Consider the following 138,693-nt stretch of genomic DNA (forward strand, 5'->3'; position numbering starts at 1 on the left):
TTTCGGGGGCCGCTTCCTTCGGGGTGAGTAGACCGAGGGGGGGAGGCCTCCGGGACTGGGCAGGTCCGGGGCCCACCCGCCGCCTTCATGGGGCGGTGAATGGGATTTGGGAGGGGCGCGACCTTGGGCCTGGGTTATTTAAACCTCCAGCTGCCTCCTGGCAGCTGGTGGGTCTCAGGACGGGGCGTCTCATGCCTGGATCCCGGACGGCCGCCATGGGCACATGGTGAGCCGTCCTCCCCGGGCCTGCTGGGTTTCGGGGGCCGCTTCCTTCGGGGTGAGTAGACCGAGGGGGGGAGGCCTCCGGGACTGGGCAGGTCCGGGGCCCACCCGCCGCCTTCATGGGGCGGTGAATGGGATTTGGGAGGGGCGCGACCTTGGGCCTGGGTTATTTAAACCTCCAGCTGCCTCCTGGCAGCTGGTGGGTCTCAGGACGGGGCGTCTCATGCCTGGATCCCGGACGGCCGCCATGGGCACATGGTGAGCCGTCCTCCCCGGGCCTGCTGGGTTTCGGGGGCCGCTTCCTTCGGGGTGAGTAGACCGAGGGGGGGAGGCCTCCGGGACTGGGCAGGTCCGGGGCCCACCCGCCGCCTTCATGGGGCGGTGAATGGGATTTGGGAGGGGCGCGACCTTGGGCCTGGGTTATTTAAACCTCCAGCTGCCTCCTGGCAGCTGGTGGGTCTCAGGACGGGGCGTCTCATGCCTGGATCCCGGACGGCCGCCATGGGCACATGGTGAGCCGTCCTCCCCGGGCCTGCTGGGTTTCGGGGGCCGCTTCCTTCGGGGTGAGTAGACCGAGGGGGGGAGGCCTCCGGGACTGGGCAGGTCCGGGGCCCACCCGCCGCCTTCATGGGGCGGTGAATGGGATTTGGGAGGGGCGCGACCTTGGGCCTGGGTTATTTAAACCTCCAGCTGCCTCCTGGCAGCTGGTGGGTCTCAGGACGGGGCGTCTCATGCCTGGATCCCGGACGGCCGCCATGGGCACATGGTGAGCCGTCCTCCCCGGGCCTGCTGGGTTTCGGGGGCCGCTTCCTTCGGGGTGAGTAGACCGAGGGGGGGAGGCCTCCGGGACTGGGCAGGTCCGGGGCCCACCCGCCGCCTTCATGGGGCGGTGAATGGGATTTGGGAGGGGCGCGACCTTGGGCCTGGGTTATTTAAACCTCCAGCTGCCTCCTGGCAGCTGGTGGGTCTCAGGACGGGGCGTCTCATGCCTGGATCCCGGACGGCCGCCATGGGCACATGGTGAGCCGTCCTCCCCGGGCCTGCTGGGTTTCGGGGGCCGCTTCCTTCGGGGTGAGTAGACCGAGGGGGGGAGGCCTCCGGGACTGGGCAGGTCCGGGGCCCACCCGCCGCCTTCATGGGGCGGTGAATGGGATTTGGGAGGGGCGCGACCTTGGGCCTGGGTTATTTAAACCTCCAGCTGCCTCCTGGCAGCTGGTGGGTCTCAGGACGGGGCGTCTCATGCCTGGATCCCGGACGGCCGCCATGGGCACATGGTGAGCCGTCCTCCCCGGGCCTGCTGGGTTTCGGGGGCCGCTTCCTTCGGGGTGAGTAGACCGAGGGGGGGAGGCCTCCGGGACTGGGCAGGTCCGGGGCCCACCCGCCGCCTTCATGGGGCGGTGAATGGGATTTGGGAGGGGCGCGACCTTGGGCCTGGGTTATTTAAACCTCCAGCTGCCTCCTGGCAGCTGGTGGGTCTCAGGACGGGGCGTCTCATGCCTGGATCCCGGACGGCCGCCATGGGCACATGGTGAGCCGTCCTCCCCGGGCCTGCTGGGTTTCGGGGGCCGCTTCCTTCGGGGTGAGTAGACCGAGGGGGGGAGGCCTCCGGGACTGGGCAGGTCCGGGGCCCACCCGCCGCCTTCATGGGGCGGTGAATGGGATTTGGGAGGGGCGCGACCTTGGGCCTGGGTTATTTAAACCTCCAGCTGCCTCCTGGCAGCTGGTGGGTCTCAGGACGGGGCGTCTCATGCCTGGATCCCGGACGGCCGCCATGGGCACATGGTGAGCCGTCCTCCCCGGGCCTGCTGGGTTTCGGGGGCCGCTTCCTTCGGGGTGAGTAGACCGAGGGGGGGAGGCCTCCGGGACTGGGCAGGTCCGGGGCCCACCCGCCGCCTTCATGGGGCGGTGAATGGGATTTGGGAGGGGCGCGACCTTGGGCCTGGGTTATTTAAACCTCCAGCTGCCTCCTGGCAGCTGGTGGGTCTCAGGACGGGGCGTCTCATGCCTGGATCCCGGACGGCCGCCATGGGCACATGGTGAGCCGTCCTCCCCGGGCCTGCTGGGTTTCGGGGGCCGCTTCCTTCGGGGTGAGTAGACCGAGGGGGGGAGGCCTCCGGGACTGGGCAGGTCCGGGGCCCACCCGCCGCCTTCATGGGGCGGTGAATGGGATTTGGGAGGGGCGCGACCTTGGGCCTGGGTTATTTAAACCTCCAGCTGCCTCCTGGCAGCTGGTGGGTCTCAGGACGGGGCGTCTCATGCCTGGATCCCGGACGGCCGCCATGGGCACATGGTGAGCCGTCCTCCCCGGGCCTGCTGGGTTTCGGGGGCCGCTTCCTTCGGGGTGAGTAGACCGAGGGGGGGAGGCCTCCGGGACTGGGCAGGTCCGGGGCCCACCCGCCGCCTTCATGGGGCGGTGAATGGGATTTGGGAGGGGCGCGACCTTGGGCCTGGGTTATTTAAACCTCCAGCTGCCTCCTGGCAGCTGGTGGGTCTCAGGACGGGGCGTCTCATGCCTGGATCCCGGACGGCCGCCATGGGCACATGGTGAGCCGTCCTCCCCGGGCCTGCTGGGTTTCGGGGGCCGCTTCCTTCGGGGTGAGTAGACCGAGGGGGGGAGGCCTCCGGGACTGGGCAGGTCCGGGGCCCACCCGCCGCCTTCATGGGGCGGTGAATGGGATTTGGGAGGGGCGCGACCTTGGGCCTGGGTTATTTAAACCTCCAGCTGCCTCCTGGCAGCTGGTGGGTCTCAGGACGGGGCGTCTCATGCCTGGATCCCGGACGGCCGCCATGGGCACATGGTGAGCCGTCCTCCCCGGGCCTGCTGGGTTTCGGGGGCCGCTTCCTTCGGGGTGAGTAGACCGAGGGGGGGAGGCCTCCGGGACTGGGCAGGTCCGGGGCCCACCCGCCGCCTTCATGGGGCGGTGAATGGGATTTGGGAGGGGCGCGACCTTGGGCCTGGGTTATTTAAACCTCCAGCTGCCTCCTGGCAGCTGGTGGGTCTCAGGACGGGGCGTCTCATGCCTGGATCCCGGACGGCCGCCATGGGCACATGGTGAGCCGTCCTCCCCGGGCCTGCTGGGTTTCGGGGGCCGCTTCCTTCGGGGTGAGTAGACCGAGGGGGGGAGGCCTCCGGGACTGGGCAGGTCCGGGGCCCACCCGCCGCCTTCATGGGGCGGTGAATGGGATTTGGGAGGGGCGCGACCTTGGGCCTGGGTTATTTAAACCTCCAGCTGCCTCCTGGCAGCTGGTGGGTCTCAGGACGGGGCGTCTCATGCCTGGATCCCGGACGGCCGCCATGGGCACATGGTGAGCCGTCCTCCCCGGGCCTGCTGGGTTTCGGGGGCCGCTTCCTTCGGGGTGAGTAGACCGAGGGGGGGAGGCCTCCGGGACTGGGCAGGTCCGGGGCCCACCCGCCGCCTTCATGGGGCGGTGAATGGGATTTGGGAGGGGCGCGACCTTGGGCCTGGGTTATTTAAACCTCCAGCTGCCTCCTGGCAGCTGGTGGGTCTCAGGACGGGGCGTCTCATGCCTGGATCCCGGACGGCCGCCATGGGCACATGGTGAGCCGTCCTCCCCGGGCGGCCAGTGCGCCATTGGTGCCAGGCTCCGCCTGCTGGCCGCCCGGCTGGGGAGCTCTGGGGATTTGGTTCTTTGAGTTGCTGCTTAATTAGCTCCAGGTTGAACCCATTGTGCTTCTTGGACCTGAAAGAGGCAGTAACTCTTCCTTAGCAAAACTTGTAATCACTAATAATTCTGAGCACCAAATACCAGTCATGCAGAAGCTATGGCTTGGGGCTTGCCCTGCACAAGTAGCTCCAACAGTTGGCCAATGTGTCAACTGGTAATGGAACAGAGTAGATTAGGCACGACTGAGCAAACCTTAGCCCACAAGTAAAACTAGAAACCAGGAGGGAGCAGAGGTCATGCCGAGCTAGGCTCTTGTACCTGCTGGTCTGTGGGAGCCTGGGACGCTAAGCCACAGTGTCTAAGGCAGAGTTCGGGACAGGGGAGGGGTTGTGCCAAGCTGAGTCAGAGCATCCATTGGCAGGCATGTGATCTATGCCTGGGAACGGACCCGGTTGGGGAGCAAAGGGGACAACCCTAGCTGGGCTGAGGTTCCCACCAAGAGGCGCGTGGCCTGGAAGGGGGCTGCGTTCTGATCTGGAAACAGTTGTAGTCTCCCTTGGCACAAGTGTGGACTGGGATTGGATGCACCGAACTGGGCCGGACCCCGACTCCCCCTGGTGTTCTGGAGGACCAGGGCAGATGTGGGATGGACTAGGCAGGGTCTCAAACCCCTACTGAGCCATGTGTGAGCCATACGTGGGTATGGACAAACCATGGCTGGGCTGGAACATCCAACAGCAAGAACCAGATTGGGTTGAAGGCCAGTCAGGAAAAGCCACAGTTCCTGCTATGACAGGAGGTGGACTGAGTAGGGTTGGCTCATGGACCCACTGGTAAGCGTGAAACCTGGCATTGGGAGAGGTTCTGATGGAGGAGCCTGGGCAACTCCTCTGGCAGGACACAGACCCAGCAGGTAAACGCAAGAAACATGATAGGAAACAGCCCAGAAAAGGCCATGGAAACCTACCCACTGGCATACAGTTGGCAGACGTGGGGGCAAGACCAGGCTGAATCTGTCCACATCATCCACTGGCAAATCCAGGCACCAGTGTGGGTCGACCCAGGGTCGGTCGCAACAAAGACTAGTGCACATTATGGAATGCCGAGGTGAGGTTGCCTGTACCAGAAGGGACCGCAGCGCCCAACCAGCCTGAGAACAAGCAAGGAAGTGGGCAGAGCTGGCAGGGGAATAAGGGAGGGTTCCTTTGCTGGACAGCTACTTCCGCAGGAGAGCATGGGCTGGGATGGGGGCAGACCAGACTAGGCAGAGCTACCACACCTGTGCGCCTCATGTGGACTAGATCAGGGAAAAGCCAGGCTGGGCGGATTATTCCTACTGGTGCAAACAAAATTAAAGTGGGCGAGGTTTGTTTGGGCAGCATCAACTGGAATCTGGGAGTGGGAGAGGCCTGGGAGGGAAATAGTGGGCTCATCCCTCTTGGGTTACCACTTCCACGGGAGGACATAAAACTAAGACAGCGGCTGGGGTGGAATGGGATGTGGGACAGACTGGATTACTGCTACACTTACTGGCAAACCAGGGTAGGGGGTGGGCCTGGTTGGGGTTATTGTGGGTCGCTCCAACCTAGGCTACAGCTCCCGCTGGTTTATGTGAGGGCCAAGTATGTGCTGGGCAGAACCAGACTGGACTGCAACACCCATTGGCTCCAGTGGAAGACGGGAGTGAAAACAGAACCAACCCAGGAATTGCAACCACCAGCTGATTGGAGCGATGGACGGTGCCAGGCCCTGTACTTGTTAGCACATACAAGAAGTTTCTTTGGAGATCTTCCTAATCTAAATGCTGGACTCAGAACCATAACAAAGAAAAGAGAGAAGACAGAACGGGTCAACCAACCATCTAAGCTATGATGGACTATGTCAATCAGTGGATTTTTCAAAGACCTCATAGTGCTTGGAGCGGCAAGATTGACAGCGATTCATAACTGTTGCAATATCAAAACCACTTGAGCAAGAACCTCAGAGCATGCCCTACACCCGGGACTTGGGGAGGGTGGGAAATTGGGTGGGCCTTCTCCCTTAATACCCCCCTTTTAAACATGAAGGTAACAATATGGAAAACATATTAGTATTATCCACTTTCCTGTAGCCCTTGAACCTTCTTACCCTAATTAACTATGTAAAGAATGTCAAAATAAAATTTATTAATAAAAAAAAAAAAGAAATATAGAGCACAAAGATGAGAAATGTAAAATAGATTATAAACCAACAGTGGCATAAATTTGAGCTGTGAGGTAATTAATAAATAATAAAGCACATAAAAGCAAGATTCATGTAATTTATAGCTATGTTCCTGCCATTTCTACTTCCCACAGTCTTCTTTTGTCCAATTTGAAATAATACCTTTAAAAGATCTCGTATCCCTGGGGAAGAACAAATCCCTAGTGATTGATCATACACAATTGCCAGAGAACAGCATCCTGCCAGGGATAATCTGAACATGATCTTAGGGCTTGGGGGAGGCTCATGGACCTGTGAAAAACCAGTCTCCCTTCCAAGTTTAGAGCTGTGCTGAAGGCCCCTGCTCAGGACATGCATGTATCCAACGATAGGAAACCAGAGAAGCTCCGTGGGTCCAATGTCTTCACTTCAAGATTTCCCCCATTAGAACAGCATGGGCATCTTTCTGAGCCTGAGAAAAATGAGTCACAAAAGGGCTGAAGATGAACCCAAGCCTGTCAGAAAAGTCCTTGATGCTTCTAGTCGCATATCTTCTTGTTTTTTAGTTTGTATCACATATATACAATTACATCATGTTTTGACCTGATAAGGCTTTTTAAAAAAAAACTTTATTTATTTATTTGATGGAGAGAGAGGACAGAGAGATACAGAATTTTTTTGTCTACTGATTCACTCCCCAGATGCCTGCGGCAGCAAGGGGGTTGGACCAGGCTGAAGCCAGATCCAGACCATGTTTCCCAGTTGGATGGCAGGAACTCAACTGTGCTAGCATCACTTACTGCCTCCCAACATGCACATTAACAGGAAGCTGAAATTAGGGGCAGACTTGGCATTCGAAATCAGCCGCTTGACTATGGGAAATAGGTGTCCCATGTAGCATTTTTAAAATGATAGGAACACATGGAATCCTGGTAGATGCAAGGCAAGGAGTTCAGGCACAGTCAAGACACTTTGAAAGCAGAAAGAGAAGAAGAAATAAGAGGAGCCCCCACCCCCATTTAAGGCATTCAACTGAATGACAGTAATGAAAAGGTGTGATGTTTGGGTAGGGCCAATTGCGTCAATCAATAGAAACTGAATGGAGAAATCAGAATTAAATATATTGTGTTTGAGATGTTGATGAATCACAAAACTGGTGTTTTAATTTAACTGAAAAGAGAACTTATCTAATAATCACTCATTTTCCATTAAAAAATCCAAAAGTGACTCTTAGTGTATACAACACACAAAAATCGATTCCAAATGCATTAAAGACGTCAATGTATTAAACAAAATTTGAAAATATGAAACATGTAGAATAATTTGAAACATTAGCCAAGCATAAAAGTGGGAATTCTAAGAAAAGTATGTATGAATGACTCAAAAATTGAAAATGATCCTACAAGAAAAAGGCTACAAATGCATTGAAAGAAAAAGTTACTAACAGATGGAAGATAGCTGTAACACACTATTGAAAAATTATGATTTTTCAAATACGTAGTGAGTTGCAACAAATCAACTAAAAGAACACAAATGAGTGATAAAGCAATCACTAAATCGCTGAGGAGACATCCTCCAAGTTTGAACAGCACAAGAAAGTGCTACCAACTTTTCTGAAATTTTTCAACCCAGAGCTATACTGAGCTTTATTCACAAATCATGAAATTGATTTTTTTTATACTGTTCAGTTCAGTGTTGCTTCATATATTGGCAGAGTTGGACAAAGATCACCATTGTCTAATTTCAGATGATTTTTATCACTACTGCAAACTTCTTTATGCATTAGTAGTCACTCTATGGCCCCATAAGTCCTGCTTGTGGACAATTCTTATTAATTGATATCAAAATGTTTCATTTTTTTGGCGGACTTATTTCATTAGCATAATAATGTCTAGATTTATCCCTACTATGGCATACTTTTCAGTGCCACACTGCCTCTCCAAAATCCAAATTCATTCTGCTTCCACCTGTCTCAGAGGGTCATGTGTCTCTGGTACCTGTACTGATTTCAAAAAACACCATGCCATCTTTCAAAATGTTTGCAGCCTGAGGCTTTCAGTCTGCCATATTGTTGGCCCAAGTTCCACTCATCCACTTTGGAGACCCAGATCATGTCCCTGGCTTCAGCATGGTCCCTCACAGCCACTTGTAGATTGATCCAGGAAGTGTATGGTACTCTCTCTCTTCATAACTCTGCATTGCAAGTAAATGATACAGTCTTTAAAAATTCTTCTGAAAATGAAGTTGACATATCGGGTGGCCATTTGGGGGTTGCATGTGATAAATTGTGCATGTGTGTTCTCAGAAGACTTGTGGACAACACAAAGGCACTGTGGCTTGCAGTAGCATACAGTTCTTCCAGTACCCAGCAGAGGGCAGAGCTGTAACCGGCTCTTCCTTGGAGGAACCCAAATGCAGTAGAGTTGCACATCCTTCAAGGAGAAAACTGGTCTGTCATCTGTCATCTGTCCCGAATGGCACGTGAAAACGTCTGTGGCCAGCACAATTCTGCCTCACCCTTGGTTCCTCTTTGCTCAACTTCCTCTCCACCACAAAGCCAGAGATGCCAGGAAGACTGTCGTAGAGGGGGTGGTGTCGGCAGACAGAAATCTGCATGTTGTGGACACTTTCAGCAGGTGGTTCTTTCTTTACTGACAAAGCCTCATTCTCTTCCTTCATTAACTGCACGTAAAAACAACACCTCCCCCAGCCGATCCCTTGTCCAGCCAGTGCTGCTATCGCGGAATGGCCACGATTTTCCTGTTTCATTCAAGGTTCTCCAGTGTCTTCAGAACCAGCACTTCCACCTGGAAGAAGTGACACCAAATGTCTTGGATTGAGTTAAAACAGAGAACTAATACTCCCTGTCAGCTCCAAGGACTCTGGGTCAGACACTGGCATGGCAGAGATGGTTCTTCACAATCCGTTGGTTGGATGTGCTTATGTAGATGAGCTGAAGTTCTCAGCCTACCTTGGGCTCTGTAAGAATAGAGGACACACACACACACACACACACACACACACACTCTCCCTGCAGGACTCCCACCAGCAGAAGCAACCCGGGACTTCCCAGGGCAGCCAGACATGGAAGAACAGTGCAGGCAGTGAGCATGAAGGCAGAGTCCAGAATGGTTTTGCTCAATGGATAACTAGCTCTCTCGCTAGGAGCCTGCTGCTCTCCGACACAGGTGGCCATGGTCATCGGCACATTTGAACCGGGAGTTCTGCAAGAGATGGAGGTTGATGGAATGAACGTCCTGTACGGGAGGTGTCACTGACAGAGAGAACTTGGTGGAGAACACCACCGGGATGTTACGACTAAGGGAACATCCGTGTCCGTAGGCTGAAAACCTGGGAAAGAAAAAGTAAGTACTGGGAGAAGGGAAAAGGAACTTTGGCAGTTTGAAACGCAAACACTCTAAGAAATGAAGACTGTCACGCGTGCTCACACCAGAGAGCGCGGTGAGCTTCGCCGGGTGGAATACAAAGACGGAAATCACCACTGCCCCTCACGGTGACCTTCCGAGACCTAACAGCAGGGCTCGACGTGTGGGTTCTGCTGTGGAGGAAGTGTGTCTCAGGGAGGCTCCGTGGTTGCTGCGGGAGTGTGTGCGTGTGTGTGTGTGTGTGTGTGTGTGAAGCCAAGGCAGTTTTCCATGACACTGGATTGTGGTCTTCCTTGTTCTGCTTTCCTTTGGCTGCAAAGCTGAGAGAGAGAGAGCAATCCCTTCCCTCCTCATCACTGACTCATCACTCTCCAGTTGCATTTGTCACATTTTCCTCCTTTCATTCTAGCACTCGCTGTTGTAATTCAGCTTTCTCCTGGGTGTTCAAGATGATTGATTTTTCTCATTTGCTTCTCTTTAAATGTGCTGCTAAGCTGCGATGGAACAAACCACATGTCCTCTCGCTTTGCTTAGAAATCAGCCTCTCTGGTTTTTAACTGATTTTTTTAAACCTCCTTGAATACAAATGGAGTATTTGAAGGGCTACAGTGCTGAAGATAGCTGAGTCCAGGTCTGATAGTCTCCTTTAAACCTCCGTGGGGTCTTGCTTCGGCTCTGCTTTCTTTGAGTAGGTGTTCGTAATATTCATCCTGTTAGCCTTTGTTCACCTGTGCTGGCGAATCCTTTTTCAGTTCTCTGAGTTCTTCTGTGTGTGGGGACCTAGCTAAAAGGCACGCACAGTTACCCCAGGCACCTTATGTACCACACAGGGGTCCAGGACAGCCCCTGGACCACTACTCAATGGATCCAAACACCTGCAGATGTCCAAGTCCCTTATGTAAAATGAGACCATTGGGTTTATAGATGTCCTAGGTAGACTTACTTCAGCTCTGAATGACTTGAAATGCTGTGATGTTAACACTGTTATAGGTGTTATATAGTATTGTTTAGACGGTAACAGCAGGGGAAAGAAATCTACCCATTTCAGGATGAAGACAGTGGCTTAAAAGAAATATTTCAATCCCTAGCTGATCAAGTCTGCAGACGCAGAGCCTATGGGTGGGCTGACAGCGTGCTCACTGAAGGTGCAGTCCTACTGTGTGAGTGTGAAGCAGCGATCGGGATCGCCTTGCTCTTCTTACACCACCTGCTTGCTTCCTCTCCCCTTGAGCTCCCACGGAGGACCTGAAAGGAACAATAACGACCTATCCGTGAACTCAATTGTGAGAAATAAGGGGCAAGAGTCGTAAGCTTGGGAAAGACATAATGTTGACAAATGCTAGTTGCAATCACTGCTATTAAATGCTGGATACAATGGCTCTTTGTACATTTCACATATAAAGAGCTATATACTAGGAAGCCTTTGGGACCAGCTTTATGATTTCACAGAATGTTCTCAAGGTTCCTTTTCGCTGCAACAAATATAATTCTTACCCCTTTTGATTGCTGCAATGATTAAATGCACCTCACTGTATTTTTACGTCAGCCCTCACTGGGCATCTGGGTTTCGCTCTTCTCAGGTCATTCTGAACTGCGCCGTTATGAACATTCTTGAGTATTTTGATATGTGGACTCGATTTTCTTCTCTTGGTTATATTCTTCAGGACAGAATGATTGGGCATAAGAGAATTCCACGTGTAACGTGTTGAGAAATTGGCAAAACATTGTCCAAAGTAGTCCAATTGTTTTGCATTATCACCGATAACATTGGAGAGTTCCTCCCTGTCCACACTCTTATCCACAGTTATTCATATGTGCCCTGCTCGTTAGAACTGTCCTGCTGAGTTGGAACTGAGAACTCCTTGTCGTTTGGACTTGGATTCCCACAAAGGCTGATGATGGTGAGCACCTTTCCAGGTTTCTGTGGACTGCTTGTTTGTCTCCTTACAGAAGTGTCTATTCAGATCCATTTTCTATTTTTATTTTTAGATTACTTGTCTGTTGTTTTTATCTTAAACACTAAGAGGTCAAGGCAGACGGACATAGACAAATAGACCCAGATCTGGCATCCACTGGCTCACTCCTCAAAGGCTCATAGCAGCCATGACGCAGCCAGCACAAAGCTGAGTCTCCCACGTGGGTGAGAAGGACCCAAACACTTGAACCTTCACCTGCAATAACAGGAAGCCAGAACTGGAAATAGAGCTTGGACTCAAACCCAGGCATTCCCAGTGGGTCCTACCCACTGCACCGAGGACTTGTCCCTCCTGGCCTGTTTTCAAACTCAATTATTTGAATTGAATTTTCACTATTGAGTTGCTGAATATTCTTTGTATTTTCTGGATGGAGGTCTATTATTAGATTCAAGGTTTGCAGATTTCCCCGCTTTACATTTCAAATTTTGCCAATTCCAATTTACTCCAGTCTTGTTTTCTTTGTCCCTGTTTGATGTCCCATCCAAGATGTTTCCTAACACCAATAAGAAAGCTTATTTTCATGTTTTCTCTCAGATGTTTCGTGATTGTGATTCTTACATTTAGGACAGTAACCTACTTTGAGTTAAAGCAAAATCGTCTATAGCTGCTCTTTGTTAAAGTTGTTAAAATAGTTAATAACAGAGTATTTACTTTTAACTCTCAACTTTTTTTCTCAGCTTTGTTCTATTGATAGTCTGGCTAATAAAGGCACTGCCACCTATCTTGTTTGTTGCAGTTTGGAAATAAGTTCTGAAGTCAGAAAATGTGAGTTCTTCCACTTGGCTCTTGGCCAAGGTTATTTTGGTGACTCTGGTGTCTTCAAATCCCCATACAAACTAGAACATTACTTTACCAATTTCCACAAAGCACACAATCGTTAAATTTGACAGAAATTAATTGCATATGTAGATCAATTTGACATGCATTTCCACTTCCACAACGTGAGCTCGTCCAAGTCTTCAACATGAATATCTTTTGTTGTTTTTGGTCTTCAATTATCCGTGGTAACAATATTGTGTAGTGTGCAGACAAGCTATAGAAGGGTAGACTTAGGGTACAAGCCTTGCATACTCTTTGTGTTAAATTAATTCTTTTTTAAAAAACAGATTTATTTTATTTTTTTTTTACTGGAAAATGAGATATACAAAGAGGAGGAGAGGCAGAGAGGAAGATCTTCCATCGGATGATTCACTCCCAAAGAGGCTACAATGCCTGGAACTGAGCCGATCTGAAGCCAGGAGCCAGGAGCCTCCTCCAGGTCTCCCACTCAGGTGCAGGCTCCCAAGACTTTGGGCTGTCCTCAACTGCTTTCCTAGACCACAAGCAAGGAGCTGGATGGGAAGTGAGGCTGCTGAGATTAGAACTGGTACCCAAATGGGACCCTGGTGCATGCAAGGCAAGGACTTTAGCTGCTAGGCTACTGTGCCGGACCCTAAATTAATTCTTAAATAGTTTGTTGCTTTGGGATGTTATTACGCCTTGAATTGATTTCTTAAATTCGCTTTCAGGTTGTTCATTGTTAGCATGCAGCAATAACACTGATACTTGTCTTCTGGTCCTGCACCCTGAAACCCTTGTTAAAATGATTTGCGTTGATATTTTTAGTGGATTTTTTTAGAATGTTCTAGATAGATGTCATGTGTAAATAGAATGTCCCTCCTTTCTTTCCACCCCGCCTTTAGCTTGCCTATTTTCTCAGCTGAGCCCTTGTAGCGCGATGTTGATTAGAAGTGATGAGAGTGAACGAGCTTGTGTTGTTCTTGACCTCAGGGTAGAAAACATTGAGGTTTTCACCACGAACCATGACGTTGTTTGAGGTTTTTACTTTCTGTTCCATTTTGTTTTCTGTAGATGTTTGGAGAAACTTGAAGACGTTCCCTTCCGTTTCTACATCTTTGTGTACTTTTTATCATGGCTGGGCTTGAGATTTGCTTCTTGCTTTTCTGCTCGATTGAGACAACTGTGTCGTTTTTGTCTTATTTCAGCCATATGGAGTATTAGGTTCCTTGGGCTTCGGATGTCAGACATCGGGAACCATCCCATTCGGTTATGAAAGACTCTGGATTTGACTAGCTGGCGTTTGATTGAGGCCTTTTTGTGTGTATGTTATTGACAGATGCTCGTCAGGAGACGCCTCCTGCACCTTTGTTTCATCTTCATTCTGAAAACGTTCCCTTTTCCATTTTTTCCCCCCAAATCTTTAAATAGTCGCTGACAGTTTTGCTTTAAATGTTTGGTAAATTACTATAGTTCTGTGACATGCTTTAGGTATTGTGTTACCACCAGCTTTGTTCTTTCCTTTTATATTACTTTTGGCTTTTTTACATTTTGTACTTTCATGGTCAATTGTGATCCCAAATAAATTTCAGAATTGTTTTTCCAGTTCCCGGAATAATGTTATTTCTATTTTCATTGGACTTGCAGTGAATTTGTAAGTTACTTCGGATAGTGAGGACATTTTAGTTAAATTCATTTTTGCATGGAAGAACTTTCCATTTGTGTGTGTGACTTATGTCTCTGATTTTTTTTCTTTAGAGTTTTATTGCAATTTAAAGGTTTAATATATGCTTAGTCAATGATATTCCTAGATATTTTGTTGTTTTTACAGATATTGTAAAGGAGGTTGATTTCATGATTTCTCTCTCATCAAGTTTCTTGTTAGTGTGTAAAGATGTTACTGATTTTTGTATGTCGATTCTGTGTCCTGTGACTTTAAAGACACATGGACCATTGGGAATAATAAAAACTCTAGAAGTGTGAGTTAATACTCAAGAAACCAACTGATTCTTGACAAAGGCACCATTCTATGTAGGAGAAAGGACAGTCTCTTTGTTATTACCCAGATTCTCATTCTATTTTTTATTTGTTCTTTTTTTTTAAATCATTTTATTTCACGTGGCATAGTTTTGCAGGTATAGGGATTCTGTCCTCTCCTGCCTCTTCCTCCCTCCTTCTTCTTCTCCTGCCATTTTCTCCATTTTTTCGCGCATTGTAGACCTTTAGTAACAGTTAAAATGACCATTCTGCTGTTCAGGTACATCATGATGACACTGTATGTACAAAGTAGAAAATCTAGCAGCAAGGATCCTCCTTGTGTCTAGAAGAGATGCCAGCTTCAGTGTATCTTGGCTTCCTGGTGTGCTCGTCTCCGTTACACAGCTCTCCCTGAGAATGTGCGTGGTGCTTGTTCACCTCTCTACCTGTGTGCTTTGTATTTCACGAAGGCTGCCTAATATCCAAGAGAACGGAGGATATTTGTCCTTTGGACATTGGCTTATGTCACAGAGCATACTGGATTTCAGCTGGAATCATTCTGTTTCATTTCATTACTTTTAATGACTGTAGGATGGCCTCCTTACTGCATGGTGCTGAGAAAACTGGCTATCCCTGTGTAGAAGGCTGAGACGTGATCCGCCACTCTTCACCTTATACATAACTCAGCTAAGAATGGATTGCAGATCTAAATAAAAGACCTGAAATTATAAAACTACTGTAACACCATAAGACATTTGAATAGGCAACGAGTATTTGGATAGTATCGCAAATGCGTAGGCAACAAAAGCAAAAATAGACAAGTGGGATTGCATCAAACCAAGGGGTCAGGTTAGCAAAAGCACTAATCAATAGAGGGAAGAGGTGATGAAGGAAGAGAGAATATGTACACACTTTTCCCAGAATATATAAAGAGTTATAATAATAATAACAATGATAATAATAATAATATATTCAAATGGGTAAATAATCCAAATAAACATGTCTCAGAAGAAAGGCAATCGATCAGAAAATATACAAATTCCACAGCATAACTTTACACAAATATGACATGTGCTTCTAAAAATGTGAAAAATGCTTTAGAATATAAAAACATGTAAAATTATTGGTTAAAATACAAAGAATACGATGGACTATCCTGTGAAGTCATCAGGGGCTTTTTCTTTTTTACTTTTCAAAAAATTCGTTTATTTTATTATTTTATGATGCAGTTCCACAGGCTCTGGAATTTCGTTTCTCTCCCCAAATCCCCTTTCCCCCAGATTCCCTACATATTATTACAGTACTATAGTCCGTCATTAACAGTCCTAAATCCATCACTGTGCTATTTCAGTGTATCCTGACATTGTGGGTATGGACAATGGCAGAGAGTCCAGATTCTTATTGTCAAGATATATTTAACAGTTTCATTGGGAGTCCATCTTTTATTTGGAAGTAGAGATGCATACTGCATTGTATTTTCACATCTAGATATAATAGTCTCCATTACCCAGTTATTATACATTTCCTTAAAAGGAAAGCCAAAACATAAAATCAACATGGAGAAAAATAGAAAATTTACAACACTAAGTTAAATAACTTATTAATGACCAATGTGTTGCTGAAGAAATGTAAAATAAAAAAAAATCTTTAAGCAAATGATGTTACTGTGTGACCTATGAGTCAGTGAACAAATTAGTAAGAAAAAGGAACCTTTTTAAAGAAATGAAAACAAAAAAAGTATCAAAACCTATGAGATGTAGCAAAAATACTATTGAAAGAGCTATTGATCTTGTGTTTAGCATGAAGTTTTTCTTATATCAGAGAAAACATTTTATAGTTATCCTTTTGGGACTGACTTATTTCACTGAGTATAATGGTCTCTAGTTGGGACCATCTTGTTGCAAATGGTAGAATTTCATTCTTTTGAATGGCCTAGTGGTATTTCATGGAGTGGATGTACAACAGTTTTTTTATCCACTCCTCTTTCAATGGGTGCCTGGGTTTTTTTTCATGACTTTGCTATTGCACATTGTGCTGCTGTAAATATAGGATTACAGATCCCTTTCTCACATGCACATTTCATTTCCTTTGGATATATTCCCGGAAGTGGATAGCTTGGTCGTGTAGGAGCTCTTTTTCCGGTTGTCTTAGGGGTTGTACTAGCTTGCTCTCCCACCAGCAGGGATGAAGGGCCTCTTTCCCCCCACATCCACCCAGCAGGTGCTCTTAACAAAGTTCTGAATGATAGCCAGTCTTGGTGCAATTAGGTAGAAACTCTATGTGGTTTTCATTTGTATTTTTTCCATTTTTATGGGAAGTTTTTTGTTATTAAAATCGTAAAAGGGTTTTTTTAAATGTTTTATTTGAAAGGCAGATTTTACAAAGAGAGAGAGAGTCCCATTCATTAGCAAAATGCAAATCAAAATCACCAAGAGATATCAAGTTAGATATGACTCAGTCAAGTTAGATATGACTCAGTCAAGTTAGATATGATTCAGTCAAGTTAGAGTGAGTATTCAGAAAAAGACGAAGACTTAAAAAGCCGGTGACAGTAGGGGAAGGGGAACTCTTAAATGCTGTTAATGGGAATGTAAATTATAGCTTTTACGAGAACAGTGTAAGTGCATTTTTCCAGTTTGTCATGTCCATGGAATGCAACTGTTTATACTCTTCACTTATGACACTTCTAATTCTTAAACACCGGTAGTAATGCATGCTCTTAATTCTTGATTTTTGATCATCTGAGTCTTCTGTTTTTGATAGCTAAAGTTGTATTCATACTGTACCTATTAATTTTCTATTTTGCTTTTATCTCTATTTTATTAACATCTCTCTAATTTGTATTTTTACTTGCTTATGCTTAATTGGACTGCGATTTTCCTTTTCCAGTGTCTTAAGGTTGAAAGTTGAATGACTGAGTTCAGATTTTTTTGTCTCTTTAATGTATGTGTTTATGACTATTTGATTTCTTCTAAACACTGTCTTACCTGAATCCAAGGAGTTTTAAGGTATTGCATTTTTGTGTTAATTTATTCAGAAGGATTTTCTAACTTTCCTTGACTAATTAGGAATATGTTGTATATTTTCCAAATATTCTTGAAAGACATCTAATTTTCTTCCATTATTAACTTCTAATTTTCATATAATTATAGTAACAAAGCATACTTTGAATGACTTCAGATCTTTTAAACTTACGGAAACTGGTTTTTGGCCCCTATGAACTGGCTGGTGAGTGCCCTACACCTGCACACACGTGTGTGGATGCACATGTAATAATGATAACACAAGGGAATTCTTATTTACTGTTGATTCTTATCGGTAGTATGTTCATCAGCGTTGCAGTTCACTGTTGTTGGGATACAGATAGTGCTTATTTATGGTCTTGCTCAAGTCTTGTGTGTGTGTGTTTTAATCTTTTGTTTACCTTCTCTGTATTTTTGGAAGTAAGATTGTCAAAGTCCTCGGCTATTCCTGTGAAATTGTTTTTTCCATTGATTTGGCCAGTTTTTACTTCTGGGGCATTGTTGTTGGCTGTGTGTATGACTGACCGGTTTCTTATTACTAAATGCATTTCTTACCACCAATGCCATTTGTCTGGCCTGACGTCCTGTTTAATGTTCTTGTTGCTATGAGTGGATGTGGGCCCATTATCTGAGGTTTTGCGTTTTGCAAGTCTCATATCACAGTCTATAACTCAGGAAAGGAGTAATGAACTATTTTAAGTTCTTTAATGATTCTTTTTCTATTTTTAAATTATGTTCTTTTCCATTTCAGTAATTTATTAATATATTCACTTCTCAGTGTCACAGCAGATGTATAATCATTTCCACAACACAGTTCTCATGAGTTCTTAAGTTAATATGATATTGATATGGAAAGAATAGGTTTCATGGAACTCGTATTTACAATAAATACAGTGATACTCCTTCCTTAATTCTTTTGTAGTTTTTGAGATGCCTATTTTTAAAGTTTATTTATTTGAAAGATTTACAAAGGGGGGGAAGAGAGAGAGAAAGAGAGAAATGTCCATCCCCAAATGGCCACAACAGCCAGAGCTGAGCTGAGCTGAAGCTGGGAACCAGGGATTTCTTCCTGGCCTCCCACAGGAGTGCAGCGCTCCAAGGACTTAGAGCACCTCCAGTGCATCCGAAGTAGAGCAGACAGGACTTCACCCAGCACCCATGTGAGTGCCAGCGCTTAAAGACCACCACACTGGCCTTGGCATATGTATTTTTTTTATTAAAGATTTATTTTTATTATTTTTTATTGGAAAGGCGGATATACAGAGAGGAGAGACAGAGAGGAAGATCTTCCGTCCGATGATTCACTCCCCAAGTGAGTGCAACGGCCAATGCTATGCCAATCCGAAGCCAGGAGCCTCTTCTGGGTCTCCCACGTGGGTGCAGGGTCCCAAAGCTTTGGGCCGTCCTCGACTGCTTTCCCTGGCTACAGGCAGGGAGCTGGAAGGGAAGCGGGGCTGCCGGGATTAGAACCAGTGCCCATATGGGATCCCGGGCGTGCAAGGCGAGGACTTAACCACTTGCGCCACCGCGCCGGGCCCGGCATATGTATTTTTAACTTACATTATTGTCAGCAAATAAGGAGTTCAATCGGTAAAAAAGCAAAAATATTCCAGTTTAGTAGGAATATATGGCAAGTCAATAAACAATAACCAAATAAACATATGACTGTTTCTCCCACATGCAGGGCATTTAAAAATAATCACATATCATTAAAGTACCAGTAGCATATCATGTTAGGCATTAGTTTAACAAAAATATAGAGCAAAATTTGACAAAACTGCATTTTCAGCAATACTGATACAGGGATTTCTTTTTTTTTTTTTTTTTTTTTGTAAATTTTAGCTACCATACATAAGGGAGAATTCTCATTGTTGTCTTTCTGTGTCCAGTTTATGTCACTCAACATGACCTTCACTTGCCTATATTTTGCTGTGATTATATTATTTCACTCTTTTTTATAGCTGAATATTTCATGTATGTATGTCTCTATATACATACGTATGCATATATACTCATACACATATATGAATACATATATATATATATCACATTTTCTTATCCATCATTTGGATGAAGTATTGGTTGATTGCTTCCTTTGGCTGTTGTGAACAGTGACACTATAAACATGATGATACAACTTTGATACATCTCAACCCAACGCCCAAGGAGCAGCACTGAAGGGTCTTATGGCAAGTGCATTCCTAACTTCATATTCTTAGTGGAGTGTGCCATGCTTATCTTCATTTATCTGAGAATGAAGTATAGAAATCTTAACTCCTGTACAAGTCAATCCTCGATCTCCTTGCTTGTGATAATAGTCTCATGCATATCACCTCCACGAATGTTACAAATCACGCTGTTATTATTTTATATAGTTTTCTGTCTTGAGGAGAAAAGGCAAAAATGCTCTTTATTTTCTCATTTATTCTTTCTGACACTTTCTTTTTTATTCTCTTTTGTCACTTTTTACTTTTTTATTATTATTATCATCATTTTATGACACAGTTCCATAGGCCCTGGGATTTCTGTTACCCCTCCCTGAGATCCCTCCTTCTCCCCTTCACTCCACTGAGTTCCTCCATATTATTACTACAGTATAGTTCTCCATAAAAGCCTTATGTCCATCATTGGCATGGACAATGGCGGAGAGTCCAGCATCCTATTGCCAAGATACAGTAAACAGTCTCAGTGGGAGTCCATCTTTGATCTGGAAGTAGAAATGCATACAGCATTGTACCCTCACATATGGATATGATAGTTTCCATTACGCAGTAACTATACATCCCCTTAAATGAAAAGCCACAATACAAAATCAACAAAAGGAAGCAAGAAAGAAATTTACAACACCATGAAGTTAAATAACATGCTGCTAGATTTGATAGTCTCTATCACACAGTTACTATACATCCCCTTAAGTGAAAAGCCACAGAACAAAATGAGCAGCAGGAAAAAAGAAAAGAAATTAAAAACACCATGAAGTTGAATAACATGCTACTGAATGACTAATGTGTCACTGAGGAAATGAAAAGGAAAATCAAGAACCTTCTTGAAGAAGATGATGCTACTGTATGATCTATGAGTCAGTGAAGAATTTAATGAGAAAAAAAAGCATAAATTACCTGAATCATCTCTTTATTCCAATACAGCTTTATTCCTTCCTGCTTCCTTGGGGCAGGTACTCTCAAATACATTAGTTATATGTATATTAGAAGGTATACTGTGAACAAAGTCTACACAATAGAGTAAAGCATCTAGTAACTACAGTTCTGGGACCTTGGTAGACAAGAGAAACACTCAAGGGCTGGCCTGGAGGTGTAGCAAGTTAGCCTGTACCTGCATTGCCAATATCCCATATAGGTGCCCGTCACAGTTCCAAGTGCTCCATGTCAGATCCCATTGCCTGCTTGTGGCTGGGAAGGTAGTGGAAGATGACTAGGGTCTATTCCCTGCATCCTCCTGGGAGACTTGGAAGAAGTTTCCATTTCCTGATCAGCTTAGTTTCTGGCCATTGAGCGATCCAGGGGGGGTCTTTCCTCCTCTTTGTAGATCTGCCTTTCAAAGAAAAATAAACAAATCATTTCAAAAAGAGAAACACTGAATAAGAAACTGCTTATATCTAACAAGATTTTCCCTAAAAAGAAAGTGATGATTTGATGATTGTTGTGCCCAGATTTTGAGATCCCCAGAAATCACCAGGAGTCTGAAGTCGATTCAAACACACAAGCATAGTTAATTCAAGCTTGGCATGCCCAAGCTTGGGTTCTTGGTTGAGAGCAGGCAGCTGGCAGACCGACCAGCCCACGGGCTGGCTGGCCGGGACCAACACCCCTTACCAGAGTATGGCCCCGAACAGCACATTCCTAGGGTTTTTATAGGGGCAGTCCACAATAGCTTGGAAAGGGGCATTTCACAACAGCCTGCAAGCTGAGGGGAAATACCTCACATTCCCTCTCTATCTCGGCTGGACAGCCCATGCCTCCTGCGACTAAGGGAAGCACCCATTTAATCACGTGGAGCCACCTGTGAGATAACCAGACTTAGGTGGGCCTTGATTCAGGAGAATTGGGGCCCATTGGTGCTAAAGGTCACATAGGCCATTTGTCCTGCAAGATCACAGCTTCTTAGTAACAATGAGCCATGAACAAATGGTTGGGATTTTGACACTGAGGTTCCTCATGATCTGTTTAAAGAATTGCCCAAATATCCTTTCCAAGTCACCATTGGCCACCAGGATCCCCTTTTGAACTGGACAATGATCTCAGCTGGTTCCGTGTTTGATATTACTGTGATAATAGGGAATTCACGTGAGTACTGTCACTGGTGTTATCAGAAAGCTGATTTTGCCCATATACATATTTCAATTAATACGATTTATGAATGAGCACATCTACTGTTTTGGAAAGATGGATAATGAGCAAGTGGTCGTTACAATGTTTTGTTTTTCTGAATTCTACATTTTCTTTAGCAGTTCTAAGAAGGAGATGAGCTGCCAAGCTGGCCACAGAGGTGCATTGTGACTCATGACTCAGCCATCCCAGTAGAGGCAGGACCTGTTAGGCAGGTTAGCTGTGCTGCCAGATCATTCTCCAAGCTCCAACACAGAGGGTACTGTCTAGACACCCTTGGAAGGGAGTCTCTTGCTAAAGTCAGGAAACGCTCAGCTTTCAAGTACTGACGGGGTCAGCACGCACCACCAGGGACAGACATGGAGCCCAGGGTCAGCACACGCTTCCAGGGAGATACTTCCTCCTTTACCAAGTCCTCTGTGATGTGGACCAGAATGTTTCATATGCTTGTCACAAAGTCTACCAATGCACTTCTTTGGGTCTTGCTTAAAGGTTTTCCTTTCACTGAAAAAGTTGAGGTGACATTTAAGCTTGTGTTATTCTCCCTAAAAAGAGAACGGAAAGCTATCACCACCCCACCTTGCAAAGGGAGATCATCCTCTTGTTTCTGCTCATTACTAGGAATAATTCAGATTTCGTCTAAAATATGAAGATACTGAATGCTTGAAGCTACTTATATTCTCCTGCCTCTCAAATGAATAGACCAACACGTAATTATTTTGAAAGCAAATTATAAAATAATAATAATAATAGACATCCTTGTCCACTGACCTGTGAACAACTGTGGAAATTCTTAACTTTCACAGAGAACTAAGCCAAAAATAGAATTATGTGGATCTTTCTTGAGCCTCAGTTAGAGGCTAGAAAGTCATTTGCCTAAGGATGGATCTTTTAAAAGATTTATTTATTTTTATTGCAAAGTCAGATGTATATAGAGAGAAGAGGAGAGACAGAGAGGAAGATCTTCCGTCTGTTGATTCACTCCCCAAGTGACCGCAATGGCTGGAGCTAAGCCGATCCAAAGCCAGGAGCTCTTCCGGGTCTCCCACTCAGATGCAGGGTTCCAAGGCTTTGGACCATCCTTGACTGCTTTCCCAGGCCATAAGCAGGGAGCTGAATGGGAAGCGGGATCGCCAAGACCAAAACCAGCACCCATAAGGGATCCCAGCGCGTTCAAGGTGAGGACTTCTAGCCACTAGTCCACCATGCCAGACTCCCAAGAATGGATTTTTTTAAGGCTATGTCAATATTTCTAATTCTGCAATTCTATGGCTATTTTCTTAGGTTTTTTATTCACTGTTTTTTTTTCTTCACAAGGCCTCATCACAAATCTTATATGGAAAGACACCTCCTCCTTCTGTTTCACCTTCAAGATGAGAATGGGATGTAGCGGCTCTAGCTTTTGTCCATTGCACCTGGCTCATGTGACTTTATTTGTCATCATTAGTACATGGGCCCATTAACAAAAATTCAGACATAGCCAAAGCTCTGTAGCAATAAAGTCCGGTTCTAAATATACAAGAAGAAATGTATTGTTACTGTCTCAAAGGCTTTTAGAGTATTCCTGTCTAACATCTGACAACAAGGGGAGGAAGCTCATACTCTCTTCATGTCAAGTGCTTTGTTGCTGTGGTTTGAATGTGTCCCCAAGCTTGTCACTGTGTTGGCAGCTAGTCAGGTCCTGGGAACCCTGCCCTTCTGAATGGACTCATGGCTTTATCACGGAAGCAGGTCCTGTATTGCAGAAGTGGGTTCCAAGTTTTGAACATCCTTTTTTTGAGGATGTACTTACTTTTATTTGAAAGGCAAGTATACAGAGAGAGAGAGAGAGAGAGAGAGAGAAAGAAAGAGAGATCTTCCATCCACTGGTTCATTCCCCAAGTGGCCACAATGGCTGGAATGGACCCAATCTCAAGCCAGGAGCCAGGAGCTTCTTCTGGGTCTTGCACACAGGTGCAGAGACCAAGGCTTTGGTCCACCCTCTGTTGCTTTCTCATGCCATAAGCAGAGAGCTGGATGGGGAGTGAAGTAGCCTGAACGAAAAACAGCACCTGTATGGGATCCCAGCGTGTACCAGGTGAAGATTTAGTAACTAGGCTATGGCATTGGACCCTGGCACAGTCTAGATCTCTTTCCCGTTCTCTTGCCCTTCTGCCTCCCACCATGGGATTATTAAATAAAAATGCCTGTGCCAGATGCCAACATTTTCATCCTGAACTTCCCAGCCTCAAGGGTCATGAGTCAACATAGTTTTGTTTATTATACATCATCCAGTGTGTGCTATTCTGTTACAGCGGCACATAATGGAATGTGACAGCTGCTAATTGCAGACTTGTTACTGAACACACAGGCTCTTGTCTTCCTGACGTTTTGATGTTCTTAAGCCCAATGACCTGGAGCTTTCTAAGAATAATGCGTAGTTCGGCTCCTTCTGTGAATTTATTCAGCCATCCTTTCCCCAAAATGAGTTTCCCAGAAAATGTCTAGTGGCTGCCTTTAACTACAAGCCCCCCTCTTTTTTTTTTGGACAGTCATATATACAGAGAGGAGGAGACACAGAGAAGAAGATCTTCTATCCAATGGCTCACGCCTCAAGTGGCAACAATGGCAGGAGCTAAGCCAATCTGAAGTCAGGAGTCAGGAGCTTCTTCTGGGTCTCCCAAGTGGATGTAGGGTTCCAAGGCTTTGGGCCGTCCTCAACTGCTTTCCCAGGCCACAAGCAGGGAGCGGGATAGGAAGCAGGGCCACTAGGATTAGAGCCAGTGACCATATGGGATCCCAGTGTGTACAAGGCGAGGACTTTAACCAGTACACTATCATGCCGGGCCCCACAAGGGTCCTCTTGTAGGGATGAGTTTGTTCAGGGTGCAGTACAAGCATGACAATTTTCACCTACCCATATCCATGGGGGGAAATATGGATTTCTGCTTATGTGGTCATGAACTGAATGAAAACTATCCTCCACTATCAGTGACCAAATGCTAGCCTTCTTTTTTTTTTTTTTTTATAGCTTGAGAAATCCAGTCTGGGAGCAGGAAGATACATGACCACATGTCCTCGGGGATTCTGGTTCCTTTTTGTTCTCTGCGATCACCTTGAGCATAAGTGTACCGATGCATGTTACAAGCGGTTGGTTAATCCACCACCAACAGGAGAAGGGGAGGACAGTGGCCAAAGGGGACTTGCTGAAGCCGGCCCACTCCTCAACGGAAGGCTGAATCTCTCTTCCAAACTTTAGTTCTGATCTTGAGACTGAGGTAACCACACATTCGTGCACCAGGAAGGAAGAGAAAGGCTTATTATTCATACAATGGGAGATGTTTTTGGAGAGCAAGACAGGCTCTCAAGATGATTCAAAGACAGTGGGAGAACACAGGGGATGGAGACAGCCTGGGCGTTTGCTGTGGGGAGAGGGCAAGGTCAGATGAGCATACCTATGTGGGATCATGGGCTTGTGGATCTTAAACTCCCACAAGTCTCAACAGAAAGAGCACCTGGGCTTTCTCACCAGCTTCCTGAAAGTGCTAAGAGGGAAGGCAAAGGGTGCAGACCTTGAAAGTTGTCACACATCAATCATGGTGCCAGTAGGCTTGCGCTGCTTCAACAGACCCGTGCTTCCATCTCTCGATTCTCTGGGGAATGGAGTGTTTGAGGTACCCCAGGAGAACTGTTAGTGCAGGAGGAGTTGAGGATGAGGGAGAGTGGAGCTGTTAGCAAATTCATCAGCCCCACATCAGGCCACTCTTGGGCTCCACTTCCTTGGAGAAAGAAAGAAGATGTGGTTGCCCATCAAGGTTGATGGTGTTCAGATGCTTTGCTCCTTTTCGGTGGGTGACCAGGGCCAGAGAGCTCAGCGATGTCATCTTCTCCAAGACACAAAGGAGCAACAGGGAAGACATGCAGGAGTTAAAAGTGAGTCTTTTGGCCATAGCAGGACCCAGCACATGAATTCAGTCTTACATGTGGCCATCCTGCTTGGCTTTTGATTAAAACCAACTGAACATACTCATTTTTTTTTAAAGAAATCAAGCTAACTCTGACTTGCAGTGTAGGCCATAATGTAACGAATTATTCCTCCACTAAAGGAACAGAGGGGAGATAAAGTTGGAGTGATCAAATAAAAGTATTGTCCAGGGGTTGAGGTGGAAAATCAGGAGTACAGGAATATAAGCATCCCTGCCTTCCAGTATTCCCTCTCTCTTTGACCTTTCTTCCCTTCACAAAGCCTCTGGTGGACACTGGTGCCTTGTCCTGGCGAGAAATGGCCCTGCCTGAGGGCAGCCAGTCTCTCGGGAAGACCTGTCCATCAGGGTGTGACTGGCAGGAGGACTGTGAATGTGGCAGTGAGGGTCTGGGTGGTGTCTGCCTGAAGATCAATGTGCCCTTTCCTCGGGAGCTCTGTGAGCTGGTTGTTGGTTTGCTGTGAGAGGAGGAGGCAAGCTTCTCCTCTGTGGAACTCATGGAGAAGCACTAGGAATTCGCTGTTTTGTTTTTGATATTTCAGTGATCCAGATATTCCTAGAGGCACACTCACACTAACCACCAAGTAGTCAACCAGAAAACTCTTGGACACTTGCATGCCAGCTATGATGTCTCTAGTTGCTGCTACTGCCTGACCAACCCAGGTCAAAGTCACATGGCCAGAAAGGATGTAAATTTCAATAGCCAATTAGGGCACTCAGTGCAACCCTTGTGCCTCCCCAGGGTGCCTGCAGCCTCCAGGACTGCCTTGGCAGAGAATCTCAGCACATGGATTCGGAACAGCCACTTCGGGGGTACTGATTTATTTTGTTCCCATTTCTCTTTTGATGGACTTAAAAAAAAATTTCCATTGTAGCTGGCAAAACAGAAAATGTATACAACTTGAGCCACATTTTTCGTGCACTATTAAAGCTAACAGTCATAGTTAGCGAACAAGGTATAAAAGCATCCTTAATTCCTCTAGCTAAAAATTATAAAAAGCAGCTAAAACAATTACATTTCCTACACTCCTAAAAATTGCAAAGACAAACTAGCCTTTGAGATAACAATAACTATATTTATTGACATAGCAGTTTCAGCTCTCACTCCCATCACTTCCGTTACTTTGTAAAATTCTTATTAAGCTATTTCCCAGAAGGTGTGCTATATGTCTGGGCCCAATTTCAGGGCAATGGGTAGGTACACAATAAGGTGTCCAGAAATGGCATGGGTTTAATTGTACTCCTGTGTGCAGTTAAAGGCCCACTTACCAAGACATTATCAATAACATTAACTCTCAAGCTCACGTTGGTGATAAAAGCCATCCCACACAGGCAAACAATGCCTCAATAGATTGCAGAATTCTTAGTGGGGTGCTTGAGTGTCTATGCAAAGAGGTGGTGAAACTGTGTCAAGGTGGTCAGAGAGAAGTCCGCTGGGCATTGCCTAACAGCTGGAAACTCCCCTGGGCCTTGCCACACAGGGGAGCTGTTCTCTTCACACCTTCGTGCCATCCACACCTACTGCACGGACCCCAGCACTGAAGATCTGCAAGATCTGAGAATGGCCATACCCTCCAGTCCGATCTCAAAATGAAAATTGAGGTTTAGTCCCTGTGTATGCTGCTGGTGTCCCATAGCTGTGTGCAAATTCAAGCCCTAGCAAAGCAGCTCCCTAACAACACCCTGGGAAGGCAATGAGAGGTGGCCAAGTACTTCAGCCATGGGCGCTCTCAAGTGAGGGTCCTAGATGCAGATCCAGGTGCTGGGTTGACCTTGCCCAGCTTGGCTATTTGCAGTTATTTGGAGAGTGAACCAGTGGATTGAAGATCTCTCTCTTCTCTTCCTCTCTTTCTGTCACTTCAACCTATGTATAAATAAATACATCTTTAAAAGATAAAGTTAGGTTACACAGGAAATGCACATGCTACCACTCCCAGGGTGAGGAAGTTGGTCTGGACCCTTGTCTTGTCTTTAAGTAGAAGCAGAAAGTATTTTTGTGCATCTGCTTTGCTGTGACTGCTCTACAGTGGAAAAAGGACATTTTTTGCCATGAATTTATCATCTGATGCAGATGTTTGGCTCACTTTGCCTCATCTTGTCAGCAAAGTTAACATTCAAAACAGTGGAGCAAGAGTTGAGGTTTATTTGTGTTTTCTTATGAGGTGTAAATTTGCATGTATGGAGTTGTTTTTACTGCAGTCTTTGAGGGAGCTTTTAGTTCTGGGGTATATATCCTGGTCCTCTCGTTGTCAAGAGCCACATGAATATTATTATTGTTATTAGTTTAACCTTAAGTGGGACAGTCTTTCCTACGTTTCTTTGAATACCAACCAACACATATTTATACAATCGTGGCTACTCCCCTTCTCCTTTTTATTTTCCTTTCCAGTGGCCATTAAGAAACATAGACTTTCATCCTGGCACTGCAGATGGCTAACCTTTCCTTGACTTCTAGATTTTTCAAGGTCTGCAACAGATAAAAACAAGGAGGAATTTGCAAAGCTGGTCAAGTCTAGGGTATCCTTAGGTGGTACAATGACCCGCTCTGAAAGCCCTTGACACACCTTCCTTGCTAGAAATGGTTAAAATGTAGCTAGAAAATTCTGCAAAAAATACAAGTGGCTATGATAACAAGTTAAGCATTAGCAAGGAAGTTTTTCTTGAGCATGGAGCTGACCTACGTGGTCTGGGCTTCAGGAGTAATCTTACCCGGTTGTCTGTTTTCCTTTTAGAGGTGAATGGAAAATCGTTCTCCAAATGCATCTGAGTTGTTGAATATCCATTATGTTACAGGGAAGCCATTTCTTCTTCCAAAACAACTTTAATTTTATGGAGCCTAAGTTAAAACAGAAACATTTATTTTCTTATGGATAAAGTTCCTGGAATGCTGTATTACGTGGCTTTAGTAGATTTTCTGACCAAAGAACACTTGACCAAACACTGCCTTCAAGCCTGCCTTTTTTTAAAAAAGAAATACTGGAAAGCGCATTTTGTTTACTAGTAAGTACCATCTTCTGGCGTTTGGTCCCACAAGTTCAGCTTTGCTGGGGGTTCAGTTTCTTGAGAAGTCCAACTCCACAACAGATGGTGGCAGTCGCTAGCATTCTGCTTATCATGAAAGTTGCGTCTGTGTATTAAGATCCCTGCTAAATTCACCCAACACACTCAGATCTGCTTAATTGCTCAGATGGTTGACAGAGTCTCTCTGATTTGGTGGGACTCACGGGTATGCAAATATAGCTTTTTTAAAAAAATGTCCAGGATGGGGAACATCATGGAACATATTGTACCTTATTGTAAAATAAAAATAGCCTTGGACAGCTCATGGAATGTGTTCTAGCAATATAATCAGTTCTTTGCTGTGGTTTTCCTGCCAGTCGGAGAGCCCTGCGTCACAGGGAGCGGATGCCAAGTGTCTGGTGTGCACTTTGGTAAGACATGTTTTTCTTGCTGAAAGTGTTCAGGTTTGCCATTTCCCCAAATGCAAAGCATCCAGGTCACCTTTCCCTGTTGAAGACACAATTGGCTTTGTTCTAGGTGTTTCTGCAAGGGTAGGAGCGGGCTTGGCACTCAAAGCACAAGTGGGCAGCACAGGTGCACATTCTCTGAATGTGGTTTGGGGACACCACCAGGCTGTGGGAGAAGGTGGAGGTCTGGGTCAGCTCAGGGACATTTTCATCTTGTACACCTGGACTTGGTCTTCCAGCTGTGTGAAGTATTGAATCAACCTCCTCTATAAACTGAGCAAAAATGCGTTCTGGAAGTCACACAGAATGTCTCCCTTCCATCCACCAACTTTCCCACTTTCTCATCTGAATTCCCAAGAATAGCGTCCTCTTTTCATTTCCTTGGGCTACATGGTCACTAGACTTGGCGAGGGATAAACTGCCCTCATCTGTGATGAAAAGCCGTCTGTCACAAGGCAAAAAGCTAGGAGCTGATGGCCACCCAGACACCTCTAGCCCACATGATCTGCACTGGTCATGTTTCTAGGCAGGCAGGATATCCATGTGCATCTCTTATGTCTGCGTTCTTTACTCAAGAATGGAGTGTAATTGTGGATCCTGCAGTGCTGTAGTTATGGGTCTTTCAAATGAGCCTGAAGTGGATTTTGACACATGTTGCCTTTTCGGCTGAATTGTGCCACATAGAAAATGTCCTAGGATTTCACATGGGGGGGGGGCGTCAAAGGATTCCTCCCCTCCCCACCCACCTAACACACATATCCCTTGATGGCAAATCAAACCAACACCCAAAGAGTTCAAAGAAAGGCTTTCTTTATGCAGCATTTGAACCTTTTGAAAACCTAATAGCTTAATCTAAGTTCTTAGGACAACCCAGGAAACTCCACAAAACCTCTTCCCCAAGTCTTCATGGTTGGCTGCTCCCTACGAGACTCCAGGGTCATCCCTCTAGGGATCTCTCTGCAGATCTGGTTAGCTCACCCCCAACCCCAGCAGCTCCCCTTCAAACAGTGACACTTCCCTGCTTCCCATTACCATCTCCTGTTCTATCCGCCCCAGCAGTCGTCTTTGTTGAACCAATTGTATTTGCACACATGTTACAAGTGCAATCAGCACAGGACATGTGAGTGTGGCCAGATCACAGTAGATGCTTTGTTAAAACTTGGTGAATGCTGAATGGACAAATGCATCAAACCAAATGGAGACACAGCAGGAAACAAGCTCTTGCCTCTCCACCTGACTGTAACCTCAGCACCGTTAGGAATTTCAATTTTGTTCTCAGAACATTTACTGAGATTTGAGCTAAGTTTTTAGAATAATAAGATTTGGGATGATTTTGTTTTCCAGCTTTAGCATGTTAGAGTTATCATCTGCTCTGATTTTTTCCTGCTGGACTATAATTGCATAAAGGGCATAATTCAAGAGGATGCATCATTTTATTCCCTGAAATTAACAAGCTGAATCTTGCATCTGGATGGTGTTCAATGACTACTTGTTGGAGATCTACTCATTATGACTAAGAAGCCTTTTCTGATTTGTGTTTGTTCTGTTTTAAAGGGTCCATTTTTTCTTATTTGAAAGCTAGATTTGCAGAGAAGGAGACACAGAGAGAGTCCTATCACTTGCTGGTTCACTTTCTGCATGGCCGCAATGGCCGAAGTTGGGCAGATAAGAAGCCAGGATCCAGGAGCTCTCTCCATGTGGGCACAGAGGATCAAGAACTTGAATCATCCTATCCTGCTCTCCCAGGCACATTAGCAGGAAGCTGGATCAGAAGTGGAGCAGCAGGAGCACAAACCAGCTCCTCTATGAGACATCAGTGGTGTTGTGGAAGCCTGCGAAGTTACTCTGCCAGTCCAAAGAAACCTTTTCTAAATGGAACATTTTATGCTGTTGTTTTAAACTATTCTTTAACAAATGGGCCTGGTTGTGTTTAATAAAACTTTTCAAACACAGCTGGTAGGCTACCCTTGATCTGGGAGCTGCAGTTTACTAATCCCAATATTAGCCATCCTTGACATGAAGTATTTCCTACAAATGAACTCCTTGAGTCTGCTAAGTTTCTGAGTCAGTCATGGAGCTCACTCAGATCTGTCATCCTAGGTCAGGACTTGTTAAGTGGCTTGAGTCTTCATCTACTTCATTCATTTTTAGGTTATATAAAGCTTGACACACTTAAAAAAAAGCACCAAAGCACTCTTTTTTCTCCTTCTTTGCTTTGTTCTCTTTAAAAATAATATTGCATCTTGGTGAGTACCTTGTTTACTCAGGCTAACAAAGCTTCTAACACCAGCTCACTAAGCTCTTTGTGGCTAAACTGGTTTCTCACCCACCAGAGTCTGGAAGACAGAAAGAAAGACTTGTGCCAGATTAGATGTGTTTTGAGGAGAGATCAAAATGTAATGGAAACCAGAATGCACCTCCCTCATCCTCCCCAGGCCTGCCAGCAAGTAATCCCTGAACACAAGTTGCCACAAAGATGTGGACTTTGGTCCTTCCATTGAGAGTCTCCAACTGCCCAGGAAAGCCGGACGAGTCCTCATTCCAGGCTGGGCACAGAAACTCACCTGCCTTAGGCCCCAGGACCCAGGTGTAGGCCAGCAGTCTTTTCTCACCTGGTGGCTGCCAACCTGACCTGTAGTGTGGTACTTTCCATGTCACCCAAACACTGGATTTATCTTATCTGAAATGAGTCACAAATGATATATAGGGAACTTTCCTTAGCACAAGAGGCTACCCAGAGTCCTTCTCATTTCCAATGGCAGAACTGAATAAGTCCCAAAAACTCCAGAAAGATCGTTGTCTCTGGTTGTTAGCCTGCCTGTACTCCAGACTTCCAAAGGTTTCAGATTCTTTGTAGAAGGGGAGCAGCCTCTGACTTCCGCAGATATTTGTCTCATCCCAGGCCCCAAGGGCAATGGACTTGGTGGTTAGCAAGACAGTGGCGGTTAGACTTGTAACCTTTAAAACATTTATTGTGACGAATTAATGCCTACCAGTATGTATCCTGGACCAAGAACAGTCTCTTTTGTTCCTCACAGGAGGTAGTGACAGGAAGCAGATTGTGGGTGGGGTGTGCTCTGAAAGTTCACCTACAGGAATGGGACACATCCTCCTGTGGGAGTCTAGGATGCTCTTTGCAGGGCTGATGACTCATCCACAATGTGCAGGAAGAGGCACAGCCAGCTCCTGGACCACAGCAGGTCTCTATAGGCACCGTCATCACGGGGTCTGGAGTCTGAGAGGAGGGAAAGAAATGAGGGTTTGGAGGTTTGCCTTCTCACTTGAATCTATATCATTCCGGTTCTGTTTCTACTGTTCTCTCTACTGCCTGTCTTCATTCAAAACATTTCAGGATCTTAAAAGCAATACTGGCATCCAAACCCCAGCCCCGAGCAACTAGGTCAGAATCGCATGATTGTCAAAAACAATTCTCCATGTGACTCCAAATAATCAGTGTTTTGGGGCGCGTGTGTGTGGGAGGGAATACTCTACTTCATAATCTGATGATGCTAAAAATAGCCCTGATATCAATACCACAATTTTGGAATGAATGAGTGATGTAGTAATTGATAATTAAATGAATGATAGGTCACAACACTTACTTCAAAAGTCTGATCCATCAGAATGCTTCCATAGATAGCAGCTGCTGTTATCAGGGCTGCTGTGAACTGTGCGTCTCGGCCAAGCTCTGCCTTCCTGGCAACAGGGGATTAAGCCTCAAGGATAAGAATTAAGACCATCAGGAATGCTTTAATTTTTCTTGAAGATGTAAGCTTTAAGGTCACTAGAGTGTGTGTGTGTGTGAGAGAGAGAGAGAGGAAGAGAGAGAGCGAGAGAGAGAAAGAGAGAAACCAAATCCAGATTCAATCCGATCCAGAAGTGTCAGTTATCACTTTCATATGATGAAGACACATCTGGGGAGGAACTTTTCTGCAGACTTTCAGGGCTGCCTTTGATTTCCTTTGGGTTCATTGTAGTTGATGAGAAGCTTGTGTCTATTCCCACATTTTCTGTGTTCCATGGGAGGAGGAATGTGGAGGGAGGTAGTCAAAAGGTGGATGGACTTGCCTAACGGAATATATCATTCAGGTACATTCAGGTAAGGAAAGGTGGATAGAAAGTATACAAAGTAAGGAACTCTCCAATGTTTGATTTTAATAAACTTAAAGAGGCAACATATTAACAAGCAATCAGAGCTTCAACAGTTTGTAAAAGATAAATTATCCTTCACATTGCACAACATTGTCACAAATATTTGCTACTTGGCCGTTAAGGTGTGTGTGTGTGTGTGTGTGTGTGTGTGTGTGTGTGTGCGTGTGTGTGTGTGCGCGCGCACTTGTGTGTGTGTTTGTGTGTGTGTGTGTGACAGACAGATGGGGAGAGAGAGAGAGAGATTTAGCTGCTTCTCCGCTAGATTGGTATTAATTTTACTCTGCAAAGCTAATATCTGGGTATTATAGCTCACAGCACAGTAATTGCATGCTTGGGAACCAAACTTCAACTTAGACCCTTTGATAAAGGATGTTAGTGCTAGAAGCCATCCTTAGTCTGAATTTTTTTTTTTATTTGAGTCTGGGAGACAGAAATAAAGAGATATCAGAACTCCCAAGCACTGGCTCACTCCCCAAAAGCCTTCAATGTCCAGGATAGTTGGGGTTCAACAGAAATAGCAGGGAATTCAATCCAGGGTGGCCAGGACCAAACCATCTGTGCTAAAACTGTGGCTTTCCAGGCTGTGTATCAGAAGGAAGTGGAAATTGGGAATGATGTCAGATGTTTGTCTCCTGGGCTCCAAATTTAAGAGGAAGATGAGGTCACATATTAAAGCTAAAAGAGAATGATGGATGGGTGGATGCACTGCAGATGGATAGAATGCTAGACGCAGACATGCATAGATGCATGTGTGGATGGACTTGGTAAAACACATGGATTAAAGGAGATGGTTGGTTCTCTAGGCCCGTATATCCAACACAGGTAATTGAGATGTTGGCCTTGTGCTAGAACCTTGGCATTTTCCTTTCATTGAGTGCCTGGACTCCATGCTTTGCCATGTTCCCCATAAACACTCAAGGTACAGCATGTACAGCCTCAGAAAAGAAGCTTTCCATTACCCGTTCCTTCCCCATGCCACACCACCCCCATGCAATCTGAGGAAGAAACCCAACACCTAGCAAACACTAGACAGGGCCGGGCTGACTCAGGCTGCCCTCTTAACTAAAATTCCATCTCTAGGGCTGGGCTCAGGGAACTGACAAATGCCAGTGCTTCTAAATTCAAGCCATGCCGATGCTGCCCACATGAATTTCCTCAAGTGGAAGCTTTCACCGTCTACTCACGGCTAGCAAGGGCACATTTGTATGATAAGGAGCAGCGTGCCTGTGCCTCCCTCCTGACCCTTGACCTACTGGCAAGCCTAAACATAGCAGCTGGATCTGCTACTTGATTCAGTATTGGGCCATTTCCATAGCTAAGAAGCAGATATTTACGATTGATTACTGGGAATACACATGTTCTGTCTAAGTCAAGAAACTGCTCAACTAGCCTTACTGCTTATCATGGCAATACAATCCCCTTCGGGTCATTCTGCATAATAAAACTCAACTTCCTAAGAATGAGCAAGGAAATTCTATTTGTGTAAGTAATCTAGATGATGGGACTACTCAAGTGGCTTAATAATATGGGAAATAGAGTGAGAGTCATGAAGCTGTGGTATCTGCCCTGGTCTCCGTGGCAGGAACAGCCATACTTCTAGGAAATGCAAATGCTTAGCTATTTTCAGGCAGTGCAGGGTCTCTGTCCAAGGATGGGATTGTACAGCTTTATTCCTCAATTCAAGCACCAGGGAGGAAATAAAAGCAGGTGCTAGAGCAAATATTTACACAGGATCATTTTCGGATATGACTTCCTGCTAAACGAAAGAGCAGTCCATGGCTGAGTACAAGGGGCAGGAATGGCATCTTGACCTTGGCCACCTTCATCTAAATGTTCTCTGATAGAAGACAGTTGGTGTCAGGTGCTCCCACCCCTCCTTCGTCCCAGCTGCTTAAGAACCCTAAGAGATCAATTCGTTCTAACACAATTAAGCCACGTAAAAAGGAAACATAATGATGTCTGCCCAAGAAATCACTTTGAGTTTGAACAGATAATCTAAATGGCACGCTGCACTGGTGATTTGTGCTATTTACCAAAATGATGCACCTTTTGAGAAGGGAAACCAGTTAGGACAAGCTCTCAGTGTCTGGTGGAAGTTCTCTGACGAAGGATGTTTGGAGGAAAGCAGTTCAAAACTTACCTCTCCTGGGTGACCACCATGGCAAACCAAAGCCAGGGGGTCAGAAAGAATGGCAGAGAAAGAGGTCACCAGCAGGTGACAAAATCACCCTAGAAGTGTTTCTTAACAGAGGAGTAAAGACAAGCAGTCGCTCCACTTGCAGACTGTATAGATACTATCAAAACCAAGAAAACTCAACATCTATTGACTGGGTTTTGTTTTAGGATCTCAGTTTAAGTTCACACATAATTTTTCTGCCTTTTGTTCTTCACCAGAAGGAGAAGAACAATGGGAAAAAAAAATACCCTTTCATTGGGCATTCTTTGTTTTTCTGCTAACATCTCTATAGGCACATTTGGTAAGATGAAGTTAAAAAGAGTGTATGACCACGAACAGCTTTCCCTTCCAGTCCTTTTTTGTTTGTTTACAACAACATTGCTTGAGAATTTTCTGGCTATTGTTCTTTTAGCTAGCCTCTGAGGGATGTAAGGAAAAGGCTGAGTTTTGTATGTTAGTGTGAAATCTTTCTGATTTGTGACAGGTCAGTTGATATCTTTCACTTTGCATCATTTAGACAATTTATACGCTCAGTTTTCTCACAAAGCCCAGCATATTTGGTAAAAAGCTATAATTATGCAATGGGAAGCTTTCAAAATGACAGACCTAATTCATCCTACTACTGAGATGAGAGCTAGGACTTCCAGGCACTCTGCATGAATGCTGTGTGGAATTAGGACTAGTGATGCAGCATCAGTGTGTAAATGCCATGATCAAAGGGAAGAAAAGGGTGTTATCCATGATAAGGAGTTGAAACATCGTGTGAAGAAATGTCAGAACGTTGAGACCTGTGTGCGGCAGGGGTCCTTGGATTATTTGGCAGTTTAAGTGATGAATCTCAGTGCTTGTGTCCAGCAGGTGGATTCACACACACGGCCTGTCCATTGATACCACCAGTCCCCCCAAAGAACTGATTCAATGTGTGGTTATCACCGAAGACCAGTCACCAAAACATGAAAGAGGAAAAATATAGAATGACCTCCTATTTTTTTCTTCCTTTGTTTATCTTTGAAAATGTTCAGGGTCTTTTTCTCACAATCTTCAATATTATAATTTAAACATTATAAAAGCCTGCCTTGGAGTAGGGTAAGGACACATTTAAACAGACGGAGCAACCTTAGCCAGTGAGGGCACATCCCAGCAAATAGGAGAGCACAGAACGAAAGCAGAGGGACACCTGGAGACTGACAGACACAGGAAAGCAGAGAACACAGCAGTCTGGTGTTGCAGTGACCGATAACCCAGCAGCATTCAGCGAGCAGCGACCTGAACTGCACAGGCGGCTGGAACTCCACCAGCAACAAGGTCTGAAGGGGAGATCACTAGGGGTAGGATATGAACCCAGACAAAGAACTGCCCATCCTGCTGGCTTAATTTGACCAAAAGCAGCGACAGAGCAGCAGATCTCAAGCAGGTGGTACAGGAACAGGGTGGATTTCAGAGTTTAGTCCACCCCCTAGAGCCAAATCAGATGCCATATTGTTTAAATAGGTAAAGGCTATGGGGGCAGAATTATGCATGCACTGAACTGGGCATGAACTCATCTCTGTCTCAGTGAATCGTAACAACGTGGCATCCTACAGGTTCCACACAAGATAGGCCCAGATAACTCCCAGACCTGACAGCCAGCAGATCAAGAACTCTAGCAGTGGCACATCAGGTGTCATTTTGTACAAAGTGGCAAAGGCTTTTAGACTGCAAGGACAAGAGTGAGCTGTGCATGCATTGAGTTGGGAGCAAATACATTGAGCTCAGTGCATTACACTGGCCCCACAGGGAAAACAATACCGACTTTGGCATCATACAGCTCAAAACAGGTCCTCAGACCTAATGGCCAAAAACTTCCGACAAAATCAGCACCACCAACAGCTTAGCTATATAGGAAAACTGGTATCTCTCTAATCCTGGGAACTGCTCAAACCAGAAATGAGACAAAGTTTGTACAGACAATGGTGTGCCTCAGCATGGTATCACAGGAGGTGGAGAGTGGTGAGCCAGGAGCTGGGGCTATGGAGACCATGATGGAAATCTAACATAAGAACCCAGATCGGGAATTTGTTGGAGGGAGTGGCACAACTGACCGCAAACAAAGAGCCATGTACCAACCACAATAAGTAAAATAGAATTGTAGACCTGTGGATGACACTGTGGATGATTCTTCTCCCCAAGGAAAAGAATCTGATAACTAGAGGTACAATGACCAAAAGCAAATGAGACAAAGGCATAATGAATATTACTGAAGACTCTCCTGCGAAAGAGCAAAAGCCTTTGCCAACCTCAGAGGTAACTGAGGAAGACGTCGAGAAGATGGGGACACAGAATTCAGAAAACTCATTATAAAGATTCTTATGAACAATGAGAAGTACATACAGAAGCTCAAGGAATGTAAGGAGTTTGTTACACAGGAAAGAGTAACACTGAAACAAATTTAAGCCAAATTTTTGGGAATGAATGATGTAATAGAGCAAATTACAAATTCAGTGGAGAGTCTCCAAAATAGAATCAGTGAGGCAGAAGACAGAATCTCAGAATTGGAAGATATCTCTTATCACAATGGGAAAATAATCAAGAAGCTAGAAGCAGAGCTGAGTCAAGCTAAAAGAAGGTATTCAAAAATTAAAAAGACAGCATTAAAAGGCCAAATATAAGAGTTATGGGAGTCCCAGGAGGTGCAGAAAAAGAAGCTGGGTTTAAAAGCACATTTAATGAAATAATTAAGGAAAATTTCCTCAATCTGGAGAAAGAATTGGGAAACAACATCCAGGAGGGGCACAGAACTCCCAATAGGGTTGACCAAAAACAATCTTCACCATGACACATAATAATCAAGCTCTCTTCAATCAAACATAAAGAACAGATCCTTAAATGTGTTTGTGTGAAAAAAAAAAAAACAACTAAATTGACATACAAAGGAATGCCAATTAAATTCACAGGAGAACTCTCACAGGAATCTCTACAGACCAGAAGAGAATGGAATGACATATTCCAAATTCTGAAAACAAAAAATTGTCAGCCCAAGATAACATACTCAGCAAAGCTTTCCTTTGTCTTTGAAAATGAAATAAAATTCTCCCACAGTCAAGAAAAGTTATAAGAATATGCCTCTTCCAAACCTGCCTTACAAATGATACCTAAAGATGTTCTTTTGACAGAGAAGAGGAATAGCACCCATCAAAACTAAAGGCAAATATGAAGAACATCCCAGTGAAATAACAACAAAAGACTAAATGAATGAACAACCCATGGCTAAAATGACAGGACCAAAGCACCACCTATTTGTATTAACCCTTAATGCAAACGGCTTAAACTCATCAATCAAATGTCATAGATTAGTAGACTGGATTAAAAAAGAACCCATCTATTTGTTGCCTACAGGAGACATATCTCACCAACAAAGATCAATGGAAACTATATCTCATCGATTTTGATATTTTTGCTTTTAGTTTCATCTCTCCAAAATACATTCTCATTGAATTCTTCACTGACTCATAGATCATACAGTAGCATCATTTTCTTCTTCATGAAGGCTCTTGATGTTCTTTTTCATTTCTTTAGTGACACGAGTCATTCAGTAGCATGTTATTTAACTTATTGGTGTTGTTAGTTTCTTTTTTCCTTCCTGTTGTTGATTTTGTTTTGTAGCTTTTCATTTAAGGGATGTATAGTAACTATAATGGAGACTATCATATCTAGCAGCATGTTATTTAACTTTTTGATGTTGTAAATTTCTACTTTTCTTCCTCCTGTTAATTTTGTATTGTGGCTTTTTCATTTAAGGGGATGTACAATAAGTGTGTGATGGAGACTATCATATCCAGATGTGTGGATACAATGGAGTATGCATCTCTATTTCCACACTAAAAACAAACTCTCAATGAAACTGTTTACTATATCTTGGCAATAGGATGCTGGACTCTCTGCCATTGTCCATGCCCGCAATGATGGACATATGACTGTGTATGAAGAACTATAGTATTGTAATGATATAGGGGAATTCAGTGATGGGGGGTGATTTGGGGAGAGGATAAGGGAAATCCCAGGTTCTATGGAACTTTATCATAAAATAATAATAATAACTACTGGGACAATTTTTTCAAGCCTGCCTTGCGGTGTTGGGCTAGCCCTCTGTATGTTTGGTTATGTGGAGGAGATAGGACTGGTGCCTACAGATATCCCAGGGTCTGGCCCAGGAGGTCACCTGCATAGTTGACTCAAACAACAGGAAGTCAGCGAAAGAGGTGAGTTCATGCAAGCTGGCACAGAACACTTTGCCAGATAAATGATCCTGCCAAGCTTTCAAGGGAAAGTGGGATCATTCTGGCTGCAGCAGACTGAAGAAAGTAACTTTATCCTGCGGATGCTGTTTTTCTATTTGTCAGCTTACGCCGCCATCCACAGCCAAAAACAGTCATTATCCTGGTGGGAATTTCTTTGGTAGGAATTGCCACAAAACCTCTCCCTGAGTGAAAGTGTCTGAAGCAAACCAACCAGGAAGAAGCTGTGTGAATGCAACACCTGGTATAAGGTTGCATGAATGACAGGTAAACCAACAAAGTCCAGTTGGCATCAGGCAAAGGAAACTGAATCATCATTGGGTTAATGCCACCGGGCACTGCTTGCTAGAACCACGTTGGTGACACAAACACAGAACCACTGACTAATGGTACTCTCCCCAGAGAGCTTGGGATTTGCACAGCTAACATTTTAGGGACACACGTACCCCATTTGATAGAGGTACATCTTCAGGTTGCTTAGCAAGTTGTTGTTGAGAGCAAGCAAACATGAGTGCTTTCATTCCAGATTCATTTCTTGACATGTAATAGCTGAGAACAGCAGAACTGGAAAATGCACAGGGTGAAGAGGCTGGGCAATGAATGAGGAGGTGGGACTTCTACTGTTAGAACCAGGCCAGGGGGAGCTAAGCCACTGCTGAGGACTCCTACATCCTGCTTCTGAGTTCCTGGTTCAAGCCCAGCAGCTCTGTTTCTGACTCACCTTCCCGCTAAGCACTTGGGCTCTTGCCACCTGTGTGGGAGATCCGGCTTCGATTCTGGTTTTGCCTTTGTCCTACTTTGGCCCTGGAGGTTGAAGGCATTTTGGGGAGCGAACCAGTGAACAGGAACTCTCCCTCTGGCTTTCAAAAATAAAATGAAAAATAAATATTATAAGTACAAAACAAAAATAAATCCTAGAGTCAGAGTAATCAGGGGGAAACCAGGGTGGATCGTCCCTCTACAGAAAACTGACTTGCAGTAACATTACTAGGAAGGGATTTTCACACTTCTAGGTCATGTGTGTGCCAACTAACAACAGATAAAAGCCTTCCTGAGCGGTCCTCTTCGGGACTGGGAAGGGAGGCTTGGCGCTGTTTGCATCCCATGTACTTCTGAAGGTGGCAGGTCAAGGGTCCTGGGGGATTCTTGTACCTAAAGCTACCCACCTTCTCATTCGTGCGGCCTGAACGCCGAGGGGCTAAAATTAGAGCTATGTCACTTCTGTTCAGTTGCCCAGAGACCAGATCTCCTAGCTCTTTTAATCTTTGCTTAAATAATCTTGAGTTATTTACTCTGTTCCTTTTTCCTGAAATTAATGTCTACAATCCTTCTTTATCTCCACCCGTGGAAACCTGGCAGGCTGAAGTCAGCTTGCTTCCTCTTCCGGAAACTAACTTTCAACATCCAGGGCAAGGGTCAGTGCCCTCCCTAGGGGTTTCTGGAACGTGTTGACCCTCTAGCTTTTCTCACAGTAAATGGGTCACTGTGTGTCCATCGTTCTGCTGAGCTGTAATGTACACTGCACAGAGGTTGCGGGGTTTCTGTAAGTTCCCAGACAGAAGGCGCCCAATCCAGTCACTTATCAAACTCAATGGACATGATGTCAATAACAAAGGGTCCTTCTGGTGACAAGCAAGCCCTACCAGGAACATGTGGGTGCAGGGAGCAAAGGACAACACGCACCTCGTATGCAGACTATACCGTAAGTAGAATATCCTAGGCAGCACTGAGCTTTCTTCCAATTGGCTTGGAGAAGGTTGGTGGGGGATGCTGAAGGACTAGGATAAGGTGCCATTTCAGCCCCCAAGGGAAGTCAATCCTGGTGGTACCCACAGGATCTGTGATAGTAGCTGAAGCTGTTGGGGAATCTGCCGGAGCTTCTGGCTGCCCCTCCAGCACTTCTGAGAGCTACTTCTGTGCTTCTGCTTGTGAATTCTTCCACCTTTGTCAGACTGCCTTGGGTTGTAGGGACATTTTGGTTGCAGAAGCAGTAAGCTGGGGGTACTTGGAAGACTGTGTGCCCCAGCTGTTCTTCTCCTCTTGGCCAAAAGCTGCCTCAAGCAGGTCCTGCAGAATCCAGCTTCCATAGCTAGGAGGTCATTTTCAGGCCATAACTCCTTCCCCACCCAAGTCCACTCCAGGGTCTGGGCCTCAGCATTTGCCTCGCATTGTGCCCTGGCTTTTCCAACCCTGACTTGTTTCCAATATTCTCTTTCAGGATCCTTCTAGAAGCCGTTCTTTGGTAAATTATCAAGCACCCTTGTCTGGATGACTGCTTCTAGGGAACAGACCTCAGGAGGGCACCTTGGCTCTGTGAGTTCCTAAGGCAAGCTGTTTGCTAGAAAGGCTCACAGTCAGTGGGTGCCCATCTCAGGCCCCTGGAGCTTTGGTAGTGTGGGGATGGTCACAGGTCACCCTCCTGGGAACGAGTTCCTTTTAGGGTGGTGGTGCTGGGTGTATTTTCAATGCCATCTGGAGTCTGCTGGCTATGTATTGCCTGACCTGATTAGGGAGGGGTCTCCCAGCAGGTGGATTTACAGGAGTGTCTAATGAGGGTCTCAAAACCAACCTTGGCCCTCTATAAATGAGTTCATAGCTTACTCAACTCAACAGAATGTAGTCACAGGTAATGTGTTTTGTACACTCACCACATTTCAATGTTTGTTTTTTTTTTAATGTCTCAATACAGCACTTTTGTATGTGTGTGTTTTGGAAGTTATTCTCAGGAAATGGGTCTCCTGAAAAAAGTTGTTTCTTATGAAAGTTCCTCCAGAACTTTGGATACCAACCCAGACTTTGGATGAATGCTCCAGTCACATACGACACATGTCAAAGTCTTGTTCTCAAGTAAATGGGAGAAAGGAAGGAAGAAGGAAGGTAGACAGGGAAGGAGAGTGATTTATGGGAAAACTCACACTGGTGGCTCTTTCAGGCTGAAGGACAAGCGACACTAAGCTGCTCATTTTCAGAACAGCGACTGTGTTATTGCTCGTGCTCTCCCAAGCCACTTCCTTGTCGCTACCTCATAGGATTATACAGTGCAGCACAGCTTACTTGCTGAATGAGAGGGAAATTCAGGAACAAAAAAGTACTGTTGTGTTCAATTTTAAATAGTTTGTTCTATTTTCATCAGTTAGCTTCAGAAATTTCCAGAAACATTTGGACAGATTGTCCAATTGTTAAAACATGCGGGACAAAATGTTTCCTCATGACAAAGATCTACTAGGAGGCTTGTTCTAGAACTTCTTCCTTCATGCTTGGCCTGCATTCTTAAGGTCTCATCTCCTGCATGAGATCTGTCAGCTCTGTGATCAAAGTCGTGGATGTAGAGAAGAAAGTCAGGACGACGTGGCCAAGTGAGCATCAGTGTCTGGACACCCACCTTTCCCAATGTCACCCTACTGCCCTGTACGCGGTCTCCCCATTACCTCAGAGGCTGTTGTGACCCCATAGCAGCTCCACTCTACAGCCACGCAAGAGCTGAAAGCTGCAGGGCTTGGACCGTGAATATAATCTGCACAGTGTTCTCACTTGGCGTTTGAGGGAACACACAACAAGGTGGATGCCTGCAATAGACTAATTCCGGGGAAAAAAATGTAAAATAATGAAAAACTACATCCTCAGAGGGAGAACTTCTCATTACTTTGTAGCTCTGAGATGCCAAGGATGTCACTTACCCTCTCCGTTACTGTAGCAATCAGGACACTTGGGCCTTAGCATCAAAATAGCACCATTTCTGAAAGAGATAGCAAGCTGAGAGAGAGTATTCAAGGGCCGGGCATGGTAGCCTAGTGACTAAAGTCCTCGCTTTGCTTGTGCCGGGATCCTATATGTTTTAGATCCTATATGTTCTATATGGTTCTAATCCCAGCAGCCCTGCTCCTCATCCAGCTCCCTGCTTGTGGCCTGGGATGGCAGTCAAGGACCGCCCAAAGCCTTGGGACACTGCACCCATGTGGGAGACCCGGAAGAAGCTCCTAGTCCCTGCTCCTGGCTTCAGATCAGCGCAGCTCCTGCCATTGTGACTGTGTAGGGAGTGAGTCAACAGACAGAAAAATATCCTCTCTGTCTCTCCTCCTCTCTGTGTATCTGACTTTCCAATTAAAAAAAAAAAAGAGTATTCAATAAAGTTGAAGCCTTAAGCACTCTCAAATGCAGGAATTCAGGTTGAATTGTAGCGAACAGTATTATTCACTTACTATTTCCACCTACTTGACAAAGGTTTACATATTTTATTTTTAAAAAGATTTACTTCTGTTGGAAAGACAGATATACAGAGAGGAAGATCTTCCATCCACTGATTCACTTCCCAATTGGCTGCAACAGCTGGAGCTAAGCCAATCTGAAGCCAAGAGCCAGGAGCTCCTTCTGGGTCTCCCACGCGGTGCAGGCTCCCAAGGCTTTGAGCCCTCCTCCACTGCTTTCCCAGGCCACAAGCAGGGAGCTGGATGGGAAGCAGGGCTGCCGGGATTAGACTTGGATCCCATATGGGATCTTGGTGTATGCAAGGCATGGACTTTAGCCACTAGGCTATCATGCCTGGCCCAAAATATTTTGTTTATTTTAAAGAGAAAAAGAGGGGGGAGGGGGAGGAAGGGAGTTATCTCCACCTGTTCATTCCTTTCCAAATGCCTGCAACAGCCGGGCTCGGTCAGGCTGAAGCCAGGCCCTATCTGGATCTCCTCTATGGGGGCCAGGGTCACAGTACTTGAACCATCATCTGCTGCCTTCCAGGCATGTTCATGGGAAGCTGGATTGGAAGCAGAGTTGGGACCCCACATAGCCAATGTATGATGAGGGTGTTCCAAGTGGGAATTTAACCCACTAAACCAAAATAGCCACCCAGTAAATATTTTTTTTTGAGGACTTACAACATGCCAACTAATACTGGTTAGCTGTTTGGTGGCCCAAACAAGAGAAGCTGAGTTCCACAATGCAGCACAGACCATGCATAATAAAGCTGGGACACTCTGAGGTGATGGCCAGTGACATATAAAAAAAATGAGCATTGAATTCGAGTTGGGTCAGGGCCTTATTAGATGGAGACCTTCCGTGTGAGTCAAAACCGAAATGATGCTGTGGGGTTGTGTGGGTAACTGAAGGTCACTCAAGACCAAGGTGTATTTGTAGGGTATGTATGAGGGCGTCATTGGCTCCTGCGATGGGCAGCTTTGGACCAGTGTGGGCACAATTCTTGGGGAGAACCCTTGGAAACCTACACGCAGTCTTAGGAATTACCAAGGTCCACATGTACTCTGCCATGAAAAGTCAAGGAAGCACATGTGTCATGAACTGGCCTCTGGACTTGGTAGCTGTGAGCGCATGTGCCTGTGACCCAGGAAACTGTTTCCAATCGCAGAGTCCAAAAGATCTCCCCACAGTTCTCTGCTTCCAGCCTGGAATTCTCACCACATCTCATAAAACTCCCTGACTCTCTACAGAACCCTCAGACCCAAACTCCATGAGCCACAGAGCCAAGTTTTACCTACATCCCTCCAACTTCGGTATGTTGTCTTCATGAATGAAAACAGAAGTGACTGAGGTTATTGATAGGGCCAGGATGGCAGAGAGCTACAGCCAGGGGTTCTGTGCCATATTCTTAAGAAGTTTTGTTTTGTTAAGATGTGGGCTGGGTGCCTTTGTCTTGCATCGCACGGGAGGCAGGGATTTCTGGTTCAGATTCAGACTGGAGGTGGGGAGAAGGAAGAGGAAGAAAGATCCTGAGAGATAAAGGAGAACTTGTTAGAAATGATAAAACAGTTATTTACCCTTTGCTTAGGCAAAGGGAACCTTCAGAGAGGCTTTACTAAGAATGACGCAAGTTTTTCAGAGATGAACTGGCATTCTTTGAAAGGGCATCAGCTTTCTTTTGCACAGGTGTTCAGGACCCGCAGGAGTGGGTGCCCAGCTGAATCCTGGGCTGTGGATTTCCTGAGGGCTTAAGGCACGCACAGATACCAGGGACTCCCTTCTCAGATTCTCGCTGTGTCTCTCACTTTCTCTCCTCTCCTCCCTCCCTCTCCTCCGTCCCTCCCTCCTCCGCCCAATCTCTCCCAATCTCTTTCTTTCTCTGTTCAGTTCCTTCAGGTAATTCCTACTCAAACTTGCACCAACTTGTTTTTGACTGACAGTGAGCAGTTAGAATGTGTTCTTTGCTCTAAGAAGCCGTAAGCACCTACTCCCAAGACAACCTGCACTGACGGCTCATCTCTGCCTCGGCTCAACTTCACATTCAGCTAGGACTCTGCGCTCCCCTGGGCTTTGCAGGTAAGAGACACACGTTTAAGTCAACATTGGAGCCTGGAGCGCACTGCGCTGTGTTTGAAAAGCTTTACTTGTAAAGGTAATGAGAAAGTTGTGATTCTTTTAAAACTTACTTAAATCATTCAAGACATCCAGGCATATCTTGGGGGAATTTATAAGTACTGTTTGCATGTGGAAAACGGGTTTTTCCTTAATGATGGGACAAAAAAAAGTGCTTTATTCTTTCTGTGAAATAATATCCAGATGTTGTCTTGTTTGCTGTGGGTGTCGGGGCTCTAGACCGCGGGAGAAAAGTGACTTGGTGTTCTCATGGCAAGTGCTTTTCTACCGTAGTGTCTGCTCAAGCAAGCGCGTGATCGATTTCCAGCAATTATAGAGCGCTTTGGCTAATTCTCTAGCCATGATTTTTCCTTTGTCAGTGAGGAAATGAGTTTAGGTGGCCGTAAGGCAAAACCTCATTGGAATAATTTAAAATCTGCTACCTATGCATATAGGAGGACATACGTTATGCAAGTTTTCTGTGGTATAAGGAATGTAAACAATTCTGACTTAAAAAAAAAACCATTTGGAACCTTGTTCACAGCCCATGGGTAGCGCTTCGGGTAATCTGCGTATAATTTCTTGTGGATTTAGGCTATTCTCAGCTAATGGATGTCATGCTACTGCTCCTGTAAAATTCCACTTGTGTCCCTCTCGACAAATCCACCGTTAGTGACCACAAGGAGAGACTTTGGGGCTCAATGTACGTTTCTCGACCTCACAATTCCTTGGAGAAAACGCAAAACTACAGTTCACATTTCTCTCAGCTGCAATGTTTTAGTGTATTTTTTTTTTTCATCTGAATGTGGCTTCCTCCCCCTGCCCCCATTGACCCTAGGGGGGATTTTGAAAAAAAAAAATTTATATATATATATAGACACACACACATATATTGTCAGTGATTCTTCTTTCTTTGCAACCTCAAACTCACACAATCAACTGTTGCTCCAGATCCTTCCCTGCTGTGTTCTTGTGTGCGTGTTCATACAAATATGCCATGATTAGGTAGAGCCCTAAGCGATTGAGCCTGTCTGATCAGAAAATGCCCTAAAGCTCCAAAGAAAAGCGCCCCCCCGAGGCTTTCACATCCTTCTATGTGAGCGACTTCCTGCTCGGCCATTCAACACTCACCTCCACCACGGGGCTCCCAGCACTGGTTGCAGGACACCTTCCTGGGGCTGTGTCTTCCAGCAGCTTTGCATCTTGCTTAACGGTAGTTGACATAACTGACCGGCCTTGCAGGAAGCCGTGTGGAGGTCGTGTGGCATGTCCTCACTTGGGCTGGGAGAGCTTAACCATGTCGCCAAGTGTTCCAGTCTCAGAGGTCAGAGCAGTCATTTCTTCTCTGAATTCATAAATGTGTCAGTAGTCCGGGGGCTTTAGAGAAATGGACTTAGTGGGAGTTTGTGATTCTGGTTGCTTAAGGAAAATACATTTCAAAGAAGCCCTCCCTCTCTCTTACCGCGCCTTCCTGCCACCAACGGTTGTGGTCATTTCACAGAAACTGCGATTCCTCCCATTTCCTCTCCTCACACTTATAACCAGGGCAGCCAGCTGCATCTGGGGGCGAAGGAGAGCACGAGACCCCAGGATTCACGTGCCAGCACTCACAGCCAACAAAAGCAGGTTTTCTGGCTCCTTTGCCTTGGGCTGAACACGCCCTCCCTCTGCTTTTGCATTAAGAAAATCTTAAAAGGGCTGTGCTTGTGTGTTTGCACACACACGCGTGTGTGTGTGTTTGCATGCATGCGTGTGTGTAACTACGCCACATGACAACAGCGTGCTTGCGACAAGAAAAGCCATCAATATATGATTGCACGTACCCAACAGAGTTGGTACACTTGATAGAGTTGAACTGACCCTGTCCCTCCTCCCTCATCTCTGTGAAACTGAGAGAAGTCCTTCATGTCTGTGGCTGCACGGCCCTGGGCTTTGTAGAAAATGCATCTGTGGAATGGAATCTTAGAAGCCACAAGTCCAGGGAAGGCAGCAGACAGGGTAGCAGAGCTGAGGCTCAGCATTCCTTGCAAATGTGGGTTTAGGGCGTGGAGGCATCCCGGGTCCTCTGTGTCTGCCTTGACTTCTGCACCAACACTACTCTCTTGATATAGTCCACCCTGTTCACATGGGATAGACCCAAGGTCCCCCATAGTCCACCCTGTCTACATGGGATAGATCCGACATCTCCCAGGGTGTTGTTTAAAATCCTCATTCCCTTGAAAAGAACTCTGCTTCCAGACTAGTTGAGACAGCGCTGGGAGCATTCAATGTGAGTTTTCAGTCTGCTGGGAAAACTTAGCTGTTTTTAATGGGCAGTTCCAAGAGACAAAGCAGACATGCATTGCTACTGACTCCTTCTCTCGCTGTGGTCTCTCAGAAGTGGCCTTGGGAGTGGCTGGTCAGGGTTGAGTGCTGCCAGAGCAAAGCCACCAGGTAAGTCCAGAACAGGTGGGTCCTCTTCAAGGTCCTGGGGCCCCAGAAACAGGTCTGACCTGGCGCAATTGGCCCTTGGCTGCCACTCAGGCTGGCTTCCTTGTGCCAGTTTTAGAGAGAGAGAAAAGGGCTGTGAGACCCTAAGAAACCTCCAGGCAAAAGTGCCTGGGAATTCCCAAATCTCCACTACATTAAAACATCATAAAGAGCCTGCTCCCTGCATCTACATGGAGAATTGCAGGCTTGGAGTGAAGAGAGAATAATTAATCACCATCACGTAAAGGTTCGGAGGGAGTTCTCTATATTGTATGTTCTTTTATCTTTACTGCTTTAAGATCAAAGGAGAAAAGTAAGAACATGGCAATTATTTCTAAAAGGCAACTCAAGACAGCGGAGCCTGCCAGATGTTGCAGCCTCTGCAGGGCCCACTCAGGATGAATGCAGGCTGAGGTCAGGGATCCCGCCTGCTCTAATCCATATCACAGATCCTGCCTCATTCCCAGGGCTTTGGGATCAAACACAGCCATGCTCTTGTTGTCAGATGAGAGTCCCAGGAGGAGTCTGTTCACCTATGAGCCCTTTGGTGGGCACCTTGCAGTAACTGAGGCAGAGATTGTAGCCCTGTGGTTACCGCAGCCCACACTAGGACTTCACACCAGCTCAATTCCACAAGACTCTCTACTTCCTTCTGAAGTACAATGCCACTGTGTGATAGTCTAGTTATTCTCACCATGATCAGAAGACAAATTAGGATCACTCGATCATGCCTGCAGGTGTTGGAGGAGAACTAAGAGAAGGACATGGTTTAGATTTTTAGTACAGAAGTGCACAGGTGCCAGCCACCTGATCTGCCTCCAGGAGGAAGCTATGAAGTGGAAGGATATATCTATGCTATCCTACCCATGGGAGGCAAAAGGCAAAACTCTGGAAAGAATTAGCAGCAGAATAGACAAAGTTTTCTTTGGCTCTTCCCCATGACCCTGCGGCTCAACTTTGGAGCAATGTAGAGGAGCGGTGGTCTGTGTTAAATAAAGCAGGTGGTACGTCCGCTAGCTAGCAGGCAAAAGTCACAGGGGCAGCACTGGTTTTTCACTCCCTTCTTAGGGGTGGGAGTTCAACGTGAAGAACCGTGTACCTGAATTTACAGCCACCAGAAACGAGAGTCGGTGTCAGGTGGGAGAAGGAGCACAGCTGTGGGGTGTTCCACAGTGTCCCAAGGACTCAGATTGGGCCTTACCCCATTCCTGGTTCTGCATGAGCTGGCCCACTGTCAAGCTGATGACTGGCCATATTCTTGCATGTTTGCACCAGAGACATGAATTTGGCAACTATGAAATCTGAAACAAAATGAACACAGGTATGTGACTGGTAAATTCAGGCACTAAGACTTTAGTGGGGTTGGTGGGGTGGAACTCTGCAAAGCAGGACTGATAAGTACATTCCTTATCTTACATAAGAGAGTATTGTTTCTGGAATGAATGGTTGAATCAATTTGTATACTAATTTAAGCTGCTGGCTTCCTTGTCTCTCGGAGGATTGATCAGCAGAAATGACCCTACCTCTCCCTACTCAATGGGACATGGATCTGGCTGTTTTCTGGAATCCTTCTCACTCTGTCAATGTGTTGCCGTGAAAAGAGCAGAGCCTCAGATTGTGACTGAACCTTCCCATCCTATCCAGGTTGCAGGTGCCATGCTGTTGGAGCTGCTTTGTTCTGATAGCCAGGTAGTAGGTGGGCACTGAAATTTGTGATGCATTTTTTTCCTGGTTTTTGGAAAACCAGCAGTGTACAATTTGAATAATGCCATGCTGACCTGGATCCTAGAAACTCGAAAGACATTGGCTGTGCTGGTAACACATGGATGTGCCTCCTTTGGAGACTCGAGGGTTTGCCCTATCCACAGGTCTGCATGTCTGGCAGAGAGCATTGCTCCTGTGCCTGTTATTCTGTTTCCAATTTCTGATAGCAGTTAACAATATCATTTCTCTGTCTGGATACTTGCAAAGCTGGTGCCTATCAGGCCAGATAACACCCCCACTTGGTGCTGTTTACATTTGAAAATATTTGCAGATTGATATCTTTCTCTAGCCTAGTCCTCCGTGCCAAAGAACACAAGATTGGCTCCCTGAATATTGCTTGTCTTATTCCCTAAATATTCCTTTCCTATTTCCTCCTACCTCTTTGCAGCAAGTTAGAAAAAAATCATCTTTCATTTGGGAAAGTCATGAGGTGTGGCATCATTCATTACTACTCTTTCTACAGACCTTCTCTCCACCAGATTGGTTAGGAGTGAAAGGAAGTGAATAAACCAGGGGCTCCACTGCTGTGTTTGCAACATGTTCTAGAAGCTAAGGAATGAGAACCCCACCCTGCCCTCTGCATCTTTTCACAAGCCTGTGGAAGTAACTTAGAATCAGACAGTGAGATGCAGCACACACAGAAATCTCTGCACCAATGAATTCCACACCCAAGGCAGCGTGGGTATGCCTCTGTGGGGAAACTATAGGTACAATGGCACTCTCTCAAGGCCAGTGTCTACAATGTAACAGAGCTTCTTTTTCAATGTTTGTCCCACAAAGTTCTAATTTACAATTTTTACCTAAGGTTCGTGTTATAGACTAGGTTTTTCTTCAAACTGGCCCCTGAACATTAGTTACCAAAAGTGTTATATAGGAATGGTGACATTTGAATGTCACTCCTGAACAAAAGGTTTGCATGGAGCATCCCATGACTCGAGTCTGGTGAACAGAAATGCTGTGATAATCGGTTTCCACAAACACTCAGGGTTCCAGCTCTTGGACCCTGTGAAGAGAAAACTGTTCCAATGCTGGAACTATGCTCTCTGGGGGTCTGGGGCAAGGGGTGATGCCCCCAGCCAGAAGGCAGGAGAGGAGGCCCTAAAACACAGTCAAGCGCGATAGCAAAGCAATCTTTATCTTGGGAGGTTGTGCTGGGGAGACACTGGTGTATATGCATTGGTAGAAGTGAGGTCAGCACTTGGGAGATGTGCTGTGCTTTCGTCATATCCCTTGGTAGAACTCCACAGAGATGGAGAACGTATCAGAACTCCACCAAGTTCTACCAACCAGCATTCTTCGCCTTTCTCTTGGAGTTCTGTATCCACTGTGGACCATAGATGTGTCTGTACCCCTTTCCAGCCTGACAGCTCTGAGTAACCCAGCTCTCTGTCATGGTGTGACTGTGGTCGGTGTGGGACGGTCCTGCATCATGTGGTCCCTGGAAGATCTAGTGTGATGTCCTGAGCCTCTTGGCTGTTTGTTGTTCCTTCGGGCCCTGAGCTGCCTCTCTAGGTGCATGGCCAGCCTTGGAGAATTCAAAGCATGGCTGTTCCCTCTCAAACCCTGTCCCCACCCCCAATTTCCCAATTTAAAGAAATACTTGTCTCTTTGTTTCTTTATGCTCCCTTTACTTCTGAAAAGTCTTCAATGAATTTAACCACACACGTGCACACACATTCTAAATACAACATGAATTGAAACAGCTATATAAAAAAATAAGAATAACTCAAAAAAGTAATTTGATTAATCATTTATTTTTCATCTATTTTATCTATTTTTCTATATTACCTATATATAACATAGATATGATATATAGTATCTATATGATCTATTTTTATATATTCATCTATTTTTAAACCTCACAATCAGATGTCTCGTGAGCCAAAGGCCCTTGTTTGTTACTTCAAAGTTAAAGATAGGTCTAAAATATGCGTTGTATTGGAACCTGGGTATCCATTAAGCACTCATCAAGTCTATTTTAACCTGCACATTTTTTAAAAATTTGCTTTGAATTATGACAACGTCTGTTCCTTGTCAGAGATACTGCCATCATCCCTTTCTCTCTGTGCAATTTAATTGTCCATTTTGGTCTCACCTTCCCTTGGCTAACACCAGCACAAGGGAATGTCACCGGGTTCTCTCTGTCCGGTTGAGGGACCCTTTGTATTCCCTCCCTGTTCCTGTGGAGAGCCAGCTCATCCCGCTAGATCCTGGCCTGCTTGTTTGTCTTCTTGCCCTTTAGGAATACAAAATCACAAGCACTATCATTTTTTCCAATACTTCCTCTATTTTCCCATTGGTTGGTCCAAGAAATAATTCTTCAGCAAGTACTTATCAAATCACACACATTGATATGAATTATTTTTCTTATCACTTCATCTTCCTTGTACAATGAACTTACATCTATTGGATCCTGCAAACATACATCACAAATCTTTCTATCTTAAATATTTCGAAACTATCAGGATAGTCCAAAAGGTCATGGAAAATGGAATTAATGGAATTAAAGGGTAAATTTATTCTGATGCCAAAATAGTGCAAAATCCGTGCCTTTCTTTCATGGTAAGCATTTCCTGCGAATTTTTTGAAGAATTCTCATATATATATATCTGAAAAGTGCTAGCTGTTAGTTTTTCTTCCTGGATGAAAGTTGCAAAGTATTAGCCTGGCTCTGAGAGTCATGTAAGTCATGAAGGTGGGAGACATCTTTCCTGAGTGACAAAATGGGGAACCACGTGCCTACAGTAGAGTAACTATGCAAATGTGATAAAGTACGACATGTGTACAACGTTTTGAGCATAAGGAAATAAGAACCTGAAATCAGAAAGAAACTGTGGAACCAGTAAGGGTCAACATGTTTGACGATGGGGAAACAGGGTAGGAGGAAAGAAAGCGTGGGTGTACTGCATTCATGGGGCAGACAGGACTGACCTGGCTCATGATGCAGCGTATCCAGGAGAGGGCCAGTCAGCCCCAGCTCAGTCTCCATCAGAGGCCGTGTTTAGGTGCATGGCAACCAAGGTCATTGACACCCCGTGTGTTTTAATGTCTAAACTTGACAGGGAATTTTCTGAGATTTTCCCATTTTAAGGATGAAATTCTATGGGACTAAAACTTGAGAGTCCTCTCTCTCTCTCTGATTACAAACACCTTTCACTCTCCTGGGAACAAACCATCACAAGCCAGGAGGACAAGATGGACACAGGTGCCCCCGCAGAGGGCAGGAAGGCATTAGGTACACGGTGACTGAGCTCTCTGGAGGACAGTGATGACCGTGGATAGTACGCATGGCTGACACTGTGGAATGCTTGCTTAGACATCGTTCTAAGTACTCCTTAAACCCAACTTAAGATGGCTTCATGATTAACTTCCACAAAGATGAGCCAACACGGGTACAGAGGTTAAATAGCTTGTTTGTGATCAGAACCTTCAGAAGGGCTTGACAGTGGCCTTGGAAGTAAAGTCATTGGTTTCTGAGACCACATCCTTCCAGGTCTGCCAGGAGATGTGGGATTCCAGGGGATGCAGGTTGAGAGTGTTTGGCAAGCAAAGAGGAGCCGTGGAAGATTTTGCATGTCAGAGTTCTGAGCTACACTTCAGATATACTAGTGGTGGCCAAGTGACTGGCCTGGAAGCAACTTTGAATAGCTGGATCAAAGGAATGGAGACCAAGACTACAACAGTGACCCCACCAAGGGCCAAGGAAGACACATGTGCTAGGAGTACTCAGCAGGTGGAACCTCTGGAATTGCTCAAGCTAAAAAAAAAAGGGAGGGGGGAGTGAAGGAGTTCAAAGTTAGAGAACAGGAAAACATCATTGTTAGGAACCAAAGCACAGGAGTAACTTACAGGAGCTCAGCTTCAGACAAGTCAGAAGTTGGCATTTCTCTAGGGGAGAGGCCTCGGGGGCATTGGAAAGAGGGTTGGGAAGATGCCGCAGTAGGCGGCAGTCAATGTTCTGAGGCCGTGAGTAGCCATAAGGGTGAGGAGAAGGTTCCAGAGAGAATGTGGGGAATAAGAGGCCAGTAAAATGACCGAGGGGAACGTGATTGGGCGAGTAGAAAAGCAGAGAAATCCACCACACAGTAAGAGAATGAAGTTCCACAGCAGAGGAAAGACCAAACAGCCTGCTACATTAGTAGGAATCAGAACAAGAAACTCCAAAGGTGGGGTTCAGAGACCCCCCCCACACACAGAGAGAAAGGGAGATGGAAGATCTTAGCAAGTATGGAGTTGAACGACGAAGAGGTGGAGAGCCTGAAGATGCCAACAAGAACAGATGGTGCAGGAGGGCTTAGCAGCTCAGTCAAGTCACATTCCTGCAGCAGTCAGAGGCCTTGCGAGGGCATGGCTGGGCTCCCGAGCTCACTCCTTGGACGCATGCAGCGTGGCTGCCTCTCAGGCTGTCAGTGGTGAACGCTTTGCACCGTCTCTTGCTCTGAACATGCTCACCTCCCTCTGCCCTTCCTTAGAGTCAATCCAGCTCATGCACAAGGTGACACCATGCATGAAGTAGGACCAACCCGCAAAGCTTCAGCAGATGGTGATGTGGTACCTGAAGTCACACAGACTGTGACAGCCATTGGTCACACCCAGGAAGACACCTGAGCGTACCAGGCTGGAGAGAGCTTCTTGTTGTAGTTTCCCAAGCAGCACTGGAGAAGCTGCAAGCCCGTTCTTGAACGTGTTTCCAATGAAAAGGGAAACATAATGCAGTGTCCAAATGTGCTAATCACTGCAATGATTAAAGCTAGACATTTCAAGTGTATTCTTTCCTAAGCTCAGCAACCTCTTGAATAGGAGCAGGATCCAACAAAGACAGGGATGAGAGAGAGAATGAGGAAGTTCTGTAGTTTTGTGCCAGCTCAACCACTGTCAGTGCTGCCTGGGAACTCATTCAGTTTGAAATGTGTGATGCTGGCACTGTCAGTGCTATGCCTGTGAATTGCCCTATGTTAGCAGTGTGAAAAATCTGTAAATACATTTTTTAATAATCACAGCTTCCATTTTCCTAGCCAAAGTCATGCATTTGGAAAACTTCTAGAATGGGGGTATGCTTACACTGTGCCCAACCCCCAACTGTGCAAGTAATACATGTGAATGAAAATTGTAGAAGATAAGTTCTAAAATATGAGTAAAATACATTAAGCGCATTTTAAAAAGAAGTGATTTAATTATTCTTTCCCTCAGTCACAGATTCCGTAAAATAGCAATGCCAGTTTACAGAACTGTCTGCCTCGTTCAACAGTTTGAAAGCAATCCAGCTACTAGAGTCAGGGAAACACGTTGCATGTAAACTATAAAGTGCTACAGAATGCATTGTGCTTTGAAAAGTAGTTGTTTGAGAAAGACTACTCAGAGCCCTCTGAAACAAAGACAGGAAAGAGCAGGAAAGGCACTGTCTGGTCAGGGGGGTCGCTCTGATAAGCAACAGCCTGGGTTTGGGCAAAGCAGGGATGGCATTCCAATGTTCCCGGACATGCAAAGTCCCGATGTGCCAACACCTGGTCATAGTCCCTGGGGTCAGCCCGATGCCCTGCAACTCAGTTGCTCAGCACGTTGGGTGCATGGGAAGTGACAGCACAAGTGGCCACTCCTCTCTTCACCCAGGTTCCCATTTCCCTAGGACCCTTGGCTGCCCCTGTACCAAACAGGCTGGACACAAGGCTTTTCCGGATGCAGCTGTTGGGACAAAGACTCAAGCTGGAGGCTCGTGTTTACGAGATGGGTGATCCTCTCCCAATTATTTACCGTTTTCGTTTCTGACATGTCTTACTGGGAGAGATACCTATCAGTGCGATAATGGGGAAGCTCACGGACATGGTTTTCATTGTAAATGTTGAGGAAACTCCTCTGACTACTGTTGCATGAATCAAGAGGGAACAAGCATTTTCCAAATGAGCAAAAAGGAGTCCTACTTTCTCCTTGAGGGTCCAATTCCCTTTTTAATATAGTTCTGCATTTAAAAACAAATAACCAAACTAAAAAGCACTTACTTTACAAAGAAACTCACAAATTTAGAGTGAAGGGTGTTAACAAGCTTCTTGAGATCTTTAAGCAGCTTTTTCACATTTTAGCTTATAATAGATTCTACCCCATAGTCTCTAGATGATGCAATCATGGGATGAAATGGGAAAGAACTGGGTTTGTTTCTAGAAGCTACCATTTCTGATGCAAACAGGATCAGCAATTCTCCTTGAAGCTTTTTCTGGAGGTTGTTTCCTGTCAAGAACACCAAGAGAGGTAGCAGTTTTTCTGAGTTTTTAAGAAGGGAGTGACAAAGAGAAAGAGCGTAAGCTTGGCGTGCGAGGGAGGCCTGCCCTGGAATGCGGGTGGGTCTAGGAAAAAGCTGAGACTTCAGTGGAAAACATACATGGGTGTGTGGGAAGCCCTGTAAACTATAAATTGACTGCATACTGCTCAAGCTGGTGTGGAGAGAAACCACAGACTCCCTGAAACCACAAGGTGTCCCCGGAGTCAGGGCTGTTTGTAATTATCAGCAATCTTAGCAGGGTCTCTTGAATCTGGTCCTGGCAAACCACCTGCCATTGTAGCTTTGCACTCACTCTGGGAATTCCTACTCCTCATTTAGCCTCCCCACTGGCTGACCTGTGGTCTATCCATGCCCCTTCTCTCCAACAAGGGATGCTGCTCTATTGCTCCTGTCTTTGCACCACACCCCCGCCTCAGGCCTCACTGCCTGTGCCAGCATAGTTCCATTTCCTGGCAGGCCATTCTTTCCTTTTCCTGCTAGAATTGAATTATCCATCCTTCAAGGCCTTTGGAAGCCTGGCAAGGCTCAGCTTTCCATTCTCGTAGAGCTGAGCCACGTTTGCTCTTCCTGGAGTTTGTCTTCTCCAGCTTAACAAGTCCTGGATAGTGTCTCTGCCGCCAAGAAGTAGGGGGGAAGTTTGTCCCACTTGAGAGTGTTGGGTGTTGGTGCTTCCAACTTCCCTGGCCAGAAGACAGTCTCTTGGTGGGCAGACTGAACCTTGCACTGGACTGAGAGAACCAAAGCAGCTACTAAGTCCTCTTGAGCATCTGAATCCAATGCATTCAGCTCCCAGTGTATTTTTATTCTAACAAGGACACTGAAAATCAGGGAGAAGAAGTCTCTCGTTTGGAGTCAAGGCCTCATTGCCGTTCGGGGCCTCTCCATGCATCATCAGGAGGACACTACGTGTAGGTAGGCTTTCGCACAAGCTTCCAGACTTTCTGTCAATGCCCCTAACACCAGATCTTAACCGTGAGATCTGAGACTCGAACCCAAATCTGGCGCTGGTCCTACCCTCTTTTCTACGTCAGCCCTCTGTTCTTTTTTTTTTTAAAGATTTATTTTTATTAATTTTTTATTGGAAAGGCGGATATACAGAGAGGAGAGACAGAGAGGAAGATCTTCCGTCCGATGATTCACTCCCCAAGTGAGCGCAATGGCCAATGCTATGCCGATCCAAAGCCAGGAGCCTCTTCCGGGTTTCCCATGCAGGTGCAGGGTCCCAAAGCTTTGGACCGTCCTCGACTGCTTTCCCAGGCCACAGGCAGGGAGCTGGAAGGGAAGCTGGGCTGTCAGGATAGAACCGGCGCCCATATGGGATCCCGGGCGTGCAAGGTGAGGACCTTAACCACTTGTGCCACCGCGCCGGGCCCTGCCCTCTGCTTCTTGATCACCAAGATGCCAGTCGTAAGTTGAGCATGAAATACTATTAAATGAATCTGTGATCATCCCAATTTTTCATTGCCAGGGAACATACCAAACCCTGCATCTTGGAACCAAGGAGAGTCTTTATTGCTAAGACCATGATAAAACTTTATTCCTTACTCTTTGCTTTATATGAAAAGACTATAAAAGTTTAAACACACATTAATATTCAAGGAAATGTATAATTATTGGTCACCTGGGTCCAACATAATTCCACACATGCCACAGGCATCAGGAGGAGTCTGATGTGATTCCTCTGATTGCCAAGGGCATGTCTGAGCAATGGCATGCTTCAATTACCCTGGAACAGACAAGTACCTCTGGGCACCAAGAAGTGCTACTGTAGCTGGGTCTTGGCTTCACAGCTTTGCCTGAAGACAAAGCCAGGCTGCTCATCTTCAAAGAAACCTGTGCTGGAGGAATCAGCTCAGATTTGGAACGTGGTCCATCCCTCAGCACTCCTGTCGCTTCGTAGCAATGTTCCAAGCCTTTCCCCTGTAGGAGATGAAGAAACTGACACCCAGAGAGCCCCGTGACCCACCTGAGGGATTGTAGCTCACAGAAGAGTGGGTCTCCCGATGGCTCCAGGCCTTCTCCTGTTCTAGGCTCATGCCCAAGAGAAAAAAAGAGAAAACCAAACTCAGGTGGCAATGAGAGAATTCAAGCAGCCCCTAACTTGGAAACAGAAGAGTATGGAGAGCATCCTGGAGAAGCCCATCAACGATCAAAAGGGTTTAAAAGGCCCGTAAGTATGTACCGCTTGCATGCGCCAGTTGAAACAATAGTGTTATTTTAAAACTTGGTCTGCGGTGACGTACCCCTAGCCCTGCCCCAAACCTGTCATTGCCAAGCTGGCCCCCAGGGAGCTGCCAAAGTCAAGAGTGTCTTCCTCTCCGGAAGCAGTGACCCGGAAGTCGCACTGCACTCTTCAAATCCACCTCTGCTGTGGCTGTCCCAGAGTTTCCGTCCACTTCCTGTGTCAAAGGTCAGCTGGGAGCTTCTGTCGCAAGGAAGAAATCGAGTGTACAAACACATGCGGAATTCTACTGCAGAGAAGACCCCTCATGTCCATCCCCTGTCCGACAGCCTAGCGTGCCCCCGTGTGCTGCGAACGATCATCCACCATGACAGACTGTTTCCCAAACAAATGGGAAACCAGCCAACCCCATGACCCGCAGCTTCAATTTACACCACGACAAAATGCACTGGCCCCGTGGCAGCTGTAAGAGCTCCTCAAGTGAGTGGCCCCACCATAACCATTTTTCTCCCCAATATTCCACAGCCCCTAAGAGGGAAGGGAGATTCAAGCACGAGCATGAGCCTCCCACGTCTCCAGGACCCCGAGGAGTAGAAGCTGCTGCGCAGGCTCCCAGACCCGCGGAGGAGTTAGTACTGCTGTCAAACACCTGAAATAGAAACAGCTGATGCTACAAGAAGGCTGCCTTTTTCTTTCTTTTTTAAACAAAACTCTCCTGTAGGAAAGCTGTAGCTCAGAATCTGTCCTCAGAGATGGGTGAGACGCGCTCCGAAGTGGGACAGAGGCCCCTTCCCCCTTGGGGCAGGGCAGAGTCCGACCTCCTCCGTTTCTGTCCCAGGAGCAGGTGACCTGCAGGTATAGGCTGCACACAGCCTTTTTCCTTCAGGGTCCGGCTCTGCCATCCCTTCCTCAGATCTCTCCAACCACCAGCAGAGCTTGGGCACCAGCACTTGAACCCCAGGTAAGCCCTTCCCCAGGTGCTGCTAGCTGACTAACAAGGCTGGGCAGAAGGGAGAGGGCAGCAACACTTGAACCACAAAGGGAATTTCTGGAAGGTTCCACCAGAGTGACTCCTCTTGACCCAAGCATAGTTTCCTAAGCTGATCTACAGAGAGCCATTTCAAAGAGTTTGTGGAAACATGGACTTAAAAGATAAGAGTAGTTTGGTGTAAGAACTAAGCAATTTTAAAGAAGTTCACGGAAAATGCATACTATGAAAACCATACAAAGTTAAACATCTGTTTGTTTTTGAAGATTTATTTGTCTGAGAGGGGGAGGCAAAACAGAGAGGGAGAGACCTCCCATCCACCGATTCACACCCACAGTGGATTTGGCAGCCGGTGCCAGAAGGCAGAGAGCAGGAGCTTCTGGGTCTCCCACATGGATGCAGATGCCCAAGCCATTAGACCAGCTTTCCCTGCTTTCCCAGGCCGGTATTAGCAGGAGGGGTGGATTGGCAGAGCTGGAACAGCCAGGACTAGAAACAATGCCCATGCGGGCTACTTCCAGTGCAGTCAGTGGCCTTACCTAACAATGCCAACCCCAAAGTAACATCTTTTCATTCATGTTCATGAATAGTCTGAAGTCCTCCTCTAGAGTGCTCTAAGTTAAGCTTAGCTGTGGTTCATAAATCATCTATGCCTTTAAATACTGCATTTGTCTAAGGGCTCACGAAACCATCTTCCAAGCTGGCAAGTACTGGAAACCATTCACCTCTAGTTTCTAGGCACATTTCATTGCATTATTAATGATCTGTTGATTACTCTATTCAATTACACATGTCGCTGGAGGCATTTCCCATTAGAGTTTAAGTTTTATACTTTCTACTTTAGAATGAAGATGGTCCCCCAAACAGCCAGTTTTGTGTGCACAGACCCGGCACCCAAGTCTGTGAGCATGAAAGTGCAGTACCCTGGACATCAGTAGTTAGCAGTCACTGTCCATGTTAAAGTCCATTCACTTGCAGGAGCTCACGTGTGCTCTGACAGTCGCCATTCACCGTGCTGGAAAAGAACTTTGAGGTCATTTCTTCCAAACCTCTCATTTTACAGATGTGGAAAGCAGCAGTAATTGATAGCTAGTGCTATTAAATTATAGCTCTCCTAAGACAGGATAACAGAGTCAGTAGTCTTCTTAATGTGTCCAATTGCTGTATAGATCCCATGTGCGGATGAGTCTGCTCTGACCTTGAGCATTGGCTTTCTGTGGTTTTCCATGTTTGTGTTTCTAATGTGGCATTTGTAATCCAGAGACCCAGGAATTTTTTTTACCACTAAGGCCTTTGCTTAATCCCTGCCTTGGTCAGTCCACCTCTCCTGTACTAAACCAGAATTTCAAGCACCAACAAAGTCATGCATGGGTAACCAAAGATGCAGGTTCATGCTCCTCTTCACAGCTGGATCATTCCTCTACCTCTGGTGGTTCCTCCTGTGTGAAACTGAAGGGCTGGCCCAGGTTGATTCCACATCCTTCATTCTGTTCCTCTTACCCGAATACTGGATTATCATTTCCTTAACAGAGATCATGTTTCTTCAATTGTTATCACTACACCTCCAAAATGTTCTGTGAGTCTGTCATCTGCCTTTCTCTTCTCTAAATCTAGAACAAAAGCTTCTGAGAGCAGCCAGCACTGTGACACTGTCCCATATCCAATCAAGCATAGTAGGTGATGAGTAAACACATGTCATGTGCATACCTTCCCCGTTGCCCTCCATACCTAGAGGAACAGGTGCTCACATCCATTCAAACAGGAGCTTTCCCAATGGCATCAGTACCTTCTTGCTTCCCACATTGTAAACATTTATTTATTTGCCTGTTTGTATTTATTTGAAAGGCAGACATATAAGCACACAGCCACACCTACACAGACACACACATACGTGCACTCAGAAGCTGAAAGAGGGGAAGATCTTCCATGTGTTGCTTTACTTTCCCAAATGCCGCAGAGCCCAGTCAGGGCCAGACTGATACCAGATATCTGGAACTCAGAGTGGGTCTCACATTTGCCTGACAGGAACCCAGCAACCTGAGCCATCCCCTGCTACCTACCAGGGTGTGCATAAGCAGGAATCTGGACTCACAGTGGATCTGGAACCTGAATCCAGGGACTTCCCTATAAGATTTCAGTGCTGCAAGGAGCATGTGAACTACCATTCCAAATGTCTGCCACTCACCAAATTTTGACTTCTGTATCATCCTGTCTCTTGAAATCACATCTTCTTAATTGTTTTGTCTGGAAAACTTACATAGTGCCAGGTGCTTCTTCTCTGGTTCCTTGGCTGGAAAATCCTGTCACTTTCTTTCGTTTTGGTCAATCCCTAAGACTCTGCCTTCTGCTACTTTCTTATTTTAGTGTTTTTCTTCCTTGCAGCTCTCATTGACTCCTATATGGTCCTCTTCTGATCCCCACTGCAGTGACTCCAACATCTTCAACTCCGGCTTCATATTTCTTCCTTGGAGATGGATGTCTGCAGGTGAATCTGCAAAGCCAACTTCACCCTGCCTCCCTCAATACCTATTGCATTTCACATGAGACTTACTCTTTGTCTCAGCAACAGGACCACAGTCCTTCATTTTTATTCTCACCTGTCACCATTTCACAGTTAACATGTGTGCAAATTATAATTAATGCTAAAACAACTTGGCAGCCAACCCAAGTTCATGTACAACATCCCTGAGACAAAGCCAGTAGCCTCCTATACAATCTCCCTGTGACCACTCTGCATCTCAGTGGTCTTGCCTGATGCTATTGTCATCTTTATGCCTGTTGAAAAAGCAATCTACTCAGTTTGACCTCTGTCTCGTTAAGCCATTCATTGCTAGTAACCTCTCAACTGTGTAGAAGCAAATGGGGACATTCTTCAAACTTAGCCAGACTTAGGCTCTTACTCATCTGCCTCCCCACCAGGAAATTCTGCTTTGATTGGTCTGTGTTATAAATCTCCCAAAGGGATTCTCATGTGCAGCCACAGTTGAGAACCACTGATAACTGACAGACACAGTGACTTGATTAAATGGGTGTACTGCAGTATAGTTTACCTCCACAAACTTTTGCCTGGAAAATTCCCCTTGTCCACAATCCTCTTTTTTTTTTTAAGTCTTACTTCTACAAGAAACAGGATTCTTCCAGTTGAAAGGAATCAATTCATTTCCTGGGGGAAAAAATCTATAGTCCTTCCGTATATGTCAATTCATTCACGTGAGCCGGACATGCCTTGTATTGGGCATGGACAGCACGAAGAGGACTGAGGCCAGGCCCCTGTAAATCAGCAGGTTGCTCTGTCGTGGGGGAAGACACACATGTTGGGAATATCAAGATCTACTTAAGACGTATAGAAGGGTCTGTGGGGTACTGCTGCATGCAGACTTGTTTCTGCTTGTGATATGTGATCTCTTCCGTCAGATGGTGCACTTTTGAGGGCTGGGACTATGCCAACACTCGTTTTTATGTGTGAGGGAAGTTGAGAATGTTCATGGGGGAAGAAAAAACAGAACTAAAAGGCACACTTACTTAGGAGCAAAAAATGTCTTGAAATCTGCATGTAGCTTTCCCATAGTACTCAGTTCACATGAGATTAAGGAAGACCCCTCATATTTCAAAAATTCTAATATTGCAGAATGTTTGCTGGATCAACACATGAATGAGTGGGTGATTTGTTGATGACCGGGGATCACTAGGGAACAATGACAATTCCAAGGAAACAACATTGCAGTTCAGTGCCCCAGTCAGAAGTCCCAGGTCATAACTTTCAGTCCTAAATAATGAGTATGTTTTACAACTTTCCCCAGCTGCCTGCTGCATCACCCATTCCAATGAAATAGAAGTAGCACATCAAACTAGGTCCTGCTGCTTATGACTGAGAAGCAATGATCTGTCCCTAGCAGCATGGAATGCACTTGATCTTGATAAACGAACCCCAGAGATGCAATGTGACAGCTTGATGACTGATTGGTAGACTGGAGTGATATTAGGAGAAACACCTGGCCACTCGATGGACCAAGGAATTGTTCTTTCTTCCTCTCTCATCTTGCTGTGACTCTCAAGTTCCGTCTCTGGCCCTCTTACAGGTGTTGTTGTTACAGCCAGCACAGTCGCTGAATGCATGTAGACAAAGAAGACCTCGCCATGTCTAAATGCGAGTTTTGTGTATGTAATTTGGCTGGGCAAGTGTCTGAAGGGAATAAGAAAGTGGTGTTCATGTGAAATAATTGCACTTCTCCAGTGAAAATCTGTAGCCATTCAGGCAGCAACACGCGTGGTGATAGACCCTTACAAGGAGATGACTCTCAGGGTCACAGGTGATACCTGGAGCCCATTCCCTCTTGAATACCAGTGAGTCACAGCCTGAGAGTCCTCCACCAAGAAAGCTTAACGGCTTAGTTCAGCTTCCAAAAGCATCTGGGTCATAAACGATAAAAGGAAGTACTTCTCAACCAGGAAGATTTCAAAATAATGGAAACTTACTTCCTATTGAAATCAGACAAGGATTATGTCTAAATCACTGTGAAAAAGCAACTTGGAAAACTTCACATGTAATGAAAATGCATAGAAACTGCTCACATGTGTTTAGCCCAGGTCTGTAGCATTCATTCATTCATTCATTCATTCATTTTTAGTGTATGGGCTCAATATTAATCCATTCATTGATTCATTTGTTGATTCACTTATAGAGCCAGGAGTCATAAAAACATTTTTGCAGCAGCACCTGGGTCTGGGACTGTACTCCTGAGAATATAAAGGTGGTTGGAGCCTACATTTGGAAGGGCAGGCACATAATGAAAGTGATCTGTGCCAGCATAGTGATGTCTCACTAAAAGGTATAGATGTGCAGTGAGGAGGACCACTGGAGAGAAACCTGGGGCTAGTATGAACTTCAAGACAGCTGAACGAGGGGGAACCAAGGCAGGTGGAAAAGAATGAGGCAGCCTGGGGTGTGCAAGGAGGCGAAGGCTGCTCACATCACTGAAGCATAGACAGTGGAGAGGGAATATTCAGAGATATGGACAACATGGCAGCCAGGAGTTAGATCCTAGAAGAGCTTAGGCAGAGGTAAGCAGTTTAGAGTTTCTTGTAGAGCGATGGAGGGGCAATGAGGGTTGGCTCATGGATGCAACAAAGGCAGGTACAGTGACTTTTTTTTTAAAAAAAAAGAAAGGTTTATTTTTTTCATTGGAAATTCAGATTTACAGAGAGGAGAAGAGGCAGAGAGGAAGATCTTCCATCTGCTGATTCATTCCCCAAATAGCCACCATGTCTGGAGCTGAGCTAATCCACAACCAGGAGCCAGAAGCCTCTTCTGGGTCTCCCATGTGGGTTCAAGTTTCCAAGGCTTTTGGCCATCCTTAACTGTTTTCCCAGGCCACAATCAGGGAGCTGAAAGGGAAGTGGTACAGCCAGGACATGAACTGGTGCCCATAATGGATTCCAGCTCATGCAAGGTAAGGACTTTAGCCACTAGGCTACCATGCTGAGCCCACTGACTTGGACAAATGCTCCTATTTGAAAGGTTGTATATGCATAGCAGACAGTATAACCGCGCAAGGAGGACACAGACAGAGTGTAAAGTGGAGGCTGGTGCTCCAGTGGTCTACAAGGGACTCTGAGTGGCTTCCTCACCCAGAGGACCATGGGAGGATAGAAGAACAGGCTGTGAAAACATAAATTATTCACAGGATGAGCCCAAGTGTCTCTGGGTCATAAAAGAGTAGGATCTGGAGGTGGAAGTTGGCCTCTGGCTTAGGTAACCTTGAGGGGCACTTGTAGAAGTAAATAATGCAGAAACAGAGGAAGGACAGGATGAGGGCTGCTGGTATCACCTTTGATGACTCAGCACAAGGCACTTCCAAGAAATGCTGACTCTATGGCTGGGTTTGGGACCTGGAATCCTCATTCCCTTTGTTTCCATTCATTTGTGTGCTCATTCAACAAACATTAAGGCAAGCTACGATGTGGACATTGGCAGGCACCCAATAAGACCCTGTGGCTCACATTCCCAGGAGAGGTGTGTGTATGTCATAGACCAAGGTCGACTTTTGAGTCACCAGGATCCAAATATTGTCAAACAACTGACTAGTTAGGTGACAGTTATGTGAATATAGGCAAGCTCTTTTTACAGGAACTTCCATGTATGTATCGTTACCAGAGTGATTTTGAAATTCAGACTTAAAGTATGGACTACAGATATGGGGCTGATCACATGTACATTCCCACAAATAGCAGTTGTTAGCTTGATGATTGTTATAATCAGATATATGAAAGTACACAAACAATTCCACTACACTCAGATAAGTATTCTGGGAGGCAGAACACAGAGAAGCCAGACTGAAAAGCACTTGCTAGAACAGGTAGGAAAAAACATCTGCCTACCATGGGCTCGTTCTATCAAAAGATTTGAGAGAGCAGGCAACGAAAGGAAAAAGGCTTCCAAGAGCTGCTCTGCGTGTTAAAAAGCATCGCTCAACCACAAGAGGACCAACACGCTTGAAAAAGTGAGTCACTCAGCATGGCTTGGGCAGGCGGCAGACTGGGGAATAACTGGAGCCAAAGCACTGGTAGGTGAAACCAACTCCTGAAGGGTTTTCCATGCCATGACAAGTTCAGGAGCAGTGGCACTGAGCATAGATCAAAGGGGCTCCTGACCTGGGCAGCAGAGTGTATGGGAGCCATCACTACGGCTGATCTATGGAGAATGCTGTAGAGGAATGATGACTTACGATACAGACCACAGGGCCAGCACAGCAGCCTAGCAGCTGAAGTCCTCGCCTTGCACGAGCCAGAATCCCATATGGGCACCAGTTATAATCCCAGCGGCCCTGATTACTATCCAGACCCCTGCTTGTGGCCTGGGAAAGCAATGAACGATGGCCCAAAGCCTTGGGAGCCTGCACCCACGTGGGAGACCCAGAAGAGACTCCGGGCTCCTGGCTCTTCCTCTCTGTGTCTTCTTCTCTCTGTAAATCTGTCTTTCCAATAAAAATAAATAAATAAATCTTAAAAAGAAAAAGATGCAGACCACAATCATGAGTCTGTTGGAGCCACCGATGAAAGATAGTTTGTGGCTATAAGTAAGGAAGAGGCAATGGGAAGGGAGGTGGGGGTGCCTTTAAAGCATATCAAGGTAAGTGAAGAGTGCACGGTGTTGGGTAGCAATGCAAAGCTGTGTTTCATCTAGGATACCTCTAACCAATTAGCTAGAGCAACCGCAGGCTAATCCTAACCACAGACTGTTCATTTAGCAGTGAATAGAGAGATTGGATGCATACACAAGGTTTGGGCTTCATGGATAATAAAGATGGCTCCAGATACCACAGGAAGGGATGAAGTACTGTGTGGTCAATAATAAGATGGTCTTGGAGTGTGAGGTCTGGGTGAAAAATACTATTTGAAGGATTATCAAGAAAGGAGGATTATCTAGAAATGGAGCAAGAGAAAGAGTCTACAAATAGAGCAGAGAAGTTTGGGAGACTGAGAGAGGATGGTAGGAACGGCCTGGAACGTTCGGAAATAACATCAGATGAATGAAGTGTGTCCACTACTTAGGCTGGTCGTGGCTCTAACCAAGTAAAATGGTGGACAGAACACACTAACACACCTAGGAAAGCAGTTTGGAAATGGCCCAAGTGGTTAGGCCCATGTTACCCATGTGGAAGACATGGTTGCAGTTCCAAGCCCCTGGCCTGGATCCAGCCTCAGCCATTGTGGTCATTTGAGGAGTGAATCAATAAATGGAAAATCTTGCCCTCTTTCTTTCTTTGCAGTTTCCATTTGAATAAATAAATCAATATCTTTAAATAGTATTGATCATTGGGGAGAGCTGGGGGAGGTCACACAAAACAAATGTGAGGATTTAGAGTTGTCAAGGTATTGCAGCCAGGGTCCTATTTCCAATTTTAGCTGCTTAACAGTAGGTCACATATTTGAGCATATGGCTGAAGAAAGTAGAAAATGGCAGGGACCAGCTCCTGGTCACGGGCCAAGTGAATGGTCTTCCACACACCTTGTATTCTGTTTCTGGTCTTGACATACACTCTTCAATGTGGGTGTGACGGGAAGGCTGAGACCCAATGGGCTGCCTTACAATTCGGTGCACGATGGACTGAACTTCGAAGGAAGCACCTGTCCACCTCAACCAAATAGTGGAATAAGAATTGAGAAAGTGAGTCTGAATCCAGTCCTCTAGGCTTGCATTCACAGGAGGGATGCCCTTCTCTCTTATGTTCTAAGGATAGTTTTGCTATGATCATTACGGGGCCTTTGTCTTGTGGTCCTGATGAAGAACCCTGGATGCCAGAGGCAGAGGGCCACTCCAAGAGCAAACTCTAGGCCCCAGACTCAGCAATACTGTGAGCTTGTTACAAATGTAAAGTCAGACCTTGGCCCAGGCCCTCTGAATAAGAATTTGTCTTTGAAAAGGTCCCCAGGGATGTGTACGCATAATGAAGTTTAATAAGCATTGATCTGAACCAATGAAGTCAACTCAGTTGTTTCCTCAAGAATCCCGTGGGACAATGTGTGTGTTATACAATTTTTTTGTCCTGTGCTAATATATTACATACATTTTAAAGAATTATTCATTTATTTATTTGAAAGAGCAACAGAAAAAGAGGGAGAGGCAGAGAGATCTTCTACCTACTGGCTCACTCCCCAAATGCGCACAGTAGCCAGGGCAGAGTCAGCGACCACAAACGTAGTTGTAGGGTTCCCATGTGTTTAGTAGAGACATAAGTCCTTCGGTCGTCATTTGCTTGTTCCCAGGTGCATTAGCAGGGAGGTGGATCAGAAGCAGAGTAGTCACGATCTGAAATAGGGCCTCTGATAGGGCATGTGGGTGTCCCAAGCACTGGCTCAATCTGTTGCACCACAATGCTTGCCCATGTGGTGAGCACTTAAAGATATGCACAGGATATAAAGGAAGATATGAAGTAGGAACTATATTAGAATAATTATGTTATTCTGCTGCTTCTTCCACTCAGATTGTATCCAATTCAGAAACAGCAGGCATAAGGAAAGAATTTAGAAACATTTGGGTGCAGTGGTCAGTGTGCTTAAAACCTCATGGGAAGCAAAACATAGATAGAAAGTCATTGATTGGGCTCCGATGGATATGTTTATGTTCATGGCTCGCTTGCTTGCTTTTTTTTTTTTAAGATTTATTTATTCCTACTAGAAAGACAGATCTATAAGGAAAAGGAAGATTTTCCATCTGCTGGTTGTCTATGCTGTTTCACTCCCTAAACAGCTGCAAAGGTTGGAGCTGAGTTGATCTGAAGGCAGGAGCCAGGAGCTTCCTCTGGGTCTGCCTCACAGGTTCAGAGTTCCAAGGCTTTGGGCCATCCTCGGCTGCTTTCCCAGGCCACAAGCAGGGAGCTGGATGGGAAGTAGAGCAGGCAGGACATGAACCAGTGCCCCAATATGGGATCCCAATGCTGCAAGTAGTAGGATTAGCCACTTGAGCCATGGAGTTGCTCCATACCCTTGGCTTTTATCATTTTAGTCAATTTGAGAAATGCACAGCTAATTTTCTCTTGAAGATATAGCAGGCTGTTCTCTACTCTGTAAAACAAAAATAGGAAATCTAAATTTTTTAAATCCAGCATTCAAATCAGGGAAGCATTCAAATCTCCCAAGCTTCAGTGAACCTAGCTGTAGACTGCATGCCCTCAAGTCAGTTACAGGGGTCACTAGTTCTAGAATATTCTGCATCTCTGCCTGTGCCATTCCTCCCCCAAACTTGAAGTTCACAGCATATACCAGGCTTTGTGTTTAGCAGTAAGGATTAAAGGATGAATTAAATACTTGGTCCTTCAGAGCCTCTTCCAGGGAAAGGGCAGTTTCCAGAAGGGATCATTACAGCAATGAAGTGTGTGTGTTGTCATGAGGTTTGGACAACACACACAAGGCTTATGGGAAGGACTCAGTAGCTGGTGATGTGTGAGCTGGAGGGGGTGGCCTATGATTTGGGCCTTGAAGGATGAGTAGAAGTTTACCACGACACAGGGCAGAAACGTGATATGGTGCGAAGGGACTTGCCCAAACAAAAGCACTGGGCAGGAATCTGCTTTCTCAGCAACCAAACCCTTGGGTGAAGTGCAAACTCTTCAGTCGATTAAATAAAGCCTTAAATCAACATGAAATAATAGCCCTGATCACTTAATGAAAAGTTGGTTCTTGGATTTGTGCAATCAAAACATCTCTCACAGCAAATGATTTCATAGAATTGGCCGCGACCGTGTGTGGAAAATTTCTCAGGAAAACACAGTGAGTAGTTCTCCTTTAGAGTAAAATCTGGAATGCCTGGGAAGGATCTGTGCCGGGGAAATTACATTTTCAGATTAGCTACATATAAATGGAAAGTCTGGTGGCAAACCCTGTCTGGTTCTGTTTTCCTTTGAGGAGATAAGTGTTGGTGGCTTCACAGTCGCATTTCATGCTTCTCTCGCCTACAGAGAGAAGCAGCAAGGGGACATTGGATATTTAGCCAAATGTATTGACTGTTTGCAAACATGCTCAGCTGTTGGACGTGAGTTTTAAAGACTGCCTAACACTCTAGTTTGTCAATATTTTATAAAAATAAAACTACTTCTGTAATACTCCTGATCCAGGCTGCTCCAAATATTTGGATATAATGACTAAACATAGAGAACATGCTTGCATGTCATTCTGTTACACATTTCTTATGAATTGTTAGAAATGTTTGTATTCATTATTCATGGCTGGGTCACAGCATATGAAGAAATACTTTAAAAAAATGGACATCCACTGTCAAATCACTGTCCCCAAACCCCACCCCGCCAAAGGAAAGCACTAATGCGAAGTAAATCCCTTTCATCAGATGCCACCTGGAAAGTTACTCATTTGTGCTTATTTGTCAGTATAATATGCTGATGCATCTCCCAAAATCTTGGCAATCTGAAAGGTGAAAAGGATGTCCTGGGTGCATTTGTACTCCTTGGACTGGTGCCTTCCGCTTCTGCCCCAGTAGTTCCTACTGTGCCCATTTCAAGACTGGCTGGGTTCTCCAACTGCTTTGGCTGCGTGAGATAGATACATCCACTTCCATGATCTGAATTCCTTTTGGAGACCTAAGTGCTCAGGGAATCCCTCTTGTTCAACTTGTTTAATTGAAAGCCAGGCCCATCAGTGCCCCAAACCCCAACCTGAACCATGCTGTCACTCCGAATCAGAGTGAGCTCCATGCTGATGTCCCAGTAAGGAACAACTTGAAGGTTCGGTACCAAGTACAACCCTAAAAGGATGGGGAACATCCGGTGCCCTCTGAATCAACAAAAAGAAATCCCTGGAAAACAAGAACACTTCATATCAAGAAGTCAGCAGTCACCTGCCTCACCACTTCTGCCCCAACTTCCAACTTTGGGACTCCTGCGGCTTAGAATGTGTGGCTCAGACGGCCTCATGCCTTCCAAGCTCCTGGCATGTCTACACCCCCATGGCTGCAATTTCAGCTTTGCTGACTGAGAGCACCCATCAAACAGACTCGAACCATCTATGCCTGCTTGTGTTCTCCAGGTTGCATCCTAAATGATCCGATCTTTCCCAAGACTCTCCCTGTGTTTCTAGTGATCCCAGGATGAGGATTTCAGGCCTGAATTTCAGGAACCTCCAGAATCCCCATGGTGGGATCCTGTCCTCAGCTCCTACCAACCTTGCCATCTCCTTCACCTCATCACGGCCTTCGTGCTGGCCATTGCAAATTCCCTGTGCCCCTGTGTCCTAAACACTCACTCATCTCTCTGTCCACCTGGCAGTCTGTCTAGCGCTTCCCATTTGTCACACTTTCAGCTTAGCATCACCTTCCCAAGGGAGCCCTGCTGGACCCCAACTAGGGTGTGTTCTATGCTACATGTTCTAGTATCCTTCCCATCCTTGGCTGTCTCCTGGAATGTCCCTGTGAGTATCTTCACACCCCTTCTGGAATGGTGTGTTATGCCTCACCCTCCTATTGCAGTGCAAACTTCACAAAAGCAAGGGCCACAGCCAGGTTAGCACTGCCGGATCTGCATGGCATTGCACGGTGTTTAACACACAGCAGGCACCAACAATCCTGGCACACACACACCAACGTTGCAGTGTCAGAATGCTTTTTCACCTCCCTAATGTTTTTTTCATTGCCTGGCGAGGCTCATGTAGGTGGTGGGAGTTTTTGCTGATTCATGAGAACTTCAGATAATTAGAACATTCACCTATTATTCACTTGTGCTTCGTGCGCTTTTGCTCAGTGAGTCGTAGTCTATGTGTTCGATTTATTGCTGCAAATATTGTTAGCAGCTAACTCTCACACAGTGCTCAGTATGAACAGGCAGAATTTTATGGTGCTTTGTGTATTTCAACCAGACACAACCCCAGGATACGTAGTAGTTTTTGCCATTCTGTGGGTGAGAAAACCAAGTCTCAAAGGGGTTAAGGAAGTTGTCTAAAGCTGGTATTAACAGAAGTGGCGTCTTGCGTTTTTAATCTTTACACTACGCTGCCTCTCAAGAAGTATTTCATTTTTTTTTTTTTTAAGTAGAGAGGAGGTAATGTTCAACCTGGCTTTTGAAGGACAGGTGGGAGTTTCCCGAGAAAGGGGAAGAACGGAGCACCCTCAGGAAGGAATCGGCTGCCTCCAGCCCCAGAGCCACCAGGCCAAGAGCCGTCTGGGAGAGGCAGGTAGGCACCCAAGTTCTACCCCAAAGGGAACCCAGGGCCAGGGGACACCAGGGCTGGGGCTCAAGAGAGGACTTCCGTTTCCCCAAGGTGCCCAGATGGTTTCGGCTGTGGGCGACTCTGAGGCTTTCTGAAGGGGAGTATTTGTGTGAATTGGCCCTCTGTAGATGAGTAAGCGCTTTCCCGGTGAGAGTTATGATGAAACTGTGGCCGCACCAAGTTGTGTGACTGAGTTGCGTATCGATTCTAACAGTCCACTTTGAGGAGTCCGCGAAGTCCCAGAGAGCAAGGCTCAGAAGAACAAGCATTGCGTATGTATCAGAGTTATTTTCTGCTGTTTCCTCCTTGTTCCGTGTGAGTCTGCTCTGTGACTGGTGGGGTAGAGGGCGTAAGGACGGAGCTGCTGTTTCTACTCTGTGTTTCTGTACTCCCATGTGAGGCTTTGCAGCTCTCTGCGCATGCACTCATGTCCTTTGAGAGCACGCTAACAGGGATTCTGATGGTTAAGGATCCAGGCTGTTTGTATCAGAGAAAGCACATGCGACATGATGAACGGTTTAAAAATACCAGCAATGTGTCTATGGAGCAAATCAGTCCAAAGGAATTAGAACATTTGGCCTGAGGTTCAGGACATGATCAGAAGTCCTCTTTGAACATTCACAAGCCGGTGCCCAAGAGTGAGAGACCCTGGAGCCTGGGAGCTGGGAGGCTTATGCCTTTGCGTGAGGGGAAGTAGCCGGTTTCTCTGCAGTCATCTCTAACTAAATGTTCTGTTTTCTGCACTCCAAATGTGGACAACAAACAGCAGTTGTAGAAGCTGGCCTTGCAACATGGTCCTAGTGGGAATCTGATATTGCTTCACCATGCTGTCGTCTTTTCAGAGGTTCTGAAATAGCACTTTTACTCACCACATCTTCAAAGCAACAGCTCTTGCTTAATAGTTGAAAAGAAGCACTTGGCGGGGGAAGGGTAGTCGGTGGAGAGAATGTTTACTTTTTCAATGTTGTAAGGAGAATATTTTAATGTTATGGGTGTCTTTGGGAATCTCATTTCTTTTATTTTTATCTGTTTATGTGATGTATAATGAAAGGCAATCATGTGTGTCACCCATTCACCAGAAACGGTGCAAAACACAAAAATGGCTAACAAGCCCCCAAGCCGATTGTTAAAATTGAGAGTAGCTTACTAGAGTGGCTGAAACCTCTGTTAGTGAGAAGGCTGCATCCTCACCCACTATGGCTCAGACCGGACATACTGGGGAATCCTGGATTGCTAATCTTAGAAAATGCTGTCTCCATGTCAAGCTTTGTTTTTAAGGTTTGTAGCCTTTTGAGCTACTCTCGAGCATAAATTTGTTCTTTCCTAAGGATGCCAGAAATCATAAGTAAAAATGTGTGAAATTCATTTGACGTAAAATACTCTTTAAAAATGCATACTTACTTTTAAATATGTTATACATTTTCCATGAACTTGTAAGACCCCCCACCCCGCATAGAGATACAGGCTGTACATCTATATTCCTGAATTTCAAGTAACAATTTTTACCATTAGCCTGTGTCAACTATCTCATGGGGCATTCTTAACTCTCAAAATGATTTGCTGTCCATCTGAAATCCAAGTTTAACTGAACATCTTCTATTTTCCCGGGCAGTCCTACCACCAAGGAAGTGGAAATGAGTGTCCCCCCAGCTAATTACCTGCAGACGGCTAAGATGGGATTTCCCCCCGTTTACATGTGGTGATTGATTGACCATCGAGGTCTCAGAGTTCGATTCCATAAGAGAGTATTGTAAATTTGACGTTTCTTAACACTCAGAGATCACAAGCTTCTACATTTTCAACTTTGGGCAAAGCAAACAACTCGTAAATATTGCTAGTTTTTCAAGTAAATTGACCACAACCCAAGAATTTTGATATTAACTGTGTTCCCCTGAGATGCTCTGAGTTACAGTTCTGTGTCAGAGAAATGTGGTCAGACTTTAGACTGACAGTAAGATTGTATTTCGAAACCTTTTGACACTCATCCCATTCTTAAGTAACTGCGTTCCAAATCAAGCAAGAATCATAATTTCCTCTGTCTGGGATAAGATTTCAAGCCTGGTCATAGCAAACCATGGAAGTCAACAGGGAGAAGCATTCACCCTCTTAAGCAGGTGAATCACACCCAAGCCGGCTGTCAGTGCCGTGGTGGACATCCACATATACTAGTCCCTCATGAACCAAGGAGGAGGCAATCGGCACAAAGCCAGAGGAGCCTGCAGTAGGCGCCTGCTTACAGGTACACATCCATAATATGAACCCTATGTCTCTATACTTTCTCACTACACAGATGTGGTAAAGGCAGCACAAGGAGAAATAGAATGTGAGTGGTAAGGGTGATGGATTCAATGTTTTTGTGAGAGAAAGATTTAATCAGGAGACAGCCACTTTGAAATGATATAAATTGTGACAAGATGCATTGTAAAAATGCAATGATCCAGTCTTACACAACTTCTCAAATCATACGGAGGGATTAAAAACAAAACTTTTTCTTGGCTTCCGAGTTATTTTCTTCCTTGTTAAATGTTCTAACCATGCTCTATTTGAAATGTCATTAAGTAGAATTCTTTTTTTTTTTTTTTAAGTAGAATTCTTAAAAGTGAAATACTTCTTTACAAGTGCTGTCTGCCGAGGCAGAGGCCTCCCTCTCTGACTCACTCCTGGCCACGATCAGACGATCCCCACGCTCTGCATTTTCTTTTTCTTAGCCGAAGGGCGGTGTTTTAAAGCATCTGTGCCACCCTGCTCTGTTCGACTTCACCCAGACAAGAAGAGAACATTTGGGGCAGTGTGTTGGGGAGTCTAGCGCAGCAATACGATTTGCCTTGTTTTTCCTTCCAGACATCAATTTTCCTGTTTTACCAGTCATCTCACAACAATGCACATCGCAGCCATACTGTGATTAAAGGGGAGAATATGCCTATTACCCACATCCTCCACGTGTTAGAGCATGGAGAGACTGGGGGTGGCAAACCAAAGGGAATTCCCGTGTGCTCTCCGCTCCTGCACGACCTGACTCTATGGGAAAGCTCGCTGTTAAGTGTTAATGTGCAGCCGAAGCTGGTCACTCGTAACAACAGACAGAGGTATTATGTTTTATTTGGGTTACACGGTTCTCTTGCAAATAAAGGAACTGAAATTAAACTGTCTTTACAAAAATATTCAGCAAATGATACTTCTGACTTCTTCCAGTGCTTGAATTCTTTGCCATGGAAAATGGAAAATGAGCCTCCTGTTGAACATAGTATCTGTTTAAACTTGTCTTTGCTGAGTGGAGAAAGGTTGATGTTATATGGAATGAAACAAAAAGCCTTTTTTTAAAGGGCATGCATTGAGGAGTGAAGGGTATAACTACGCAAACCACATTTAGGGATGGGAAGGGATTTTTTTTAGTACTTGCGGAATTTGAAACAATAATAATGGAATGGAAACATAGGAAAAAAGGCTAAATATTTGACCACTGATGCAAATTGAATCATTAGGTGCTCACATGCAATGTAGAATGTGGAATCTGTTTTTAAAAAGAAAATGGTTGTTGATTTTCCACTGTATTGTAAAGCCAGAAAGATCTCTCCAGTTCCTCATGGCCCCACCATCACCCACACCAGCCAACTCCAGGCATATAATCCTATGCGAGAGTGAGTTCTCGTTAAGGCACAGTTGCTTGGGAAGTAACCCCCAGATGTACCACTTCAGCAACTCAGATGAGAGGGGTCTGTGACTCTGTGTTTGTACTTAGCACTCCCAGTGAGGCTGGTGCTACAGTTGAGTGGTGGGGAGGGGAGGAATGGGAAAGGGGTCCAGACACACTGCTCCATGCTACCCTGTCCATTATTCCCAGTGCCCAGGGAGGAGGACGGTTCATCTCAAGTTATTCTGTGACAACCAACAGAGCTAGGCGTCTGTCTGCACAATGCACTGAAAATTATAAAGCCTCGTTTCTAGTCCTCACCTCACTATTGGCTCAGCAACCTCAGGCAGATCCGCCTAGACTCTTCAGCCCAGAGTTAAAGTAAGCAGCTCAGACCACACAGGGTCTCCTCAAAGTGTTCCCAGGTAAAGGATAGATTTCATGGATGTGTGGTTTCAATATCATGAGCATTAAAATCAACTTCACTTTTCCCTTCTGGCCTTTTCCGATGAACGTGTTGAAGGGACCTCGTGTTTATTGAGAAGCAGCTGTCATAACAACAGGACTCCTCAGAACCTGTAATCTACAAATGGACAATGTGACTCCCTTTAGGGTCGAGACAGGAGGTAGTCAGGGCTTGATAGATAAGGCTTTCCGTAACTATGAGTCCACCATAAGTTCCTCAGTTCAACCTGCCCAACCCGCAGATTTCTGGTCTCTACCGTCTTCCATTGCCCTACTAAGGACTACTCTGCAGTGATAGCTCTTCCAACAAGAAACCCGAGGGCGAGTTCCAACTCATTGCTTCTATTTTTCCCAGCAATTCTCTTTCCTTCCAAGAAGATATGCATGAAGCTTCTATGTCATAGGAGACTTTGCCTGAACAAGCGAAAAATGCTTCCGGAGGCTAATATCCAACCAAATTCACTTTCTCCACCATGTCAAGGCAGAGGTCCTTTCCTTTGCTTGAAAATAATGACACTGGATTTGTGACAAGCTAACGGGGGGGGGGGGGGCCTGTTTGTTTTCTCTGTAGTCTGTGTAGTTCATGGAGCAGGGAGTCAGGTGGATTAGCAAGTGTAATCTCGAGAGAAGCAGCATCAGCATCACCCGGAATCAGGAGAAGCATCTCCTGGAAGCCTGCTGGAACTGCAGACCCTCTTGCTACACCCCCAGACCTGCAGATCCACAAATGCTCACTGGCGTGAATGCCTTCTAGTCACAGGTGTACTTTACCAAACCCTGCAAGGATTGGATGCTCTGTGAAGTTAGGGACCTCAGAAGCAAGGACTCTGGATCAGGTCCTCTGGCCATCGCAATTTCCTTGCCTGAAACAGGGGAATAATTAAAACCAATAGTAACAGTAGTGTCCTTTTCAGATTTTGTGTGAGAGTGCGTTTGTAGATAATGCTTCGCCTGAAGTCTGGAGCCAGGTAAGCAGTGATTCGATTGTTGCTATTTATATTATAGCAAGGGCCAATATCTGATTATTGGTGGCTTATTGATGCCTGCCACACTGCACCAGAGGGAGGGACACCCAGTGAGAACTGATTTGAATGATGGTGGTGACAGAGGAGTGCAGTTGTAGGGACAGACAGATCTGGCTGGTCCTCTGTGCCAGACACTTACGAGAAGCTGAGAATTATTTTGCCTTCTAAGCTTGGTCCTTTACCAGGTAAAGGGCAGGGTTATATGCCATAGCCCTGCCATTGATTTAAAAGTGCTTTCTCTCTGTAAGTTCTTCCTTGCCTTATGAAAACAATCAGTGGGATAGTCGTCATGGTCCCCACGACAGCCCAGTGTGTCCAGGACACAACAGATCGTGAGGTCACCCAATTCACAAATCTAGGACTCGTTGCTCCACACACTGCTAGAATAACAGGATAGGGTTCCTTAGGACATCGCTAAGAAGTTATCTTGGCACAATAAGCTCAAATGCTGACTTGAAAGTCATTTGACAAGAATTGGTCAGCCTTTGTGTGGTGTCTTTTGGGATCAGACAACTCTGTCTCCCTGCTTATAACCTCGGTGACCAAGGATGCTTTCTCAATTTAGTGTTTGGTCATGGAATGACAGACATTCAGAATGCACATCAGGGAAACTTCAGGATTCATCTTTTTTTTTTTTTTCAAATGTGGTGCCTTGTAAGTCAGAAATGTAATCCCCAAACTCGGAACTCTATAGTAAGTGTGCCCCTGTGGTCAGGTGTCTCCTCAGCCAGAGGACTCCAAGCCCCTCATGGTACACAGCACAAGCACCATTTTCTCATCCTCTTCACCAGCCCTATGAGCTTCAACCGTAGCTCTGGTCTAAGCAGTTGCTCTTTCCTTCCAAGAGCGGAACAGGCCGATTGGGCACCCATTCGGGAGCAGCTCAAACCCCATATTGAGGCTGACACTTCCGTTCAGGTAGAAGTCACTCCATCAACCCAGTGACACAAAGGAGTAGAAAACACACAGTCCAGGGTGAGATCCAGGAAGAGGCCCTGTCTGAACAGTCCCAGCAAAGAGGTGCACCAGTGACTACAAGCCACAACCAACAACTACCCACAGCAGCCCGCAGGTCCAACCTCCTGTGTTCAAGGCGCAGCTCCTGGTAGCCATGGAGATGGCTGCCAAATGCACCATTTTCCCACCTAGGATACCTGCAGGCCATCACACAGCCCCCAGAACACTGTCATTCTTTCCAGCCACCCTCCACCCCCAGGGGCCCAAAGGGAAAAGGGAATTTCCCCAAGAGATAAGCACCCTTGACCTTGGCACCCTTCCCTGTCAGCTCTGCTGGCCTGTTCTTCCTCAGGAGCATGTCCATTTCTGAGGACTCCTGGGCATAGCTGATATGGAGGAAGTCAGGAGCTGTCAGGTCAGCCTCTGCAGCCAATCCCAGGCAGTTGTGACGATCCAGGAGGGGGATGGAATGGGGCCAGGGGCAGAGGCCACAGAGCGTGTGTTTGTGTGACCAGAGTCACGGGGTCTAAAGAAGCCTAGCCACGCCTCACTGGTTTTATTTTCAATTATTTTTAAAGCCTTATTGCTCAATGAACCCCAGTCAGTTCTTGCCATGCATTTTTTTTTCTACTTAATATTTAAACCTGTGTATAACGATGATGAAACTTAATCTGGAGATTTGAGGTTTGTAGACAAAGAGAAAAATCACCCAAAACAATGAATGTGGTAGAAATTTTAACTTGCAAGAAAACCTTCAGGACAGCTTTTTTGTGAACAGAAAGCTGTGTTTTGTCAGAGCTTATAAGTCAGATCTTTCACCTTTTCCATTTGTCTGGAAGTCCTAACTTCTGACTGGGCTCACATTTCACTCTCCTTACCTCAGCACCCAGTCTGGGAGTGTGGGCAATGAGGTGGCTTGGAGTCTCACTCAGGAAACTCTACACTTTGAAAGCTACTGTCCATAATGTTTTTATGTTGATACCTCTGTTTTGTAAGTCCACCCTGATGTTCAGAACAAAGTTTTTGCAGGCTGGGCATTTGCAAACATCCAAAATTTGGCTCAATAGAGGTCAAAGCTTTTAGTGAAGCTCAGTGTTCTATTCACTAGCAAGGAGCCCGAAAGCAGTATTCAGTGGAATATTTTGATAACAAAGTACCACGTGAAGAGTCCCGTTTGTAAGACCCTGATAAAAGGTTTTGCAGAACTAAAGATGTGCTAACAGAAGAGAGGAGTGAGTTAATTGTGGGAATTGAAGAAATCTCTACACTTCATTGTAGTTAATATTCCAATTAAAATTGTATATTCATGGACAATATAAATATAACTGATGCCTCATTGTAATTATGTATTCAATGCACCTTTTATTGTAAATATGTATGTTCTATAAAAGCTATATAATGAATATAGGCAAAATGTTATGTTACAGCTTCAATCACGTTATCTATATCTTTTTTTTTTTGATGTTAGGAAACAGGCTTACCCAGGAGGCTAGCCATCCTGGAGGAAAGGCAAACATTTTCAGTTTCAAAAATGTTTTTCCAGATCCTCGTGCAAGCAGGAACAGATTTTTAAGGAGAAAGGAGAGTTGAGGGAAGTTAAGAAGGACATTGGACTTGGAGCTCTGTGTAGACTATTGCTCTAAAACAATTCATATCCCAGCTTGGATGGTGGACAGCAGAAGTTATATTTTCCCGAAAAGGAATAAGCAAGTGTTCTCACAGCACACAGGCTACAGTGGGTGAAGGTGGCTGGCATGCGGTGGTGCGAGTACCCAGGATGGTCAGTGTTGTTGCTGATCTGAAACTTCCATGATTACTTATCTGCATTTTTTATCGTTCTATTATTACTGTTGCTTTCTATCAATCGCTTTTCTATTTGGGGGCACTTGCAACTCCATTATTACTCGTTACGTGCTTACACAGACTGCTTTCATTGGTTTGAAAGGTAGAGTTAGCAAAGGGAGTGGGGAGAGTCAGAGACAGGAGAGACCATCCATCTTCTGGTTTGCTTCCCAGATGGCCACAGTGGGCAGGGCTGGCTAGATCGAAGCCAGGAGCCGTGAACCTGGGGGTCCTCTGCTGCTTTCCCAGCTGCATCCGCAAGGAGCTGGATCCGAAGTGGAGCAGCGGCAACTCGAGCCAATGCACCTGTGGGAAGCTGCATTTCTGGCTGCAGTGCAGCCCGTTAACTCGGTACTCCACAGCACCAGCCACTGCACATTTCTGCCATCAATGGCTTTCTGGCCATCGGCAGGTCGATCCCTCTGACAGAACAGTTTATTCCAGAAAGCTGTGATTGGCTTCTCGGGCTCCCCATTCTTACGAAAGCCTCTTTCTTTGAGAGGAGGTAATGGAGACTGTCTCACTTTCCTCATTCCCCGGGTTTTGTCCTTGCTGCTCTTCAGGCAGCAGAGTGACTTTCTAATGTGCCAGCTATTGCGTTACATCCCTCTCAAAGAGAGGGAGGGAGAGAGAGTGAGAAGATCTTCCTTCCACAATAGGCAGGGCTGGCCCTGATCAAAGCCATTTTCCTTCCTTTGTTATCAGAAAACAAACACTCCAGTGCATAAACACCACATACCTTCACATCACACACCTTTCCTTGGCTTGAAGCAGGAGGTGGTTGGTCACTCAAGAGCTGCAAAGATAATGCCTCAGTGCAGATCTTGACTTTTTCAGGACTGCAATCCTAACCAGAGGAGGCGCGTTACAATCTACACTGTGGAAATAAGTACTCACTCCAGAGCCGAAAGGAAGTGCTGATAACTTGGGTAGAACTTGCTTAGCTCAGGAATTCAGAGAGGTGAAATGACAGGCGAATATCATCTTATTGTTCTTCTCATCCATAACTTTTGGGACAGTTACATTGTCCTGCAAAAGTTTAGAAGTTAAAAACCAAGTGAATATCATTAATGAGAAATATTAATGAGGTATCATTAATGAGAAACCAAACCAAACAAACAAAAAACTAAGGCACCAATATAAAATTATATGAAATAAAAGTGCCTTTAACAGTGAAGCAAATTTCATGTAGGATGCTGAATGAAGAACAAAACAGTATGAATTTGCTTCTGATGAGGCAGAAGTAAGGCACGCAGTGAGACTGATGGGTGCAAGAAGATACCAGAACTTGATAGAATAGTGTTTTTTTTCTTTTCTAAACATGGTGAGATATCCTGGGGGAATCCAGACACTATGAGAATGTAATAATTGGGAAAAATTCAGCTATAAAAAAGTAACTATGGTAAATAATTCATGAATCAGAAAAACAATATGAGAATGCTTGTGAAGGAGATGTTGGAGTCAGCATTGGACCCAGAAGTTAAGACATGATTTAAGATGCTTGCATCTCAAGGGACTGGCACAGTGGAATATCAGGCGAATCCTCTGCCTGTGGTACCTGCATCGCACATGGACACTGGCTCATGGCCAGGCTGTTCCACTTCCGACCCATCTCCTTGTTTATGGCCTGGGATAGCAGGCCAGGATTCATTAAGTGCTTGGATCCCCTGCAACATGTGGGAGATGTAGAAGAAGCTCCTAGCTCCTGGCTTTGGATCAGCTCCACTCTGGTTATTGTGATCATTTGGGGAGTGAACCAGCAGGCAGAAGATCTGCCTTTCCAAATAAAAATAAAGAAATATTTATGTTATAAAAAAATGTTTGTATCCCACATGAGAGTAGCTCAGTCAATACAGGCTTTGGTTCCTGGCCAGACTTCCTTGAAGGCAGTGAGTGATAAATCAAATAATTGGGTCCCATGTGGGAGACTTAGATCAGGTTCCAGGCTCTTGGCATCGACCTGGCCCAGCCTTAGCTATGCTTGAAATTTGTGGAGTGAATTGGTGCATTGAGTCTCTCTCTGTCTCTCTCTCTCTCTGTCTCTTATTAGATAGCTAGCTAGCTAGACAGATAATTGATAAGTAAAATCATAAATAATTAAACATTGGAAGCATTACTTCAGAAAAGTAGGCTGTAAGAGAACCCTCTAGATTTAGAATGGATTCTCTGAAGCTGCAGGAGCCTGGAGCGGCATTGCAGAGGACTGAGAACAAATCTTGCTCTCCAAAGCTTTGCACCTGCTCCCTTGTGCCAACACCCGGAGAAGTCCATCCTATCACCCGGGTTTAAGTGGTGGCCTCTTTGTGGAGCTCATGTCCCAGGGGATGATGCTGACAATTGTTTCCCCTCTGATAGTCTGTGACTCAACGGGAGCAATGCAGTTCCACAGGCAGTAAAAATATTCTAGACTCTTCCCTTCCAATGCTCACTGTTTACTTCCTCTGCACTTCCTCTTCCTGCCTCTGCTTGCAGCTCCGTTCTCAGCAGGCCTCATTGGGGGAGGGTTCACCCTGACTTCCCAGGGTGTCTTGCCACCAAGCTCTCTCCAGGGGCTCGGCATCTAGCGTGAGGGCTTTTGATGGCGATGGTAAGTGTAGTCGGATTCTGGAAACATCCTTGAGCTTTCACCCTTTCCTGGGCACAGTGTCAGATGGCCAGGGATTGGAAGGTAAATGTACCACAAGCTGTGGTCCTGAGGAAGTCACTGAGAGCCAGCTGGAGTGGGATGCTCTCCATAAGCCCTTGAAACACTTGTCCCTCTCTCTTTCAGGCAGTAGCGGAAGCCCATGATAGCCAGGTGGGTGAAAGGGAGCAAGGACGTTCTTTCTACCTGCCTGGAAAGAAGACACCTTCTGGCCTGCTGAGTGAGTGAGGTGGACTCCAGGGGGAGGGAGGACGACAGAGTGGGAAGCAGCACCCTTGGCCTGCCTTTTTGTTCTGTGTTGTGTCTCCAGCAAACCATGCCAGGGGGAGGACAGTATGTGCCACTGATGCCATTAATTCCAGCGCTAGGTATACCAGTACAGGGAGAGAAAGAAAAAGACCCAGTCCATGCAAGCCTAGCCTGCCACCCCTGTGAAAATGAAGTGGGAAGACAAGCTCCATTCCATCGCCTTCTCAGCAGCAGGGCGAGATTTTCCAGTATCTGGCTGCAGACTGAGCTGGGAAGCTGGCAGGTGCCCACAGGACCCTTGTATATCAATCCGACTGGAAAACCTAAGCCTCTGTTTTTATTTCAGTGGCTTGACTGGCATGTGCTTTGCCTAGCAGCTCTTTTTTATTTTATTTTATTTTTCAACTTCATGCTGCTACTTGAACATAAGCTGCGTTTGTCGTTGGCTGCTCATGTTACGAGCTTGCCTATGCGTTGAGGCATGCCGGCATAGCATGTCCTTTCCAAATGTTCATTGTGGTCACTTTCTCCGGGGTGCCAGGAATTTAACCAGGAAGGCCCACGTGGATCAATTCTATCCTATTCTTTGCTTCTAAGCTGGTCCCAAGAAAGATGGAGGTGCCACTGAAAAGTAAGAGAGATTTTGAATAACCCACGGCCCCTCTTTGCATGGATAATGAAAGAGTGTCTTTCCTTTCCAAGAAAAAAAGAATCCATTTCAAGGATGTGCCGTTGATAATGGAACAGGAAAAATAAAAACGCCCACAGAGTCACAGCATCCTGAACAGGTGTTTAGCCACTGCAGGGAATACAGTGTCCATTTCCTTGGGAGGGTTTGCCCAGGGGATCACTTTCCAAATTTCCATTGAGATAATGCTGGCAGAGTAAGGGAGATTACTGCATGAATCACAAACCATGTATATCAACCCCTTTGTAAAGAGAGGATTTTTTTTCTTTTCCTTACATGCCAGTGAAATGGAAAACCCCGAGCCAGCTAGGTGAGCTTAACCTGTATTCACTCACATTATCTTTTTCAAGAAAAATAGGGGCCATTGATCTTAGTCATGATGCAGGTGCTGTAAGATGCTCATGGCTCACTGGCAGCTTGCTCCTGCCTGTTACACGGGACTGAGCAGTTCCAGGGCTGAGTGCGAGCCCAGTATTCCTGTAGGTAGGTTTTTTTTTTTTCTGCTTCAGTGTTAGATGCATACTCAACCTTTTCACCTGGTTTCTTTAAGCTGGTTTTACAGAGTTCTAAAGGGGAACACGACATTCGTGCTGTCCCTCAAATGGCATTGGCAATTCCTCCTTCCCCTCTTTTTTAAGATTTATTTATTTATTTTTATTGCAAAGTCAGATATACAGAGAGGAGGAGGGACAGAGAGGAAGATTTTCCATCCAATTGGCCACAATGGGGGAGCTGAGCTGATCCGAAGCCAGAAGCCAGGAACTTCCTCCAGGTCTCCCTGGTGGGTGCAGGGTCCCAGGTTTTGGGCTGTCCTAGACTGCTTTCCCAGACCACAAGCAGGGAGCTGGATGGGTAATGAGGCTGGTTGAATTAGAACCGGCACTCATACGGAATGCAGGTGTGTTCAAGGCGAGGACTTTAGCTGCTAGGCCACTGTGCTGGGACCTGGAACCTTATTCTGAGACTACTCTGAATAGTGATTCAGGCACAAATAAAGCTTATTTGCTTGCTGAAAATATGTTTATTCTCTAAGCTTATTCTGTCCTCACCAAGAACTAGGAGAGGTTACAAATTCTCCAAATGGCGGGGGTGGGGGCGGGGGAAGAGTTGCTGTTATAAAAACCATCCTGAAAAAGCTGGGGTTTAAAAAATTATCTGGGGCCAGGGCTGTGGTGGAGCAGCCCTGTCTACAGGAGGGACATCCCATGTGGGTGTTAATTCAGGTCCTGGCTGCCACACTTCTGCTCTAGCTCCCTGGGAATGTGCTTAGGGATGTGGTGGAGGATGGTATAAGTCCTTGGGTCCTGGCACCTTGTGGGAGACCCAGAAAAAACTCCTGGCTCCTGGTTTTGGACCAGCAAGGCCATCTGAGTAGTGACCTAGTGGATGGAAATTCTCTATCTCCAAATATGTATATATATATAAACATATATATGTTGTATATATATGTTTAAATATATATATACTGTGTGTATATCCTGTATGCATACTGTGCCTTTCAAATAAATAGACAAGCTTTTAAAAATTGTCAGCTCCACACAGCTGATTTTTTTAAAGAAATTTGAAAAGCATAGTTATAGAGAGAGAGGGAAATCCAGAGAGAGACAAAAATCTTCCCTGTTCTGGTTTCTTCCTTAAGTGGCTAAAATAGCCCAGGCTGAACCAAGCCAAAGCCAGAACCTGGAACTTCATTCAGTTTGCTCCAAGGGTGGCAGGATCCCATGTGCCTGGACTATGTTTCGGTGTTTTCCCAGGCATGTTTGCAAGGAGCTAGAGTGGAAGTAGAGTAGCTGACACCTGAGCCAGTACTCAAATGGGATGCTCATGTTACAGGTGGCAGCTTAACTCACTTCATCATGATGCTGGTCCTGCTACTTAAGTTCTTAAAATTGATATTAGCATTCTCACTGTCACATCAATCATTATTGTGATGGGTGGTGGATTTAAGCTAAACAAATTTAGGCATCAACAAATGTTCATGACACTCAGAGTTATATGCCTGACTATATTATCACAAGGGAAAACGTGAGACCATTTTGTTGATCATGAAGTTCTGTTTGGTGATCATGATTCTCATTTAGTCCTCTCACAAACCTGAGAAATGGCCTTTCCTCCTGTTTTCAAAATTAGGAAGCTGAGGTCCAGAGAGGTTAAACAACTTGCCTGGGGCCCCACAGCTGATGAACTACAGAGTGGATGTTCAACCCACACTTACTTTTCATCCAAGTCTGTGTTCTGAGTGCTGGCCCAGTACATGTCAGCTGAACTTGCTTCCCAAAAATCCAGCTTGAGCAGCTGGCCCGGGTATCCAAGGAGTTCCCATTTTAAGTTTCAGTCACCTCAGGTCAAAAATAGCTGGGGAAAAGGGGGCATATATTGAATGTCTTACTTTCTTTCTTGTCATTATTTCCTATGTAGTGCTATATAACAACTTATTTCATAGCATTTCTATAGTACTTGGTTTTTAAATAGTGGGGAGATGACTTAAAAGCATAAGGATGACTCCGTATCTACACAAATTTGACACAATTTAATGAAACAGAGTTGAATTGGCCTGGATTCTTGTATCCTCAGGGCATGCAAGATCCAATTCTCTATGGATACTGAAGGTTGGCTGTCCATTCATACTAGTTTTCCATGATTCTTCTAGTTTTGTTTTTCTGACAGTTCTACAGTTACAAAAGTACTGAGCTGTCTTTCTTGGTCATCTCCTTAGGTGGCCTCAAGACCCTGATGATGGACAGCCTTCACATGGGCATGCCCAGTGCCCCTCTGGTGAAGCACACCACTGGGGCTGGACTCAAGACCCATAGGCCTCGAGTCATGTCCAAGAGTGGACACAGCAACGTGAGGATCGACAAAGTTGATGGCATATACTTGCTCTACCTGCAAGACCTGTGGACGACCGTCATCGACATGAAGTGGAGATACAAGCTCACCCTGTTTGCTGCCACTTTTGTGATGACCTGGTTCCTTTTTGGAGTGATCTACTATGGCATTGCTTTTATCCATGGGGACTTAGAACCCAAAGAGCGCATTTCGAATCACACCCCTTGCATCATGAAAGTGGACTCTCTCACAGGGGCCTTTCTCTTTTCCCTGGAATCCCAGACAACGATTGGCTATGGTGTCCGCTCCATCACGGAAGAGTGTCCTCACGCCATTTTTCTGTTGGTGGCTCAACTGGTCATCACCACCTTGATTGAAATCTTCATCACGGGCACCTTCCTGGCCAAAATCGCAAGACCCAAAAAGCGGGCCGAGACCATCAAGTTCAGCCACTGTGCAGTCATCACCAAGCAGAATGGCAAACTGTGCCTGGTGATCCAGGTGGCCAACATGAGGAAGAGCCTTTTGATCCAATGCCAGCTTTCTGGCAAGCTCCTCCAGACCCATGTCACCAAGGAGGGAGAGCGGATCCTCCTCAACCAAGCCACAGTCAAATTCCACGTGGACTCCTCTTCCGAGAGCCCCTTCCTTATCTTGCCCATGACCTTCTACCACGTGCTGGATGAGACCAGCCCCCTGCGAGACCTCACTCCGCAAAACCTGAAGGAGAAGGAGTTTGAACTCGTGGTCCTACTCAATGCCACGGTGGAGTCCACCAGCGCTGTGTGCCAAAGCCGAACCTCCTATGTCCCGGAGGAGATCTACTGGGGTTTTGAGTTTGTGCCTGTGGTGTCGCTCTCCAAAAATGGAAAGTACGTGGCGGACTTCAGCCAGTTTGAGCAGATCCGCAAGAGTGCAGACTGCACACCTTACTGTGCAGATTCTGAGAAGCAGAAGTTGGAGGAGAAGTACAGGCAGGAGGACCAGAGGGAGAGGGAGCTGAGGACCCTGCTGCTACAACAGAGCAACGTCTGATCCACAGTCTTGGCCTCGCCTCTCAGAGCTGTTTGCCCAGGGGGGCTCCCAAGGGTCCCCTAGGAGAAACAAAACATGAGGGCCCACTCAGAAAACCTACGCAGACATACAGCAACCATCTTCTTCCTTGGTCGGGTGGCCAGCCAAATTTCTCTGTACTTGAGAGGGTTCCCTGATGTGCCTTGTCTGAACTGAACTCTCGCAATGCAAACTTTCAGAAGAAGGGCTACTCTTGGAAGAACTTGGCATAGGGCAGAGGAGAAAATGCCCTCTGGGATGAAGCAGCATAAAGAAGCGCACCTCCAAATGAGAATACCAGCAATAATCTATGGTATTTATTTAATCTGGGTATCAGAGGCATTTTGGCCAAGGTCAGTTTTTGTATCATTGCTCTAATAATACTCTTCTTGTTCAAGCAAAAAGAAAAAAAAAAGGTTATGTACTGATTGTCTGGCAGTACCTACAAAAGGATTGATGAAGAGATTCAACACTCATAAAATATGGTAATTGTGTTTTTACATATGTTCAGTGGACTGGAGCGAAATTGTGAAAAGATCTCCAAATAAAGCTGATACTCTTACCCCTCTCTGTTCAAAAATGTGGCTCTTAGACCAGGAGCATAAGCAAAGAAAAGCTTCTTAGTAACATAGGTGACTGGACCCCAGCTGAACTTGCAGAATCAGTGTCTGTGTCCTAACCAGACCCTCATGACGTTCAAGTACAAACCAAAGTTTGAAAAGCTCTCTGCACAGTGTTTCTGAAGCCACAGGGAGAGTGATGCTCTGGATCCCACATTCGTGTTGATTTCCAGAACAATATTGCTTTCACCCATGGCCTTTCTTATCTGTCAAAATAATCTTGCCCACAAAGGAACTGTAAGCTTGTGTGTGGCTAAGGGTTGAGGAACTCATAAATGCATGAATGAAATCTGATAGTCTTATACCATGTAAAGAACATGTTCAGCATTTCAAGGAGTCTCCTATGACTCAGTGTTTGAGAAGAAATGTTTTGTGTCTGGTGCCCCTGCAGAGAATCATCCGGCTGTGATGAGTTAAGTGTGCCACAGGGGATTCCCATCTCATGCGTGTACTCAAGTACAAGGCCATGAACAGCAGGTGGGTGCACGACCCTCTAGCGCCTCCTCACACAAGCAGGCATATGCATGCCGATGGACACACACCCTGCAGGCGTCACGGAGAGTATCATGGATGAAAGCCTGTGCCGTTAGGTGACACTCTTCTGTAAAGACAGTTACTGGTATTGGATTCCACTAGAGCAGGAACCCTGAGACCCAGAAAAATCAAGGCGAGTAAACTACGCTATTAGGAAAATAATAAAATGATCTTAAAATCTGGGCGTATCTCGGTTTCCTTAGTTATGAATCCTCTTCCATGAGGGGGGAGTGTGCAAATCACCATCTGGCCCCGCACTTGGCAGGATGGCTATAAGGTAGATGTGAGGCAATCCCAATTCATACACCAAAGGGAGCAGTGTGTCTTTAGTTATTCAGGAATTTTTAAGTTGCTCTTGCTTATAATTTCATGTGAGTGCTTTAGATCTCCATTCTTTAGGGGAAAATATGATGGTATAGTCAGACATTAGCTATTTTAGTTATTATTGATTTTATGTATGTTGTTGTATATTTAATGGGAAACTAATGCTACATGCATGTTTACAGCTTTTCCATTGCACTATTGAAATGTTGTTACAGTATTTATATCAATTTTCAGTTGAATGTGATCAATATTAGCAGCCTTGCTCACTTATATTTTATATGGTACAATGAGACAGCATAAAATTTAGCAATATTTTCCATGTTCATTTAGTATGCCAGTTTTCACATTTGTAAGACTTGCTCATGTTATAGATTGTATCACACATAAACACTCAGAATGTCTTAAAACCCAGTCCATGTACACATCAATAAACCACATTGTTATTGTGATAGTAAGCAGCTCTTCTTTGAAAATTTCTATTTTCCCAGATACACTGAACTATTATTATTTCAGACAAAATACTCTCCAGTTAGTACAGTCAGCAAAGATGCAGGTAGCAATCTTATTTGATTATATCTGGGTAGATTGCTAAGCAAAACAGTTTTTAACATTCAACTAGAACATATTCCAATGAATAGAAGATCTTCAACTCAAAGTACCTTGTGCAGTTTGAAATGTATCAAACGCATTAGGCCTGCTCAGTCAAACTGTTCAAAATGTGCTCCATTTGAGAAACCAGGAAGTGAAAAATGAGACATCACCGTCATCCCCAAGTGTGTCTCATCTTGTTAGTGAGACAGGTGCTAACATCCCGCCTTGTAGCTGATGACTTCAGACGTGAAGCCCAGATCACTCACCGGTCTTCATTTGGGACAAGGACTTCTATATTACCAAAGTGTAAATTAAAGTACTTTTTTATAAAAGATTTATTTATTTTTATTGGAAAGTCAGATATATAGAGAGGAAGAGAGAGAGAGAAAGATCTTCCATTCGCTGATTCACTCTGCTAGTGGCCATAACAGCCAGAACTGAGCTGATCCAAAGCCAGGAGCCCAGATCCTCTCCAGGTCTCCCACGTGGGTGCAGGGTGCCAAAGCTTTGGGCCGTTCTCTATTGCTTTCCCAGGCCACAAGTAGGGAGCTGGATGGGTAGTACGGCTGCCAAGACACAAACCGGCACGCATATGGGATTTTTGCATGTGCAAGGCAAGGACTTTAGTTGCCAGGCTACCCGCTGGACCCCATAAAGGTACTTTTAGAAGTGACATTTATACTCCAGTATGTGACATTTCTACTCTGGTGTGTTTCTGTCTCCATTGTTAGGTTTCTTGGTACATTATCAGATGGAGAGAGGTGAAAGGAAGGGAAGGAACGGGAAGGGAAAGGAGAGGAGAGGAAAGCATGGGAGGGGAGGAGAGAGCATTGGAGGATTATCTAGGGCTTGGTTATGGTACCTTGCTGTCATGGTTAGGGTCAGACATTGACCGTGTGACCAAATGAAGACCATCAGTCCCTTTTTCTTAGCTTTCATTCCGGCTAGTTTTTCCTTGCCTGTTAAACTTTTGAAATAACTAGCTTTGAGTGGTATTTTCTCATAGCATGCCATGATATGATTTTTTTTTAAATGAAAGGTATTAGCATTTCAAGTCTAGATTTCCAAGGTCTGTGGTATGTAATTGAGATCCAGTGTGTGATTATCCAACTCTGTGTAGGTCCAAGATGCTCTTATTTAAGACTTAAACTTAGACTGAGGCTTCACATTTCAAATCTCTAAATGACTAAGAAAACCAACATTTTCACCTTTGGAAAACAGTTTCTCTCTCAACAGAATAACTCAGAAGCCAACCTTTGGGTTGTGAACGGCCCTGAGTGGTTTTGTTCTCGGTGTATATGTGACTTCTGAGCAGCGCGAGAGTCTCCAGAGTTAGCTTTGCAAGATGATTCAATTAAAACTTCAGCGGCATCTAAAGAATAAAATAGTCACTTCTACTTTGAAAGCACTGGCATTTTTCAGCCACTGTTTTGTTACAGTTGTGATTTTATTTTTAAAAGGATTCTGAAAGCATCTGTCTTCAGAGTAAGAAAGGCACTGAGAGAAGTGTGTGAGAAAGGCAAGGTAGTTGTAATCAACTCGAGTCCCACGTAAAAACGACCTTCTTCGTAGGGAGAAGTTGCTATGTGGGCTCTGTGTACATGCCTAGACTTAAGAAACACGAATGGACTACGTCCAACTATTTTCTACCCAAAGTTTTTCCACTAAATACATGATGGAAAAAGAAACGTGAGGCAAAAATAAAGCTTGCAGCCATTTCACTCCATCTGTGTTTTCTGTTCCTTCTCCCGTTGCACTCAATTTCCTTTTAACTTGATCCGTACTGGGTTGACTGTTGAATCCCATTGCCTAGCTAGCCCATCAAGTCAGGGAATTTTGAAGTCTAGAAAACAATCACTCCAAATTAAAAGTTGTGGACATTTAGATTTCCAAAAATTGATGACAGGAATGCATATTTTTTTTCTTAAGTTGGTAGTCGGTGGTATGTAAAAAGAGAAGGCTGTTGATTAAAGTTCAAGCCTAAGAAAATTATAAGAAGGAAACATGGTAGTTAAGGCAATGGATACACAAATGTAAAAGCCAAGGATGTCATGAATGTAGGTCCAGGCCACATGGATATAATAATACCAGAGTGGGAACACTCTACATCAAGATTTGTCCTGTACCTAGCAATTTTTGTGTTTTGTACACGTTATTAGAATGTCCTGTATCCTACATCTTTCAATCAATTACAAAATGGCATAGGCACTAGAATGACCCTCAAATATGGGGCAGGTATTGTGCACAGATTAAGCCACTATCTTCCATAGTAGCATCCTAGATTGGACAACCAGTTCAAATCCCAGCTACTCCAGTCCCACCTTACATGGCAGCAGATAGGCCCCTGTCACTCACAGAGAGACCCTCCAATGTAGCTGGAAACATTGTTCTTTAATTTGCTCAATCTGGCAAACCTACATGGCATGCTCACATCCTTCCAAATTATGTTCTTCTCTAGAGAAGAAACAAATACAGGTCTCTCTGTGTGAGGAGGTAGAACTCATACAACCAAGCATACGGAAGAGAGAATTTTGGAAACATCTTCTCCACTAGGAAATTAGCCAGACACAAGGGAACAGATGCCGTGAGGAGCAGCATGCTCTTCAGGCCTGCCTAAGGAGGAAAGACCCAGCGCCCTCATGTACTGGGCTCACAAGTGCACTGCTGCCCGGACTCTCCAAACCTCATGGAGTTATTTTCAGAGTCCATCGCTGAGTTTCCTATCTCCTACCTCATGGTGTCCTTCTTAACAAGGCTCCTCTAATTCTCATCCCCTTAAGGAAACGCCCACTTCTCCAAAGCATCCAGCCAGGTAGAACCATTTAAAGTCAGATTCCAACTACTGTGTTTGACTGCATAGTACCGACTCCAGGAAACAAAATCAGACTTGTTGATTTGGAGGACTGAGTGACCTGTAAGTTTATTATCGCTGTTATTGTTCGTCTTACAGATTTGCTTATTATAATGGAAAAATAAAGTGCTTCCAAAAAGGTGATTGGAAAGGAGTTCAAAGAGAAGATTTTTTTCTTTTTTCATTCACTGGAGTTTAGCTATCTTCTTTCATCTGCAATCAAATTTTTGGATTAAGGATGTTGTACTAAATCAAATTGTTACAGGAAACATGACTGTATCAGGGAATTTTCACAAAAACAAACCTCCAGATCACAGAAGGAAGCCGTGGATGTGCGCTGACATGAGTATTAAATAGCAGCCAGGAGAGGAAGGCAGGCTGACAGCCAACTTGGAGCTGTTTTTGAGGAATTATTTCTGTAGGGTGTCACGGAATTTTAAGTTACCCAAAGAAGGCTTTGGTAGATAACATCTCCCTTAAAAAAGGATCCACTCCAAAAACGTACTTAATGAATTTCACGGACATGTTATGGAGAAAGAAATCCCAAATGACACACAGATTGTAACCCCTGGCAACATGTACTTACTCTCCACTGTGTCTGTGACTCTGGCTACAGACAGAGCAATATCCAGTCCCCCAGCCCTGCCTCTAGTGGAAGATGCTTGTTTCACTCCGACTTCTAAATTGTGTTTGGGCTTGGGCTTCTCAAGGACCAAGTGCTGTTTGAGCATCGCTGGAAATTTCACACAAACTAATGTGTGTACACCTGTCCCCCTGAACTTGATTGTGCACTGATGAATGAGTTGTGAGTGTGTCCTTGTACCTGCTATGAATTTATACTTCTTTTTGTCAAGCCATTTTTTATTTTCCTATGTTTCTTTGTAACATTATTTTTGTTGTTGTTCTTGTTCTGTTTCTGGTGTATGGGATCACTCTAGCCTGCAAAATAACAGCAAATACAATAAAGCAAATTTTCTGGTTTCGAGTTTCTTCCCCTTTTACTAGAATGAAAACACTGCTATAGTGGCTTTCGGATAGAGACTGACTAAGCATGTCTGAAGAGAGCTCTGAGATAAACGCTTGAAAAATGATCTTTTCCTGGGATAGTAGCCACAAGAAGTTGGGAATGTCCAAGGCCTAACATCGTGCTCAGATGTCATTTTATAGCAGTGCCTAAAGGAAGTTCTTTTGCTTCCTTTCAATCAGAGAATACAAAGTGAAGCTCCAAGTCTCATCTCGTACCACTCAATTTTTCCAGGATGATGAGTCAACAATTCAAGATCCAGTTGCCCTTAACAACATCCTTTCGGTACTGCATCCCTAAACACAGTCTCTTATCATCCATAGCTCTTTTAAGAATGAAGGAGACAGAGGTAGGGCTGTGACTCTCAAACAATAACCCACATAGTAGAGTCCCACACAACAGAAGCTGCTCTCCAAGCTGTTTCCTGGGGAAACCACACCCACACTGAGCGGTGGCTGCCACTCCTAACAGTCCCATGTGGCTCTTCCAGAACCTTCGCCTTGGGAATCTTGGCTGGTTCACTGCCACAGTCTACTGGGCAGGCAGGTCTCTCTTGTTGCGAAGATGTCATTCTCTGATTGAGAGCTGGAGATGAACAAACCTGGTACAGCTTGAAGATTCTATTTGGCAAGTAAGCAAGATGTTTTCAAGAGCGATCACCGTCACCTGGGGCCCAGTACCGACGCCCACTGGAGGGGTGGCATTGTTTTGGTCTGCACAGAATTCCCCAAATTGGATAGGTTCTGCCCCATTTTCTCAAGTGCTGCTTGCCCTTGGGGTGACCTTGGCTGAGAACTGGGCTGCTCATGTCCACTGTACTGCCTACCTTGTGTTATGAGGATAGTTTGTTTATAGCAGGCATGAAACCGTGGTTCTGGGCTGGCAGCACGGCATTCTGGCGGCCACAAATTCCCTTCCTGGAATGCATGATTTTGTTCACCTGCTGAAAAAGAAAAAAAAAAAAGTCAGGCAATCAAATATAACTATTTAATTTTTTATATTAAAGTTCATTTTCTTTCCAGAACATCGTACTTTGTTCAAGTTATTCTTTTCCTAATTACGTTATTCCTGTACTTGAATTTTATTTTTGCATTCTATTTTTCTTTTAAAAAATATTTCTTTATTCAGTTGAAAGACAGATTGATGAAGTGAGAGGAGGAGAAAGAGAACTTCTATGCCCTGGTTGCCTGCCCCAAATGGTGGAAACAGCCACATCTGGACCAGGACAAAGCTAGCAGCCACAAAATCTATCTAGGTCTGCTAAATGGGCGGAAGGGACCCAAGCACCTGGGACACCGTCTGCTACCTTTTTAGGATGAAGGACAATCAGAAGCGGAGCTCCCAACACTCAAACCTGAGGTCCAGTGTGGGATATCGGGATGACAAGCGGCTGCTTCACCTGTGAGCGCAGTGCCAGCCCCTTGCATTGCAGTCCTTAGCATGTGGCATGCTTAAATAACCCAGTGTGCTTTCTCTGGTCCCAACCAGTGCCTTCTGGAACGGTTTTTTTTTGTTTATTTGTTCTGGTTTGGTTTTATATATATATATATATGCTTCCATGGAGACTGCCAGAAACTTTTGCTCCTATTTTTCTGAGATTCTGTTTGAAAATCATTGCATTTATGTATGGGGTACAGTGTGATATCATGCTGTGTGTATTTAAGGTGCTGATAGGACTTAAAAGAGTGAAGCTACCACCAGCAGTGCTGGCATCCCAGTGCTGGCATCCCCTGCTGCACTGCATCTGATTCAGTGACCTGCTAATGATCTGGGAAAAGCAAGGCAGGACAATTCAAGTACTTGGGCCCCTTCTCGCCATGTGAGAGGCCTAACTAAAGGTCCTGGCCCCTGATTTTGGCATGGCTCAGGCCTGACCAGTGCAGGGATATGAAAGGAAACCAGCAGATTGAGAACTCTCTCTTTCTGTCTCTTTTTCTCTCTTTCTCTCTCTTTCATTTTTTTCCCTCTCTCTCTCACTCTGCCTCTCAAGTAAATCAATAAATCTTTTTAGAGTAGTTCTAGGAAGCTGAATTGAAACGTTTATTTTGGTGCAAAAAAATTAAAATCCAAAATTGGATGCCCATAAAATTCGTTTTCCGTGAACTTTCTGAAAACTACTTGTAACAACAGCTGGGGCTGGGCCAGACCAAAATCAGAACCACCTAAGTCACCCCAAAAAAGTTCTTGACCATTAGAAACTTTTAGACAAATAAATGCTGATTGCTTTAGACCACTGAGTTACACAATAACAGAAAATAATGAAAGTGCCATTAAACTCAAAAACTGTAATGTCCTACATTATGCTGCCAGATTTCTTGCTGTACTGGTATTGGGATGGCCAGTGATGAGTGAGGGACCCAAGTGTAGTGTTTATAGCTGCCAGACTAGGCACCACCAGCTCCTGCAACGAATAAATCTGGCTCTCCTTCCTCACAGAATCAAGGATTCGTTCCTCTTGCGGAGGAGTCTGCTGTGGTTAAACCATGTGGACGCATGATAGTCCAATTCCTTATGGGTCAGAAAAGAAAGAATGGGAGAATCGGCTGTCTTGGTCAGAAGGATTCACTTAGAGTCCACACTCATACTCCCATGGCTGAAATCACACACACATACAGACACAGTAATACCCACAGAGGAGCCCTGAGAACCCTAAGGCTGTCTGATGCCACTCTTGCCGTTGCTACACTGTCCTATTTGAGTTTTCCAAGGTGGTTTGGGAGAGATTTACAGCCTGCATTGGTGCTTTCTGCATCGGCCTGGGGATGGAAACGGTTGGTATAGTCGTCACCTTAAACTATATTCTCTGATATCATCTGAGGCTGTGCTTGTTGCCCAGATCGACACACCTTTTCCAATTCTTCTTCTAACAGTCCCAGAGCTGTGTCTCCTGGGCACTTGAGAAAGACTCAGCCAGACACCACAAGAAGCTGGCCACTTCTCCTCACTCCTCCTGCTACAGACACCACTGTGAATATAGGGTGTTTCGCAGTGTTCTGCCCAAAGGCTATGTTGAGTGAGAGCTGGGATGGTGGGTTCACTCCACCTTCATCTTCCTTGGTCTCCTGGAATCCAAAGCTGAGCTTGAGAAAAAGGCAGCTCTTCAGGATTCACGGAGTAGCCTGTGGTCCCAGTGAGTCTTGGAAATAAGAATGGCATTGCACACTTGTCCAACCCCACTGCCCTTGCAGCCTGTGGCACATACCTGCCAGCAGAAAGCTGCTCCTATGTACTTAAAGACAACTTTATTTTCACACATATTAGAAAGAGAAGATATACAGAAGGATGGGAGGGATCTGGGCAGAGCAAGGATGCTCTGCTTCTTCCCTCGATTGATTTGATAGCTGGAGATGGCAGAGCTGTGTTCCCAGCCTTCCAAGGACCCTACTTAAGCACACCCTTCTCCCTTCATTTTCCAGATTTCCAACTGCATCTGTTGAGTGCACTGTGACAGCACATCTCTTACACATGTAGTTCTAGGACGTGGACTCCTTCATTCCATTAACTTCCACCCAAAACCCTCTTGTTGGCCACATACGTTTTTCAACTTTCTCCACTGTTTCCTTTCCTCAATAATAAAATTAAAAAGTTGGAAAAATAATTCCAAAACACTTCTCAGACTTCCTGGAAATTTCATGATGCATTTTTGATAAGTGAAGTGTAAAGAAGTTGAAATACACAGATCAAATTTCCATGAAAATACACAAGGGGTCATATAAATGAGGAGAAACTTGCTTTGCAAAACCATGGCTTTGGTTTTTCTGAACCAAAAGCACTTGAAAAAAATGATAGCTTGAGACATTCAGCAATTCCAAACTGTGGCTGGGCTCACCCAGCCCTAATTTCAAGGGAAATTAAATCCATCTGTTTCTCATTCATTTACACTCCGCTCACCAACGCACTGTGGGGTAAGAGCAACGGGGCATCCAGGAAGCCGTCAGCCTGCTTGTAAGCCTTGTTGTTCTCAACTGGGAAGTAGGCTTGGCCCGGGCTCTCATGCATCAGCTCCTCTGCCTTCCACACAGAACCCGCAAAATCCCAATGGATTAAAAAGTCGCTGAGATTGACTCAGAGATATGTGAGGGCACGGATGGGTCAACCAGTCCAGTCCTCTGACTCGGCAGACTTACAGTTGGAGTCATAGGTACCCCACTTCAGCCTTAGGGCTGATGTATGCTTAGGATCCTTCAGAAAATACCTTCTTGCAGCTGTGCCCACCCTCACCCCCACTGCCTCATGGACTACATTGGACATAATCACGGCACCACCCAGGGCTCCTCTCCCTCTTTCAGCTTCTGCAAGTTTTGTTGCCAGAGTCTGGCAGCACAGTGGATAGAGGATTAACCCAGGGGCCTTGGGGCTCTCTCAAGCACTGACCATGGGAGGAATCAGAAGGTTTCTTGGTGGATGGCTGATTGGCTCCCCCCAGAAACCTAGGGGATGGTGTATCCAACAGAGTCCTGTCTGTCTTTTATCTCATCGCGTTCATGCTTTTGTTTAATGAAACCCAAGGCATTTCAGAACCACGTTCCATTCCCCTGAAAGCCAGAGATCTGAGCAGGATGTGTTGCACAGAGCCAGTCCTGGATCCCAAGAAGGTCAGGTGCAGATCTCTTAGTGTAGATTCTGTAAGCTGAGGAGACACTGGAGAGAACCACGAGGCTGTTTCTGCTCAAACATGACAAAACTGTCAGAGAAATGACAGCTTGCATTCTTGGCAAACAACTTCAAGGCTGGACCCTATGGAGGCGTGGTCAGCTGGCTGGAGATGGCGTGCTTTCAGGGGAATGTGCTAAGGACAGACTGCCAACCTCTAGATAAAGCCTGACACATGGCAGGACTCGACTGATGCTTGATGCCCAACCCGTAAAGCGCTCAGTAGGGCGAGGTAAGGTTGTGGGATTCTTGGCCTGACCTTGCCACATGGAAAGGATAACAGACATGGAAGGGAGGGGCTGAAGTAAGGGATGTTTGGGTTTAAGTCTGTTGCTGTTGATTATCAGCAAGGGGCCTCTTCCTTGGTTCCGACATTTGTTACTGAGATAGCAATATTACCTGAGTTTGCATTAGAATCAAAGGAGCAAATTCGTTCACAGCTGTGGGAAGGGCAGCCAAGGCTTATAATTTGTTTACTAAATGCCACTGCCATTGCTGCTACTATTAGCAATCTCGTGGACTAATAACATGATGAAGAGTTGTCGTGGGACAGGACCCAGCTCTGCAAGGATGAGAACGGTGAAGTTAGTCACACATGAGAAGGGACGGCTCCTCTAAGCGTGGGACCTCGCCCAGCAGTGCGCACTGCCCGTGGAAACCTGCCACAAACACACAATCTCAGGATTCATCCAAGAGGTTCTGAACCAGAATTCCCATTTTATCCACCTTGCTGGAGATCAACATGCACATTCAGTCTTCACCCAATTAACTGTGGTGGAATTCAAGTAAAATGACAGCATCCATTTACATGGTTCAGGTTAGGGGTGAAGGTCACCACTGAAGCAAAACTCAGAATGCATCCATTAGGGCACACTGGGTTAAAGTGCTGCCCACAATGCCATATGGCTGCTCACTTGAGTCAGAGCTGCTCTGCTTTTGATCGAGCTCCCTGTTCAGGTACCTGGGAAAGCATTGGAAAATGGCCCAAGTCCTTGGGCTCTGGCACTTATGTCAGATTCCTGGATGAACTTTCGTCAGAGTTCCAGCATTTTGAATTCAGCTGGGCCAAGACACAGCTCTTGAGCTCTTTGCAGGAGACAACTAGCTGAGGGAAGTTTCTCTGTGCCTCTGTCTGTCTCATAAATAAATACATCTTTCATAAACAAGTAAATCTTTTTAAGGTGTTTAAGAAGTGGAGCAAGGAGCCACCGTACTTGATGATGACACATTCTGGCTGTGGCCGTGATGATGACGCCTTGCTGCGGGAACCTGAACTCTGTGCTGGGAAGCACTGAAAAGTGAGCCACCATTCCTGGTCCTGATCCTGCTCTGGGAGAGGAAGGCACTCTGGGCCACTGGCTCCTCATCAGATCTGCCTGCCCAGTCCTGCTTTCCAATGGGGTGCCTTGATTTTTCACTCAGTGCCATTCCTCCATGCTTGGGGGCCAGTCTTTGCTTTGGAGGACCTCAGCCTTGTCTTCTGACTCATCCCAGGGATGCAGGCCTGTCTCCAAGTTGGGGACCCTGGATCTAAGTCTCCATCTGCTTTCTGAACATCACTTCCTTGATCTCCATCCTTGCTATGGGTATCTATTCTGATTCTTCCTATTATCCCTTTATCTTTCCCTTATATGTTGTAGGCAGTGTTTGACAAACTCTCATGAACCAGGACACTGTGCAGGAGCCAGGCTTCCATGGTTCTCTCAGCAGGTGAAATCCCAGAATCTTCCTCTGACATCCCCCTACTCCAGCATCCCCATTGCTACACAGAGAGTTGGTGGTTAAAGCAAAGGAGGCACACTCGGGAGCAAGCTGGGGCCAGGGAGGAAGAGTTGGCTTTGAGGTCATAGTGGGGTGCAAGCTGATGCCTGGTTCCTGAGGGAGCCGAGACTGGCTTCATCGAAGGACTCTGAGTCTGGCCAGTCCTGAAGCCCACCTCGCAAGCGTAAGCAAGAACAGTACCTGGCCCATTTGGTAAGGGGTTGGGGGTCAGAATGGTGAGAAAGGCACTGCTAACTTCACTCAGGTGTGATGCTGGCACCCAGAACTGAGCAGGACTGGGAGGCCCATGTATCACTCACACACACACAACACACACCACCAGGTGTGATGCTGGCACCCAGAACTGAGCAGGACTGGGAGGCCCATGTATCACTCACACACACAACACACACCGCCATCACACTGCTTCTTCACCATCACACCACCTGCTGATTAACACTGAGCATTGAATGGGACATGCAACTCCCCCAGTGTGGTCTGCTCCTGTGTGGTTCAGCTGGGGTTCACACCCAGGTTTGTTCACCTTGGAGTGTGATCCCCAACTTCAGTTGTCTCTTACAGGTGGTGAAGGAGCCGCCTTAGCAATGGAACAGAGACCGGATCAGGGAGAAGGGCATCCACCGCGCCCCCTGCAGCACTGAAAGCTGTACCTGACCACCCACTGCCTGTTATTCATTCTACCACTTAGCTTCCCCGCCTCCCACAGGAGCATCCCAAGGTAGCTGGTGGGGAACAGTTCGCAGGCCTCCTGACCAGGCATTAACAGTGGGAGCTCGGCCTGGGATGCTTTTCTGAGATGCTTGTCAGGCCAGATGCTCAGGACACACTTCGGACGACACAGTGGAAGGAAGAGAAACCAAACATGTGGCCCAGGCCAGCTCCCTGGTGCTTCCCAAAACCAGGGACCTCGTCCTCCACGATTATGCATCCCTTTGCCAAGCAGGCCAAGGGGAGCTGCCGTTTTAAGACAAAGTCCTCCATATTGGATGCGCCTCAGAGCTCACCCAGTTTAACTCTTCATTTCACAGTTAAAGTAGACTGAAGTTGGGTGACTTCCTGGGCAAGAGCGAGCACCAAAGAGAAAGCAGGAAACAGACCTGCTTCTGCAGCAAACAGCCAAGCCACTAACTAAGCAGCTCCTGTGACCATGGCCTGAATCTTTTAGGAGCCTGTGCCCATGAACCCAGCCCCTCCCACTGGGCCCCACCTCTTTATATTGTGCAGTTTTAGCAAGAGTGCCCTAGAGAACTGCAAAGGAATAGCGGCACAACTCTTCAATGCCCTCCTGCTTTAAGGTCGGGGCAAGAGGCGGCTCACTCTTTCTCAGCAGCCTTTGCAGTCTAGTTGGCCTGAAGTCCCATGCCAGGTTCAGTGCTAAGGGGAAGTCTGCCAGGGAGAGTCCTTCCTAATGAAAGTGTGGGCAAGGGTCTCACTCCCTGCATGGGCCACCCATGTCGGCTGGCTCCTGTGGTGCCCTGGGGTAGACTAGAAAACAGAGAGGGCATGGGAAGACTCAGTATTGCTCACAAAGCAGCCTGGCTTCATGTGGCTGCTAAATCAACCCCTAACCACTTTCTCCTCCTATAGAAACAACTGGGCTTCAGCCACTGTTGGTCGCATTGTCTGCTCTCTGCAGCTCAACCCCCTTTTCTGGGCATCGGTCCCTCATGGGACAAGCTCCCTAAGCAAGGGAAAGTTCTCTGCCTGACTCTTTTTTTTTTTGTGGAAAATAGCCGCACATTTTGATAAAAGTTCCATAAAAATTAACTTCATGAAACATGAAGAGGCAGAGACACACAAGGGGAGAGAGAGAGATACCTCCCACCTACTGGTTTACTCCTCAGTTGCCTGTGCCAGAGAGGGAACAGCCAGAGCCGGGAGCCCAGAACTGCCTCTGGGTCGCACACTTGGAAACAGGGACCCGAGGGCTTGAGCAAGTGCACATCCACAGGAAGCTGGGGTCAGGAGCAGAATCAGAACCCAAACTCAGGCAAGGCTAGCTAAACCCAGAGGTGATACTATAGAGCCTGCTGATTCTGCTCCCTGTTGGCTCTGCCTTCACACAGTCAGACATGCCCCAGTGTCATGCCTGGACTTCTCCCTCTGCGTGTTCCTTACATCACAGAAGCATCAACATCAAACCCCAATTTCCATGTCAAGACCATGACTCCAAACAACTTGCTTGGATCCAGGGATAGATATTGTTGACCATGACCTCACCCTCCATGGCCTTAGATCTAGAGTAAGACAGGTGTCTGGAAGCAAGGCTCTATAGGGATTTAGTTACAGGTGGTGTACAAATGGGAGAGTTTTGCTTAAACTTTACAGCTTGGTTTCACCCTCCCAAGATCCATGCGTGCATGCCGAGCTTCAAGGTTCCTGGGTCTCCAGCAGGTAGTTCACCGTTGTGTGGTTCCCACTTTCAGACTCTACTCCTGCATGTTTTGAGCCATATCCTCCCCAGGGCTGTGCTGTCAGCTTGAACATGAGCATGCATCTGGGATAATGTGTGTAGCATAGTACCAGCTCCAGTGTTAGATCCTTGTGCCAGCCCAGCTCATGAACCTGCCAGAGTTAAAGGCTGATGGACAGGTTACAGGAGACAGGGAGGCCCTGGTTCAGCCTCAAAGAAGGTCCATTTAGGGTCTACTTGATCTGATTTCCTGCATCATACAGTTCATCCTGGACCCCATCCTCACACCAAGGGAACTGCGTGGCTCCAAGAGACTGAGGCTCTGTGAGTTTGGTTGTGCACATGGAACTTCATTCCCACAAAGCCCCGTGTGGCTGCTTCATCATTTACTTTCTTAAATGATTTGGGTAAGCTGGTCTTTTTGAGAGCAATGCTTTGCAAAGTCTCTGGTACTCTATAAGGTGGAAGGTTCTGGGGTTCCTAGCTGCAGAGAAGGTGAATAAGCACCAAGATATGGGGGTACAGCCAAAGTGGTCCTGTAGCCCTGACAAGATATCCTCAAGGGCTGTGTCCTTCTAACTAACTTCTGATAACTCTATGCACAGAGCTCCCTAACACACCCATGCCTGTTAGGGGCAATATAAAATCAATGGACCCCTAAAACCACAGGAAAAGCTGATGACCCAACAAGTGGTGTCCACAGTTCTGTGGCTTCCTGAGATCGCTAGTGCATGGCTGCCTGCTGTCCCAGGGACATAAAAATGCCCCTGTTTGAGAGACACATGTAAGGCATTAATGTGCCTGGCTATTCCAGAACCTCTCCAGCTCACACTTAGGAAAACCATAGACAGCCAAGAGCTGAACTGAAGCAACAAACACATATGGCAGAAACCCAACTGAGGGTAGACTTTCCAGCTGTTTGCACATGGGCTTGAGCAGCCTTCTGCAGAACTGAAAACAAACAAGCAAAACAGAAATATCTGCACTGTGAAGCTGCAACTGCCAACATGTCTGGAGCCGGTGGAGAACCTCCTTATGAAAACACACAGTGCTTCAGTTCTGTGGACACCTGGAGCCATCCATCCGTGGCTCCCTAGGAATGAGGACAGGGTATGGGATCCCCAGTGAGATTTTTTTTCCACTGTGGCAGGCAGGGGACTTCATCAGCTGTTTCGAATCTCTGGTCCCAAAATAAGAAGGGTCACATTCACATTTGGTTATCAACAAACTAACAGCTTAGAACCTGCCCTTCTTTCTGGGTCATGCAAGCAGGCATCATCTACTTCCTTTGCTCCAAGGATGCCCCTGTCCCCTCTCCTGGGAACCACGTTCTTCCTTCACAACACCTGCTTGTCCCCGCGGCAGCTGACTTGTGACTTGTGCTGTGTTTCCACTGAGTTCTTCAGCCATGCCTGTGGGCAAGAACTATTTGAAATTGGCACAGACCAAATCTGCTATTGCTACCCTGTACCTGGAGCCTGCTCCAGCTCAGTGGCTGGAGAGAAACTTGGGTGGAGTGCAAGAAAAATCCATCAGTGTGTCAGGTACCAGGAGTACCAGGTCTCATGGAGGGAGGCTCTTCCTGCCTCATGTGACACAGAGCTGGAAGGCAAATGGAAAGCCAGATATCACTGTGGCCATAGAGTACACAGCCCTTATGGACTCCAACACCCTTATTAGTATGGTGGCCAAAGGAACAGATTAAGCTCATTGCTTCAAACAGCAGGTGTCAGGCTGTTGCTGCTGCACGGCTGGTAAAGCTACTCACTGGTGACCCAAGCATTCTATATCAAGGCTATGGTTTGATCCCAGTTGCAACAGTTCCAATCCAGCTTCCTGCTCATGCACATGGGAGAGCAGTGTCATCCAGAAGGGTGATGTTCTTAAGCTGCTGGCTTCAACCTGACAACTGGGGTATAAACCAGTAGATGGCGGATTTGTTTCTGTTGTTTTGACTTACAAATAACTAAGACTTAAAAAGAAAAAAAGACACACATTTATTTTCTCACAGTCTGGAGTCCAGAACCAAGACCAGGGAGGCAGCAGCATGCTCTTTCCGGAAGTGTCTCCCCTTGGGATGGAGATGGTCTTGTTGTCTCTGTGTCTCCACGTGGCTGCCCCTCTGTGCGTGTTTGCATACTGATTTCCTCTTGCCACGATACAGTGAGATCAGATAAAGGCCTATCCACACAGCCTTACTTTACCTCACCACTATAAATATCTAGTCTCCACTTTAGGTCAAATTCTGAAAACTTAGAGTTAAGGAGGACACACATTAGCCTGAGATTGACCCTGGATGATGATGGAACAGGAATCTTGAAATAAATGTTAGAAAAATTTTTAAAAAATGCTTCTTGGGACCAACCTTGTCGTACATTGGGTTAAGCTGCCACCTGCCATGCTGGCATTCCATGTAAACAGCAGTTTGAGACTTGGCTGTCCCACTTTTGATCCAGCTATCTGCTAATCACTTGTGCTAGGAGTTGGGGTAGTGGAGAAGGGCCTAAATGGTTGGCTCCTATAACCATGGTGGGGTACCTGATGGAGTTCCTTGGTTCCTGGATTCAGCTTGGCACAACACTGACCACTGAGACCATTTCAAATAAATACATCTTTTTTTAAGTGTCTTTAGGTGGTTCTGAGCACCCCCGCCCCCAATTCCTAAAGCTTGGTCTGGTGGGCTCACAGCAAATCCCACTGCTCTTGCTGCTTTAAGAAGTGCACAGTCCCTGGGTCCTTCTCCCTGCAAGATGTCGTGCAAGGCACCTTGCAGAGAAAGCCCTCCGTCACCTGCTGTCTGCTGGAGGCACTTGATTAGAGCCAGGGCAGCCCCAAGGAGTGATCAGACCCCATGCTCCTGGTGACCTTAACCACTTGTACACCTCACCCACCTACATGATCCTAGCTGCACTCCCCTCCCTGGAGCTGCTAAAATCCATACTGGGGAAGGTCTTCTCCCTGTTAATGTGCCTGGGAAAGCAGGCTTTTGCCCTCATATGGAAGACCCAAACGAAGCTCCAAGTTGCTAGCTTCAGTCCAATCCACCTGGCCATTGTGACCAGCTGCGGAGTGATGGAAGATTTCCTCTATCTCTCTCGTGAGTGAACAAGTGGATGGAAGATTTCCCTTTTGCTCTGTCTCCTCCCTTTTCTCCATAACTCTGCCTTTCAAGTACATAATCCTTCAGTTAAAAAAAAATTTTTTTTAATCCACAATGCATCCTCATGGGACAGTGGAACCACTACAAAAAACAGGACATAAATGATGTGTCACTGTCACTCCCATTCAATGCACCCATGAGGGCTCTCCAGAAACCACATGACTGCCTGGCGATGGCCTGGGGTGGCCACTGACTTAGGCTAGCAGGAGCCTCATTGGTATGATGGCATTCTAGTGGATTCTAGGTCAAAGATGTCACCACAGCCCTTGGGACACCAGGTGCTACATTGGTCCTGAGGGAAGTTATTTCCTATGCCTTGCAACCAGGAAGATCAGAAGCAACTCCTAGCTCACAGACCTGCCTCGGCCTGTGGGGTTGGCTCTCCACTCTGGCTCAATGCCATCTGAGAGGGACCAGAACCACCTAGATCCAGGGTTGGCAAAGACAGCCTCTGAACCAAACTCAGCCCAGCCCGTGGGCTATTTCCTCATGGCCTGTGAGCTAAGCATGGTTTGGATTTTCAACATTTTTAAACAGTTGTAAAAAAAGACAGAGCGAGAGATGGGACAGATGAAAGCGAATATGTGGAGCTTGTAAAATCTGAAAGAGTTCCTCCCTGGCCCTTAATGGACATGTTTTTTCCAGCCTGATCTGGAACGTTCTATGAAATCCTGTACTGGTTGCCTGCATTGATGTCACTGCTTTAACTGAAGCAAACAATCAGGAAGCGGCAAGTACATTGGAACACTCAGAAAGTCACAAGTTTCCCCCCAGGACAGGATTCAGGAACTCGAGTCTGCAGCCGATTTCTAGAGGCATCAGTGGTTTGGGCAAGCTGGGACATCTCCCTTAACATGAAATCATCGCATCTCACAGCTTCCAACACACACAGCACAGTGAAGTTTACTTCCACTCTTTCAGGCATCATATTCTGGAAAACCTGGTCCCACCCCATTCACAAAAGCTGCCAGCCCTTAGGAAGAACATGGAATAGGAAGGAATTCCATAGAAGGGCACAGACAGAATGACTCAGTCAGTTCACAATCAGCCACCTTCATCTCACAGAGTAACAAGGACACAGAGAAGGAGGGCACACCTGGGTCTCCCTGGCTGCCGCTGCAGCTAAATGTCAGTGTCCAGTGCCAGCAGCCAACAATGACTGCCCGCACTGACCATCCTCTGACATGACAGGGCCAGTCAGTCACAGTAACGATCAAGAGCCTTAGGCCCTTTCCATCCTGGAAGTGAAGCATTTGGTAGGGAGAAATACAGATGCCAAGCATGCCTTTGTGTCTCTTCTCCACAGGCCCTGAGCCAGAACCATAAATAGGGGGCTTAGAGAAAGTGCTGGGCCTGTCACTCAGAAGGCAGAGGGATGGATGATCTCTGGAAGATGTGATTGAGACACTGGGGTGCTTAGATAACCTTTCATGGGCAGCCCTAAAATAGGGCACAACACCGCCTGGATGATGACCCCCAACGTAATAGACACAGCACATGGGCATGGCTGTGGTCACCACCAGCGTATTGTCCAGGCATAGGGAGCATGTGTTTCATACCCCACGGCCTAGAGGTCTCGGGTTAAACATGGCAAGGGGCTTAGCGAAGAGTAAGCTCTGGTTTCCACCAAGCAACACCAGGTTCCTGCACCAAGGGACCAGCAGGAGAGGGAGACCGGACTGGAGACCTCGAGAGGAGCTACAGACAGAAGGTGGCAGTGCTGCCACCACACTGCATATGTTTGGAACTTGGGTGGCTAACTGAGCATCTCTCAGTGCCACCACATGCAGCTGAAATGACAACTGTAAAACCACAGCAGTAAAGCTTCCATTACTAGCAATCAACTGTGGTATGGAAATATAAAATAGAAACTTCCAGAAACAGACATTCAATACTTTTTAAATTGTGCACCAGCGTGAGTAGCATGATGAAATCTCTCACCATCCAGCTTTGTTCAACCCAGGGTGTAAATTATCTCTGTCCAGTGTCCATGTTCATGTATTAGGGACTGTGTAGTACTCTGAATTATGAGAGCAAAATGGCATAGCCTTTGTAGAATATCATCTTTTGCTTCAGGCTCCTGAGGTGGGGTATTAAATCCTATTCCCTTGAGTATGGGATGGGGAGAAAGGGGGCCTACAAATTAGCAATCATAGCCTGAAAATGGACTCAGCACCCCTGGAGTTGCTCTAGGTCATCTGACCAAGCAAGCTCCCACTTCACCTAGATATAGCCTCCAGACAGCTGCAGGAGTTTGTTCTAAGAATGCTTCCTGTGTGACTTGCCCCATGACATGAGACCAAACACCCGCCTGGAGAGGCGCCTGGCATTTGAGGCAGGGGGAGAGGGGAGTATATTCCATAAGGGATGCTGGTTCTGCGCCCAGACGCCCACTGATGGGTGCTCAGGATGTTGGGGCTGACATTGTGCCCCTTCATGAGAATCATGGAGAACCTGAGCCTATATTCTGTCCCCAGGGAATGGGTTTTGTCAATCACCGACCTCTGTAATTAACCCTGCACATGGCTGTCATGGTGCAGTTGATAAATTAAGTCCTGCAAGGGCTTAGCAGCCATAATGAAATAGATCCATGATAACAATATACATGACTAGATTTCCTAGGGATGGACAGAAAGGCTGGCATCATTGCTTACAAAAGCATCTTCAACTCAAGGGAGTTCATGCTGAGAAAAAAAATTGTCAGTTTACATCTTAATTCCCCTTTTCCTTCATACTGCAACACTTCTTCTTATCTTTGGGGGAAAAGTCTTCCAAGTCTCACAGTGGTATCTAAGATCTCAGACAGTACCAAATCCTGTAGAGTCAGACCCCACATAATTTTGAACTCCACCCAGCCACAGGATCAATCAACTACAAATCAAAACCACTTTTTAGAAAGTGTGTTTATATTCACTCTACCCAGACATTGCCCTTGTCATTCTCTGAAGAACATAGCGTCCCAAATAACCAGAGTATTTTCATTGTGTTGATGTGATAGGTGATCTTGGGAGTGGGGTCAGAATGAAAGCATTAAAAGGACAGGTGAACATGGTGCTGTTATATATAAGGTGCTCAAGCACCCACAGGTGTTGGAATGGCAAGGGTTCCTGGAACCCGTCCCCGTCTAAGAGTTCCAAGGGTGACCATGTATCCTGTTTCCTCCTTTACACAGAGACCTATGATAATGTCTAATGTTTATAAAATAGGTGTAGTGAGAGGTGAGCAAAAATCATAAATTGAGCAACCGCCAATGTATACTGTGGTACAGCAAGCCTGATGCCCTGATGCCAGATTCCCACATTGGAGCAACTGTTGAGTTCTGACTCCTCTACTTCCAACTCAGCTCCCTGCTAATGCACCTGCAAAGGCAGTGGAAGACGGTCCACGTGCTTGGACCATGCCACTCACCCGAGGGGTCCAGGTGGAGCTCTAGGCTTCTGGTTTTGGCTTGGTCCAGCTCTAGCCATTGTAGCCATTTGGAGAGTGAATCAGTGAATGGATGATTTCCATTTTCCTCTGTGCCTTTCTACTAAATAAATATATATCTTTAAATCTACTGCAATTAACTGTAAATATTATTACTCTTTCCATTTGTCCCAACCTACGCTCATCTCAAAATACTTCACTTCATTGTACTGACCCTCTGTTTTTTGTGAGAATATGAGATGATATAACATCTACATGGTTAGATGAGCTGAGATGAATGATACAGCATTGTGACACAGCATTAGAAGACTTAAGTTGCAAAGGTTAGGGCATCACCAACACTAAGGCACTCCCACAGTTTATCTGAAAACCAAAGCTAAGCAACTAATGGGTGGATATTATACACAGTATGGACACAATGAACAAAGGACTGATTCATTATCCAGGCAAGATGGAACATAACAGCGCTAGACTCCATCCTTCTCAGAGTGACTCACCATTCAAAACAGATGCTTTGTCTATTTCTGGAATTTTCCATTTAACATTTTCAGATTGTGGTTGGCTGTGGGTAACTGGAACTGAGGGAAGAAGTCTGTGGATAAAAGATACTACTGTCATTCAGTTTGACACAAAGCTCAGGAGCCCCTGTGCCATGAGCTGAGGTCTCAGGTGCAGCCGCTGCCTGCTCTATCTGCTGTTCCCTTTCTTCCTATATATGTGTCTGCCAAGAGCAAGGCCCAGTTAACTTCCCCTGCTCTCAGCCTTGCTCTTCAAAATCCTTATGAGAAGACAATGCCTTTTCCTAGAACGAATGCCTGCAAGTAAACCCCTCCGTCCCTCTCTGAGAAGTAGATGTCCTGACCTACCTTCGGCCTGACCAGGGCTCACACCCTGCACTGCAAAGACGCCAGGACCCATCAGAGGGAATCGAGGCTCTGTTTTGGAAGACTATTATGATGATGAATCAAGATGCATTGGCCACAGGACTTCCAAGATTGCCCCTTTGGATAGGTATTTCTATTCACTTCAACACGTGATATTTTAAATCATGTCCCTGAGCCTGCATTGTAGTGTTCTGAAGCAGAACAGCTCAGACAGCTCACACCAGGCTCACGTATTCTCATAAATGTGCATCCAATGCCTTCTGGAGCCACCAATTCTTCAGGTTACATCATAAGAAATGCACAGATATAAAACTTAAGCAATTCCTTTGAGAGTTGGTGTGTTTGTTTCAATAAGTTAGCTAAATCTTACTACATTCAATGGCATATTTATCCTAGCTTTCATCGTCTTACTTAATCTTAGAGACTGTGTAATCTGTGGTCAGCACGCCCGACTACAACCCTCTGCAAGCTGACACACACGCTAGGAGTAGACAGGTTCTTCATCACTGCCTTCAGGTAATTGTGAACTATGAAGCAGAAAGGTCAGTGGTAGGACTGACCTCCCTCAGCCTTATCCTTGATTTTAACAAGGATTGAGAGCAAGGTCGTCAAGAGACACACCTTGGAATGGACGGGGCTCCACAGGGGATATGGGAGAGTCACTACCCACCACCAGTGTTGCAGGTGCATGCTGGAGTGATCCTCCCAAGATGCCACATTCCAGCGTTAGGTTCCCTCTTTGGGCCTTGTGGGGCTGTGGGATAACCGTCCTTGTTGGAGAGGCTACGGCACACAGAGCACCCACAAGTCTACACCATCTTGCCAGCTCTGGGGGCTCTCGGAACACAGAAGCTGCATGTCCTTATTTTCCTAGCCAGACTCTCCAGACCGGCTCTTGCCCTGGAGGTTCCCAGAAGCTGACGTCCCTGGAAATGATGCCTTCGCCTGCCTCCCAAGTCTTCCTCCCAGGTCTACTATGTACCATATACCCATACTTCTCACAGCCTCTGTTCTTTGTCACCTTTGGTTTACCTAAAGGAGCTTTTCCCTGCCCAATCCAGGTGTGCCTGAGTTACAGCCAGAATTCCTGCTGCTAGGCAGCCAGCATACTCTACTGCCCAACCAACAGCCCAACTTCCTCTCATCTGACTGTTGAAACACCAGCCAGGTAACACATGGGGAAAGGACCTGGAACACAAAGCCATCACAGAAAGCTCCAGGTGACTGAAGATATGTCACTGCCTCTCCTGGAAACTCCTGGAAAGTACATTTGCTTGATGTCTTCCTCAGTTACCTCTGAGGTTGGCATAGGGTTTTGCTCCTTTGCAGGGGAGCCTTCAGTAACATTCATTGTCCTTTTTCTCTTCCTTTGCTCTTGGTCATTGTACTTTTAGTTATCAGACTCTTTTCCTTGGGGCAGGTTTCTAAGCTGTGTCATCCACAGGTGTACAGTTTGATTTTACTTATTGCAGTTGGTACACGGTTCTTTGTTTGTAGTCAATTGTGCCACTCCCTCCAGCAAGTTCCCAGTCTGGGTTCTTATGTTAGATTTCCACCATGGTCTCCATAGCCCCAGCTCCTGGCTCACCACTCCCCACCTCCTGTGACACTGTGCTGAGACTGCACCGTTGTCTGTACAAACTTTCTCCCACTTCTGGTTGGAGCAGGTCCTAGGATTAGGGAGACACCAGGTGTCCTATATAGCTAGATTGTTGGTAGTGCTGATCTTGCAGCAGCCTGTTGGCTGTTAGTCTGAGGGCCACACAGACCTATTTTGAACAGTATGATGCCACAGTCGGTATTATTTTCCTGTAGGACCAGCGCGATCCACGAAACTCAGTGAGTTCTTGCGCGCTCAGCACATGTGCAGTTCACTGTTGTCCCCTGCAGTCCTAAAATTTTTGCCACACTGTACAAAATGATTCCTGACATGCTACTACTAGAGTTCTTGATCTGCTGGCTGTCAGGGCTGAGGGATACCTGGATGTGTCTTGTGTGGACCCTGTAGGATGCCACGCTGTAGCTGTTCACTGAGCCAGAAATGAGTTTACTCCCAGCTCAGCATGTGCTCAGTCCAGTTCCTTGCCTTTTCCTCCTTAAACAAAGTGGCATCCGATTCGGCTTTAGCGGGGTGGACTGGGCTGTGAAATCCATCCTATTCCTGCACTGCCCATCTGGGATCTACTGGTTTGTCTCTGCTCCTGGTCAAATTAAACAGGTCGGGCAGTTTTTGTCTGGGCTCACCTCCCATGCTCCCAGTCAAAGTCGCTTCCCACCTTGTTCCTGGTGGAGTTCAGATCGCCATTCGCTGAATGCTGCTGGGGTATCAGTCGCTGCAACACCACACCGTTGTGTCTGGTGTTTTCTGTGTCTGTCAGTCTCCAGGTATCTCTTTGCTGTTGTTCTGTTCTCTCCTGTTTCCTGGAATGTGCCCTCTCAGTAGCTGCATATTGGTTAATGTTTCTCTGTCCATTTAAACGTGTCCTTATTCTACCATCTTGATTCTCCCCTGCCTTTGTTTTTTATCTTTTAGGTCTTGCAGACTTAAGTTCCCCCTCAGGTCCCACATGTTCTATCCAATGCGTTGAAGCCTGGCAGAGTTTCAGAAACACACTGACCCCTGTTTGTGGAAGCTGCTCTCCAGGGAAAGCAACAATTCAGTTGCTTAAACGTCAAGGATACACTTCTGCACCTGCCCTTATAAAGTCACCAGTTCCCAATACAAAACCTCTTTTCAAACCTTCACTTTGCCCCAATACCCCAAATGCCACAGCCCTGTGGAGTCTGTGCCCTCCAAACATCATTAGCCCATGACTCAGGAGGTGAAGCTCCTGTGTTCATTCGCCTTTCCAAGCCACAGCACCACCTCACTCTCACCTGCTCTCAGTACAAGGGTTGGTTCTTCACCATCTTACATACCCAGGTAATCTGCCAGCAGTCAGGGATCAAGGAGAATACGGTGCACAGAAGTTTCTAACTTGGCAGAAGGGAGGACCCCCTTCACATGGTCAATTCTTCCAGTTATTTCCCACTGTTCTGCCTCCCAACACCCTCACTACGACAGAATATCACCAAAGATGCACTATTTTGGATTAGAAATTGACTGTAAATCACTTGGTGTAGTTAACAATAATACCTGCTGGGGAAGGGGTCGCACTGTGGGTCAGCAAGTTATGCTTCTGCCTGCAGCTCTGGCATCCCTTAAGGGCATCGGTACATGTCCCAGCTGCTACACGTACAATCCAGCTCCCCACTAAAGTGTCCTGGGAAAGCAGCCAAAGATGACCCAAGTCCTGGGCCCCTTTACTCACTTAGGAGAAATGGATAAAGTTCCAGACTCCTGGCTTCTACCTGGTGAACTCTAGAAGCCATCTCTCTCTCTCTCTTTCTCTCCCTCTCTTTCTCTCTCTCTCTCCATGCGTGTATCTCCCTCTTTTTCAATACTTCCTTTACAAATAGATAAATCTTAAAAATTACACTTGCTGAGTCCACTGCCACCAACATATTTAAATTCATAATTAAAGAGTTTATGGCTTTGCATTTTTTGACCTACTAAATATCCCCAGAATGCTATCCTAGTGAACAGGCAACATCTCTCCCAACCTCTCTTCCATGAGGGTAGCAGATCCTCATGGAAGACCAAAGAATCTTTGTCCATTCTTTTGAGCGCCTCTAACAGTAGGGCTGTGAAATAATTCTTTTGTTCAGTCTTTTCTATTTTATCATAATGTAATTGTCCCTTCCTCCACTCCAAGGAAGCCAAATACAACAGCTTCATGGTGAAAAGGCCATAGTTCTCTTGGATGACAAAGACCCTTTCCCATCCACGACAGCAGCTCAGCAGTGGATGCTGGCCCTGAGGAACCCAGGTGCTCAGGAACCCTGCCTGCCACAGCCTAAACAACAGTGATGGGACAAAAAAAGGTGACACCTGTTGCTGCTGCCAGCTCTCTCTCTCCTCCAAATACTTCATCTGTTATCAAGTTGAGCAACGTCAGAAAAAGTAATCAGATTAAGTGTTTACGTGGTTGCTGAGTGTTGATAAAATGTTGGCATTCATGTGATTCTGAACAAGCCATGCACCCCACAGCCCAGCCAGCCCTGGGCAAGAAGGAGAGCCAGGACCAGGTGACAGTTCTAAAAAATACCTAATGTCCACAGTTTCAGCCCAGTTTTTGACCCATGAGATGTCCTGCCCCAGGGTATTTGGGGGTTGAGTGGCACCTGCTCATCAGGATCCTGCAACATTGGGCTTTGTCTTGATGCTGAGCAAGATTAACAGCACAACCACTGGAAGGAAAAAGAAGAGTGGCTAGAACAGTGCAGCCCAAGTTGAAATGCTACCAGACAGAAAACTGATGTCAGTCTCTGGTCCAGTTGCAATAGTCAACGGACAACCTGAAAACTGTAGGCCATGGCATGAATTCATAGACACCCTGCTGACTGCAGGGCAGCGAGCATGTGGGTCAAAACAGGAGCCAATGTAAGCTTCACTCAGCTGAAAGGGAGCCAGCTTTTCCAGTGAGGCAAAAGCAAAAATGAGTTCCAGTCGTCATTGCCATGGTTGTGAGCATGATAGTGCATTAAGTCAACACCGACTGAGCTGTTCGCTCTCTGCTGCTACTACTGGCTCCTTCTGCTCCTGGAGGTTCCCTGAAGCAATGTGGCAAGAGCTGGACTCCAAAAGGAAAACTCCAAAATTAGCTCAAATTTTGCAGCATGTATATTTCCAAACATTTCCAAATATTTGCAAAACAACAAAACAAATTCATCACCCAGAAGGGTATTCTTCCTCTCACAGGCCTCGTGCTCTCTAAGAAGATGGCCAGACCTGAGTGTGGCAACCCAGGATCTCTTCCTGCCCTTCCATGAGCCAGCTCCATGACCACCACGGCCTTGCACCTGCACCAGCCTCTCCATATCCTATCCATTCAGAAGGCATTAACTGCCGCCTGCCTAGATGTGAGAAATCAGGGGAAAGATACAAAGTGAAGAACAAAGTGTTAAGTACGGGGCAGGACTCGGCTTAGCAGGAAAGATACCGCTTAGGACACCTGCTTTCTTAGAGTGCCTGGGCTCTGTTCCTGATCCCAACTCCCTAGCAGTGCACAGGAAAGGAGTCAGATGATGACCCAAGTAGTTGCGGCCATGTGGGAAACCTGGAATGTGTTCCTGGATCCCTAGGAGAAGTCATGGGACAGGGGGACACGTTCTCTCCTTAAACATGCCATAGATAATATGGAGTGCCAAGCACTGTGTTAACTACTGGGATACCAGGAGTAAACCAAACTCCTGCAAACATCCCCAACAGCAAAACTTGCATAGGGAAGTGGGTCACAACAAATGGGATCTCTTTTTCTCTCTCTGAAAGAAATAACATAATTAAATATATATATAATGTACCAGACAGAAGCAGGATCTGATAGGCATGGAACCTTTATCATAAGGTCATTCACTTTTGAATGAAATGTGTGCAGAAGGCTGGGGTCTGGGAAGTTCCAAAATAAAAATTCTTGGAGAAAAACTGATGTGCCTTTCACCTTAACTCTGCAATCACTTAGGCCCCAAATCACTTTGGAGACAGGAGTCATGCAGCCACCCACATAAGCAGCCATCCCTGGGCTCCAGGGTCCCTGGCACTTGAGTCTCACTCAACCGCAGACTGACCCATGATTCTGCAAGCAGTGGATGGAGTAGGCAAAAAGGCAGCACCAGCAATGAATCAGAAAAGCAGACAGCCAGGCCTCTCATGGCAGATATGGGAGTGCTCAGCCCAGATCCCCTTGCTAGGAAGGACAGAGACCCCCACCTGCTGGGGACAGTGTGGCTGCTCACCTGGCGCCTGTCCCGAGGCCATGGAAACAGAGCAGGCGAGATTCTTCCAACACAGAAGGACAAGGACATTTGCCATCAGGGTTCCTTGTCTCCTGTCTGCTGCTGCCACACTCTGGGCTCCAGGACAAGGAATCTGGGGTCAGGTTTCCCTCTTAGACTTTAATTGTGCCACCATCAGCTGTGGAATCTTGGACAAGTCAGGGACTTGAGGGCTCTATTTGCTCACTGCCATTTTGGGAGTATGAGTGGAGGCGGGGCTCAGAAGGGCTAACAGATGTGAGTAGGAATGACGGACAAGATCTGCCAGGGACCATTGCTCTTCCTAACCCACGCAGTACTTGCTAAGCCAACAGGAGCTAGAACACAGCATTAGGAGGGCAGCAGGTTCCAGCCTGGCCACATCCCCAGGAAGTAGATTGAGAGCAGGAATGCGTGAGCCAGGAGAAGTCATGGATAGGGTACAGTGTTCTCTGCTTAAACTCACTCTGCAGCTAACATTGAGTGCAGAGTGCTGTGTCAGGCATGGAGATCCCAGGAGCAAATCAAACTTCTGCAAACATCAACACCAACAAAACTTGCATGGAAAGTGGGTCTCACAGGACTGGTCACAAATCTCCTCCCACCACCCCAAAATGTGGACACTTGAACTGAGATGCAAACAACAAGGCCGAGCTTCAGCAGGGAATTAAGGAGGGAAGACAACCCCCTACCTGAGACCAATGAGAGTGCCAGGGAGTCGTCTCAGGGAGCAGTGAGCCCAGGGCCCAGAACATGACAGTGAAGTCCAGAGAAGCCAGGGGTGAGGCCTGGGGTGCAACTGGAGATGGGTAAGGACCACGTGGGTGAGTGCCTGGTAGACCAGTTGGAGACTGCTCTCATCCTCCAGGTAGTGGGAAGCATGGCAAGAGAGACTTTATAGAAGAATGTTGGAGGGAAGGATACATGGAGGAGGTTCTGAAAGGTAATACTCACGGCAGCCAGCACTGACTGGTTTGTGGAGCTAAGTGTTTGGGTGAGGTATAGGAGTCCATTACCTGTAGTCAAAGACAGTCTGAAAAAACTACATAGAAATATCCAGAAACAACCAATTTCTATGTTTGAAGTTGCACAGCATTCTGAGCAGTATGATGAGCCCTTACATTGCTGCCCTGGAAATGAGTCATCCCTATGTCCAGTGTCCACGTGCTGCCCACCTTTTAGCCAGTTGGCAGCTATCTTGGTGACCAGCTGGCCATCACAGCATCACTATCTCTGGGTGCAGGTGTCTCTGGTTTTACTTGGTAGTGGCCATCAAGCACAGGAGTAGTGAGGCTGGCAATCTCGGAGCCACAAAAGTCCACCCGTGGAAGAGTCACGTGAAGTGGGACGTGTTCACTGGGGACAGAGGGGATGATGTGCATCTTACCGTCCCATTTTAAAGACAAAGATATTGAAACGCAGAAAGAGTTAACAAACGGGCTTCCAACCCAGTTGTCTGGTTGCTACACCACACATTGGGTAGAGCAGAAGCCTGGCTCTTCCAGCCGGCCAAGTTTAGGTAACAGCAATGGAGCTGGAATGAAGTGCATGCATGTTGAGGCATGAAGAAGATCCAGAGAAAAATGCGGAATTCAATTAGAGATCGGTCATGGGAACGTGGGGAGATGTCTCAGGGACACTGCTGGGGCAGTGAGAGCCAGTGGGTAACTCATGGAGGTAGAGGGCACAGAACAAGAAGCATAGGGACAAGGACAGGAGGCGGGGGCCAAGCCACATCTGCTGGGTCCAATGGCACACTGAGGCGCCCCGGTGACATCGCTCACAGTGAAAATCTGAAGATGACAGTCTTGTCCTGCCACAAGTTGTTAGTTTGATCACAGTCAGCCCTGCAAAATGGAACTCCAGCAGCATCTCTCCTATGGAAATGTCACTTCTGGCCTGTTAATGGACTGTTCTCCTTGCCTCTTACACGCCACCGTCCATGGAAAACACCATCATCACACTCCTAACACACTTGACAGGTCTATGAGATCCCCTACAAGCGAGATCATGCAGGCATTGGTCTTGCTTGGCTTGCTTTGCTTAATGTCATGACCTGCAGTTCCCCCCACATTCAGCTGAGAAGCATCCTGTTGTGCCTGTGCTGCTTGCTCATCGCCTCCATCTTGGGGACATGCTCCCATCAGAAGTCAGGCCCTCACCTGTTACCTCCTGCCCCTACTCTTTTGGGAGTGAGCCTGCCTTGTAAGGATAGCAGCTGTGATCTGGGAGGACAGTTCTGAGCGAGCTTTCTAGATGGAATTGGCCACCATCTCCAGGGTGTTTGGTCTGTGTTTGCCATCTGCTTCCTTGTACGTACAGGAAGCCTCATTTAAACGTTTATTTAGTGACAAGCAGGCATTTAGGAGACACAGAAAGGCATTTATTGGATTACAATCTTAGAAACGGAAAGGGCACTTGTAAAGTAGGCCATGGGTGGGGCATGCTCCTTTGCGGTGAGTCTACCTCTTTTTCTTCCAAGCTGAGTCCCAGGGGAAAATCCCAACCCCCCACTGCAGCCCTGACTCTGAGTGCTCTGGGTCCTTCTGAGAACCAGGTGGCAATGATATCCAGCCTCCCACCCAGGGTCTTTTGATGCTGACTTCTCCAGAAACTGAACCTGTATCGGAAAGCAAGGAGTCTCAGATGCTGTGGACACGAAGGGCCAATTGCCAAACTCATGACAGAATCATCGCATCCTGGAGCCATTCCTCAAAGTAGCAGGGGAGGTAGAGCCCTGATGTCACCGGCTGGTGCTTTGAAGCCAAGGGGATTGTGACCTGTGCCAGGCACTGAGAGAGAAAAATGTCTGCTGGTAACCCAGAGAGAGGGGGACCACAGCCACGCTTGGGGTGGAAATGGGATTTCCAGGGGAACCGCTGTCGATGCAGGTCACCAGCGGGGAGAGTTCAGGGTCTCTCTATGCAGCAACAAGAAGCACAGTTTTCCAGGGAGCGTCCCTGTTAGCATCTGGGAGGAAGGGAAAATGCGATCACTTCCAAACCAAAACTCTTTCTTGAGAGAGCAGAGGGAAAGACCCCCAAAACGGATGCGTCTGTGTGCAGTCGGAGAGAAACACCTGACCCTTGGCCACCCCGCTCGGCATGAGAGGGTCATGTCTGGGCTTCCCAAGGCACCCTGCAACTCCATTTCCTGGAATATGATTTTTAAAAGGGGGTGGGGGTGGAGAAGACGGCAAACCAGCCAAGATATCTGCCTGAGGTTTTTAAAGAAAACATTTCCCCATTTGAGTTGTGCTCGGAGGGCAGGCTTTGAGAGTTGTGGTTTAAGGAAGAAAACGGTCCATGGATGACTATGGAAACAATGACGCTCCCGACTGCTGCTCCAACGAGGCGACGTGCAATGCACTGGCAAACTACTTGGGCAATGCAACGGTGAGTGAGCAGCTGACCGGAAAGGCTGGAGCCTAGAAGACAGCCCTGTGTCAGTTCAGGGCCACTTCTCAGCAGGGGAGCTGGGAAGGTCTGATTTCCAGAGCCAGCCTAGACTTGGAAGTGAAACAAGACCATCTATTTCATCTGATATGCTACCCACTCGCCCCAGAGAAGGATGTGTCTCAGGTCTCTGACATCTACCCTTGGGGAACCTCAGAGGATTTGTGTTCATGTAACAAGTCCAATCTCTTGCATGTCAGCCAAAGTCTGAACTGTCTGACTTGACCTTGACAGTGGTTTTAGAGCTACAAGGAGTTTCCAAATCTCCAGAAAAGTCTGAATGCACAGTAATCACCACTCTGAGGCCACTGCAGCTGTTTGCCCATCAGCGTCATCTTGTCCCTGCCAGCAGTTCCTTATGGTCCCTCATGTTGTCCCGTGTCTGTTAACCTCCTGTTCACAAACAGAGAAGCAGCAGGCCCATCACACTTGTTTTACACTTCGGGTTAAAGAGTCTAAAACTTCTACCTAAGCACCGTAATCAGTCATGCAAGAGCTGACATTGCCGGAGTTCACGAAGCTCTCAGGATAGGGTGGGCCATCCTTTCACAGTCTGCCACTCAACAGCTCCTCTCCTCTCAGCCAATCAGCATGCGGTATGCACCTGCTACACCAGACCAGGGGCTGGAGGTCCTGAGATGACTAAGACCAGGCTCATGAGAGCCAAATCTAGCCAGGCTTGAACAGCTCCAATGGTGGGATGCCCTCTGAGCTCCTGCCCAGACTTGACCCTGAACTTGCCAGGGAGCAAAGACCTCTGGACCTGGTGCCATCTGTCCCCAAGAATTGATGAGGGTTCATATCAATGACATAATTGAGGACCCCACTCCTAGAAACCCAGACACCACCCAGGGGACCTCAGATAACACACAGCCCTGTGCAACACCCTGACCTCATGGCTAGGGTGCCATCTGATTCCCACAGCTAGGAGCAGCGGGAGCTCCTCCAGGCGGGAAGTCCCACCTCAGCACTCAGGGTGGAGGCTGCCCCAAGGCCAGGCCTACCGAGCCTGTGTCTCTCTCACTGTCTGGGCAAGGGCTGATGGTCTCAGAGGCCCCATAGGAGCCAAGATGCAAAGTTGAGGGTTGCAGAGCAGCTGGACTGAAGCACTCTGGGCCGGCATTCCCTTGGCACCCCAGCTGCCCACCACAGTGAGTGAGTAGACCTTCTTCAGATGCCCAGCAAAGCACTCAATCCTTTCCACTTACTCAAGCCTGGCTGCCCGGGCCTTCAGGAGCTGCAGAACCTGAGAGCTGGCTGAAAATGCAGGGTCTCTGCTTCCTAGACCCAGGCCCAGGCCCAGGCCCCTGCTGAATAAAATCCTGAACTCTCTTAAGTACTTTCAAACCCAAGTGACTTTGATCTCTGCTGCTCAGTCACCTGAGTGACCCTTCCCCAGGGTAAAGAAGAAAAGAGAAGAGCGAAGGTGGGAGTGAGTGAAGAGAAAGGGAAGGGCTGGAGGGACCGACAGGAGGAGGTTAGGTGGGACAGGAGACAGAACCAGTGGAACTAGGGAAAAAGAGGAAGGGAGGACAGGAGGGAGGGAAGGAGGGAAGAAGGGAAGAGGAAGGAGAGAAGAAAAGGAAGAGAAGGAAGTGGATGGAGGGTTCAATGGAAGGTTAGATGAGAGAAAGGGCAGTCACGGTTAAGGAAAAAGAGGGAGGGGAAATGGAAAGGAAGAGGATGGGGGAGGAAGAGGATGGGGGAGGAGACGGAGAAGCAGGAGGGAGAATGGGGGAGGGAGGGAGGAGGGGCAGAGAGGGAGGAGGGACAGGGAGGGAGGAGAAGGGAGGGAGGAGGAAAGAGGACAGGAAGGGGTGAAAGAGAAAATGGAGAAGGAAGGGAAGAGAGGGGGCGGGAATGGCAGGAAGGCCATGCATGGTGCTCTGGTTTGGGACCACAGAGCCCCTCCCCAGGACATGTCGGGGCAGGAAGAGCTCAATGCCCAGAGGCACCCTAACACAGCTAACTGACCCTCTTAGCCGGACTAGTGTCCAGCTTCAGGAGAAAAGCGAACACTAGGAAGACACACCAGCTCCTGGGAGTGGCCCCTTTTCCTCTGCAGCATTCACTGCTGGCAGCCGCCTGCAGCCTTCCAGACACCAGCTCCTGGCCGCCAGCACCGGGGCTCCTGTACGGATGGGCTGCAGCCACTTGGCCAGACCGCCCCACCTCCAGCCTCCCAGAGCCTTTCAGAGCATCTGTGCATCAGGGATTGAATGCTAAGCCGGTCAGTCTGCAGGGAAGGCTAAGGTGTTGGTGCCCCTGCACATCTGGGAGCTACCCAGCAGGAATGCCTCGTGCTAGGCTCCTGTCCTGAGCTCTTCATCAAGGTTCAGGCAGTTTTGGCCAGGAGGGTGTTCTGCTCTGAGAGAATCGCAGCCCAGCTTGCTGCAAGAACAGGAAGGGAACAGCCTCCTGAAGAGTCTGGGGTGCTGAGAGCACACTGGCGCCACCTCCTGGCAAGCAGTGGGTAGGACGCCACGGGCTGCAGAGGCCACCTGCAACCCCAGGGCAGGTGAAAACAAATAGAAATTCGCTTGGGGTTTTCAAAGTATGCATTTTGCAGGAAGACCTTCACAGGCACAGGTTCTACACATCAGGCACCTGAGTGAACTCACCTTTTAATTCTGTTTTCCCACAAACGGTCAAAAGCCCTTCACAGGTGCGCCAGGCCCTCCCCTCCCCATTTAGAACCCAGGGCTTCCTCCTAAGTGTTTCGCCATCTACGTCTCTTTATGAGGTCTTGCCTGTACTGTCTCCAGACTCCAGCCCTCCCTTCTGAACGTGTAAGTCAGCCCACATGGCCTACGCAGCACCAATTTCCTCGTCCAAACATGGCAGCCTCCCCATGCTAGGTATCGACAGGACCAAAGATGCCACGTGTCGCTGCCTCGGTTTGTTCGTCTGTTGAAGGAGGCCAGCAGGAGGAGGCCCATCGTGGCCACAAGGCCAGGCCTGTGATATACCCAGGTGGGTGATGCTCAGGGTGCCAACTGGCAGCCTGGGCCCGGGTCCTGCCCAGGAAGGCCCAATGTTAACACCTACTCTGCTCTTGAGATGGAAGGGGTCGGATCCAGGAGACTGCAAGGGTCGAACAGCCTTACCTGCCTTGCGTCCCACCACGCCGGAGTACTCAGCTCATGCTGGAATCTTTCATCTCTTTCTGTGAATGGATTTTTGTGATCATGTGACAGACTGCTTTAGGCCATGTGAAACTCACAGAAAATTTCCAGGTCCCTGATAAACCAAATCATTGTTCCCTTGTGTTTTCTCCAGAATGAATTATCATTAGGAGGGCTGTGAGGGGCTGTGAGGGGCTGTGAGGGGCTGTGTGAGCAGTGAGGGGCTGTGTGAGCAGGGAGGGGCTGTGAGGGGCTGTGAGGGGCTGTGTGAGCAGGGAGGGGCTGTGAGGGGCTGTGTGGGGCTGTGTGGGGCAGTGAGGGGCTGTGTGGGGCAGGGAGGGGCTGTGAGGGGCAGTGAGGGGCTGTGTGAGCAGGGAGGGGCTGTGTGGGGCAGGGAGGGGCTGTGAGGGGCTGTGAGGGGCTGTGTGAGCAGGGAGGGGCTGTGTGGGGCAGTGAGGGGCTGTGTGGGGCAGGGAGGGGCTGTGAGGGGCTGTGAGGGGCTGTGTGAGCAGTGAGGGGCTGTGTGGGGCAGGGAGGGGCTGTGTGGGGCAGGGAGGGGCTGTGTGGGGCAGTGAGGGGCTGTGAGGGGCTGTTGTGGGGCTCTGAGGGGCAGGAACGGGCTGTGTGGGCTGTGAGGAGCTGTGTGGGCTGTGAGGGGCTGTGTGAGCAGTGAGGGGCTGTGTGGGGCAGTGAGGGGCTGTGTGGGGCAGTGAGGGGCTGTGAGGGGCAGTGAGAGGCTGTGAGGGGCTGTTGTGGGGCAGTGAGGGGCTGTGTGGGGCAGGGAGGGGCTGTGAGGGGCTGTTGTGGGGCTCTGAGGGGCAGGAACGGGCTGTGTGGGCTGTGGGGGGCTGTGTGGGCTATGAGGGGCTGTTGTGGGGCTCTGAGGGGCAGGAACAGGCTGTGTGGGGCAGTGAATGACAGTGAAGGACAGTGAGGGGCTTGTGGGGCAGCGTGCAACACTGTGGGGGTCATGTGTGGAAGTGACAGAATTTGTGGTACAGTGAAGAGCTGTGTGGGGCCATGAGGGACAGGGGAGGGCCATGGGGGGCACTGAGGGTCCACCGTGGTCGGAGCTGCTGTCCTTCCCCTACTCCTGAAAGAGTAACTTCAGTTAGTAGCAGAGGCCCAGAGATGCGTCTCCCGGTCACACCCTGTCCTTGGCAGCCCACCCCTCGTTTCTGACCAGTGCAGTACACAGTTGATTAGATGCATAATGACCCTGGGAGAGTAAGCAGCTGGCCATTCTCTTTGTGTTTAATTGCCTGCAGCAGGGTCCTGCTTCTTAGGGGCCTCGGTATAAGCGCCCAGGAGGTGGCCAGGGTGCTAAGGCCTCTCGCTGTAAGCGCCCAGGAGGTGGCCAGGGTGCTAAGGCCTCTCGGTGTAAGCACCCAGGAAGCGGCGAGGGTGCTAAGGCCTCTAGAATCTTCAAGTGTGATAAGCAGAGCCCTGGACCTAACAGGAGCCAGGGAAGGTAGATTAGGAGCTGCCAGTAGCAGGTGCCGCATGAGGCTCCGGCGCCCCCTGGTGGAGTCCTCCCGGCACAGCCTTCCTGCCCCATCCCAGGTCAAGGAAACAGCACCCGGCTACTGTCTGGGAGGACCCTAAGGGTCCCGGGTAACTTGTGAGCCTGAAACTGCCTAGGAGCCAGCCCAGAAAAGGGGGTGCAGCTTCCTTCTCTGGAAGGAGAAGAAAGGAGCTGCCAAAGGAGCTGTAGTGCTACAGTTCACAAAACATACAAGATAGACACACAGACATGCAGACACAGGACACACAGCCACACACACAGGACACACACACACAGGACACAGACACACGCAGGACACACAGACACACACGCAGGGACTCTGAACCTGTCGGTGTGCATCCTAACACTCCCCATGGAGACCTGGCTGCAGTTCCACCCAGGCTCATGCAGAGGGCCCACCGTACCCTCGCAGCTCCACCCCACACGCTGGGTGGCCAGAGGGGCAGACCCAGTGAACTGCTGACTCCTGATGGCCAAAGCTGCCTTATCCAGGTCCTGCCAACTTCACATAAGCCTTGCTCACTCTCAGCATCCTGGCAGCCAGAAGAACGCAGCCACCTGATTTCTCTGGGAGCAAAGGGCTGCTTCCCGTTGGTAGTTGCAGCCTGCCAGGATTTATTGGGGGTAGAAGAGCTTGGGGCGGGTGCACAGCTCCCCCTGGGCTTTGACAGAGACTCCAGCCCTTCCTACCGGGGGTAGTGAGGCAGCCTGGAGGTTCTGTCACCTCTTTCCCCAGGGCAGGACACGGGGTCTATAGCTGGTAGGGGAGGGATGGGATGGCTGCCCTGCTGACCGGCAGCCCCCAGATGTAGGGTAGAAAATTCTGGGAGGTCAGGTGGGAAAGACTGAGAAAAGATGCAGGAAACAAAGCCCAAGGGTCACGTTTGAGTGTCTCTGGTTCCTGAGGCCCACAGAGAGGAAATCCGCTCCCTCAGCTGGCAGGAAACCACACCTTGTAAGAAGGGTGTGAAGGCAGGGATCCTGTCCCAGGCTGGGTGGCCTGGGGCAGGCTCCATCTCTCCTGCTCTGAGCTGCAGCACCACCGTCTGCAACCCACAGGGCTCCTGGCTGTTGCCTCACACACCCAAGAAGCAGCCCGGATCGGCCCCATGGGGCAAGCATGGGCACTGCCTCTTCCATGCCCATCCAGAAGCTGGACAGGTGGCACTGGCCCCTTGCTAACAAACCTCATTTGAAGAGCAAGAAGGGAGGCAGGACAAGGTCAGCCCACAGCTCAGCTTATTATAAAAGAAAACTCGTCCTCCTCTTGCCAAGGTTTCCTGCCGCAAGCAGCTCCTACTCTCCCACCTCCACCAGGCTCCTCCAAACTGCAACCTCCCTCTCCATACACCCTCTGGTCCTCCTCAGACTCGGAATTCTCAGCCGCGACACCCAACAGGTGTGCCATAAGTCACTCGAGAGAGACAGACAAGGGGAGCTCCCATGTACGGGTCCCCCACCACTGGGGTTGAACAGGGACCAAAGCTGGGAGATGGAAGCTTGTTCCAGGTCTTCCATGTGGGTCTCAGGGAGGGATCTGATTTCTTGTGTTACCACAGCCACATCTTAGGATCTGCATTAGGAAGAAGCTGGAATCAGGAGCTGTAGCTGAACATCAAACCAGTACTCTGACTCAGGATACAAGTGTCTTAACCAGCATCTCAACCACGAGGCCAAGCACCTGTTCCCTAGACACTTTGTGGAAGGACCTACTCTTGGCCGCTGCCTCAGATGAGTGGAATCAGAATCCTCAAAATGAAAGTGGGCATTGGCGGGTTTTTTAGCAGCCTCCAGGTGGTGTGCCCAGGGTAAGAAGGGAGATGGCCTTCCAGGCTGGAGGAAGCCAGAGGTCTCTACAGCAAAGCCCAGAAGCAGCTCTGAGAGTGATAGCAAGTGCAACTTCATCTGAGTCCACTCACCGTGTCCCCCTCAGACCTGCTGGGGCCAATCATGTCCATGGGGGAAGCGCTGGAGGGGTGGGGCATGCGGTGCAGCCCAGCTTTCAAGCTGGGAATTTAAAGTGCCAGCTGTTGACAAGCATCTGGCCCCATCCTAGCTAGGGCTGGGTGCCTGAACGGGACCAGCCACTCCACCAGCAGCTTAGCTCCCAAAGCCAGGAATCCAAAATGCTGGCTGCTGAAAAGTGGCTGGTGCCATCTTTGCTCAAGCTGGGCACCAGAATAGGACCAGCCACTCCACCAGTCGCTTTTGGCTGGAGGTGGGGATGCGGGGGGGGGGGGGGGGGGGGGTGGCGTAGCCTAGCTCCCGAGCCAGGAATTCAAAGCACTGGCTGCTGAAAAGCAGCTGGTGCCATCTTGGCTTGGGCATCCAGAGCACCAAGAGCACTGGGCAAAGCCTTTTGGCTGCGAGCCCTGCCTGGCTATGAGCTCTGGGGACTAAGGAATAACAAATTACTTCCTAGGGGCATCCATGGATAAGGCCACTGTATGTGCAGGTGAGGAATGAATCCTGAGGGACTCCCAACATCAGGACCACTGTGGTATGAAGGGGAGAGATCAGAAGACCTGTATGGGTCAGACCGATACCCCAGCCCACGTGGTAGTCCTGAGTTGGGCATGTTAGCATGGAACATTGCTGACCGCCACATGCCAGTCCACATGTAAGCTAGGGTTGGGTGCCTGTCTGGCAGGGATAGATTCCCAGGACCTGACTGAGTGTTGGAACAGGGGATGGGTCATTTTGGACAGGGCCATGGTACTGACCAGCATGTGAAAGAACCAGGTCTGGGTAGATTCTAGGGGGGATTTGTGGGCACAACCCTGTGGAATTGCAAATCCAGCTGGTTAGCTTAAGAGTTGGGGTAGTCCTGTGAAACTGCAATCTCCACTGGCACGCCCAAGAATTGTGGATGGGAACAGACCTGGCCGGGGAGCTAGGGGGAAGCCCCAGCTGGGTTGGGATTCCCACCAGTGAGCATGAGAGCCAGACTGGGGGCAGCAGGCTGGGCTGGACATGGCTATAGCCTTCCTCATGGCTCTACAGCAACCAGCTTTGGAAAGCCTGTCATGTCACAGACTTGGAGCCTGCTCGAGCATCTAAGTCCTCTGAGCAGTCATTACATAGATACGGGCAAACATCTAATTCACTCCAAGTGAAAGAGACGACCCTCGGATGTCGAGGCTCAGGACTCGCTTGAAAGATGAACCGAGGCAGGAAAAATTCCACTCGTGCACTGATTCCTGTTGAGATTGTCTGGCCTGCTGGTGTAGAGAGTCCAGGCTTGCCTTGCCAGACCTCTTAACTGCAGAAGCTGATGCCTTGGAATAAACCAACATATGTCCTAGCTTGACTAGTACACAGCCTGCACTCACCTCATTCTTTTCACAGAGCGTGTTGGAATCACACATACAGGGCAGGGAGCAGACGCCACGATCTGATCCTGGATTTTCTGATGTCATGGTTGCCTGCAGCCCCAAAGCGCTGCCTTCTGCATGTCACAACCATCCACCTCGAGGAAGACACTTCGTTTCTCCTTCCCAAACCAGACTGAATCCTAAGTAATTCCTATTTGCTGAGTCACTTTCCTCTGTCCTTCACCTAAAGAAAGAGAACCTCCTAAGAGCTGAACGCCATACACAAGGCCAGGCGACTGATGGGGGTCAGGACTCAGTGGTGTTAGCTTCTGTGCCACCGTGCTGGCCCCCTGTGCAGCCATTCTGTAAGTCTAAAACAATGCAAAGTAAGCAGAGCTCACAGCTGGATGTCCAAAAATGCAAACTTGGCTGGTAACTGTGATTATACAGTAAGTTTCCCTGAGCTGAGCGACCAAAAAGACCTAGCTATCCTCTTTTCACATCTGTGAGGCAGGAATCAGAAATAGCCTGGCGGATGGCTGTGGGTCAACTCCTGCCCAGCTTCAGTTAGGGTCATGATCAAGGTCAAGGTCCTGCATTGGGGCTGCAGGGGTTATGCCCACGATGCTAGTCCTTGTCGTCTCTGTGAGAGGTAACTGTGACCTTGCTTGATTTTTCTTCATTGTTTTCTGCATGGCTGTCGGATTATCCCTGAACAACATGTGGGTTGTCTACCTGCTTTTGAAAGTTTAAAGTAAGTGAAACAATATTGTGTTTGCGTAGGTACGTGGGTTTCATGAGTTGTGACGTGCTCTGCTTTCTGCAGCCATAAACCCAGACTAGCTCCCTGAAGCTGCTGTTGGATGTGCTTGGCCTTCTCCAGTTTGTATCACTCCCAACGTGCTTGTAGTCCACATATTCGGGGGTGTGTATCTGAGTAGATAACTGGAAGAAGTTTTAGTCGCCTATGGAACAGCCCTAAAAAATATTTTGTGCATGAAATTCATCTATGGCACAGTGAATGCCAAACTGTTTTCCAGACAAAAGAGACAAAATTTCACCTTCTGCCCTCTCCCGAGCCCTCCCTGCACTTTGACCTCACTGCTGTTCCTATTGGCTACGTTTTTAACATTCACCAACCTGGCAGGTGTGAAGCGGAGATCCTTATGAGTTTAATTGACACAGCCTGGGTCACCTCCATCTGAACAATGCTTGGACATTCCTTGTCCATCGTGTTTGCATTCTTGAAAGGCAACTATTTGGTTCTGCTGCACACTTCTGCTCCTTTTCTCATTCTGACACTCAGCAGTTAGCCATCCTGGCTGCTGCGCCTCACGGGGCATACAGGGCTCTAACTGGGCAGGTTACCTTGTCACTGTCTTGAATATCCTTTAATCAGAAAAGCTCTTAATTTAAACACAGGAAATTTTATTAGTATTTCTCTTATAGTTTTCTGTCTTGTTCTAAAGAATGCTTTTGCACCTTAAGGTCGCAAAGATCATCTGCTGTAGCGTCCTGGAAAAAGATAATTTTCTCTTTTACGTTTGAGTCCTTAACCATGTCTATGTAATTGAACTGTAAGTGTTTTATAGGGGTCTAATTAATTTGACATAATGTTGATTTCCTGATGTTGCCCCATCTACGGTTCAGAAGTTTGGGATATGAGCTCAATCCATTTAAATTTACTGAACTTTTTTTTTTATCATGATGGGTTCTGCTTTGGAGAAAGCTCTGTGTGCAGTTGCAGAGTTGGATGTGTCATTCTGTTGGTTCTATGGTCACAGGGTTGTATAATCTGTATGGTGTTTCTTACTTCTGCAATTATAACAGTTGAAATGTCAACACTATGAGAAGTTCACTCTGCCCTGAACTCCAGCATCAATCATCTCTCGTTGCATCGGGCAGCCACATACGCTAATCCGAGTGCCTTTTCCATTCCCTTGGTCCATCACGCTGCTATTGCTAATTGCTTCATAATCATGTTTTGGTTCTTACAAATACTATGCTTGTATATTCTTCAAAACTGTTGCCTAATTTGACTTTCTGTATAAATGCTACAATCCGCTTACCAAACCTAAAACAAACAAAAGCTCCGGGGATGTTTTAACAAGAGCTGCAGGAAAGTTCCAGATCATTTTGCAAATTAACATTGTTGTAATATTGAATCATCACATCCCTGACTGTGATTTATTGCTTCATTTATTTAGATGATCATTAATATCTCTCAAGGAAGAGTCATTATTTCCTAGAGTTTTTTACTTATTCATGTTACTGTAAATGATATATGGTAAAATCTAATTTTCTAAATGTATGTTAGTATATTGAGATGCAACTTTTTTTTTTTTAAGTGCTTACTTGAGAGATAGCTAGAAAAAGACACAGAGACAGTGACAGAGAACTCCCATCTGCTGTTTCAGTGCTGAAAACCCTGTTGCCTGGGACTGGACCAAGCTGGGACGTGGGAAGATAATCTAGGTTTTCCATGTGGCTAGCAGGAATTAGACGCATCACTGCTACCTACCATTGTTTGTTTTGGATCGGAAGCTGAAGGGTGTGCTGGAAGCAGGAACTGAACCCCGGCGCTTGAATCGGGATGCAGTTAGATTAACCATTAGGTGAAATGCTTGCCCTCTGGATCTGAAATATGTTTCCAGTAATGTAGCTAAAACTCACAAACTTGCATTAGACAGTGTATGGAGAACTACACAAGAGGGGCCCTGGGACTCCGTACAAAGACACAGGAGCACAGATGGCCGGACTGGCTCATTCACACTGTACATGGATGGCATTTTATTACACGTGCGAGTATCACATCACAGGTAGAAACTTAAATCCGTTTAAGGAAAAATTAACCTAAGGATTCATTTGGACTCTATGATCAAGTCATACATTGTATGAAGAATGAAACGCTTTTATCTTATCATTCTGGAAAGAACTACAAAACTACATTGAATAAAAATGTGACTGGTAGATAGGCATCTTGGTATTTTGTTCCTGAAAACTATGAAAATGTTTTCAGTTGTCAACTTTGAAGTGTAACATTTTTTTATGTTACCCATACATACGACTATCAGGTTAAAGACAGAATGTTCTAGATCTGAGAATAGTAAGTAGCATAAAGATGTTTGGTTAGCTTTTCTGTGTCTTTTCAGGTGAGTATTTTTTTCCTACAGCATTCGCATGTGGAGCTTACATTAATACATTTTCAATATTAATCCGATGTTTTGGCCTTGATACACTTTAAAAAAATTAAATAGTTGAATTACTATTTTTTTCTATTTTGGCATCTTACATTGTAAGATCAAGTCACCTTGTTTTTGTATTAAAGCTATGTTAGCCTTACAGATTGCATTGGAAAATATCTATTTCCTTTTTTATTATTATTATTTGTTATACTCTCCATGATATCTGGGGGTATTTTGGAACTGGAATATTTGACCAACTTCAGTGTGAAGTCATCTGACTTGTAACTTTTCTTATGGGAAGAGTTTTAAGTCCTACTTCAATTTCTTTAATGTCTGAAAGATAAAGCTTCTGTTTTATCTGCTTTGTTTATTACACACATTTTTCCATCTAGCCGGCTTTTCCAAATGGATAGTAAGAAGTTCGTTCACAATGCTCTCTAAACTTAGAAGTCTCCGGCAGCCACAGTTGTATCTTCTAGCTTCTTTCTCAATGTGGTTTATAGCGTGTCTCTTTTTCAGATCAATTTTATCAAAGGTTTATAGACTATCTTTTCAGAAACCAACTTGTATCTGTTAAACTTTTGTAACTTAAGCTTTTTAATACATTAATTCCTATCCTTAAGTTTATGTCCCACTTTGCTGCTTCTGATTTTTGTTTTTCTTACGCTATTCTTTTGCTAACTGTTAAAAGTATTTGCTCAGTTCTAATCTAAACACTTAAGAGTATAAATATGTGTATTTACATCTTTATCTGAGATGGAATTTATACATACATTCTGATATGCATCTTCATCATATTAAATCATAAATACACCCTAATTTCCTTAGTAATTTCCTATGGAAATGTTAGTATGTTCATGTAACCTTTGTCTACTTAACTTCTGATTGGCAGTCAACATAGTTGCTTTAGCTCTAAGGAGCCATTACTAGACTTTAATCCTTTCAATGTGTGGAGATTTGTTTTATAAACCCATTTGTGATGAATTTTTATAAATGGCCCATGTTGGTCATAAAATGTGTTCCTCTGGGGTCAGAACGGAGTCTAGTTCCATTAGCTGGATGTTGTTAGTCTTCTATTTCTTGATTTCTTCCCATTTGTCTTGTAGGTCTGAATCCAAAGTAAGAAAATCAAGATAAAGTTGACTCCACCTGAAGATGCTAGAACTTTGAATCATTTGTCACAGTGGGCTCCTCTCCATCCTTACTTCCTAGATGTAAGAGTCTTCAAGGACCACCCATTGCCTCAAACTCCGTGAGTTGTTGCTTGAGGATCAAGCAGAGGTAGAAAGTTCCCTGATGGAGCTGGGATTGCCCAGGCCTGGAATTCCAGGACACTGTTCAAGCACATGTTAAATTCCAAGACCCCCATTTCCTACTAGTCAATTCTACAGACTCCAGTCTGCTTCCATTCTAAGGTAACTTCTCCCAAGTGCCTTCTGGTATTGATTGCTACTTGCCTAATATTTCCTTTGACATTTTGGCCTCAATAATTTCCCTATTCCAAAGTTTTAGAAGCTCAGTTCAATTTGTTCCATTTGTGGGATTGTGGATGCATAACCCTAACCTAACCCTAACCCTAACCCTAACCCTAGAAGAAACGGTGGGTCTTAACAGCTGTAGCAGACACCTGCCATTAGCTTTCAGTGGCACAAAGCTGCCACTGAAAAGTTTTAGAAGCTCAGTTCAATTTGTTCCATTCTGGATTGGGAGATGAAGAAATGAGAGGCTAAGAATTAAATACAAGTAATGATACCAAAGAGTGGCCATTCTTCACTGCACACTGATGAGCATCTATGTCAGCACGCAGTAGCTGCCTGGCCCTGGGCATTTCTGCAGCAAGTTCTTGCGGCACCATCAAGGAGGCAGCTTTGTGCCACTGAAAGCTAATGGCAGGTGTCTGCTACAGCTGTTAAGACCCACCGTTTCTTCTAGGGTTAGGGTTAGGGTTAGGTTAGGGTTATGCATCCACAATCCCACAAGGAGTGCCCTGGTTTGAGTCCTGATTTTCCTCTGAATTCTAGCTTTTCTAGTCTTCCTGCTAATACAGAACCAGAAAGACAATGGTGATGGTTCCAGTCATGGATCTTTGTCATTTTTGTAAACACATGGATTGGAGTTTCCATCCCTGACTCACTCTTTCGACTCTCCATCTGACTTTTAAGTAAATGAAGTTTTAAGAAAACGTATTGCTGCCTACCACCCGAAGTCTGTGTTCTGGCTCAGGTCCCCAGCTTCCCAGCTACCGGCTGTAAGCAGTGTTTCACTCTCTTGGGGTTTTGTATCTTCCAATGGGGGTAAGAATCCCACGAGTCTCTGAATTCTGTGAAGTCGGGATCTTAGCTGAAGACAATTTTGCAGCTTGTAGGCAAATGTCTATACCTGCTATGATGGATCGGATGCTTTCTTTTCAACGTTTTATTCATTTATTTTAATTTAGCTCTAAGGTGGGGTAACAGAAATAGATAGAAACCTTGTATCCCCTGGTTAACATCCCATATGCCCCCAGCAGCTGTAGCTGGGCCAGGATCCCAGGTCTCCCATATGGGTAGCAAGTGCTCAGCCAGCTAAGCCATCACCTGCTACGCCCAGGAAGTACTCAGCAGGGAATGGAAACAGCAGCAGAATGGTGACATACCTGTTCACTAAGAAGTGCGAAACGAGTGCCCCAAGAGGAGTCGTTGAAGTTAGCTAAATGCCAGCTTCCAGATATTTGTTTTAAATGAATAAACACATGTTTAAGTTCTGTTTTTAAGATCATCTAAACACACACAGAGTGCTGTGTGAATAATTATTAAATACAACAAATGTGTAATATCTCACAGAATAAGCCTCAAATATCCATTGACTTTCCCATCTTCATATCATCTCTCAATGTTTAAGCTTTTGGTAACATAACTTCTCCCAATGGAAGAAAAAGAGGACATTTGATTTAAGAAAAAAAAAGTCTTCATGATAATTTTCAAACTGCTTGTCGTTGGAGAGGTCTGTATTTTAAAAACAATGCCATTTTCACTCTCTAGTGCCCTACCCTTCCAACTATCATCGAGCAGACCTGAACGTACAGCTCACCTTCAGAGAGGTGTTCCTGCTGCACCCACATGCCCCAGGCTCCGTGCCCTGGTAGTGTTGGACTCAACAAGTACAAAAGCCAGTGACCTCTTTACCTTTGCATATTTTGTAAATTGCACATTGTTTGGGTTCTTTTATTTTATTTTATTTTATTTGGATGGTCTGTCCATCCAAACCTGTTCGTGCTGAAATGCCACATCCTTCCAGAACCTTTCCTTGGGAGCTGCTCCTCTTGAGGCCTCATGCCTAAGAGACTACCTGGGACACCTGTATCTCATGTCATAGTGCCCTAACTCAGCCGCAGGCCCTGGCTTCTCACTGCCACCCAATGATGGTTCAACCAGCTGGCCCAGGCTACCCACAAGAGACCCCTGGATTGAATTCCCACCTCCTGGCTTCAGTCCCAGCACAACCGTAGCTGTTGAAGGCAGTGGACAGGACCCATCTCTGTCTGTCTCTCTACCTCTCAAATAAAATTTAAAAATAAATCTAAGTGAATGAATGAATTAATTCAAAGGAAGCCTTGCTTGGTCAGCACACTCGCTGCTCTGTACACGCACTTGCATCTCATGTCCAAGATGTACTATCTCATCTGCCACTAGAGACTTCTCTCTCTTTGTAGATTATAATCTCTTCCAGGATGAAGGCTATCGCATGGAAGGCACTTCAAGGGCTGTTGAGTAGAGAACAGCAAACATCATGGTCCCACTGTGTGACATTGACTTTCAATCACTGCAGTAACATTGTTCTCAAAACCACTCCTTCAGAATCTGGCCACCAGTAGGATGAAAGGCGGATAAGAGGGTGGATAGCTGGACAGAGAAGAGGGAAGCTACTGGTGGGTTCACAGCTGTGCACACAGTACACCAAGAGGAGCTCCCTAGAACAACAGGAGCAGGTGATACAGCATCCAGGAATGGGCACCTGCCTGTGAGCCAGCAGCACTCACAGAGCTCTGTGTCTAGCTCCACCTGCCTTGACTGCGCATCACTGTTAATCTGGCAGGTGTCACACTGCATAAGACGAACCTTCCACCAACAGCTCCACCGGGGGTGTGTTGTGAGGCTTCAGGTAGTCATCGTGGTTCATTCTGTTGCCAGCACATGCGTACACACACACACACACCAGGCCTTCACACTCCAACTACCAAATGCCTTTCTTTCCTCCTATAGAGTTTCATTCTGCCCTGCTTGACTGCCTAGCAGCTTCTGGGTAACTACTACTTGCCCATCCTGTGAGTCTGGCTGGGCAGATAGGTCTTCCTCTGAGAGAGCTGGGAGTCAGACAGACACTGGTTCAAATCCTGCCCTGGCTGCGTGAGAGCCACGTAAGCTCGGATGGCATGATCTTGGCAGGACTCAGCCATCACTGAGGAGTAAGATGGACGTGCTGGTATCTCCTCTTAACAGGAGAACGGCAACTTAATGTGAGCACGGGACTGCCCATGCTGACTTGAAGCCTCACCACCAGTTCATAATCCAATTTAAAAAGTGACTTATTTGAAAGGCAGAGTAAGACACAGAGAGGGACACAAACACACATACACAGTTCTATGCACAGGTCCAAAGGAACGCAACAGCCACTCCCGGGCCAGCCTCAAGCAGGGGCCTACTGCTCCATCCCGGGCCAGCCGCAAGCAGGGGCCTACGGCTCCATCCCGGGCCAGCTGTAAGCAGGGGCCTACAGCTCCATCCAGGTCTGCCATGGGCGTGGCTTGGGTCTAAGCACTTCGGCAATCTTCAGTTGCTTTCCTGGGTGCATCAACAGGGAACTACATCAGAAGCAGAACAGCCTGGATTTGAACCTGGGCTCTGATGTGTGATATGGGCATCACCAGCAATGGCTTAACCCCCTGCTCCATAATACCACTTTCAAATTCTGTGCCTGAAGCATGAGCAGGTGGTGATACAGGGCAAGGGTTTCCAGAAAATACAATGGCCCCAAGGGTTTCTTCCAAGCAGAACCAACAGATGGATCCCTGTGAGACCAGCCCATGTGCTGTTTTCCCAAGAGGCACATTTCCACAGACAGGGCCCTCTCCACACTGCTCTTGCTCTCTCCACACTCCTCTATTTTTCCCGCAGGAAGCAGCAGGATCCATGCTGATGAAAACCCATTCTGTCCTCTGGAAGGCTGCCATGGCCTGCACCTGCTCAACCCTCGCTGTGAGAGAAAAGGCCGAAGCACCGGTACCCCTCCTGCTGGAGTCCCACACCACCTTCCTCTCTGCTCCAGCTGACTTGGTCTTGGTAAGCCAACTCCCAACGTCAAAGGGAAAAGCAACTGCTAAGCCTGCAGTCGCATCTGGCAAGGCATCCCTTCCGGTTCCAAGAAGCAGAGCAGATGGAGCAGGTGCAGCAGGCTCATCCTCCACCCTGCTGGCATCCCATATATGCATTGATTGGTGTCCCGGCTGCTGCAGTTCCAGTCCAGCTCTATGCTGATGGCCTGGTGGGAGACCCAGAAGAAGCTCTTGGCTTCCAGCTTTGGATCAGCTCAGCTCTGGCCACTGCAGCCATTCAGAGAGTGTACCAGTGAATGGAAGAGATATTTCTCTCCTCTCCTCATTGTAAAATATATTTTTCAAATAAAGATAAATACATCTTTTAAGGGGATGCAGGTAAAGGATTGGGCAGATGGTTGCTGTGGCTACCCCAGGCCACGGCCCAGGAACTGGGACCTGTCAGAGAAGGGCGCCTTCAGCACTGTGTCCTGCATTGCGACAGGCTTCTGCGAGCTAGCTGCATCTTTGCGGCAGCTCCCACGCTCAGCCCAAGGCACAGGCTGGGGAAGTGGGCTGTGCTCTCAGGGCTTCCTGCTTGATAAGTACCAACAACCAGAGCTCCACCCAGTGTCACTCTAGCAGAGGGAACAGGGCACCGTCTTGCCCTCATCCTGGGAGGGTTACCCCAGAGGAGCTTCTGGGATGTCGAAAGTCGTCCAATGACAGAAGGTCACTGATAGCATGGTGGCGTCTCTCTCAAGGCAAGTCAGATGAAGAAAGATCATGAGGAGGAACAGCGTGACCTGAGGCTCACCCGTGCTAGCTGCTGCTGCTGCTCTCTCCAGGAGCAAACAACTCCCCTGGGAGGCATGTACACCATGAGTCCTTCGCACTGCAAGGTTAGCCTGCTTTCCCACTGGCACCTGCTCACCTTGCCTTCCAGCTGAAAACGATCCCTCTCACCACAGCAAAGAAGACACCTGCTCTCCTCCCATTAGGGACTAGGATGGGAGAGCCACCCATCCTCACCTCCACACCCAACTTTCCCTTTATTTAAAAGTTAACAAGAGAACTGATTTACAGTAAGGATATTGTCAACTCTCGTCAATGGACCACTCCCTGTTTAGTATGGCCAGCCCCAAGGCTTTTCTGCACTCTTCACCTCCCTTCCTCTGTCAAGGAGTCGGCCTCATGGGCGGCCTCATGCGATGAGCCAATGACCATGGTGAGTCTGGAATCAGGCCTGGGCACCCCAGGGCTTGAACAGGCTGGGAAACCTTAGATCCCATCAAGAGTGTCCTTCTACCCGTATGCTGCAGGGGGCAGTGTTCCTCCTCAGACTGCACAGGCTAGTTCACCAGCCTGTGGCATGCTACTCCTCACTGGACCCCAAGCAGACTGGGTTCAAGTCAGTGTGGACCCAGAGTCACCCCTCAAGGGCAGTGGGGGACCCTAACAGGTAACACTTCATGTGCTCTTGTGTATTCATCTGAGACCTTCTCTCCGACCTTCGACCTACTGTATGTGAGACATCCGATCGCTTCTCAGATGCCACAGACTGAACAAGATTCCAACAGACACATAACTGATACGGGTGCTGTCAAACACCGGGCAAGCAGTCGTGAGGTCCTTACCTGAGCAGATCCCAAATCCAGGAGCTCAGCTACTTCCCTTGGAATGTTTCCTTGAGAAGAACAGCCCTCGTGGAGGACCCTCTGTGATCCAGCTATCCTAGTCCAGGTATGGATCCAGAACAAACAATATCCACATGGTCAGAGGGACACCTGCTCTCCTGTGCCCGCCCCAGCTCTGGTTACAGCAGCCAGGACGCAGTCAGCCTGGTTTCCACAGGTGAGTGTGTGGAAGAGGACATCGGAGTGTACAGACCTGCGAATGCACACAGAAATGGGATCCTAACATTCACAGCATAATGGGCCAGACTGGGCGTCATTAAGCTGAGGAAAATAAGCTGGACACACACAAAGGCAAGTCCTGTGTGTTCTCTCTTGCCTGTGAAAGTTAGTTAATCTGGGGCTGTGTTTATACAGATGGTAATGGTGTAAGTTAGGACGCCTGTGTCTTGTATTGGCTTCGATACCTATCTCTGCTCCAGACTCCAGCTTCCTGCTAATGGACACCTGAGGAGGCAGGTGTCACCGCCTCAAGTAATCAGGTTCTTGCCACCCACGTGGGAGACAGGGCTCCTGGACGCCTGGACGCCTGGACGCCTGGACGCCTGGCCGAGGCCTGGCTAGCCCAGGGTCATGACAGGCACGTGGGGAATGAAGCAACAGAGCAGGCGTGGCTCCTTCTGTTCACCTTTCCAATAAGCAGTAATGAATGTGAACTGAGGAGAGTGACTGCTAGAGGCTGGGAGGAGTGGGGTAGGGAGGGACTGCAAGAGGGAGGCCGGGTAATGGGCTCCAAGACGCAAGCAGCTTGCAGCGTGTCATGGTATTCCACAAATATTTTTTTAAGTTCTTGTACAATGCATATAATGAAAATTCTTTTCCATGTTTGTTTTCTTGTATAGAGTCTGCTAGAATGGGAGCAAGCAACAGTGCCACCTGTTATTTTGGATAAGCTGGGCAAAGTGCTGCCTCTGCTCGGATTATGCCTTCCATTAAGTTCTGTGGAGGCTGTCAGGAGAGGAATGAGATCAACCATATGCGGGGTATGGCCAAGGAGCAGCTGGTCTACACATCAGTCACTCTCCAAAATCCAGTGTGGTCCATATCCTGCCATGGGTAAAATCTAAGTAAGTAAATTCAAGGACAGGGGCCTGACCCTGACACTTCCCTTCTAGGAAGGCATCAGCTGTTTACATTAATACTCCTTAGCCACATTCAGCCAGGTCTTTCTCTAAGCCACTGACTGAAACCACCTTGAAGGAAGTCCTGGCTCTGGTTTTCTGGATTGTTTTCTGGATTGCTCTACTGCTCTGAATTATGGACCACTTGTGGCTTTTTTTATATAAAGTTACTTTGTGTAACACACTTCCTGCACAAGTCTATAATCCAACATATCCTAGCACAAAAATCAGAACAACAGCATAGGA

The 138,693-nt window shown here is 46.6% G+C and overlaps 1 protein-coding gene across 7 annotated transcripts; it reads left to right on the plus strand.

Moving 5' to 3' along the window:
* Positions 1-45,628: 45,628 nt before the first annotated feature.
* On the plus strand, positions 45,629-89,556 carry KCNJ15 (potassium inwardly rectifying channel subfamily J member 15). Of its 7 annotated transcripts, none has more exons than XM_040986617.1 (3): positions 45,629-45,813; positions 82,931-83,024; positions 86,458-89,556. In XM_040986617.1, exon 3 carries the CDS (start codon positions 86,475-86,477, stop codon positions 87,603-87,605), a length of 1,131 nt encoding a protein of 376 aa, XP_040842551.1. In that variant the 5' UTR covers positions 45,629-45,813; positions 82,931-83,024; positions 86,458-86,474; the 3' UTR covers positions 87,606-89,556. The 7 variants fall into 7 exon arrangements, with proteins under 7 accessions (XP_040842551.1, XP_040842553.1, XP_040842552.1 ...); XM_040986619.1 differs by lacking the exon at positions 45,629-45,813 and adding an exon at positions 72,326-74,570 and having other exon boundaries at positions 82,931-82,957; XM_040986618.1 differs by lacking the exon at positions 45,629-45,813 and adding an exon at positions 72,326-72,512 and having other exon boundaries at positions 82,931-83,033.
* The last annotated feature ends 49,137 nt before the right edge of the window (positions 89,557-138,693 follow it).

The sequence above is a fragment of the Ochotona curzoniae genome, unplaced genomic scaffold, assembly GCF_017591425.1.
Source record: "Ochotona curzoniae isolate NIBS_2020 unplaced genomic scaffold, NIBS_Ocur_1.0 contig_4516, whole genome shotgun sequence".
Lineage (NCBI taxonomy): Eukaryota > Metazoa > Chordata > Mammalia > Lagomorpha > Ochotonidae > Ochotona > Ochotona curzoniae.

What these genes read in the sequence shown, in the direction of transcription:
- KCNJ15 (XM_040986617.1), top strand. Translation starts at nt 86,475, where the DNA reads ATGATGGACAGCCTTCACATGGGCATGCCCAGTGCCCCTCTGGTGAAG.